The sequence below is a fragment of the Lipophrys pholis genome (genome assembly GCF_963383615.2).
Source record: "Lipophrys pholis genome assembly, chromosome: 22".
NCBI lineage: Eukaryota > Metazoa > Chordata > Actinopteri > Blenniiformes > Blenniidae > Lipophrys > Lipophrys pholis.
In genome coordinates, this window is record NC_137644.1 from 2,484,464 (window position 1) to 2,627,304 (window position 142,841).

At 46.6% G+C, this 142,841-nt stretch overlaps 7 protein-coding genes across 9 annotated transcripts in view; 3 read left to right on the top strand and 4 right to left on the bottom strand.

Annotated features, from left to right (window-relative positions):
* Positions 1–2,943: 2,943 nt before the first annotated feature.
* On the bottom strand, positions 2,944–25,023 carry LOC308127379 (SLIT-ROBO Rho GTPase-activating protein 1-like; the record flags this gene model as incomplete). The annotated part of the gene is made up of 19 exons (XM_080492400.1): positions 24,982–25,023; positions 21,649–21,846; positions 19,704–19,832; positions 18,607–18,828; positions 17,140–17,241; positions 14,720–14,917; positions 14,455–14,539; positions 13,885–13,912; positions 13,666–13,699; positions 10,758–10,818; positions 10,574–10,651; positions 10,361–10,495; positions 9,199–9,304; positions 7,209–7,433; positions 6,375–6,454; positions 5,619–5,799; positions 4,386–4,517; positions 3,552–3,885; positions 2,944–3,390 (listed from the first exon to the last, which is right to left on the bottom strand). Exons 1-19 carry the CDS (start codon positions 25,006–25,008, stop codon positions 2,944–2,946), a joined length of 2,802 nt encoding a protein of 933 aa, XP_080348526.1. The 5' UTR covers positions 25,009–25,023.
* A 648-nt stretch (positions 25,024–25,671) lies between these two features.
* LOC308126875 (SLIT-ROBO Rho GTPase-activating protein 1-like) lies at positions 25,672–48,119 on the bottom strand (the record flags this gene model as incomplete). The annotated part of the gene is made up of 4 exons (XM_080491565.1): positions 25,672–25,851; positions 26,560–26,614; positions 33,486–33,675; positions 48,053–48,119. The coding sequence occupies 4 exons, from the start codon at positions 48,117–48,119 to the stop codon at positions 25,672–25,674; spliced, it is 492 nt and encodes a 163-aa protein (XP_080347691.1).
* A 2,962-nt stretch (positions 48,120–51,081) lies between these two features.
* On the top strand, positions 51,082–55,540 carry LOC308126995 (arg8-vasotocin receptor-like). The gene is made up of 2 exons (XM_080491724.1): positions 51,082–52,170; positions 54,414–55,540. Exons 1-2 carry the CDS (start codon positions 51,090–51,092, stop codon positions 54,674–54,676), a joined length of 1,344 nt encoding a protein of 447 aa, XP_080347850.1. The 5' UTR covers positions 51,082–51,089; the 3' UTR covers positions 54,677–55,540.
* A 2,496-nt stretch (positions 55,541–58,036) lies between these two features.
* cUnh12orf56 (chromosome Un C12orf56 homolog) lies at positions 58,037–83,890 on the bottom strand. Its single transcript, XM_080492135.1, has 13 exons — positions 82,967–83,890; positions 78,167–78,356; positions 74,450–74,649; positions 70,435–70,596; positions 70,087–70,163; positions 69,866–70,010; positions 69,091–69,185; positions 66,499–66,588; positions 65,730–65,805; positions 65,584–65,658; positions 61,664–61,744; positions 60,478–60,659; positions 58,037–58,527 (listed from the first exon to the last, which is right to left on the bottom strand). Exons 1-13 carry the CDS (start codon positions 83,216–83,218, stop codon positions 58,416–58,418), a joined length of 1,737 nt encoding a protein of 578 aa, XP_080348261.1. The 5' UTR covers positions 83,219–83,890; the 3' UTR covers positions 58,037–58,415.
* Positions 83,891–91,918: 8,028 nt separating this feature from the next.
* LOC308127036 (CD9 antigen-like) lies at positions 91,919–114,799 on the top strand. Of its 3 annotated transcripts, XM_080491783.1 has the most exons (9): positions 91,919–92,124; positions 92,192–92,279; positions 105,925–106,027; positions 109,372–109,469; positions 110,751–110,825; positions 110,965–111,066; positions 111,351–111,440; positions 113,203–113,286; positions 114,275–114,799. In XM_080491783.1, the coding sequence occupies exons 2-9, from the start codon at positions 92,211–92,213 to the stop codon at positions 114,338–114,340; spliced, it is 687 nt and encodes a 228-aa protein (XP_080347909.1). In that variant the 5' UTR covers positions 91,919–92,124; positions 92,192–92,210; the 3' UTR covers positions 114,341–114,799. The 3 variants fall into 3 exon arrangements, with proteins under 3 accessions (XP_080347909.1, XP_080347908.1, XP_080347910.1); XM_080491782.1 differs by having other exon boundaries at positions 92,096–92,279; XM_080491784.1 differs by lacking the exons at positions 91,919–92,124; positions 92,192–92,279 and adding an exon at positions 101,920–102,090.
* Positions 114,800–116,955: 2,156 nt separating this feature from the next.
* On the bottom strand, positions 116,956–124,703 carry cwf19l1 (CWF19 like cell cycle control factor 1). The gene is made up of 14 exons (XM_080492301.1): positions 124,590–124,703; positions 123,771–123,855; positions 123,597–123,681; positions 123,422–123,523; positions 122,836–123,050; positions 122,639–122,754; positions 122,474–122,558; positions 122,104–122,253; positions 121,890–122,010; positions 120,345–120,424; positions 120,060–120,269; positions 118,063–118,182; positions 117,892–117,989; positions 116,956–117,590 (listed from the first exon to the last, which is right to left on the bottom strand). Exons 1-14 carry the CDS (start codon positions 124,610–124,612, stop codon positions 117,446–117,448), a joined length of 1,635 nt encoding a protein of 544 aa, XP_080348427.1. The 5' UTR covers positions 124,613–124,703; the 3' UTR covers positions 116,956–117,445.
* Positions 124,704–130,279: 5,576 nt separating this feature from the next.
* dmtf1 (cyclin D binding myb-like transcription factor 1) overlaps positions 130,280–142,841 on the top strand; it is a 14,366-nt gene continuing 1,804 nt past the window's right edge. Inside the window, exons 1-15 of the mRNA XM_080492210.1 lie at positions 130,280–130,358; positions 132,755–132,852; positions 133,721–133,810; positions 133,994–134,079; positions 134,620–134,722; positions 137,226–137,302; positions 137,826–137,983; positions 139,443–139,475; positions 139,567–139,676; positions 140,060–140,288; positions 140,410–140,561; positions 140,983–141,177; positions 141,258–141,340; positions 142,037–142,195; positions 142,594–142,803. Of these exons, the coding sequence (XP_080348336.1) occupies positions 132,762–132,852; positions 133,721–133,810; positions 133,994–134,079; positions 134,620–134,722; positions 137,226–137,302; positions 137,826–137,983; positions 139,443–139,475; positions 139,567–139,676; positions 140,060–140,288; positions 140,410–140,561; positions 140,983–141,177; positions 141,258–141,340; positions 142,037–142,195; positions 142,594–142,803 (1,776 nt within the window). The 5' untranslated portion in view covers positions 130,280–130,358; positions 132,755–132,761. The remainder of the gene's footprint in view (positions 130,359–132,754; positions 132,853–133,720; positions 133,811–133,993; positions 134,080–134,619; positions 134,723–137,225; positions 137,303–137,825; positions 137,984–139,442; positions 139,476–139,566; positions 139,677–140,059; positions 140,289–140,409; positions 140,562–140,982; positions 141,178–141,257; positions 141,341–142,036; positions 142,196–142,593; positions 142,804–142,841) is intronic.

The window sequence follows — 142,841 nt, forward strand, 5'->3', positions numbered from 1 at the left end:
AATCCTATACATCAAAGTGCAATGTCACAATGGGTTAATGCTGAAGTCAGAATTTAACCTACTAAACACTTTAATGATCGTTTCAATCAGAGTGAAGCTGCTGCTCTTCGTTAGGACGTGATGGATCCACAACTCTGCAAAAAACTCTAAAACTCTCCAAAAAACTCTTAAAAAACACAAGGATTAAAAAAAGGCACTTTCACTCACACACACACACACACACACACACACACACACACACACACACACACACACATGCACACCACATTCACTGTGCTGTTCAAGTGTTGGTGTTTTAGTGTCTCTTGTTTTACGGGCGTCGACACGGAGCCCCACCCTGTTAGCTTATTGTGAACTTAAGGTTAACGAGTGACTTCAGTGTAACACACACACACACACACACACACACACACACACACACACACACACACACACACACACACACACACACACCCACGCACACGCACACACACACACAGAAAGCTAAATCCAAGCTGCCTCCACAGTCCAACATCACACTCCCATCACTCACTCAAGCTCCAGTCTGAGTGTGGGAGGAGGAGGAGATGAGGAGAAGCGGAGGAGGAGATAAGGTGGAGAAGATAAGGAGTAGAAGGCTATAAGTAGAGCTGACCACCGCAGCAGCAGCTGAACATTCATGGAAGCTGAACAGTCGTTGAAACAGAAACATTCATTACTAGAAGTTGGTGGGAGTTTAGAGTTGGTGGAGTCAAGGAGTTGGTGGAGTCGAAGAGTTGGTGGAGTCGAGGAGTTGGTGGAGTCAAGGAGTTGGTGGAGTCGAGGGGGTTGGTGGAGTTAAGGAGTTGGTGGAGTCAAGGAGTTAGTGGAGTCAAGGAGTTGGTGGAGTCAAGAAGTTGGTGGAGTCGAGGGGGTTGGTGGAGTTAAGGAGTTGGTGGAGTCAAAGAGTTGGTGAAGTCGGGGGGGTTGGTGGAGTTAAGGAGTTGGTGGAGTCAAGAAGTTGGTGGAGTCAAAGAGTTGGTGAAGTCGGGGGGGTTGGTGGAGTTAAGGATTTGGTGGAGTCAAGGAGTTAGTGGAGTCGAAGAGTTGGTGGAGTTAAGGAGTTGGTGGAGTCAAGAAGTTGGTGGAGTCAAAGGGTTGTGGAGTCGAGGAGTTGGTGGAGTCGAGGAGTTGGTGGAGTCGAAGAGTCGGTGGAGTTAAGGAGCTGGTGGAGTCGAGGAGTTGAACGTCATCCCGTTCACTTCTTTTTAAATCTGTCATCACGACGGCACAGCCAACATTCACTTAAACTACACGTTGCCGGGACGACGACCCCGGGACGACACGGAGCCCCACCCTGATAGCTAATTGTGAACTTAAGGTTAACGAGTGACTTCAGTGTAACACACACACACACACACACACACACACACACACACACACACACACACACACACACACACACACACACACACACACACACACACACACACACACAGAAAGCTAAATCCAAGCTGCCTCCACAGTCCAACATCACACTCCCTGTTAGAAGCTCCAGTCTGAGTGTGGGAGGAGGAGGAGATGAGGAGAAGAGGGGGAGAAGATAAGGTGGAGGAGATAAGGAGTAGAAGGCTATAAGTAGAGCTGACCGCCGCAGCAGCAGCTGAACATTCATGGAAGCTGAACAGTCGTTGAAACAGAAACATTCATTACTAGAAGTTGGTGGGAGTTTAGAGTTGGTGGAGTCAAGGAGTTGGTGGAATCGAAGAGTTGGTGGAGTCAAGGAGTTGGTGGAGTCGAAGAGTTGGTGGAGTCGAGGAGTTGGTGGAGTCGAGGAGTTGGTGGAGTCGAACAGTTGATGGAGTCGAGAAGTTGGTGGAGTTGAGGAGTTGGTGGAGTCGAAGAGTTGATGGAGTCGAGGGGTTGGTGGAGTCGAAGAGTTGATGGAGTCGAGGGGGTTGGTGGAGTCGAGGAGTTGGTGGAGTCACGAAGTTGGTGGAGTTGAGGAGTTGGTGGAGTCGAGGAGTTGCAGTCAAGGAGTTGGTGGAGTCAAAGAGTTGGTGGAGTCAAAGAGTTGGTGGAGTCGAAGAGTTGGTGGAGTCAAGGAGTTGAACGTCATCCCGCTCCCTTCTTTTTCAATCTGTCATCACGACGGCACAGCCAACAATCACTTAAACTACACTTTGCCGGGACAACGACCCCGGGACAAACCATCTCAGGACGACCAACCTAGGAGGACGAACACCCCAAGACGACCGCCCAGGGAGGATGCCCACCCTGGGAGGACGACCACCCCGAGACGAACACCCGGGGAGGAGAAACACCCCGGGGCGACCACCCTGGCAGGACGAACACCCCGAGACGACCACCCTGGGAGGACGAACACTCCAGGACGACCACCCTAGGAGGACAAACACCTTGGGAGGACGACCACCCCGGGACAACTACCCTGGGAGGATGACCACCTTGGGATGACGACCACCCTGAGACAAACACCCGAGATGACCACCCCGGGAGGACGAACACCCCTGGTCGACAACCCGGGGAGGACAAACACCCCGGGACGACCACACTGGGACGACCACCCCAGCGGTCTCCAGCAGCTCCTCAGCTAAACCTTTGATAAATGCTTGAATCACGGAGAAAGTAAACTCCTATACACTGAGAGAAACACAGCAACCTGACGACACAGAAACATCATGGAAAATCCTATCATATCGTATCATATTCTATCATATCATATCATATCATATCATATCATTTCATATCGTACCCTACAGTATGGTATATCATACTGAACCCTACAGTTTCATATACTATACCCTCCAGTATAGTATACCGTACCATACTGGAGCTCTGGGCTTGTAAATCTACAACTACATTTGAAGCCCTCAGCTCTTTCTACCCTCATGTTGGTTAAACTACCCTGATCTCCTGGTCTGGCCCATTTTTGGCCTGGGTAGGCCTGATTGGGCCCGGTCTGGCTCACATGGTGCAGGACTTGTCCAATGGTGGGGGCAGAGGGGGGGTGCTGCTCTTGGGTGGGACGGTGGGTTTGGGCCTCAGTGCCGGGGGCCTCAGCGGCGCCCCAACGGCACGAACCGCAGCCGCCGCCGCCAGGGGCTTGAAGGAACCCGGGGCGTCCGGGGACGGGTTGGAGGGCCGGGGGGGTCCCGGCGGAGGTCCTGGCAGCGGGCTGATGGGACTCAGTGGGCTGAGGGGGCTCGGGGTCCCGGGCGTACCAGGGGTCCCGGGGGTTCCCGGTGTGCTGGGTGTACTGTGGGGGCTGGGGGACTCAGAGGAGCAGGCGGTGCCGGCACCATTCTTCACCTGGTCCAGAGTGTCCAGAACCACGTCGGGTGCCGGCCGGCAGCCCGGCCGCTCCAGCTGCCGCAGCTCGCCCAGGGCGACCGTCACCGTGTCCTCCATGTCCTGCAGGGGGTCAGATGAGCAGTCAGCAAGCAGCCAGCAGGGGGCGACAGAGACATTCTGTGCCACGACAACCCTGACCTGACATTCAGGTCAGGGTTCAACCTAACCCTGACCTGACCCTAACCCTAGACCAGGACCTGGAGCTGGTCAAGACCACCTACCTGAGCCAGGCAGTCTGGGTCCAGGCCTCTGGACCGGAGCGGGTCTCCGAAGCCATGCTGGCCGCTGCTGGAACGCCGGAGGGGCGTGTCCTCCGGTCGGCGCAGGGAGTCGTGGCGGCTGACCGTCATGGTGATGGCGGCAGAGCGGCGGCGGCGCTCGGGGCTGTCAAGGGGCGGGGTCAGGCCCTGGCTGCGGCCCAGTAGCAGGTCCCGGGGGCTGAAGTGACCCGTGACGGGCGGAGAGCTGCGCTCCACCATGCCGCCATTGCCGTGGTTGTCGTTGGAGCGGCACAGTGGGCGTCGGAAGAGGCCGTCGGTCCGTTTCCTCCGGTGGCTGTGATCGAAGAGAAGAAGGTCAGACACTAAACATGATCCTTCTGGATCTCTTCCGTCAGCTGAGGCACTCAATACTTTGTCCTCTTGTTTTGTTTTGAATCTTTGGTTGTTATAAGGTATGTTACACCTTTAGTTGTACTGTTGTACCATACCGTCGTACCTTACGGTCATACCGTCGTCCTTATATTTAACACATTAATGAAACTTATCTTAATGCTCCCTCATATCTCCTCCCAGGATTCACTGTGTGTGTGTGTGTGTGTGTGTGTGTGTGTGTGTGTGTGTGTGTGTGTGTGTGTGTGTGTGTGTGTGTGTGTGTGTGTGTGTGTGTGTGTGTGTGTGTGTGTGAAGCTGCTAACATGAGAGTGAGCCGTGATGAGATTTTAGGTACTTTTGGAGAAGAGAACAAGAAGAGAACAGGAGAAGTGGTTTCTTGTTCAGCAGTGATGAGCGTGAAGATGAGTCGCGGTGCCGGAGGTGAACTCTTACATCACAGACCTGCTGTAGGTCTCGGGCGGCCGGACGTCGGTGGGGGAGCTGAGCTCGCTGCGGGAGCGCTTGTCGTCAGTGCTGCTGCTTCCGCCGTCACTGTCAGCCTTCTGGCTCAGCGTGTCGGACATGGCGTCGGCCCTGAAAGAAAAACACTCTCCATCAGGAGCAGCAGGAGGAGCAGGAGCTGCAGGCCAATCACTAATCAATACATGTGTGTTTAGCAGGTCCCTCCAAACAATGAGTTCACCGATCAGCAGGATGTTGAGCAGGCTGAACAGCAGAATGAACAGCAAGATGAACAGCAGAATGAATAGCAGCAGGATGAACAGTAGGATGAACAGCAGCAGGATGAACAGTAGGATGAATAGCAGTAGGGTGAAAGGTAGGATGAACAGCAGCAGGAGGAGCAGTAGGATGAGCAGCAGTACAATGAACAGCAGCAGGATGAGCAGCAGTACAATGAACAATAGGATGAACAGCAGCACGATCAGCAGTAGCACGATGAACAGTTGGGTGAACAGGAGGATGAATAGCAGAAGGATGAAAAGCAGGATGAACAGCAGCAGGATGAACAGTAGAATGAAAAGCAGGATGAACGGTAGAATGAACAGGAGTATGAATAGCAGGATAAACAGCAGGATGAAGAGGAGGATGAACAGCAGGATGAACAGCAGTATGAACAGCAGGATGAACAGCAGCAGGATGCACAGTAGGATGCACAGTAGGATGAACAGCAGGATGAACAGCAGGATGAACAGTAGAATGAACAGTAGAATGAACAGCAGTATGAATAGCAGGATAAACAGTAGGATGAACAGCAGGATGAACAGTAGAATGAACAGCAGTATGAATAGCAGGATAAACAGTAGGATGAACAGTAGGATGAACAGCAGGATGAACAGCAGCAGGATGAACAGCAGGATGAACAGTAGGATGAACAGCAGGATGAACAGTAGAATGAACAGCAGTATGAATAGCAGGATAAACAGTAGGATGAACAGCAGGATGAACAGCAGGATGAACAGTAGGATGAACAGCAGCAGGATGAACAGCAGTATGAATAGCAGGTTTAAACAGCAGGATGAACAGGAGGATGAACAGCAGGATGAATAGCAGGATGAACAGCAGCAAGATGAATAACAGGATGAACAGCAGGATGAACAGCAGCAGGATGAACAGCAGGATGAAGGGCTTATTGTTGAGGGGTGAAGTACAAACCATCGCGGGCTGAGAACTCGCCTGTCCTTCAGCACCACATACTGGTGAGGCACGAGGCCACGGAGCCCGTTAACTCGCCCCTCCCACCAGTCATGTGATGCCCGCTGGAACAGCTGCAGCGACGCCCCCTTCTTAAAGGTCAGCTCGCGGCCCGACCGGCCCACGTAGTCAAACCTTGCCACTGCCTCCACCGCCTCGCCTTCTGATGGACACATAGGTGAGAGGGGGTGAGTCAACCTGCCAACCAGCCAATCAGCTGGCTCCAAGGGCTCCTGGTCCGTCCACAGTTCGACCAATCACAGAGCAGCATGTCATGAAAATACATCTCTCAATTTAGACAGAAAGGAGAAAGGAAGGTGAAGGAGGCGGGTGAAAGTGAAGGGGGGTGAGGGGAGGAGGACGGTTGGTGAAGGAGGGGGGTTGAGTGGAGGAGGGGGTGGAGGAGGTTGGGGAAGGGGAAAAGGGGGGATGGTGGAGGAGGCGGGGTGAGGCAAGTGGAGAAGGGAAGGTGACGGTGCAGGGGGGTGCAGGGAGGAGGGTTGGTGAAGGAGGGATGTTGAATGGAGGAGGGGGTGGAGGAGGTTGGGTGAGGGTGTGGGGGGGTGGAGGGTTGGTGAAGAAGGTGGGTTGGGTGTGGGGGTTGAGAAGGTGGTGGTGCTGAATGTGTGTCCATGGCTACAGTTGCCATGACAACCTCTCTCCAGCAGGAGGCAGAGTGAGAGTGTGTGGAGATGTAAAAGTGTGGGTGAAGTTGCGAAGGTCAAAGGTCAAGCATACCCTCGTCGCTGGTCTGGGTCTCAGTGCCGCCATCAGGCTCCGCCTCCTCCAACGCTCCTGGCTCACTGAACGGACTCTCACTGAAAGAGGAGGAGGAGGAGGAGGAGGAGATAATCAAACCGTCATCGTAGTGAATAACAAAGGAGGAGCTCTCAGCAGGTCTGGGCATTTGTGAACAGTCTGCTGACAGCAGACGGGTTCAGTACCAGGCCCACATGCGGAAACCAGGCGCTCCAGTCTGGACCAGGGGGTCCAATCTGGACCCAAGGGTTCAATCTGGACCAGGGGCTCCAGTCTGGACCAGGGGGTTCAATCTGGATCCAAGGGGTCCAGACTGGACTCCCCATGGTCCTGTGTGCTCATCACAAAGAAGTACTACAGTTCCTCATCTGTCCACTCCCCCCAGTGGACAAACCAACACGTGGCACAAAGAAAAACCTTCAATAGCATTTGACTCCAGTATTCTCATCAGTAACCGATTACCTCAATGACATTAGCAACTAAGCTAGTTACTTAAGTTTCCTGTTACTTCTGAGACATGTGAGAAAAGCTTCCACTCCTTTCCTATCTTCAGCATTAGCATTAGCACAAATCATCATTCCATACTGTTCACCAACCACAGTTAGCTTTCGCATTAGCATTATAGAAGTCTTTTCTGCTCGCTAGTAGTATTAAGCAGATTTCTGTCTCTGCTCACTGATCTCACTTTGTTTTGACACTCACTTTGTTAGCTTCAGCATTAGCACCTCCACAAGGTTCCAGCACGCTGCCTTGCTCATGAGTCAGCTGTTAGCCTTAGCAATAGCATCAACAGAGAGAATCCGAGCGTCTCACCAGTACTGCTCTCCCGTCATGCACTTCTCGTAAACGGGGCCGGGCAGCTCCTTGCTGTCGGGGAAGATGTTGTCGTGGTGCAGGATGACCGTCTTCACCACCTCGTTCACGTGCGCCTGGCAGGCCACCTGGTCCACCGTGTCGGGCGTCGGCAGCAGCGTCGGCCCAAACACGATGGCCAGATTCCCGGCGTCCATCATGTTTTCGTCGCTGTACTGAGAGAGACTGCAAGAAACACCAGAGACTAGTCGGAAACGAGAAACAAACCCGTCTGAAACCGTGTCTGTCCCTCACCAGGTGAAAAAACCCATCTGAAACCGTGTCTGTCCCTCACCAGGTGAAAAAACCCGTCTGAAACCGTGTCTGTCTCTCACCAGGTGACAAAACCCATCTGAAACCGTGTCTGTCCCTCACCTGGTGACATAATAATAAATATAATTCCGTCTACATGTTACTGTGAATGCGGCTCAACACAATGTAGTGGATATGCCACACCATTAGGGGGCGCTGTGACTCGGTAAATACACTATAATACAGAGAAGAGGACAGTGAGACTCCTCCTGCTGCTCCTCCTACTGGAGACGGGGTTCTCAATCTTGGTCCTGGAGGGCCGGTGTCCTGCATGTTTTAGGTTTCTCCCAGTTGCAACACTCCTGAATGCAATAAGGGGCTTTTTGATGAAGCGTGATGATGACATCATCATCAGATTGAGGTGTGCTGAAGCTGGGAGAGCTAAACCATGTGGACACCGGCCCTCGAGGACCAGGATTGAGAACCCCTGTACTGGAGGAATCAACATGTGGTTCAATAAAGCATCGAGCTTCTGCAGCAGGTAGCCATGTTGGTGAGTGACGTTAGGGGTGGAGAGGGAGGCGGTGTTATAGGTGGAGAGGTGGGTGAAGACCTCACGGAGAGGGAGGCGGGGTTATAGGTCGAGAGGGGGGTGATGACCTCACGGAGAGGGAGACAGGGTTATAGGTCGAGAGGTGGGCGATGACCTCACGGAGAGGGAGGTGGGGTTATAGGTCGAGAGGTGGGCGATGACCTCACGGAGAGGGACGCGGGGTTATAGGTGGAGAAGTGGGCGATGACCTCACGGAGAGGGAGGTGGGGTTATAGGTGGAGAAGTGGGCGATGACCTCACGGAGAGGGAGGTGGGGTTATAGGTCGAGAGGTGGCCGATGACCTCACGGAGAGGGAGGTGGGGTTATAGGTCGAGAGGTGGGTGATGACCTCACGGAGAGGGACGCGGGGTTATAGGTGGAGAAGTGGGTGATGACATCATCGTGTTCCGCTAATGAGCGTCTTGTCCGTCCACCTGCTAAAACCGAGGCAGCATTTTCAAATTCCTCCACTCTGGAACTCATTTTCAAAAAACTAGTTTTGAGGCTCCTAAAACGTTGTGTGGCTGATCGGACAGAAACCTTGGTGACATGACGTTTCATGGTGTGGGCGGGGCCACAGTTTGTCCCTCACCAGGCAACGAGGTGTAAAAATAACAAAAACCATTGACATCAACACTCAGACCAACACTAATATTGAAATGAACACTCAAACTCACATCAACACTTACATTCACATTAACACTTATATTCACAGCAACACTCACCCCAACACCCGCACTCACACCCACATTCATCCGCACTCACACCAACACCTACATTCACAGCAACACTCACCCCAACACCAATACTCACATTCACACCAACACCCACATTCACAGCTACACTCACACCAACACTCACATTCACACCAACACTCACACCAACACTAACATTCACATCAACACCCACATTCACAGCTACACTCAGACCAACGCTCACATTCGCAGCAACATTCACACCAACACTCACATTCACAGCAAGACTCATGTTCACACCAACACTCACATTTTCACCTACACCTATATTCACATCAACTCTCACACTCACACCAACTCTCACATTCACACCAACACTCACATTCACACCAACAATCAAACAACACTCACTGGTTGAGGAAGGCAAACAGGTAACGCATCACCACCAGCGTGGCTCTAGAGACGCCCAGCAGGATCTTCCGAATGCACTGCGCCCGGTCGTACAGGTTCTCCATCCCTGAGCAACAGAGACACGAATCTACGAATCAGACTGAACTTCCTCTCAGACTGAACTTCCTGTCAGACTGAACTTCCTGTCAGACTGAACTTCCTCTCAGACTGAACTTCCTGTCAGACTGAACTTCCTCTCAGACTGAACTTCCTTTTAAGGCCCTTCCATGCTTTCCGCATTGCGTGTCTGCAGACCGTGCGGAGGCTGCAGGGTGTTCACACTTCTGGCCACGCAGCAGTATGTGTTCCACGCATGCGCATTGGTCCACACATCCCCGTCGGTCGGAGCACTGTGTTGGTTTGGCGCATTCAGAGCGTGCAGGTCGCGCGGTCACAAAATGTGTCGACCACAGAGGGTCGGAGTGGATCCTTGCTCAAATCGGTGGATGGCGATTTTAAAATCACACCTATTCTGCGCACACGTGGATGCTGAAAGCATGAACAGGCCTTCAGACTGAACGGCTGCTTGTTTTAACCTCCAGCCATCAGAGCAACTCTGCAGCTACTCTGATTACTTGGTAGCTTCACTACTTAGTTACCAGTGCAGAAAAGATGAAGAGGAAAAGTGAGACGATTGAAATGATCAGTTTCTCTGGACGTGTAAGGAGCAACTGAAGTGTATATACTCTGATTACTTATTGATACACTGTTCCATGTAAGTATTTGTTTTATTAGTATTCTATTAACGTTTTATCATATTTACTTTATTATATATTATTTAAGTTATTTTATTTATTTACACAAGCAAGTTCATTTCAATAAGTGTTGCAGCGTTTGTTTCCTTCACACTTTAGTTGTCTCTTCCTGCTTCCTGTTCCTGAGCTCAAGAGACTTCCTGCTGGTTCCCTGAAGCTGCTCTCTGTTGTCTCTTCCTGCTTCCTGTTCCTGAGCTCAAGAGACTTCCTGCTGGTTCCCTGAAGCTGCTCTCTGTTGTCTCTTCCTGCTTCCTGTTCCTGAGCTCAAGAGACTTCCTGCTGGTTCCCTGAAGCTGCTCTCTGTTGTCTCTTCCTGCTTCCTGTTCTTGTGCTCCGGAGACTTCCTGCTGGTTCCCTGAAGTACTCACGGACACAGGAGATCAGGTCATTGAAGCGGTCCTTGGGGAACAGCGGGTTTTCCAAACCCCGGAAATAGAGTTTCAACACTCCGGCCACCGAGTTGATGTCGTGGTTGCTCTCCTCGTCGATCAGCGGGTCATTACCTGGGCAATCGGAGGAGAACCACGGGTTAACAGAGTACATCACCTTCTCCTCAGACTAACGCCCGGTCGACATCTCACCTCTCTCGAAGGAGTTCTTGATGTCGTTGACCTCCACCTGTGACCCGGACACCCGGAAGATTCCCTGGTGCTGAAGACCTGTGGACCCACACGCTTCATCAGCTATTATATGTTTATATTTAATTTGAAATACTGGTTGTAGAATGTCATCTGCAATAATCCACAGTAGAACAGTAGAACTCACCGTGCAAGTTGATGTAGCGGATGCAACTCTCCACAAGCAGAGGTATGGCTTTAGTAGAATCCTGGAAACACAGTAGAAACACAGTGGAAACACAGTAGAAACACAGTGGAAACATAATAGAAGCACAGTGGAAACACAGTGGAAACACAGTAGAAACAGCGCTGCGCTACGCTTTGAGACGCTCCACAGAACTTCTTTATAATGAAGCCAGACTTTTGGTTCATTGACACGCTGATAGATCAAGACGTCTGGTGGTGGACACACTGATAGATCAAGACGTCTGGTGGTGGACACGCTGATAGATCAAGACGTCTGGTGGTGGACACGCTGATAGATCAAGATGTCCGGTGATGGACACACTGATAGATCAAGACGTGTGGTGGTGGACACACTGATAGATCAAGACGTCCTGTGGTGGACACGCTGATAGATCAAGACGTCTGGTGGTGGACACACTGATAGATCAAGACGTCCGGTGGTGGACACGCTGATAGATCAAGACGTGTGGTGGTGGACACGCTGATAGATCAAGACGTGTGGTGGTGGACACGCTGATAGATCAAGACGTCTGGTGGTGGACACGCTGATAGATCAAGACGTCTGGTGGTGGACACGCTGATAGATCAAGACGTGTGGTGGTGGACACGCTGATAGATCAAAACGTCTGGTGGTGGACACGCTGATAGATCAAGACGTCTGGTGGTGGACACACTGCTTTGACGAGTGTGACATTTTATGCCTTCAAGAAACCTGGGTGGCCAAACAAGATGTGGACAAATTGAACAGCCTCCACCAGGACCTCCATGGAGCTGGGGAGTCCACGATCTCCGCAGGATGGTTGGAGGTAGGGTAGCTGGTGGCGTGGCCTTTTTGTGGAACATTAAATTTGACCCAATGGTGAAATTAGTGCATCTAAACGTTGACAGGGCCATCGGGCTTGAGTTTAATTATAATGACAAGAAATGTACTATCATAAATATTTATACACCGTATGAATCGTATGAGCATGAAATGAATTTCTATATATCTAAACTTATTCTGTCTCGTGCAGCTCTGAAGCCTGAAAAAGGTTTTACCTCTGAAAGTGAAGCGTGGCACACTACGTCCTGGCTAGACCACATAGTGACCACTGCTGATGCACGACTCACTGGGATGTATAGAGATATGCTATGGATTTGCCACATATGATCACATACTGATTGCTGTTCTGTTTAATGTTGAGAATGTCCCCCTGCTGGCAAAAAATAATAATACTGGCCCCTTAAATAAATTGGACTGGTCCAGACTGAGATGATATGGTTGGGTCCTCTCGGCTCACAGTCAGCTCTCTAAACAACATGGATTCCCTAAAGAGGCCCTAATGTGCTCAGATATGAGCTGTAAGGCTGAGCGTCATGCTGGGAATCTCTGTGCCATGTATGATGATACTGTGAAATGTCCTGATGCCTCCATTGAACCGTTTACAGAAGTAAATATAAAATACCCAACATCAGATCTGGGTGGAATGAATTGGTGGCTGAGAAACATACTGCTGCTAGAGAGGCAGGCGGACCCCCACAGGGGGCGCTATTAAATAATAGAAAGCTCACGAATACTAGATTTAAATAGGCACGTAGTTTTATGAAGAAAAAGCTGGGACAGGACGTTACCTGAAGCAACAGGAAGTTACCTGAAGAGACAGGAAGTTACCTGAAGCGACAGGACGTTACCTGAAGCGACAGGACTTTACCTGAAGCGACAGGACGTTACCTGAAGCGACAGGACTTTACCTGAAGCGACAGGACGTTACCTGAAGCAACAGGACATTACCTGAAGCGACAGGACTTTACCTGAAGCGACAGGACGTTACCTGAAGCGACAGGACGTTACCTGGTGCGACAGGACGTTACCTGAAGCGACAGGACGTTACCTGGTGCGACAGGACTTTACCTGAAGCGACAAGACGTTACCTGAAGCGACAGGACGTTACCTGGTGCGACAGGACTTTACCTGAAGCGACAAGACGTTACCTGAAGCGACAGGACGTTACCTGGTGCGACAGGACGTTACCTGGTGCGACAGGACGTTACCTGAAGCGACAAGACGTTACCTGAAGCGACAGGACGTTACCTGAAGCAACAGGACTTTACCTGAAGCGACAGGACGTTACCTGAAGCGACAGGACGTTACCTGAAGCGACAGGACGTTACCTGAAGCGACAGGACGTTACCTGGTGCAACAGGACGTTACCTGAAGCGACAGGACGTTACCTGAAGCGACAGGACGTTACCTGGTGCAACAGGACGTTACCTGAAGCGACAGGACGTTACCTGAAGCGACAGGACAATACCTGAAGAGACAGGACGTTACCTGAAGCACCAGGACGTTACCTGAAGCGACAGGACAATACCTGAAGAGACAGGACGTTACCTGAAGCGACAGGACGTTACCTGAAGCGACAGGACGTTACCTGAAGCGACAGGACGTTACCTGAAGAGACAGGACGTTACCTGAAGCACCAGGACGTTACCTGAAGCGACAGGACGTTACCTGAAGCGACAGGACGTTACCTGAAGCGACAGGACGTTACCTGGTGCAACAGGACGTTACCTGAAGCGACAGGACGTTACCTGAAGCGACAGGACGTTACCTGGTGCAACAGGACGTTACCTGAAGCGACAGGACGTTACCTGAAGCGACAGGACAATACCTGAAGAGACAGGACGTTACCTGAAGCACCAGGACGTTACCTGAAGCGACAGGACAATACCTGAAGAGACAGGACGTTACCTGAAGCGACAGGACGTTACCTGAAGCGACAGGACGTTACCTGAAGCGACAGGACGTTACCTGAAGAGACAGGACGTTACCTGAAGCGACAGGAAGTTACTTGAGGCAACAGGAAATTGCCTGAAGTAGAGGAAGTTACCTGATGCTTACTGTGGGAGTTTTTCCTCCCTCGGCTGGAAAGAGAGAGAGAAAGAGAGAGAGAGAGAGAGAGAGAGAGAGAGAGAGAGAGAGAGAGAGAGAGAGAGAGAGAGAGAGAGACAGAGATGTGTCAGTTTCACAGAGTTCAAACTGAATCGGAAGAAGTAACTTGATAAACAGAAGTAACTTGTAAAACAGAAGTAACTTGTGAGTAACTCACCTGGTGGTCAGTAGTTCGGCTTTATATCCTGCAAGAGAAATAAGGCGGAGCATCAAGTAGGATTCACCACTTCATCATGAAAGAGTGATTCACCACTTCATCATGACTGAGTGATTCACCACTTCATCATGACTGAGTGATTCACCACTTCATCATGAAAGAGTGATTCACCACTTCATCATGACTGAGTGATTCACCACTTCATCATGAAAGAGTGATTCACCACTTCATCCTGACTGAGTGATTCACCACTTCATCATGAAAGAGTGATTCACCACTTCATCATGACTGAGTGATTCACCACAGTCTGTTAAAGGAGCCACGCACTCAATGTTTTCTAACAGTATTTGTGGCAGTGCCATAAGAAAAACTACTTTTGAATGTCAGTACATCACAATGTAGGAATGTCATTCAAATAACATTTGTGGGAAAAAAATAAATGTGTGTTTTGGCCTAAGTACTCGCTATCGGTGAGTACTCAAATGTAAGTACTCATACACTACTCATTTTGGACAAAAGTGGTATCGGTGCAGCCCTAGTTCATAATGAATGAGTGAGGCGTCGTCTTACCCTCCGCTAAGGCTTTCTTCAGTACGTCGTGTTTGGCCTGAAGTTTAGAAATCAGATTACTTCCTTCAAGGTATTCACGGAATTTCTGAGGATTGAAATATGAACATAACTCAGCAACTCAACGTAATGTACTGCAACTGTAATATAATACTGCAGTACTGTAATACTACTGTACTAGCACACTACAGTACTAGAACACTGAAGTAGGGGGTCAGGGGGGTCACAGATTAGGGGTCGGGGGTCAAGGTAAGTCCTCTACTCTCACGTTGAAGTAGAAGAGCTCCGTCTCCTGCTGGTTGGCCCGCCTCTTGGCCAGACTGGGTTTGTTCAGGTACCCGTCCGACACGCTGGACTTCACCGACTCAGACGACGGACTGTGGGTGAAGCTCTGCGACACGTCGCAGTCGTCCAGCACCGTCATGTCCTGCAGGGTGGTCAGCGTTGCCCCCCAGGTCTTCTTCACCTGCAGGGGGCGCAAGACACTTGACCTTCACTCATTGAAGCACGGTAGCGCCCAGAAGCTAAACATTATGAGCGTACTAATGCTAATCCCAGCTCACGTGGACGCCGCCCGACGTTCACGCGTTGCTGTCAGGAGACAGTCCAACATTAATGAGGCTCCTCCTCCAGCAGTTCACTAACATCATAACACTGCGGCTTTACACGAACAACACAAGAGATTTGCGTAATGCTAACATTAATGGTCACGGAGAAGAGCGTTCATTTATAATCGCTGCTGACGGACAAAACGGGTTCTGAAAGAGGTGTACGCCACTTCCCAACTGAAGCCAGATTCATCTCATACGTTTAATGTCTTCTGATATCAGATTTACTGATCTATGTAATCATAAACAGCCAAGCTGCAGTGTTATAGACCAGAGGTCCTTAATTCCGGGCCTGGAGGTCCTGGAGGTCCTGGAGGTCCTGAAGGTCCTGCATGTTTTAGGTTCCTCCCAGTTGCAACACACCTGAATGCAATAAGGCCTCGTGACTTGGATTTTTTACAAGCTTGACGATGACATCATCATCATCAGATTGAGGTGTGCTGAAGCTGGGAGAGATAAATCCTGCAGGACTCCGGTCCTCCAGGACCAGAAGTGGAGAACTCTGGTAGAGATGTTTGTTTAGTGAGACGTTACTGCTGAATCAGCAGCTCCATGATCATATGGCAGATTTTCACCGCTGGACTGTGGACGCTCTGCACTGTGGACGAACTGCACTGTGGACGACCTGCACTGTTGTCGCTCTGCACTGTTGACGCCCTGCACTGTGGACGAACTGCATTGTTGTCGCTCTGCACTGTGGACGCCCTGCACTGTGGACGCCCTGCACTGTGGACGAACTGCACTGTTGTCGCTCTGCACCGTGGACCCTCTGCACTGTGGACGCTCTGCACCGTGGACGCCCTGCACAGTTGACGACCTGCACTGTTGTTGCTCTGCACTGTGGACGCTCTGCATTGTGGACGTTCTGCACTGTGGACGACCTGCACTTTGGACGACCTGCACCGTGGACCCTCTATACTGTGGACGACCTGCACTGTGGATGACCTGCACTGTTGTCGCTCTGCACCGTGGACGCTCTGTACTGTGGACGCTCTGCACCGTGGACGCCCTGCACAGTGGACGACCTGCACTGTTGTCGCTCTACACTGTGGACGCTCTGCACAGTGGACGCCCTGCACTGTGGACACTCTGCAATGTGGATGCTCTGCACTGAGGACGCTCTGCACCGCCATGGATGCTCTGGTGTTGGAGGGTACCGGTGGTGGAGACAGACGGCCTCCTCCACCTCCAGTGACTGAGGACAAAATACAAAGTCCACTGACGTTTTTCACCGTCCCTGTTCAAATATCTAATAAACAGATAAAACTGAACTTTATCAATCTGCTGTGTCTCCAACAAAATGTCTCCTTCTTCTCCAACACTCCACCATGATGTCACTCCCCTCCATGATGTCACTCTCCCCCATGATGTCATTCTCCTCCATGATTTCATTCTCCTCCATGATTTCATTCTCCTCCATGATGTAACTCTCCCCCGTGATGTCATTCTCCTCCATGATGTCACTCTCCCCATGATGTCACTCTCCCCCATGATGTCATTCTCCTCCATGATTTCATTCTCCTCCATGATGTCACTCTCCCCATGATGTCACTCTCCTCCATGATGTCACTCTCCCCATGATGTCACTCTCCCCCATGATGTCACTCTCCTCCATGATATCACTCTCCCCCATGATGTCACTCTCCTCCATGATGTAACTCTCCCCCATGATGTCATTCTCCTCCATGATGTCACTCTCCCCATGATGTCACTCTCCCCTGACATCCACCTTGTGTATTATTTTACTTTATCATCAAACTCCTCCAGTTTGTGTTTCCTGAACTGTTTCTCAACACATCGGTCTGTTTCTCAGTGAAAACAAGCACGCACACACACACACACACACACACACACACACACACACACACACACACACACACACACACACACACACACACACACACACACACACACACACACACACACACACACACACACACACATACACACAGCTGCAGCTCTTCAACATCTCTGGTTCTTACTGAGCTGCACCGAGGTCCTCAATCCAGATCTTCAGAGGTGTGAACAGTGTGACGGAGTCTGGAATTTCAGAGGTGTGAAAAGTGCGGCGCAGTCTCACCTCCTCGTTCTCGATCTTCAGAGACGTGAGGCGGGTCTGCAGCTGTGTGAGCCGCAGGGTGAGTTCAGCCTGGACTTGAGGCTGGGAGGAGATGTGGGTCACCTGGACAACCACAATAACACGTCAGTCACAATTCAAGTGTTTCTGTCAAGCAAAGCATGTTACAGCTTTATATTACAACCTAACAACCTTACAGCATTACTTTACAGCCTTAGAGTCTTACAGCATTACAGCGTCACGTTACAACCTAACAACCTTACATTGTGATGATACAACCTAACTACTTTACAGTGTTATGTTACAACCTATTAACCTTACGGTGTTACATTACAACCTTACAGCGTTATGTTACAACCTAACAACCTTTCAGCGTTACGTTACAACCTAACATTTTTACATCGTTATGTCATAGCTTAACCACCTTACAGCGTTACATTACAACTTTACAGCGTTATGTTACAACCTAACAACTTTACAGCGTTATGTTACAACCTAACAACTTTACAGCGTTATGTTACAACCTAACAACTTTACAGCGTTATGTTACAACCTAACAACTTTACAGCGTTATGTTACAACCTAACAACCTTACAGCGTTATGTTACAACCTAACAACTTTACAGCGTTATGTTACAACCTAACAACCTTACAGCGTTATGTTACAACCTAACAACCTTACAGCGTTATGTTACAACCTAACAACTTTACAGCGTTATGTTACAACCTAACAACTTTACAGCGTTATGATACAACCTAACAACTTTACAGCGTTATGTTACAACCTAACAACTTTACAGCGTTATGTTACAACCTAACAACCTTTCAGCGTTATGTTACAACCTAACAACCTTACAGCGTTATGTTACAACCTAACAACCTTACAGCGTTATGTTACAACCTAACAACCTTACAGCGTTATGTTACAACCTAACAACTTTACAGCGTTATGTTACAACCTAACAACCTTACAGCTTTATGTTACAACCTAACAACCTTACAGCGTTATGTTACAACCTTACAGCGTTATGTTACAACCTAACAACCTTACAGCGTTATGTTACAACCTAACAACCTTACAGCGTTATGATACAACCTAACAACTTTACAGCGTTATGTTACAACCTAACAACCTTACAGCGTTATGTTACAACCTAACAACCTTACAGCGTTATGATACAACCTAACAACTTTACAGCATTATGTTACAACCTAACAACTTTACAGCGTTATGATACAACATAACAAAGTTACAGCAATGTTGGTGAGATTCAGCCAGATGTTGGTGAGCAGCTCCACACTTTCCTAAAACGGCTGGTAAACTGAACTCCTGCCACATTCTGCACATCCTGCTCATTATCAAGTCAGCTGCATTTCAATGGGGAAAATTTGGTTTTAATCCAATTTTCAGGATTTCGTTTTGAAAAGATCAAAGTCTGACATTGTTGTCAAGGTGTAAAGAGGACTGACCGCGTCGCCCATGTGCGACTGGAAGCCAAAGCGCTGTGGCGGGCAGAAGGCGGTGGGGTAGAGGCCCAGCAGGCGCTGGCGGTCCCGGGCTGGGTCCAGGCCCTCCACCGCCCCCTCCAGGACCTCCAGGCCGGTCCTCCTGGAGGCTTCAAGGCTCAGCTCGGCTGACAGGTAGGTCCGCAGAGCCCGGCTCAGACTGGAGTGGTACCCTAGGTCACAGCACTGCACGGAAACAGCAGGAAATGGCAGGAAACATGAGGAAACAACAGGAAAGATGAGGAAACAGCAGGAAACATGAGGAAACAACAGGGAAGATGAGGAAACAACAGGAAAGATGAGGAAACAACAGGGAAGATGAGGAAACAACAGGAAAGATGAGGAAACATTAGTAAACAACCGGAAAGATGAGGAAACAACAGGAAATGGCAGGAAACATGAGGAAACAACAGGAAAGATGAGGAAACATTAGTAAACAACCGGAAAGATGAGGAAACAACAGGAAATGGCAGGAAACATGAGGAAAAAGCAGGAAACACAAGGAAACAGCAAAAAACCTGAGTAAACAGCAGGAAACATGAGGCAACAAGAGGAAACAACAGGAAAGATGAGGAAACATGAGAATAAACTGGAAAAAGCAGGAAACATGAGGAAACACCAAGCAACACCAGGCAATATGAGGGTACAGCAGGATGCATGAGGCAACATGAGGAAACACCAGGAAACATGAGGAATAAGCAGGAAACATGAGAAAACACCAGGAAACATGAGGAATTAATAGGAAACACCAGGAAACATGAAGAAACAATAGGAAACACCAGGAAACAAAAAGAAACAGCAGCAAACATGAGGAAACCGTGGGAGGAGTAGTGGGAGGAGAGAGGAGCAGTGGGAGGACCAGTGGGAGTAGGAGGAGGAGTGGGAGGCAATGTGGGAGGAGACATGGGAGGAGCAGTAGGAGGAAGGAGGAGCAGTAGGGAGAGAGAGGAGCAGTGGGAGGAGACATGGCAGGAGCAGTAGGGAAAGACAGGAGCAGTGGGAGGAGAAGTGGGAGGAGCAGTGGGAGGTCCTGCCACCAACAGAGGAGGAGAAAGACTCACGTCGACGATGTCGGGCAGGTCGTGGACGTAGTACTTGAAGACGGAGGCATTGGTGGCCTCCAGCGTCAGCAGGTACTCGTTTCTGGCCTTCAGGGTCTTTAGCTTGTTCTCCGAGAACTTGGCTTTCCTCTGAAGAACAAACCACGAGTCTAACTGGTAGAATAACTACTAGAATAACTGCTAGAATAAATGCAACTGGTAAAATAACAAGCAGAATAACAGGTGGAATAACTTGTAGAATAACTTGTAGAATAATTGTAACTGGTAGAATAACTACTATGATTAAAGGTGCAAGCAGCCTTGATCGGGACCTCGCACTCTGGCCTCTGGCCTGTTGGGGTCGGCCTTTTCATGGCCTCTGGCCCATTTAAATAGATAAAATATAAATTCTGAAGGTTTTAACAAAAACAGACTTTTATTTTGAAAAGACGTGGGGGTATTTTATTTTGAAAGACAACTAAACTCTAATCTCGCTAATCCCTTTTGGTGTCATATTTAGTAAACATGGAATTTAATTTTGAAAGATTGGGGGCTTTTATTTTGAAAGCCAGCTTAACCCTATGGCTAGTTAAACACTTAATATCCATTTTGAAGTCAACATTGTAATTTTTTTTAAACATGAACTTTTATTTTGAAGGAGTTTGGGGCTTTTATTTGGAAAGTCAGGACATGGAGTGGTGACAATTTGATAAACATGGTAGTGTGTAATCCTGGTGTGAACGATGTAACACTGATGGACCCAGCGGCAGTTAGTGATGTCATCAGAGCGGGACAGGACGGATTTTATCCACATATTTTGGAAACAACTCCTCTGAATCCAGTTTTCTACAGGCAAATGTTTTGATCAAATTATAATTTCTTGAGAGGAAAATTTGTCGTCTTTCAGTCTGTGTGGGTTTGGAAGCAGTCAGATGTAAACTTTGGACACGAGGAGGCGCAACTTTGACGGCTTATAAAAACAAAACCACTCGACTAATCAAAATAGTTCAACTGAATTATCCTCTGTTATTTAATAGTGTTTTGAAGCCGATACGATATTCGCCCTCAGAGGAGATAGCGTTTGTAAATCTTATTTTGAAAGGCAAATTGGCGGACTTCCTGTTGTATTTAGGTCCAGGGTATCAGCGTGTGAGTTGTAGGTCTTGGTGAGACGAATAATTGTGTTTTGGTTTGATCTCTCTACGACATTCCTATAAGCCGTGGTGGACGGTTCTGTGTTTTTACTTGGCCGTTTAAGGGTTTCTAGGTGGCGCTAGAGAGCATTTTGGAACTCTGGGGTTTCATTTTTACATTTCCTTAAATTTTTTGCCAGTCTTGATGAGCGTGCAAAATTTGGTGAGTTTTTCAGTGTGTTTCGTGGGTCGAATTTGGGCTCAAAGAGGTCGTCAGGAGACAAAAGAAAGAAACATTGGAAATACAATAGAATCATGTGCTCCAGTCCTTTAGGGCTCGGTCCTTTATAAATGTAACTAGTAGAATGACTAGTAGAATAACTAGTAGAATAAATGTAAATGGTAGAAACATTGCAATAGTTTTACAAGGAAAAACTGCAAAGATCTTTGAAAACAAACATTTGAAAATACTAAAAATTAACAGCTTTAATGTTTCTGATGAGCTGAGTTAGCGACAGTACTGTGAAAGTCACCACTGTGAAGGTCACCATAGTGAAGGTCACCACTGTGAAGGTCACCACTGTGAAAGTCGCCATTGTGAAGGTCACCATAGTGAAGGTCACCACTGTGAAAGTCACCACTGTGAAAGTCACCACTTTGAAGGTCACCACTGTGAAGGTCACCACTGTGAAAGTCGCCATTGTGAAAGTCACCACTGTGAAAGTCACCACTGTGAAGGTCACCATAGTGAAGGTCACCACTGTGAAAGTCACCACTGTGAAGGTCACCACTGTGAAAGCCACGGTACTGAACCCTGTGACCCAGAGTCTCACCTTCTCCCTCATCTTCTCCATCTTGCGGGCGGCGTTGCGTCTCTGGTGGCGCTCTTCGATCCGCAGGCCGAACACAGGCTCCGCCCCCCCGCCCGACCCCGACACGCCCTTCAGGCGTCCCTCTTGACGCTCCGCTTCCCGCAGCTTGCTCTCTGCACTGATGGTCTCGGCATGGTACATGTGGTATGTCTTCATCACCTGGACAGTGAAAAGTGACATGGTGATCGTCTGATGACAGGGTGAACGTCGGGTGACAGGGTGAATGTCTGATGACAGGGTGAACGTCTGGTGACAGGGTGAACGTCTGGTGACAGGGTGAACGTCTGATGACAGGGTGAATGTCTGATGACATGGTGATCGCCTGGTGACAGGGTGATCGTCTGGTGACAGGGTGAACGTCTGGTGACAGGGTGAACGCCTGGTGACAGGGTGAACGTCTGGTGACAGGTGATCGCCTGATGACAGGGGATCGCCTGATGACAGGGTGATCGTCTGGTGATAGGGTGAACGTCTGGTGACAGGGTGAACGTCTGGTGACAGGGTGATCGTCTGATGACAGGGTGAACGCCTGGTGACAGGGTGAACGTCTGGCGACAGGGCGAACGTCTGGTGACAGGGCGAACGTCTGGTGACAGGGTGAACGCCTGGTGACAGGGTGAACGTCTGGTGACAGGGTGATCGTCTGGTGACAGGTGATCGCCTGGTGACAGGGTGAACGTCTGGTGACAGGGTGAACGTCTGGTGACAGGTGATCGCCTGATGACAGGGTGAACGTCTGATGACAGGGTGAACGTCTGGTGACAGGGTGATCGTCTGGTGACAGGTGATCGCCTGGTGACAGGGTGAACGCCTGGTGACAGGGTGAACGTCTGGTGACAGGGTGAACGTCTGGTGACAGGTGATCGCCTGGTGACAGGGTGAACGTCTGGTGACAGGGTGAACGTCTGGTGACAGGTGATCGCCTGATGACAGGGTGAACGTCTGATGACAGGGTGAACGTCTGGTGACAGGGTGATCGTCTGGTGACAGGGTGATCGTCTGGTGACAGGTGATCGTCTGGTGACAGGGTGAACGCCTGGTGACAGGGTGAACGTCTGATGACAGGGTGAACGTCTGGTGACAGGGTGAACGTCTGATGACAGGGTGAACGTCTGGTGACAGGGTGAACGTCTGGTGACAGGTGATCGCCTGATGACAGGGGATCGCCTGATGACAGGGTGATCGTCTGGTGACAGGGTGAATGTCTGATGACAGGGTGATCGTCTGGTGATAGGGTGAACGTCTGGTGACAGGGTGAACGTCTGGTGACAGGTGATTGCCTGATGACATTGTGAACATCTGGTGACAGGGTGATCGTCTGGTGATAGGGTGAACGTCTGGTGACAGGGGATCGCCTGATGACAGGGTGATCGTCTGGTGACAGGGTGAACGTCTGGTGACAGGGTGAACGCCTGGTGACAGGGTGAACGTCTGGCGACAGGGTGAACGTCTGGTGACAGGGTGAACGTCTGGTGACAGGGTGATCGTCTGATGACAGGGTGAACGCCTGATGACAGGGTGAACGTCTGGTGACAGGGTGATCGTCTGGTGACAGGGGATCGCCTGATGACAGGGTGAATGTCTGATGACAGGGTGAACGTCTAGTGACAGGGTGATCGTCTGATGACAGGGTGAACGCCTGGTGACAGGTGATCACCTGATGACATTGTGAACGTCTGGTGACAGGGTGAACGTCTGGTGACAGGGTGAGGTGTACACTTTGTAGTACTCATGGTAAACTAGACAGTAGTACTCACGGTAAACTAGACAGTAGTACTCACGGTGTACAGTTTGTAATACTCCTAGTATACAGAGTGTAGTACTCACAATATACAGCGTGTAGTACTCACAGTGTAGAGAGTGTAGAACTCATGTTGTACAGAGTGTAGTACTCACTGTATACAGTTTGTAGTACTCACAGTGTACAGAGTGTAGTACTCAAGGTGCACAGTTTATAGTATGAAGACCCTGGAAGTGGAAGTGATGACACACGTAAAGTGTTTCTGTCAGAGGTTCGTCACAAAGTTTTCTAAGCAGTTTTCAGGAGTTTTTCTGGTGACAATGTCAAGAACTTTTAACATTCTGTCTTTCACAAGTATCAATATTATTATTTTATTTTTTTCCTTTTAGTATCACAATTTTAACAATCAGAGGTCTGGAACTCTTTCAACATACTCCTGCCCCCCGTCTGCCCCCCGTCCCTCCTGCCCACCAGTTTAGACTCCTCCCCCTCCTGCCATCCAGTTTAGACTCCTCCCCCTCCAGCCCACCAGTTTAGACTCCTCCCCCTCCTGCCCACCAGTTTAGACTCCTCCCCCTCCTGCCCTCCAGTTTAGACTCCTCCCCCTCCTGCCCTCCAGTTTAGACTCCTCCCCCTCCTGCCCTCCAGTGGCCACAGAGAGGATTGTGGTCCATGTTTGAATTAATGACGTCTCGTCTGAATCTTCTTTTCAATGTCCTGAAAGACTTTTTGTTTCTGGTCTGATTCTCTGATCAGTGGAGGATCCTCTCCTCCCTTCTCATCACTCTATTCTCTCCTCCCTTCTCATCACTCTATCCTCTCCTCCCTTTTCATCACTCTATCCTCTCATCCCTCCTCACCAGTCTATCCTCTCCTTGCATCACATCACCCCAACCTCTCCTCCCTTCTCATCACTCCATCCTCTGCTCATCAGTCCATCTCTCTTCCCTTCTCATCACTCCATCCTCTCATCACTCCATCCTCTCCTCCCTTCAAATCACTTCATCCTCTCCTCCTTTCTGATCACTCCATCCTCTCCTCCCTCTTCATCACTCCATCTTCTCCTCCAGTCCTCGTCAATCCATCCTCTCTTCTGTTCTTCTTACTCAATCATCTCCTACTTCCTCATCACTCCATCCTTTCCTCTCTCCTCATCACTCCATCCTGTCTTCCCTCCTCATCACTCCATCCTCTCCTTCCTCCTCATTGCTCCATCCTCTCCTCCTTTTTCATCACTCCATCCTCTCCTCCCTCCTCATCACTCCAACTGCTCCTCTCTCCTCATCACTCCATCATGTCCTCCATTCTCATCACTCCATCATGTCCTCCCTCCTCATCACTCCATCCTCTCCTCCCTCCTCATCACTCCATCCTCTCCTCCCTCGATGAAGCAGCTGCTTCGTTCACATTGTTGAACTGAGGATGAGAATCGTATCTCTTTTATTTGTTCTGTTTTCAGTAAAACACCTTGTGTCTGAAAGAAATAGAAATACACTTCTATTCTATTCTAGTACTCACGGTGTTCAGTGTGTAGTACAGAGTGCAGTACTCACGGTGTAGAGCTCATTCAGGAGCTTCATCAGGTCTTCCTGCAGCTGGAAGATAATTTCTTTGCTCTGAAAGACAGAAGAGAAAAAGGAGAACGTAGCATAGGTACAAGTTAAAGTACAGATAGAGTTCTGTGTACATTCTTCTGAAGAAACATCAACAGGCTTTGTAATCTCCTGGAGAAAAGTATCAGCACGAATAATAAAGTATTAAACATGAAACTACCTGCTTTATTTAATCATTTGAGATAAACTTCATCAGGTACATTGTCCTTTACTAATATTCAACAATACTGCAGTTTCTGTCTTAACTAAGGATTTGATATTGAAGTTTTCTCAATATTTAAACAACAAATCAATAAACGTGTTAGCATTTTGTAAAGTTTTAGCATGGTGTATACAGTGTTAACATGCTGTAAAGTGTTAGCATGGTCTATACAGTGTTAGCATGTTGTATAATGTTAGCATGTTGTATAGTGTTAGCATGTTGTACAGTATTAGCATGTTGTATAATGTTAGCATGTTGTATAGTGTTAGCATGGTCTATACAGTGTTATCATGTTGTATAGTGTTAGCATGTTGTATAATGTTAGCATGTTGTATAGTGTTAGCATGTTGTATAGTGTTAGCATGGTCTATACAGTGTTACATAATGACCCTCAGGTGAGAGAGTGAGATGTTGGATATGATTCACCCTCAGGTGAGAGAGTGAGATGTTGGATATGATTCACCCTCAGGTGAGAGAGTGAGATGTGTAATGTGATTCACCCTCTTCAGCAGCCGGGCCGAGTCCTCGCTGATGTGCGTGAGACGGCTGATGACGTTGTTCAGGTAAAGGTCGCTGAGCGTGGCGTGGTCTTTACTCTCCCGCCTCACCTGAAGGAACAACCAGAGTAGAACCAGGATGAACCAGAAGAAGAAACAGGATGAACCAGAAGAAGAAACAGGATGAACCAGAGAAGATGAACCAGGTTGAACCAGGATGAACCAGAAGAAGAAACAGGATGAACCAGAATGAACCAGAAGAAGAACCAGAGAAGAACCAGGATGAACCAGAAGAGGAGCCAGGATGAACCAAGAGAAGGTTTAGTCAGGGTTTAGGGTCAGGTTTAGGATCAGGGTTTGGCGTCAGAGTCTAGGGTCAAGATCTAGGATCAGGGTTTATGGTCAGGGTCGAGGGTCAGTGTTTAGAATCAGGGTTTAGGGTCAATGGTCATGGTTTAGGGGTAAGGGTTGGTGGTCAGGGGTCAGGGTTTAGGAGCAGGGTTGAGGGTCAATGGTTGACAGTCTGGGTTTAGGGTCAGGGGTCAGGGTTTAGGGGTCAGGTTTGGGGGTCAGGGGTTGGGTTGAGGGTCAGGGTTTAGGCGTCAGGGGTCAGGAGTCAGGGTTGATGGTCAGGGGTCAGGGTTTCAGTGTCAGGGTTGATGGTCAGGGGTCAGGGTTTAGGTGTCAGGGTTGATGGTTAGGGGTTAGGGCTGAGGGTCAGGGTTTAGGTGTCAGGGTTGATGATCAGGGGTCAGGGGTCAGGGTTTAGGGCCAGGGTTTAGGATAGCGAATCAGGTTGAACAGAGGACACAGACTGACCTGGTTCAGCAGCAGATACCAGCAGTTGACTGGAGACAGAAGGTTCTGGTCCTTCCTGAAGACAAATGTCAGAATAAAACACTTTCAGCACTTTGTTTGGTTCAAAACAACTCGTAGTTTAATAACATGTTATTATGTAGTTTAATAACATGTGATTCTGTATTTAATAACACGTGATTATGTAGTTTAATAACACGTTACTCCTGTAGTTTAATAACACGTGATTATGTAGTTTAATAACACGTTACTCCTGTAGTTTAATAACACGTGATTATGTAGTTTAATAACATGTGATTCTGCAGTTTAATAACACATGATTATGAGGTTTAATAACACGTGATTATGTAGTTTAATATCACGTTACTCCTGTAGTTTAATAACACGTGATTATGTAGTTTTTTGAACAATGTCTTTTTATTTTCAAATACAACCAATAAACAATATAATCACAGAACTTTTACATCAATTTCTCAATAACCCCACCCCACCCACCCACCCACGTGATTATGTAGTTTAATAACACGTTATTCCTGTAGTTTAATAACACGTTACTACTGTAGTTTAATAACACGTGATTATGTAGTTTAATAACATGTGATTCTGTAGTTTAATAACACGTGATTATGTAGTTTAATAACACGTGATTATGTAGTTTAATAACACATTACTCCTGTAGTTTAATATATATAGCCTATATGTTTTTCATGACTACCTTGGTGCAGCGGTGTTCTGCTGTGTAGTTTTGATGACTGTGAATCAATAAGAGTTAAATGTCCAGTTCATTTTAAATGTAATTTATTTCCCATTCTATCCAGATTTACAGGTGAGTATTGTGACTGTGTACATCACAGACGATGGCAACCAGCAGCCATTTTCTCTGAGGACTCGGGGAGTTTCCCCACCATGAGCCTCACCAACCGAGGGCATTATGAGCTGCACGGTGATCAGGGGCCAAGCATGACCCCTGTGACCCCTGTGAGTAGGACACCTCTCGCCCTCTGTGTCCTCAGCGGGTCCTGGAAGACCCCCACCATTGGGTGCTCCCAGACAAATTAGTTTTTTGAGACCACTGCAAAGGTAAAGGTTACTATTTGATCATGTATTTGACATTTCCAGCTGAAATGTCATTCAAGAATATCTAAATGTAAATCCACCACCTCCCTCCAATCAGAACAGAGCTGATTATTACTTATTATTTATTATCTGGAATGGATGAATTATGGATTTGATGGTGAACGACTGGATGATGTCATCTTCATAGTGTCTGTACCATTCCCCAGGTCAAAACATATTGCTGAGGTTGTCCATGGCAAACTATCAACCTGGAGGACGGTGGTGGTGCGCTGTGGAGGGCATCGCCACTAGAGTGAGGGAGGCTGTGGGGGACGAGGATTTCATCACCCTGACTGACTGTCCTGAACTCAGACGGCACTAGAAGTAAGTTGCTCATTCTGAGCCCGATCATCTCACTTTGGTACGTTTCTCACATGAGAACTGAAAATCTCATCAGTTCAATCCCTCACTTGTTTATTTACATGATAACAGAGAGTTCTCACTCTTTAGAGCTTTTAAATACAAACGTGAAGTACATTCTCTCTGACTGCTGAGGCGCGCATTACTGGAAGCAGAACTCCAGGAAAATACCTGCTTTGCCCGAAAGGGATTTTCAGGAGTTCCAGAGTGGGCGGCGATCCAAAACGAGGTAATGCAACATTTCATATCAAGCAAAATCTGATTTAGGTGATGAGTTATATTGTGTGCCTTTAAATGCACTGACAGAGAAATCTTGAATTATTCCCTGTATTATTCTTTATTGTTTTCAGTTGCTTCTTTTTGTTCTCACATGTAAATCGAAGGGCTGAAGACGGTCATCGGCAGGACGTCGTCCAAAAAATATGTGTCGTCAGCTGGGGGCGGAGTTATCGCTGGAGGTATCACTACCTAAAAGGCGGAAGCGACGCTGAACCGGCTTATTAAAAACTACAGTGAACACGGAGCCCACGAGTGGTTATAGAGAAAAAAAATAAAATAAACTTAATAATACGAGGGAATGGGATTATTTAATCCGCATTCTTCGCCGATGTTGAAGCATTTGATTCAGAAACACCCAGAAATAAAGTGAAAGGAGCAGAAATTCACTATGGAGCTGAAATGGTGAAAAATAAGACCCAAATTCATACACGTGTTATTTTTTTTCTCTATGTCCACTCTGGGGCTCTGGACTAAAACAAGACAGACGTGAAAAAACACCAATAGAGACACGAGAAGACTCAAAGTTTTCTGGCTCTTTGGTGCATCAGAGGTTCAGGCCAGACGAGATGGACCGACCCGGACTAAACCACTGTTACAGTCCGTCTCCTGGTTCCTGTCTGAGCACTGTCAGTGTGAAATTGGTGAAATCAGTGACGTATCATGTTTTGGAGTGACGCAGTGACGTGGCTCTCACTGGCTCCGTTAACGGTGGAAAAAGAACCGGTTCTTTGGTGTTGCTCATTTAAGAACTGGTCCTGGTACCGGCCCTGAACCAGAACCTGGTTCTTGTTGGTGGAAAAGCCCTATGAGACAGCATCAATCAGCTGTCTGAGATGCCAAGCAGAAGGTGACGGAGGCGGATGTACAGCCGACCAAGGAGACTTTCACACGTCTGGTGTGTTGAAGATCTCTAACCTAAGTATAAGATATAACCTTCAGTGAACTTAGTCTGCAGAAGCTTTAATCAACTGTTTGAATGTCATTTTTCTGAACGAGGATTTTATTTGTTTCAAACCTTTCAGTAAGTACTGCAGCTCACTGGTGAGGTGTGGAGCCTGTGTGAGGCAGTGGTGAGGTGTGGAGCCTGTGTGAGGCAGTGGCTCCTCACTGCAGCTCACTGGTGAGGTGTGGAGCCTGTGTGAGGCAGTGGTGAGGCGTGGAGCCTGTGTGAGGCACTGGTGAGGTGTGGAGCCTGTGTGAGGCAGTGGCTCCTCACTGCAGCTCACTGGTGAGGTGTGGAGCCTGTGTGAGGCAGTGATGAGGTGTGGAGCCAGTGTGAGGTAGTGGTGAGGTGTGGAGCCTGTGTGAGGCAGTGATGAGGTGTGGAGCCAGTGTGAGGTAGTGGTGAGGTGTGGAGCCAATGTGAGGTAGTGGTGAGGTGTGGAGCCAGTGTGAGGTAGTGGTGAGGTGTGGAGCCAATGTGAGGTAGTGGTGAGGTGTGGAGCCTGTGTGAGGCAGTGATGAGGTGTGGAGCCAGTGTGAGGTAGTGGTGAGGTGTGGAGCCAGTGTGAGGTAGTGGTGAGGTGTGGAGCCAGTGTGAGGTAGTGGTGAGGTGTGGAGCCAATGTGAGGTAGTGGTGAGGTGTGGAGCCTGTGTGAGGTAGTGGTGAGATGTAGAGCCTGTGTGAGGTAGTGGTGGGGTGTGGAGCCAGTGTGAGGTAGTGGTGAGGTGTGGAGCCTGTGTGAAGCACTGGTGAGGTATGGAGCCTGTGTGAAGCACTGGTGAGGTGTGGAGCCTGTGTGAGGCAGTGGTGAGGTGTGGAGCCTGTGTGAGGCACTGGTGAGGTGTGTAATGTTTGGCTTTGTCTTTTAATGAAGTTGACAGGACGACCAGCATTTGAGCAGCAGCACGCCAAACTTTATTTAAATTACTTCCGGCCACACTCCGTGACAGGGGAAGTTATACACCCCAGCACCTGTGGACTTTCAAAATAAAACGACATCAACAAAACAATACACTATAGGGGGTAGAGCAGGGGTCTCTGCTCTACCCCCTATAGTGGGGGTAGAGCAGGGTAGTCGAGCTCTACCACCTGCTCTATCAACTGACCCGGGGGCCTCTGGAGGCAGAGTCTGGGTGAGGCAGTGGCTCCTCACTGCAGATCACTGGTGAGGTGTGGAGCCTGTATGAGGGAGTGGCTCCTCACTGCAGATCACTGGTGAGGTGTGGAGCCTGTGTGAGGGAGTGGCTCCTCACTGCAGATCACTGGTGAGGTGTGGAGTCTGGGTGAGGCAGTGGCTCCTCACTGCAGCTCACTGGTGAGGTGTGGAGCCTGTGTGAGGGAGTGGTGAGGTGTGAAGCCTGTGTGAGGGAGTGGTGAGGTGTGGAGCCTGTGTGAGGGAGTGGCTCCTCACTGCAGATCACTGGTGAGGTGTGGAGCTTGTGTGAGGGAGTGGTGAGGTGTGGAGTCTGGGTGAGGCAGTGGCTCCTCACTGCAGCTCACTGCCTGAAGTGCAGAAGCTCTGACTTTGAGACCAACATCCCCTCTGTGAAGGGTCTGGATGCTGCCTTAAAAGTTACTTTTACACGCACTTAAGCCACGTTTTCACCGCACATAAAGTTCAGGGAAGGAACGGAGCGGTTCAGAGTGGTACGGCAAAACAGACCCCGACCGAAATGTGGGTGGTGTTTCCACCGCAGAGGGGAGGGTTAGAATGTAGGCGGGGTTTAGAGCTTTACAGATATGTGACGTTACAACAGTAATCCCAGCCGGGGCGACAGACCTGGACCTTATGAATCCTCTGTTGTTGTTTACATCCTCTGCTTTGCACGAGTTGTTTAGTTAGTTTAGTTTTATGTTTTGCAGCCACAGAGCTGAAGCTGAACTTCCATGTTGGTTCCTAGAGAGGGAACGTCGCCCCGGCTTTGTGCTCCGGTGTCGCTCCGCTGGTTGTGACGGCTGCAAATTCCACATGGAGGCAGAGATGGTGGACGTGATGCCAGGACAGACACCGGGGCTCGGACCAGCTCCGGCGTCCCGCCGAACCAGCCGGTTCCAGCGTCGGGGAACCGGAGCTCCGGGGCGACACGTGGCGGTTCACGCGATGGAGCACCGGCCAGCAATGCGACGTGACGAGCTGACTCGGTAGAGCATCAGTTACGGCCGTAGTGTCTGCTCCAGAGTCCCGGTCTCCGTCCTGCCTCACGTCTGCTCTTTAGGGATCAACATGAAAGTTGAGCAGCAAAAAAATAAATATAAAAACAACCACTGCAAAGCTGATTATGTCAACAGAGGATTCATACAGCCGACATATTAAAATATTGAGGGCGTGTAGTGAATCACTGACCAATCAACAAACGGCTCCTCAAAACCAGACCCGTTCCATGGTCCTGAGTACCCCGACAGAGGGGTAGTGGAAAAGCCTCTACCTTTGGAGCAGGATTTTCCGGAAAATCCCAAATTCTTGCGGTGGAAACCCGAAACGTAACGGACTATATCAGTCCCTTCCCGCACTTTTTGTGCGGTGGAAACACACCTTTTGATCCTGCTGTTGCAGTTTATTGGTGAAATGTAATGATGCACACAATGTTTAACCTGCTGTTGCCGTTTACTGGTCAATTTATTGTCGATAAATGAATTCAATATATTTTTGAAATAGTATGAAATAAATTCATATTTATGTTATACCGCAGCCATTGGTTGAATATGTTGATTTTGATTCCTTTCTAAAGTCATGAACAAACTTTGTCTTAATCTTGTGCCGCCAAAAAGAAAAGATTTAAAAATGAGATACAAATCCAACCTTTTTTCCCAACGACCAAATTCTCTCTTTGAGAATGAATGTTTAGTTAAAATCAGATGTTTTGTTTTGTTCTTTGCTTTTTCATTCACTGACACAAATGAGGCGTTGCAGAGCGTCCAGAAAGGGCGTAGGGTTGTCGTTGGCGATGTCATCAAACGGAGGAGTGATGTCATCAAACAGAGTAGTGATGTCATCAAACACAGGAGTGATGTCATCAAACGGAGGAGTGATGTCATCAAACACAGGAGTGATGTCATCAAACGGAGGAGTGATGTCATCAAACACAGGAGTGATGTCATCAAACGGAGGAGTGATGTCATCAGAGGAGTGATCTCATCAAACACAGCGATCAAACCCAAACTCAATTGTTCATCTTATCAAGACCTAAAAATCACGCGCTGATACCCCTAACTCCAAACCAACTAACTAAATCCAACAGGAAGTCTGCAACAAGTCACAACAGCCACACTGTGATGCGGCGTTTTAACTTTTCACCTGCACAATTTCTGTCCTCCAGAGCTTTCAGAAACACATTTCTCTGAACTGTTTCAGTAATAAAGAGAGTTTTTGTCAGAGCGCCATGTTGGTCTGGTTCTAACTCCAGGAGCTGACAGCTGTTCGTGATGCGTTCAGGCGCATCCCGTAAGTCCGCCCTCCGACATTTTAATGAGCTGCGGCGCTCGTACAGTAGTGATGTTACAAGCTAAATATGATTAAAATATGACTGATGTTTATTAGTGAGCTGGAACACAAATGCGCAGAACACGGCAGTGCTGAAGTTTCGGCAGTGCGGCTCCTACATAGTTCGGCCAGGACGGTTGGAACAGCTGAAAGAAATTTCTTCAGCCAGAGGGAGCTGGATAAAGCAAATTATGTCATTTTGTTCAGCAGGACCCTGGAGTGCTGAACTTTCTTCTTGTTCTTATGGAGGATGAATCGGCCTTTAGGGTTACAGGACCAACCCCAGCTGAAAGTGGCTTGCTTTGCTTTATCTAAACACCACCCACCATCCACGCCCACTATAGTAGATCCTTAGGTTGGGGTTAGGTGATGGCCTATATGGCACAATCTACATTTGTGTTTAGTTGGCTTTCAAAATAAAAGCGACACACATTTTTTAAAATAAAAGTCCTTTTTTGTTAAAACCTTCAAAATGTATATTTGATCAAAGGGGCCAGAGGCCGTGATTGGGCCGACCCCGACGGGCCAGAGTCCAGGGTGCCAGGTCCCAACCAAGGCTGCTTGCAGCTTTAATTATTATTATTACTATTAAACTATTATTATTAATTAATATCATGATTATTAACTCATAAGATTTAGTGATTTACCTGATGGTGGTGTGTTGTTGACTCTAAAAAATAACAACAATAATAATAATAATAATAATAATAATAACAATAATAATAATAATAATAAAAGGCCTACTTGTACTGCTGATGGTCCTTGGTGCTTCGTGTTTTGGCCATGAATCTCTCGGCCAGCTTCTCCAGGTTTCTGGAATATTCCGTCTCGATCTCGGCCTTCTTCCTGAAGAAGTCCTGCAGGTCCTGGAGCAGCTGGACCCGCATGTCGGTCTGCTGTTCCAGGCACCGTTGCTGCTCCACCAGCTGGCTCCGAACATCTGCAAACACACATTGAACTTTGACCTCCAGGGAGCTGCAAGCCGAGGAGACGGAGTCCGGACGGTTTCACCCAATAACCAAACATCTGGGAAACGCCTGACTGGAATGGCCCCTTTTCCCCTCAATCATTCACAGCACAGCTGGCTTTATTTCTGTGGCGTCAGTGATTGGTAGATGATTAATAGGTTGAAATGTAGCGTCACCATGTACCTGTTTGTATTATCATAGCTTAGCCGGATTAGTATATTCGTAGCTTAGCCAAATTAGCATTATCATAACATTGCCAGATTAGTATTATCATAGGACAGCCAAATTAGCATTATCATAGCATAGCCAAATTAGCATTATCATAGGACAGCCAAATTAGCAGTATCATAGCATAACCAAATTAGAATTATCGTAGCATTGCCAGACTAGCATTAAAGTAGCATAGCCGGATTAGCATGTTGACATTGAGTGAAGCATTAAATATGAATTGGTAGATATTTATTTACTAGAAATCTCATCTATTTAACGTATTTTATTCTATTTGACTAAAATCAAGTTAACTTGAAAAAAAACCCTGGTATGAATGAATAAAAGAATGAATGGTTATATGAACAATGTGTTTAAAATGTGTCATTTGAAATGCCTCTTTGTACCACAAAAGGGTGCAGTGCTCACTCACATTCTACACGTCACACATTTATTTAAGACACAAGTGGAATTTATAATATTCAGGTCAAATCTTGAGATTCATATAATAAATTATTTTAAAAAATGTATTTCATATTCAGTGTTTAATATCCTTCACTCGCTTGTATCTTCATCCTCATGTGATTAATGAAGACTGTTTCTCTCAGGAGTCACCTTGGACAACATCCCGTTATCCCCCCCCCCACACACACACACACAGATCCCCGGCGAATCCATCAGCTCCACTACCTGTTGTCTTGGCAACCACACACTGTGTGAACCATGTGATGAGGATGGTGAAGACAAGAGCTTGCATCTGACGCGCACGCACGCACGCACGCACGCACGCACGCACGCACGCACGCACGCACGCACGCACGCACGCACGCACGCACGCACGCACGCACGCACGCACGCACGCACGCACGCACGCACGCACGCACGCACGCACGCACGCACGCACGCACGCACGCACGCACGCACGCACGCACGCACGCACACACGCACACACACACACACACACACACACACACACACACACACACACACACACACACACACACACACACACACACACACACACACACACACACACACACACAGAGTTTTGTAGACTTGGCAGTTTTCTGTAATGTGTATGTGTGTGTATTGATTCTGGCAGCAATGTGTTGCTTGTATTTAAAATGGCTGCAACACTTTGATGTAAATGAATGAATGAATGAATGTGTGCCTTTTGCAACCTGGATGGCTTTTTGCACAAGAATACCAAAATTGGCTGATTGGTCCAATAGCACATTCTACACCTAAGAAAGTCTGTTAGTCTGGGACAGGTTCTGCAGGTCTGGTACTGGTTCTGCAGGTTTCTCCTTTGAGTCTGGTTCTGCAGGTCTGAGTCTGGTTCTGCAGGTCTTAGTCTGATTCTGCAGGTCTGGGCCTGGTTCTACATGTCTGAGTCTTACTCTGCAGGTCTGGGCTGGTTCTGCAGGTTTCTCCTTTGAGTCTGGTTCTGCAGGTCTTAGTCTTACTCTGCAGGTCTGGGCTGGTTCTGCAGGTGGAATCATTTTGTTGTGTTTGATAGAAAATAAATTCAATTTCAATACAACTTTTTAAAATTCAGCATCTCTAAGAACTTCACCCTCTCATAATCCTTCATCCCATCATAACTCTTCACAAACCAACTACTGAGAAAGACAAACTAACTACTGAGAGAGACAAGCCAACTACTGACAGAAAAACCAACTACTGTGAGAGATAAACCAACTATTATGAGACACAAACCAACTACTGGGAGTCAAACCAACTACTGCGAGAGACAAACTAACTACTGAGAGAGACAAACTAACTACTGAGAGAGACAAACCAACTCCTGAGAGACAAACCAACTAATGAATGAAGGACTTGGCATGATTGGAAGAAATTATTTGGGTCAAACAGAGGTTCAGTAGTTTACTGATCCTGTTCCTGATTTAACCAGAGGGGGCGCTGTGTCTGAATCAGCAGTTTATGTTTATGATTTCTGTGATTGGGAAGATTAAAACATTCCAGTACTGACAGACGACATACAAACTACAAATTACAAACTCCAGAACCTTACTAATAGGTCAGACGCTGTGGACAGACTGAAACGTCTCAGTCTCCCTCAATACTTGAACTGATTAGAAAAGACTGGAATCTTTGTGTCCTTGTAACAACCTGAACAACCAGAGTATGTTTGTTTTAAGCTCCCTGCTGCTCCTCTTTCTGAGCCTCGTTCTCCTCCCCCTCCTCCTCCTGAGCCTCATTCTCCTCCTCCTGTACCTCGTTCTCCTCCTCCTGAACATCCTACTCCTCCTCCTCCTGAGCCTTGTTCTCCTCCTTCTGAACCTTGTTCTCCTCCTCTTGAACCTCCTACTCCTCCTCCTCCTGAGCCTTGTTCTCCTCCTTCTGAACCTTGTTCTCCTCCTCTTGAACCTCCTACTCCTCCTCCTCCTGAGCCTTGTTCTCCTCCTCCTCCTCCTGAACTTCCTCCTCCTCCTCCTCCTGAGCCTTGTTCTCCTCCTCCTCCTCCTGAACTTCCTCCTCCTCCTCCTCCTGAGCCTTGTTCTCCTCCTCCTCCTCCTGAACCTCCTCCTCCTCCTGAACCTCCTCCTCCTAATCCTGAGCCTCGTTCTCCATCTCCTGAACCTCCTCCTGCGTGGACCAATCAGCAGCCAGCACAGGGAGGCAGACTTGGAAAGCACATAGCAACAGCAGCAGTTGTCTGTACGTCAAGCTCCAGCCATTATTACAACGCAGGGCTTCCTGAGTGTGTTCTGAACGGACACCACGGTAACCACACACACATGCACACACACACGCACACACACACACACACACACACACACACACACACACACACACACACACACACACACACACACACACACACACACACCCCTCCCTCTCTTTGGGGGGTGTAAATGCTGCTCTCCATTAAATGCAATCACTCAAAATAGACCCTGTGTGTGTGTGTGTGTGTGTGTGTGTGTGTGTGTGTGTGTGTGTGTGTGTGTGTCCCTGGTTGCTGTGGCGTTCAGGAGAGTGGGCAGGGCAGCGTGACGACGTGGCGGCGTGACGACGTGGCGGCCTGATGAAGTGGCGCGTGATGAAGTGGCGGCGTGACGACGTGGCGGCGTGACGCGTGATGAAGTGGCGCGTGATGAAGTGGCGGCGTGACAATGTGGCGGCGCGACAATGTGGCGGCGTCGCGAAGTGGCGCGTGGCGATGTGGTGCGTGACGAAGTGGCGGCGTGGCGAAGTGGCGGCGTGGCGCGTGACGAAGTGGCGGCGTGACGATGTGGCGGCGTGACGATGTGGCGCGTGACGATGTGGCGCGTGACGAAGTGGCGGCGTGACAATGTGGCGGCGTGACGATGTGGCGGCGTGACAATGTGGCGGCGTGACGATGTGGCGCGTGACGATGTGACGCGTGACGAAAAACAACATACTTCTTTATTATACTTCATCATTTTACGCACCTGTATATCGACATTTCCATAATTAATTTATTACATGTGGATTTTTTCAAGTAAATGAGATTGCAGGTATTTACTTCAGCATTGCTTTCTCTTCAGTAAAATATATAACATATACACACAAACAGTTTCAGTATCTGTGGTGGGCTAAAAGGGACAAAATAAAGATCCAAGAAATGAAGCAAACAGAATTCAGGAAAAGAAGGTGTCTTCAACCTCATCGATCAGCTTTCAATATTTCAATGATGAAATGTGATTTATTTTAATTTGACTTGATCGAATCTTTATTCAAGCAGGAACCAAGATTCGGATTTTCAATGACGACCTGCTAAAAGCCAAAGGTGAGGTGACGGAAAGTTACAATTACTCAGATTACTGAAGACAGAATGAAGTCCCCAACGGCCAAAATTAAGAAATACAAAACCTGAGACTTAAACAATTACAGAAATAAAAATGACATTAACTTCACATGTGGGTGGTAATTAGTAATCAGTCACTGTGGTGACATTGACCAGATGTAGTCTGATTACCACAGCTTCATATAAACACTTCAATGTGATCATATTTGCTCCGTTTAGTTGAAATTCTGATCAGATCAAGGAGCGGTGTAGTCCAGGATTGATCTGATCAGATCCGGTTCAATCGGGTTGTTTCCTACAGTCAGAGCTACATCAGGTTGTTTCATACAGTTGTTTCTTAAAGTCGGAGCTACATCAGGTTGTTTCATACAGTTGTTTCCTACAGTCAGAGCTAAGTCAGGTTATTTCATATAGTTGTTTCCTAAAGTCGGAACTACGTCTTGTTGTTTCCTACAGTTGTTTCCTTCAGTCGGAGCTACGTTGGGTTGTTTCCTACAGTTGATTCCAACAGTTGGAGCTACGTCGGGTTGTTTCCTACAGTCGGCGCTATGTCTTGTTTCCTACTGTTGTTTGATACAGTCAGAACTACGTCGGGTTGTTTTCTACAGTTGTTTCCTACAGTCGGAGCTACGTCTTGTTATTTCCTACAGTTGTTTCCTACAGTCAGCTACGTTGGGTTGTTTCCTACTGTTGTTTCCTACTGTTGTTTCCTACATCTTGTTGTTTCCTACAGTCGGAGCTACGTCGGGTTGTTTTCTACGGCGTGTTTCCTACAGTTGTTTCCTACAGTCAGCTACATCAGGTTGTTTCCTACAGTCGTACCTACGTCGGGTTGTTTCCTAAATTTGGAGCTATGTCTTGTTGTTTCCAGCAGTCAGCTACGTTGGGTTGTTTCCTATAGTCGGAGCTACGTTGGGTTGTTTCCTATAGTCGGAGCTACGTTGGGTTGTTTCCTATAGTCGGAGCTACGTTGGGTTGTTTCCTATAGTCGGAGCTACGTTGGTTTGTTTCCTACAGTTGGTTCCTACAGTCGGAGCAATATCAGGTTATTTCCTAAAATTGGAGCTACATCGGATTGTTTCATACAGTCGGCGCTACAACGGGTTGTTCCTACAGTCGGAGCAGCATCGGGTTGTTTAATAATGTTGGAGTGAAGTCGGGTTATTTCCTACAGTTGGAGCTATGTCAGGTTATTTACTAAAATTGGAGATACGTCAGGTTGTTTCCTAAAGCCGGCGCTATGTCTGGGTATTTCCTACAGTAGGAGCAACATCGGGTTGTTTCCTACAGTCGGAGCTACGTCGGGTTGTTTTTCCTACAGTTGGAGCGAGGTTGGGTTATTTCATACAGTTGAAGCTACGTCAGGCTATTTACTAAAATTAGGGCTGTGTCGGGTTGTTTCCTACAGCCGGCGCTACTTCTGGTTGTTTCCTACAGTCGGAGCAACATCGGGTTGTTTCCTACAGTTTGAGCTAGGTTGGGTAATTTCATACAGTTTCGAGCTGCGGCAGGTTATTTCCTAAAATTGGAGCTACATCGGGTACTTTCCTACAGTTGTTTCCTGCAGTCGGAGCTATGTCGGGTTATTTCATATAGTTGGAACTATGTCGGGTTGTTTCCCACAGTTGGAGCTACGTCAGGTTGTTTTCTACAGTCGGAGATATGTCGGGTTGTTTCCTACAGTTGTTTCCTGCAGTCAGAGCTACGTCGGGATGTTTCCTACAGTCTGTGCTACATTCGATTGTTTCCAACAGTCGGAGCTACGTCAGCTTGTTTTTCCTACAGTTGTTTCCTACTGTCAGAGCTACGATGGGTTGTTTCCTACAGTCGGTGCTACATCGGGTTGTTTCCAACAATCAGAGCTATGTCAGGTTGTTTCCTACAGTCGGAGGCACTTTAGGTTGTTTTTTTTTTTACAGTCGGAGCTATGTCTGATTGTTCCTTAAAGTCGGAGCTAGGCCGGGTTGTTTCCTACAGTCGGTGCTACGTGGGGTTGTGAATTACAGTCGGAACTATGTCAAGTTGTTTCCTACAATCGGAGCTACGTCTGGTTGTTTCCTACAGTCGGAGCTACGTCGGGTTGTTTCGTACAGTCGGTGGTACGTGGGGTTGTTTCCTGCAGTCGGAGCGATGTCTGGTTGTTTCCTACAGTCGGAGCTACGTCAGATTGTTAATTACAGTCGGAGCTACATCAGGTTGTTTCTTACAGACGGAGCTACATCTGGTTGTTTCCCACCGTCGAAGCTACGTCAGGTTGATTCTTAGGGTACACCGCCTGGGAGGGAGACACCAGGACAACCAGCGCCATCGTCGCCAGGTGTGAACACTTCAAGCAGAAGGAGCAGGTTAAGAGCTGCGGCAGGAACCAGTGAGGGACGGACTTCAGCGTCAATGAGCAGTTAGTGAAGGAGACCCTGGACCGCCGCCGTTCACTGTCCTCTTGAGGACGAAGCTCATTGCTGAAGCGTCCAGAGCCGCAATCACAGTGGACAGGCTCTATGTCAACGGCCCGCTGTTCCAGGACCCCACTGTCACCCCCTCTACTGAATGCCACTCTGGCGGGCGGGCGGGCGGACGCACGCGCACACACACACACACATACACACTTATTACAAGAGACACACACACCAACCACAGGACACCACAAACTGATTTCACCACAGTTCCCTCACACACACTGAGCTTGTTAGAACTCCCAGCAGAGGGGCGGAGCTACAATAATCAGCAATAAAATACAATTCTCTTATAAAGACAGAATCACAGACCCAGAAGGAAGATTTATAATGATTCATATTTCTCTTCAGAACATAGAGATGTGTTTCGCAAACATCTATGGCCCAAATGTTGATGACCCTCCTTCTATCACAACTTGTTCACCACAACCCACTCTGACAAAACACTGATAGTGGGAGGAGTCCTCAACCAGGTCCTCAATCCACAAGTAGACAGAGTTAGTAAAGTAGCAAATACTCGACACTGGGAATCCACAGACATAGTCCAGCAGTACATGAGTGACTATGGTCACTAATCAATAGATACTGTCGTCCCACTCTTAAAGAGTACACCTTCTACTCAGCAGTACACCAATCCTATTCACGGTCAGATTACTTTCTGGTGAGTAAATCAGTGATTAAAGACACCTTGAACACACAGATTCACCCCATTACTATCAGTGACCTTTGACCTTTGACCTGTCACTATGACAGTCACTAATAGAACAATCACCCTCCTATCAGACAATGGAGATTTAACACACCACTGCTCAAGGATCCAGACTTCCTCACATTCTTTAAAAAACAATGGACAATCTTTTTAGAAACAAATGACCTGCCTGGTGTCTCTCCCCGTGTCCTCTGGGAGGCGCTAGACCTGCCTGGTGTCTCTCCCCGTGTCCTCTGGGAGGCGCTAGACCTGCCTGGTGTCTCTCCCTCTGTCCTCTGGGAGGCGCTAGACCTGCCTGGTGTCTCTCCCCGTGTCCTCTGGGAGGCGCTAGACCTGCCTGGTGTCTCTCCCCGTGTCCTCTGGGAGGCGCTAGACCTGCCTGGTGTCTCTCCCTCTGTCCTCTGGGAGGCGCTAGACCTGCCTGGTGTCTCTCCCTCTGTCCTCTGGGAGGCGCTAGACCTGCCTGGTGTCTCTCCCCGTGTCCTCTGGGAGGCGCTAGACCTGCCTGGTGTCTCTCCCCGTGTCCTCTGGGAGGCGCTAGACCTGCCTGGTGTCTCTCCCTCTGTCCTCTGGGAGGCGCTAGACATGCCTGGTATTACTCCCTGTGTCCTCTGGGAGGCGCTAAAGTCTTCATGAGAGGTAAAATCATTTCTTACTCCTCATACAAGACCAAAGAGGACAAAATAAAGGAGAAAGAACTGGAAGATAAAATCAAAACCATGGAGACAGCTCATGCTGCCTCCAAAGACGACCACCTATTGATGGAACTAAGGAAATTAAAAATGGACTTGAATAAAATAATTCAACATAAAATTGAATTTCAACTACAGAGACTAAGCTGGGAGAACTTTGAATATGGCAGTAAATCCAATCAGTTAAAAGGAAATAAAGAAAACTGTCCAGTCCCCTCAGTCCAAACTCAAAATGGTCAAATCACTTTTAACCCTCAAGAAATAAACAATACCTTCAGAGAATCTTACAAACAACTTTACTCTTCACTTATAAACCCATTACAATCTGAAATAGAACTTTCTGAGCACAGTTGACCTCCAACATTAAAAGACGAAGGATCCAAGGCCTTGAAGCTTCCATCTCAGTAGAAGAACTGCATGAAGCTCTCCAGCACATGTCTGATGGTAAAGCTCCAGGACCTGATGGTAAAGCTCCAGGACCTGATGGTTAAGCTCAAGGACCTGACGGTAAAGCCCCAGGACCTGACGGTAAAGCCCCAGGACCTGACGGTAAAGCCCCAGGACCTGATGGTAAAGAGCAAGGACCTGATGGTAATGCTCCAGGACCTGACGGTAAAGCTCCAGGACCTGGCGGTAAAGCCCCAGGACCTGATGGTAAAGCTCCAGGACCTGATGGTAATGCTCCAGGACCTGATGATAAAGCCCCAGGACCTGACGGTAATGCTCCAGGACCTGACGGTAAAGCCCCAGCATCTGACGGTAAAGCCCCAGGACCTGACGGTAAAGCCCCAGGACCTGACGGTAAAGCTCCAGGACCTGATGGTAAAGCTCCAGGACCTGACGGTAAAGCTCCAGGACCTGACAGTAAAGCTCCAGGACCTTCGGGCAAGTGCTTACAACTCTTTACTTGCTCGAAGTTTAATGGAAATCTATAAGCTTGGGTAAAGTATGAATTTGACCATTAAATCCACTGTAATATGTTTCTGTAATTGTTTTTTAAATAAACTTGAGGTTTATTTGACTCCAATTAAAAATGACTAGACAAACATTAGGATTAGGATTTCACAAATGATTTTTACAATATACACGTCTTTCCATGAGAGTATCCGTGTAGATTCTGACATAGTACTGAAACATTTAGACATTTAGCCTATCAGAGTTCATTTACATATTTAATTTATTTACACATTAACAGAGTTGTTTCAATTAACTTAGAATAGTTGAAAACAACAGGTACTGCATTAATGATTTAAAGGGAAGAATTAAATTCTTGTGCATACTAGAGAATGAATGACTAGTTTTAGACAAAAAATTTATTGTAGTATCATACATTAACTGATATTATTCAGTGACTAGAGTACACCAATAAAAAGACACAAACTGATGCAGTACTGTAGAACACAAACTAACAAAATGTGGATCCGGTTTGTCACTAAAATATTTTGAAAACAAGTATCGAAGCACAATTCATGAACATTCAAATGTTCTTATTTCAGGAGTCTGATGGAGGGACAGCTTCAGGAACTTGCTCATCTACACTGCAGTAGGGAAGCACCGAGCCACGTTTTTTCACTTCTGATCCGATCCTGATACCTGAATTTGTATATCTGCTGATACTATTCTGATACCAGAGCTCTGTTTGCTTTATTATTATTATTATCATTATTGTCGACTTTATATGAGGCTGTAATAAACTCCTCTCTACAGTAAAGTATGAAATGTACTAAAGTATACATGTACTCTCTCAAAAGACAAGTTGAGGTTAGTATCAGGTCAGAAAAGGAAGCAGTACAAAGTATTTTAGCTCCATGTGGACAATGTGGGGGTCTGCGTGACGTCATCATCTCATAATAAACTAGTTCTATCTTTAGAACCTCAGAATGACTTTATTAATTCCTGTGGAAATTCTTGAGCAAGGCAGCAGCAACACAATGTTTCCAGCTCTAACGCAGCTCCAACCATTGGGACTATTTTCAGGGAGTTTAGCGCGGAGTAGGACGCAGCTTCACGGAGGTGTGAATCGCCTGCTGACAGCCTGGAGGAGCTGCTGTTCATTGTTTTGATGTCAGTGCTGTTCTCCTCGGCCAGCTGGAGTTTGAAAACGCTGACGTCTGGCTGCAGAGCGCCGCCCTGCTGGACTACGGCTTTGCTAACATCCACGTTGCTGCGTTGCTTTGCTAACGTCCACGTTGCTGCGTTGCTTTGTGCTGTTTTGAGTGTAAAATCCGGCAACATGTCATGAAAAGTTGGATAGCACAGTGCTACTTCCCTAGCCTGCTCGCTGGCTGCAAACTGTGGAATGGATTTCCTGACTCATTCCTCCTGGTCTCATTGAGACCCGCCTCCCTTCAGGAAATCCAGTCCACAGTTTGCAGCCAGCGAGCAGAGCAGCAGCAGGGAAACACTGTGGATCATTTCAGCAACAGTGAAGCAGACGAGGATCATAGATCAGAAATCTCCCCAGGTTGGATCGGAAATTTCTGATCCGTGAATTACGTTGATATCAGAACCCGATCCCGGATCGAATCGGCTCCATCCCTAAAATCTGCGCCAGGGCCTGACGGTAATGCTCCAGGACCTGACGGTAAAGCTCCAGGACCTGGTGGTAAAGCACCAGGACCTGACAGTAAAGCTCCAGGGCCTGACGGTAATGCTCCAGGACCTGATGATAAAGCCCCAGGACCTGACGGTAAAGCACCAGGACCTGACAGTAAAGCTCCAGGGCCTGATGGTAACGCTCCAGGACCTGACGGTAAAGCTCCAGGACCTGACGGATACCCTACTGAATTTTATAAAGAATTCTGGTCACCAATTATTTTTTTTATATTTGAGGAGATTAACGAATCAACAACATATGAACTGTGCAAACATTAGTCTTCTTCTAAAACCGGATAAAGATCCCACACTACCATGTAGCTTTCGCCCAATATCACTAATCAATCTTAAAATAATTAGTAAAGCATTAGTAAGCAGACTGGTTCATTAAAAGACGACACTGCACTAACAATGCAAGTAGATTAATTAATCGTATGATAAAGAATAACAATACATCAGTTTTATAAAGAGCTTTTCTTGACACTCGGAGATGCTTTAAGTTGCATTACTCATTCACTCCATACTTGATGGTGGTAAACTACATATGTAGCCACAGCTGCCCTGGGGCAGACTGATGGAAGCAAGGCTGCCATTTTGCGCCATCGGCTTCTCCAACCACCACCACTCACTCACACTCGCACTGCATACACACCAGCAGTTTCGGGTTCAGTGTCTTGCCCAAGGACACTTCGGCATGTAAGCAGGCAGAGATGGGAATCAAACCTGCAACCTTCCGATTGGGAGACGACCGCTCTATCAACCGAGCCATGCCCCCCCCCATAGACCACTAAACTCACAATACACGTAGATGAATTAATCTTATAGACCCCTGCACTAACAATACATATAGATTAATAAATCTTATAGAACACAGCACTAACTACACGTAGATTAATTAATCTTAAAGACCACTGCACTAACAATACACATAGATTAATTAATCTTATAGACCACGGCACTAACAATACACATAGATGAATTAATCTTATAGACCACTGCACTAACAATACACATAGATGAATTAATCCTAAAGACCACTGCACTAATAATACACGTAGATTAATTAATCTCATAAACCACTGCACTAATAATACACGTAGATTAATTAATCTTATAAACCACTGCACTAACGATACACATCAGAGATCTTCCCATCTTCAGTCCTGTCATCAAAAAACAAGGCTGCTTTAAAAGCATCAATATCAGAACATCTCTGAAGGCTGATTCATCCTTCATAAGAACAAGAAGAAAGTTCAGCACTCCAGAGTTCTGCCGAGCAAAACGTCATTTCCTTCTTCCAGCTCCCTCTGGCAGAAGAAATTGGTTCAGCTGTTCCAACCGTCCTGGATGAACTATGTTGGTGCCGCACTGCCAGAACTTCAGCACTGCCATGTTCTGCTCCTGCGTGTTCCAGCTTGCTAATGACTAACAGTCATACTGTAATCATGTCTAACTTGTAACTTCACTACTGTATGAGCGCCAGAACTCGTTCGCATGTCGGAGCTCAGAGTTACGTGATGCACCTGAACGCATCAAGAAAAGCTGTCAGCCTCTGCAGTTAAAACCAGACCCGGAAAAAAAACTCTATTTTATTAATGAAACAGTTCAGAGAAGTGTTTTTCTGAAAACATTGGAGGCGAGACATCAGCTGCCCCGATGAAAAATTAAAATGCTGCTTCACAGACGTGTGGCTGCCGAGGGGGCGTGGCCTGCGAGTTCCACAGCTTCTTCATGCAGTCTGAACTCTCCTGTCGAAAAAACTTTTTTCTGTCAGCTGGCTGACGTCACTGCAGAACCTTTCTTCTTGTTCTTATGGGTTCTGCAGGGAGTCTGCAGGGACCTTGACAGCATCGTGGGAATTTCTTCTAAATGTCCATAATTCTACTAAATGTCTGTGATTCTACTAAATGTCTGTGATTCTACTAAATGTCAGTGATTCTTCTAAATGTTTGTGATTCTACTAAATGTCCATAATTCTACTAAATGTCTGTGATTCTACTAAATGTCCGTGATTCTACTAAATGTCCATAATTCTACTAAATGTCCATAATTCTACTAAATGTCCGTGATTCTACTGAATGTCTGTGATTCTACTAAATGTCAGTGATTCTTCTAAATGTTTGTGATTCTACTAAATGTCCGTGATTCTACTAAATGTCCGTGATTCTACTAAATGTCCATGATTCTACTAAATGTCCGTGATTCTACTAAATGTCCGTGATTCCACTAAATGTCCGTGATTCTACTAAATGTCTGTGATTCTACTAAATGTCCGTGATTCTACTAAATGTCCGTGATTCTTCTAAATGTTTGTGATTCTACTAAATATGTCTGATTCTACTAAATGTCCGTGATTCTACTAAATGTCCGTGATTCTACTAAATGTCTGTGATTCTACTAAATGTCCGTGATTCTACTAAATGTCCGTGATTCTTCTAAATGTTTGTGATTCTACTAAATGTCCATGATTCTACTAAATGTCCGTGATTCTACTAAATGTCCGTGATTCTTCTAAATGTTTGTGATTCTACTAAATATGTCTGATTCTACTAAATGTCCGTGATTCTACTAAATGTCTGTGATTCCACTAAATGTCTGTGATTCTACTAAATGTCAGTGATTCTTCTAAATGTTTGTGATTCTACTAAATATGTCTGATTCTACTAAATGTCCATGATTCTACTAAATGTCCATGATTCTACTAAATGTCTGTGATTCCACTAAATGTCCGTGATTCTACTAAATGTCTGTGATTCTACTAAATGTCTGTGATTCTACTAAATGTCCATAATTCTACTAAATGTCCATAATTCTACTAAATGTCCATAATTCTACTAAATGTCTGTGATTCTACTAATTGTCTGTGATTCTACTATGTTCGTAATTATACTTAATGTTCGTGATTCTACTAACTATGTCTGTGATTCTACAAAATGTCTGTGATTCTACTATGTTCGTAACTGTACTTAATGTTCATGATTCTACTAACTATATCTGTGATTCTACTAAATGTCCCTGATTCAACTAAATATGTCTGTGATTCTACTATGTTCGTAATTATACTTAATGTTCGTGATTCTACTAACTATGTATGTGATTCTACTAAATGTCCATGATTCTTCTATATCTGTGATTCTACTATGTCAGTGATTCTATTAAATGTCTGTGATTCTGTGAATACAGACCAGTACAGTTCAGAAAAGGTCATTTGGCTTGTCTGTCAGCGGGAGGATGGTAACCATGGCACCGGGAGGAAGAGGAGGAACAGTAGAGGAGGAAGAGGAGGAGGAGAAGGAGAGGAGGAAGAGGAGGAACAGTCGAGGAGGAAGAGGAGGAGGAGAAGGAGAGGAGGAAGAGGAGGAACAGTCGAGGAGGAAAAGGAGTAGAAGGGGCAAAGGAGGGGGGGAAGAGGAGGAGGAAGAGAAGGGTTTTTCCATGGTCACGGCACCCAGTCCCTTCACCTGTACACCCTGACACACACACACACACACACACACACACACACACACACACACACACACACACACACACACACACACACACACACACATTGGTATTCCTTTAAGACTGTGACTGCAGCAGCCTGAACCTGGTATGTGTGTGTGTGTGTGTGTGTGTGTGTGTGTGTACCACATGCACCCCCCCCCCCCCCCCCCCCCCCACGCACACGCACCCCACACACGCACCCCACCCCCCGCGGCACCATGCAGCACTCAGGATGAACCCATCTGACGTCTCAGCAGCAAACACACCCTGCACACAGGTGTGTGTGTGTGTGTGTGTGTGTGTGTGTGTGTGTGTGTGTGGTGAGAAATCAACGGTGGGTGTGACTGAAGGACAGAGGTGCAGCGGGGGGGGGGGGGGGGGGTGGTGGTGGTAGGGGGGGGGGGGTTGTCCTACCTTTGACTTGGCTCTCGTACTCCGCCAGGATTTCTTTGTCCTTCTTGCTCCGGGTGGAGGTGGACATGACGCCGCGGCGGTGGAGCGGCTGAGGCCGCTGCAGGTCCACTGAGGAGCGGCCGTGACGAGGACGAGCAGCCGCTGCTTACTGCGCTCCAAGCGCAGCACGCGACGCTTCACCTGCTCTCATCCTCGTTCTCATCCTCATCCTCATCCTCATCCTCAGGCTCGTCCTCCGTCCAGCGCCGCAGCAGCTCCACCGGCGGGGGGTGGGGGGGTGACGGCTTGCAGCTCCACCTGCTGAGGGAGGAGGGAAATCACGGAGAACGACCCACTCGTGAACACCCTTACATGCATGCACGGGCACCGGGATCTTCTGCAGGGAGGAGCGGGCACACGCCCACCGGACCACGCGCTCGTGCACCGGGGGGGGGGGGTGGGTGTCACTGAACGAAAGACCGGTGAGAGCGGTGGGTGTGTCTGCGCAAGGGGCGGGGCCACCGTTGTGATTGACAGCCCGTCTGGCCACTGAGAGCTGCTGCGTCATGAAGGTCTTTAATTGACGTTTCTCTTTGTTTATTACGCTTCATTATCACTTTGTACTTCACTTTACTTTGTTCAGATACTTCACTTTACTTTGTATCAGTACTTCACTTTACTTTATTCCAATATTTCACTTTACTTTGTATCAGTACTTCACATTACTTTGTTCCAATACTTCACTTTACCTTGTATCAATACTTCACTTTACTTTGTATCAACACTTTACTTTATATCAATACTCAGTATTAGTTTGTTCCAGTACTTCACTTTACTTTGTATCAATACTCTACATTATGTTCTTCAAATATTTCACTTTACTTTGTTAAAAGTGAAGACACAGAGGAGAACCATGTAGAACCAGGATCAAAAGAGGAGAAACCTGAAGAACCAGGCTCAGAGGAGGAGGAACCTTCAGAACCATACTCAAAGGAGGAGATAGCTGCAGAACCAGTCTCAGAGGGCGAGGAACCTGCAGGACCAGACTAGGAAGAGGAGAAACCTGAAGAGTCAGACTCAAAGGAGAACCATGTAGAACCAGGCTCAGAGGAGAAGAAACCAGCAAAACAACACTTAGACGAGAAACCTGTAGAACTAGTCTCGGAGGAGGAGGAACCTTAAGAACCAGACTCAAAGGAGGAGATAGCTGCAAAACCAGTTTCAGAGGACGAGGAACCTGTAGAACCAGACTCAGGGGAAATCCGTGTTGAACCAGGCTCAGAGGAGGAGGAACCTGTAGAACCAGATTCAGAGGAGGAGGAACCTTCAGAACCAGATTCAAAGGAGGAGAAACCTATAGAACCAGGCTCAGAGGATGAGGAACTTGCAGAACCAGGCTCACAGGAGGAGAAATATACAGAACCAGACTCACAGGAGGAGAAATATACAGAACCAGACTCAGAGGAGGAGGAACCTTCAGAACCAGACTCAGAGGAGGACCCAGTCGAACCAGGCTCAGAGGAGGAGGAACCTGCAGAACCAGACTAAGAGGAGAAACCTGCAGAACCAGAGTCACCAAAGGAGGAACCAGCAGAACCAGACTCAAAGGAGAAACCCTGCAGAACCAGGCTCACGGGAGGAGAAACATGCAGAACTAGACTGAGAGGAGGAGGAACTCACAGAACCAGACTCAGAGGAGGAGAAACCTGAAGAACCAGACTGAGAGGAGGCAAAAGCTGCAGAACCAGGTTCAGAGGAAGAGAAACCTGCAGAACCAGACTCGGAGGGGGAGAACTCTGTACAACCAGAATCAGAGGAGGAGAAACCTGTAGAACCAGACTCAGAGGATAACCATGTAGAACCAGACACAGAGGAGGAGAAACCTGCAGAACCAGATGCAGAGAAGGAGAAACCAGCAGAAGCAGATTCAGAGGAGAAAACCAGCAGACAACACTCAGAAGAGAAACCTGTAGAACCAGTCTCAGAGGAGGAGGAACCTTCAGAATCAGACTCAAAGGAGGAGAAACTTTCAGAATCAGACTCAGACAAGGAGGAATCAGCAGAACCAAACTCAGAGGAGAAACCCTGCCGAACCAGGCTCAGAGGAAGAGAAACATGCAGAACCAGACTCAGAGGAAGAAAACCTGCAGAACCAGGCTCACAGGATGACGAACCTGCAGAACCAGACTCAGAGGAAAACCGTGCAGAATCAGACTCAGAGGAAGAGAAACTTTCAGAACCAGACTCAGAGGAAGAGAAACCTGAAGAACCAGACTCAGAGGGGGCCCTGCAGAACCAGGGTCAGAAGAGGAGAAACATGCAGAACCAGACTCAGAAAAGGAGAAAGAACTTGCAGAACCAGACTCAGAGGAGAACCATGCAAAACCAGACTCAGAGGAGGAACACGCAGAACCAGAGTCAGAGGAGAACCATGAAGAACCAGACTCAGAGGAGGAACACGCAGAACCAGAGTCAGAGGAGAACCATGAAGAACCAGACTCAGAGGAGAAACACGCAGAACCGGACTCAGAGGAGAAACACGCAGAACCAGACTCAGAGGAAGAACATGCAGAACCAGACTCAGAGGAGAACTATGAAGAACCAGACTCAGAGGAAAAACACGCAGAACCAATGTTAGGGTTAGGATTAGTTCCTGTAAGTTTCTGTTATTTATTTATGAGACTTTCTATTTCACAATTAAAGCACAATATGATCCATTTCCTTCAGCTGTTCATAAAATCACTTTTTCTATTTTTATTGTAAGAAACAATGAAGTGATTCCCTCCTGTTAGAGGACTGTTGGTGCTCCTACCCCCAGTCTGGAGGGTTCCAAGGCTCCTCCCCCACAGTCTGTAGGGATGTGAGGGGTGGCCGCTCCCTGGCTGGAGGCTGGACTCCTCCAGAGCTTCTCCTCCACACCAGCTCTGTCAGAGGCACTTTCCTGTTGGTGACCATTACACCCAGCAGACAGGAGGAGGAGGAGGAAGAGAGGAAGACGAGAGAAGGAGAGGAGAAGGAGGAAAGGAGGGGGCTCTTCCTCTTCTGTAACGGGTCAGACATGAACGGGACAGAGCCGTTTGGTTTTACACAGCCGGACTCTGGAACCAGCAGGAGGAACCACAGCGACGCCTCCTGGAGGAACCACAGCGACGCGTTCTGGAGGAACCACAGCGATGCCTCCTGGAGGAACCACAGCGACGCCTCCTGGAGTAACCACAGCGACGCCTCCTGGAGGAACCACAGCGACGCCTCCTGGAGTAACCACAGCGACGCCTCCTGGAGGAACCACAGCGACGCCTCCTGGAGGAACCACAGCAGCCCGTTCGGGCGTAACGAGGAGGTGGCCAAGATGGAGATGGCCGTGCTGAGCCTGGCGTTTCTGGCGGCGGTGGTGGGGAACGGCAGCGTGCTCCTGGCTATGTACAGAACCCGCAGAAAGCCGTCCCGCATGCACCTGTTCATGAAGCACCTGAGCCTGGCGGACCTGGTGGTGGCCTTCTTCCAGGTGCTGCCGCAGCTCTGCTGGAAGGTCACCTTCCGCTTCAGCGGCCCGGACTTCCTGTGCCGCGTCGTCAAGCACCTGCAGGTGCTGGGCATGTTCGCCTCCACCTACATGATGGTGATGATGACGCTCGACCGTTACTTGGCCGTCTGCCACCCGCTGCAGACGCTCCAGCGGCCAGTCCACCGCGCCCAAGTCATGATCGGCGCCACCTGGCTGTGCAGCCTGGTCCTCAGCACCCCGCAGTACTTCATCTTCTCCCTGAGCGAGGTGCGGCCCGGCTCGGCCGTCTTGGACTGCTGGGGCCACTTCGTGCAACCGTGGGGGCCGCGCGCCTACGTCACCTGGATCACGGTGGGGATCTTCGTGCTGCCGGTGGCCGTGCTGCTGTTCTGCTACGGCTTCATCTGCAGGACCCTCTGGACCAACATCCGGGCCAAGACCCGCAGGAGGAGCGCCGCCTCCCGGGGCGCCGTCCTGGGCCAGAACTCCGTCAGCAGCGGCGGAACCATCTCACGCGCCAAATTACGCACAGCGAAGATGACGTCAGTGATCGTGGTGGCGTACATGGTGTGCTGGGCGCCGTTCTTCACCGTGCAGATGTGGTCGGTGTGGGACCGGACCTTCTCCTTTGACGGTCAGTGAGACTGGAACAAGTTACTGGAACGTCTTATTGTGACGTTACGGTAACACCTTACGGTAACACCTTACGGTAACACCTTACGGTAACCTTATGGTAACGTCTTACGGTAACATCTTATTGACTCAACTCAACTCAGATTTATTTATAGAGTACTTTAAAAAAACACAGTTGGCCAAAGTGCTGTACACAGACAGGAACAGATAAAAAAAAAAGTAATTACTTAACAAAACAGAATTAAAACTGTGTAGAACAATAAAAACAATTTAAAACAATAAAAATAACTAAAACTATAAAAACAATAAAAGTCAACCTCTCAGTCTGATTAAAAAGCCAAAGAGAAGAAGTGTTTTCAGAGGTTTTAAAAACAGGAAGTGAGTCGGCCTGTTTGAGGTGCAGAGGAAAGTCATTCCACAATTTTGGGCTTCGACTGAAAAGGCAGGATCACCTCTCTGCTTCCTGTTGGTCTGAGGGACGAACAACAAGGACTGCTCTGCCGACCTGAGAGAGCGAGGGAGTGGACGGCCGGAGCAGGTCGGACAAATACTGTGAGGAGAGGCCATGAAGGCATTAAGAAACAAATGAAAGAATTTTAAAGTCAATCCTTAGACGAACAGGAAGGAGTGAACCGATACTAAAGCTGGAGTGATGAGCTGGTGTGTTCTGGATCCTGGTAGAAGTCCAGCAGCGACATTCTGGATCAGCTTGGATCTTCATCTCTGGATGACGGCACAGGGCCCACCTTTCTACTACATAGATACTGGTACACCTCAGTACTCTTAAAGTTGATCTATGTAGACACTGGTACACCTCAGTACTCTTAAAGTTCCTCTATGTAGATACTGGTACACCTCAGTACTCTTAAAGTTGATCTACGTAGATACTGGTACACCTCAGTACTCTTAAAGTTGATCTATGAAGATACTGGTAGAGCTCAGTACTCTTAAAGTGAAGTTAGCACAGTAGTCTTCCTCATGTCGTCTTCTCAGGTCAACATGATGCCGTCGATCATTCCAGCTCAGTTTTCATGTTTCACTTTATATCCTGGTAGCAGCGTAGTTTTTCATGTTTTACTGCAGTTTTCTAGACCAGATAAAATCACTGGGCTGCCGTCCAACACAATGTCATTTTCAGTAACCGGAAATGTTTTAGACAAAACGCATAAGAACAGAGAATTGAAAGTGGGCGGAGCAGAATCCTCATTTTGAGGGTGAAACGTGTTTTTGGTGATGATGATGTTTTTGGCTGCGGACGGCTGTGATCTGATCTGATCAGAGTCAATGTGAACGGGGCAATGTGACCTCACTGTTGGACAAGAGGTAAAAACAACTAAATGTGACATTCAGAACAAAATGGGGACATGAAGCTGCTTAAAATTCAAGGTGTCGTGAGGAATGACAGTATTTGGTTCCTTCCTCATGTCTTCCTCGTCGTTATGAAGTCCTGGAGCTCCACCGCTGGGGCACCACCGGACGTGTTTTTAAACTGGCGGTATCGTAACCATGGACACCACCGGACGTGTTTTTAAACTGGCGGTATCGTAACCATGGACACCACCGGACGTGTTTTTGAACTGGCGGTATCGTAACCATGGACACCACCGGACGTGGTTTTAAACTGGCGGTATCGTAACCATGGACACCACCGGACGTGCTTTTAAACTGGCGGTATCGTAACCATGGACACCACCGGACGTGTTTTTGAACTGGCGGTATCGTAACCATGGACACTCCTCCCATCACATCACATCAGTGTTTACATCAAGCTGTTGTAATTGGATTACTTATGGTCCATGTGACCGCTGCTCATGACGTATTTATTTTGTCAAACTGTCTCTCCGCTTTGCTCCGTGTGTCAGCCATTAGCTTAGCTGAAACGTTACTATGACTGTAATCTCCTGTTTACTACCGGAGCAGCGCCTCAATAAAGCTCAACCCACTCAGTTCTCACCACAACATGCCAGAAGCCCCCGGTAGCCCCCGGTAGCCCCCGGTAGCCCCCGGTAGCCCCCGGTAGTCCTCGATAAGCGACATTAGCATTAGCCTGTAGCCACATTAGCTGTGATTACTTTTAAATGGCTCCAAATGGAGGAAGAATAAACATTTACGCTCTGGTTGGATTCCCTCTGGACGAAGAGCAAACTCCTGCGAGGACTTGATTGAGTTCTAACGGTCTTTTCCTGCCCCCACCCCCCACTCCACCCCCCCACTCCACCCCCCACTCCACCCCGTTCCCTGCAGACTCGGAGAATGCCGCCGTGACGCTCTCCGCCCTGCTAGCCAGCCTCAACAGCTGCTGTAACCCCTGGATCTACATGATCTTCAGCGGCAGTCTGCCGTGCTGCCGCCGCCTACAGAAAAGGATCCGGCACCAAGACTCAGACAGCAGCATCCGCAGGACCACCCTGCTGGCCCGCCTGCAGGGCCCCCGTCTGTCCGAGCCCTTCAGAGACCTGAACCCTACTACCACCAAAACCTGCACACAGGTCCTGTCTGCATCCTGACCAGGACACTTCCCCTCTGGACGGACACCAACCGCGGCGCCAAAGCCGAAAGGTCAAAGGCTGAGTCTGCCAGTCTACACTGAGGGCAAACACAACCCAGAATTTGGGCTGAGACGAAGGCTTAAAGTGTGAAACAACGTTTGTCCTCACTGGAATTAACTGTGACTGTGTGTCATCTAACTTCTGTCTTCACTTCTAACCTCTGTCTTCACTTCTACCTTCTGTCTTCACTTCTAACTTCTGTCTTCACTTCAAACTTCTGTCTTCACTTCTACCTTCTGTCTTCACTTCTACCTTCTGTCTTCACTTCAAACCTCTGTCTTCACTTCGGCCTTCTGTCTTCACTACAAACGTCTGTCTTCACTTCGACCTTCTGTCTTCACTTCAAACTTCTGTCTTCACTTCTAACCTCTGTCTTCACTTCAAACTTCTGTCTTCACTCCTACCTTCTGTCTTCACTTCAAATGTCTGTCTTCACTTCTAACTTCTGTCTTCACTTCAAACGTCTGTCTTCACTTCTAACCTCTGTCTTCACTTCAAACGTCTGTCTTCACTTCTAACCTCTGTCTTCACTTCAAACCTCTGTCTTCACTTCAAACTTCTGTCTTCACTCCTACCTTCTGTCTTCACTTCAAATGTCTGTCTTCACTTCTAACTTCTGTCTTCACTTCAAACGTCTGTCTTCACTTCTAACCTCTGTCTTCACTTCAAACGTCTGTCTTCACTTCTAACCTCTGTCTTCACTTCTAACCTCTGTCTTCACTTCAAACTTCTGTCTTCACTTCTAACTTCTGTCTTCACTTCTAACCTCTGTCTTCACACCCAAACCAATTTTGGTAAGCACAAATAAATCTTTATACGTCTAAAACTGAGTGTGTAGAAACAGATCCCTTCACACACACACACACACACACACACACGCACACACACACACACACACACACACCGCTCAGTAAGCACAACATGCATTCAAAACTCCTTCAGATGTTTTACTCTCCTCTTATAAACAAAGGTTATTTTTTGTTGTTGCCCTCAGTCTCGTCTTTTAGGCTCATTTTGTTATGCTCTGTCTTGAGTGCTTCTATCTTAATCAGACAGGAAGAAGAGTGAGCCTGGCAGTCGAGGCTGAGGGCACATCAACACCCTCACAGGTCCTTGTGGGCACACCAAACAACTTACACACAACGATCTAATTACAGCCACTTAAATATGGAAGAGTATGAAGGCCACTGAAGAAAAACTATTTTGAGGTTAAACAAAAAAAAGTCGATAATCAAAGTGAAGGTTAGTTTTTGCGAAAGACATGAGCACCGATCCCGTTGGCTCGTAGGCTATTTATGTCACATATTATTAATAAACAAGGAAATCCTGTGTAGAATGAAGTCCATAAGCAGTAAGCAACCCTGTATAGTCAGAAATATCTCCTTTAATGTGATTGTTTCATGATGAGCGATGGACCAGAGGAGACAGGAGTCTCCAGCTTGTATTTGAAAAAGAAAAAGAAAATCTCGACTTTTTTTCTCGAAGTGCGTAAGGATTTTCTTTTTTGTACGTCCAAATTAATTGTTTTCTTCAGTGGCCGTAATACTCTTCTGTACATAAATACCCACAAACAAAGCAGAAAAGCTGAGGTCACAAGTTCACTGTTTGGTCGGATCCACATTGAAGACCTTTACCAGCAGTAATCACTTTCCCTGCAGGAGGTTTAGTGGAAATACTGTCCACCTTAAAAGCTTTTCCAGTGGCAGCTGGCCAATAGAGGGCGCCAGAGCGCCCCCCCCCCCCTCCTGGGAGCAACAAGCAGAAAAAAACAATAGAAAATAAATTTCAAAACTGTAATAATGTCAAAATATGTTTATGCCAACAACCTAACGATGATCCTGAACTTTATGTTCTTCAATTTCTATAGGTAATCTTTAATAAAGGAGAGGATTCATTGATTTCTGTCTCCAGTAATGTGTGTGTGTGTGTGTGTGTGTGTGTGTGTGTGTGTGTGTGTGTGTGTGTGTGTGTGTGTGTGTGTGTGTGTGTGTGTGTGTGTGTGCGCAGCTTGGGGCAATGCGAAGTCCCCCAAAGGAGGCGGGGCTTAGTCACACTTTCACCAATCACTGATCAATAATATCATTACTGATATAAAATCAAACCAATCAGGCAACTTTTGACTCATCGTCTCCCCCTGCTGGTTGGATAAGGTCTGGTTTGTTCTGGTGTTTCTACCAGACCTTGTAACGGAGACAACCATTGATTATTAACTCTGTCACTTCTCTTCTAATTCAGTTTGATTATTAACTCGTTCCCTCAGACCCCGTCAGGAGGGTCTCAGACTCCGTCAGGAGGGTCTCAGACCCCATCAGGAGGGTCTCAGTTCCAGACAGGAAGTGAGGACTTTGGTCATTAAAACTGTTGGGTGGAGTCGCTTCCTGTTTGCTCGTCTATCTTTCTCTACATCATCCAACGTTTCCTCCATTAGGTTTTAATCTGAGCCTCCATCTTCCTCCGTCCTCCTCTCCTCCGTCACTCTTCTCCTCCATCATCCCCCATCCTCCTCTCCTTTGTCCTCTCCCCTGTTGTCCTTTTGTCTGTCCCCCTCTTCTAATCCTCCTCTCCTCCATCCTCTTCTCTATCCTCTCATCCTCTCCTCCATCAATCCTCCTCTCCTCCTCTCATCTCACACTTTGTAATCTGATTCTATTCAAACCAGCAGAAACTCACTTAGTAATCTATTGATTCTATTGATCAGGATTTGATCTGAAACTTATTTTGGAAACATTTCAGTAAAATTCCTGATTGATAAAATAGTAATGCATGACCCTGGACTGGCCCAGGTCTGGCCCGGGTTTGAATCAGGTCTGGCCCAGGTTTGAATCAGGTCTGACCCAGGTTAGAATCAGGTCTGGCCCAGGTTAGAATCCGGTCTGGCCCAGGTTTGAATCAGGTCTGGCCCGGGTTTGAATCAGGTCTGGCCCGGGTTTGAATCAGGTCTGGCCCAGGTTAGAATCCGGTCTGGCCCAGGTTAGAATCAGGTCTGACCCAGCTTGGAATCAGGTCTGGCCCAGGTTGGAATCAGGTCTGGCCCAGGTTGGAATCAGGTCTGGCCCAGGTTTGAATCAGGTCTGACCCAGGTTTGAATCAGGTCTGACCCAGGTTGGAATCAGGTCTGGCCCAGGTTGGAATCAGGTCTGACCCAGGTTTGAATCAGGTCTGACCCAGGTTTGAATCAGGTCTGACCCAGGTTTGAATGAGTTGAGAATCATTGATCCAGGATTAAACTGCAGAAAGACGAGGACATTATTGATCGAATGTGACGGTCAGTTCGTTTCTTTAAGCTTCAAGTTACTTCAACACTTTAAATGACTCATTCAAGGGAAAAAAACTCTTAATGTGAAAATAGTTTGATATGACAGTGACAAAGTAAGAGCTTTGAATCGACACTGGAGTCGACTTCATGCTCCCACCTCGTTCCATGAACACAGGAAGTCAAACTTAATGTGGAGAGACTGGAAAGAAGATGTAACTTGATTGGAACATGAATCAGTTAACTGGCTTCACTTTGACAAAGAAAAACAATCGAAGAGACAAAAGATGATGAAAAGTAAAAGTGATGAACGTTAAAGCAGCTTGACTTTATTGAGAAAACTGAAAACTAATCAGAGGAGAAACAGGAAGTGACACGACAGAGCTCGGTAAAGGCACACGCCCCCCTCAGGCCTGCAGTGGAATAGCAGCGTGATGGGGTTGTTTATGTCTTCAAAATGGCCGCCAGCACGCCGTCCACCAGTCGCACAGTCAGCCGGCTGATCGGGAAGTGAGGCGGCAGCTTGACCTCAGCGCACGACGGCTTGACGCAGTACCTGCAGAGGAAATACTCGCCTTTACTCACCTTTACAAAGTAAAAGCCCTGCTTTCTTTACAGACGGTGAAGGAGTCACTGCTACAGACGGTGGGGGAGTCACTGCTACAGACGGTGGGGGAGTCACTGCTACAGACGGTGGGGGAGTCACTGCTACAGACGGTGAAGGAGTCACTGCTACAGATGGTGGGGGAGTCACTGCTACAGACGGTGGGGGAGTCACTGCTACAGACGGTGAAGGAGTCACTGCTACAGACGGTGAAGGAGTCACGACTACAGAAGGTGGGGGAGTCACTGCTACAGACGGTGAAGGAGTCACGACTACAGAAGGTGAAGGAGTCACTGCTACAGACGGTGAAGGAGTCACGACTACAGAAGGTGAAGGAGTCACTGCTACAGACGGTGAAGGAGTCACGACTACAGACGGTAAAGGAGTCACTGCTACAGACGGTAAAGGAGTCACTGCTACAGACGGTGGGGGAGTCACTGCTACAGACGGTGCAGGAGTCACTGCTACAGACGGTGGGGGAGTCACTGCTACAGACGGTAAAGGAGTCACTGCTACAGACGGTGAGGGAGTCACTGCTACAGAAGGTGAAGGAGTCACTGCTACAGACGGTGCAGGAGTCACTGCTACAGACGGTGAAGGAGTCACTGCTACAGAAGGTGAATGAGTAACTGCTACAGACGATGAGGGAGTCACTGCTATAGAAGGTTAAGGAGTCACTGCTACAGACGGTGCAGGAGTCACTGCTACAGAAGGTGAATGAGTCACTGCTATAGACGGTGAGGGAGTCACGACTACAGAAGGTGAAGGAGTCACTGCTACAGACGGTGGGGGAGTCACTGCTACAGACGGTAAAGGAGTCACTGCTACAGACGGTAAAGGAGTCACTGCTACAGACGGTAAGGGAGTCACTGCTACAGAAGGTGAGGGAGTCACTGCTACAGACGGTGAGGGAGTCACGACTACAGACGGTGAAGGAGTCACTGCTACAGACGGTGAAGGAGTCACTGCTACAGACGGTGCAGGAGTCACTGCTACAGACGGTGAATGAGTCATTGCTACAGAAGGTGAAGGAGTCACTGCTACAGACAGTGAGGGAGTCACGACTACAGAAGGTGAAGGAGTCATTGCTACAGATGGTGAAGGAGTCACTGCTACAGACAGTGAGGGAGTCACGACTACAGAAGGTGAATGAGTCACTGCTACAGAAGGTACAGGAGTCACTGCTATAGACGGTGAATGAGTCACTGCTACAGAAGGTGAATGAGTCACTGCTATAGACGGTGAAGGAGTCACTGCTACAGAAGGTGCAGGAGTCACTGCTATAGACGGTGAATGAGTCACTGCTATAGACGGTGAAGGAGTCACGACTACACAAGGTGAAGGAGTCACTGCTATAGACGGTGAAGGAGTCACGACTACAGAAGGTGAGGGAGTCACTGCTATAGACGGTGAAGGAGTCACGGCTACAGAAGGTGAAGGAGTCACTGCTACAGAAGGTGAGGGAGTCACTGCTACAGACGGTGCAGGAGTCACTGCTATAGATGGTGAATGAGTCACTGCTACAGAAGGTGAATGAGTCACTGCTATAGACGGTGAAAGAGTCACTGCTACAGACGGTGAGGGAGTCACGACTACAGAAGGTGAAGGAGTCACTGCTACAGAAGGTGAAGGAGTCATTGCTACAGACGGTGGGGGAGTCACTGCTGCAGACGGTGGGGGAGTCACTGCTACAGAAGGTGAAGGAGTCACTGCTACAGAAGGTGAAGGAGTCACTGCTACAGAAGGTGAAGGAGTCACGACTACAGAAGGTGAAGGAGTCACTGCTACAGACGGTGGGGGAGTCACTGCTGCAGACGGTGGGTGAGTCACTGCTACAGACGGTGGGGGAGTCACTGCTACAGAAGGTGAAGGAGTCACTGCTACAGAAGGTGGGCGTCACACCTGAACTCCTCCCTGAAGTGTGAGCGGAGGTGGTCAGCCAGCTGCTTGTTGTGCTGCAGGCAGGCCAGCAGGAGGCGACAGCGCTGGAAGAGCAGGACGGAGCGCGTGGGGCTCAGAGCCGAGTCCTGCAGGTCCGACAGGACCAGAACCACCTGCTGGGCCTGGTGGCTGACAAAGGAGAGCTGAGGAGGAGAGTCACATGACAGCTTCCTGTCACTTTACCACCTCAGGCTAGAAGGCTGCTTCAGTCTGAACATTCAGTCTGAGCAGCTTAAGATTTCAAGAAAAAATACATGAGGACAGAGAACAAAACCTCAACTTTCTACGGTAAACATGGAAAAGAAATAACAGGAAAACTACATTTACCACTGTGCGAGCTCTTCAAGACCTTCAGGGATAAAACAGAAACCCGACATGGAAGTTTGTAACCATTTCGCTGAATAGTGAGTTATTATAATGGTTCAAGAATAATGAGTTCTTATAACGGTTCAATCAGCTGAATAATGAGTTAGTAGAACGGTTCAATCAGCTGAATAATGAGTTAGTAGAATGGTTCAATCAGCTGAATAATGAGTTAGTTAGAATGGTTCAAGAACAATGAGTTATAATGGTTCAATCAGCTGAATAATGAGTTAGTAGAATGGTTCAATCAGCTGAATTATGAGTTAGTAGAACGGTTCAATCAGCTGAATAATGAGTTATTATAATGGTTCAATCAGCTGAATAATGAGTTATTATAACGGTTCAATCAGCTGAATAATGAGTTAGTAGAATGGTTCAATCAGCTGAATAATGAGTTAGTAGAATGGTTCAATCAGCTGAATTATGAGTTAGTAGAATGGTTCAAGAACAATGAGTTATAACGGTTCAATCAGCTGAATAATGAGTTAGTAGAATGGTTCAATCAGCTGAATAATGAGTTATTATAACGGTTCAATCAACTGAATAATGAGTTAGTAGAATGGTTGAATCAGCTGATTAATGAGTTATAATGTTTCAGGTCTGACTCACTGATCTAGAGAAAAAATAAACAGAAGGTGTCGATGGAGAGCAGTGACCCTGAGCTGCAGTGAGATTCATGAATCATCTGAACCAAACATCTACTGTGGCTGGAGCTCAGGCTTCATCCCCTCCAGTGAGTGACCAACACTAGTGACCAGGTTGAATGGTGGTGATTCGACTTTACCAGGTGAGGGTGAGGCTGCAGGACTCGGAGGATCCAGGCCACTGTGAGGCGGTTACTGTCAGTGGAGGGACTCCTGCTGGTCTGAAGCACAAACAACAGGCCGTTTGCAGGATCATCCACCAAATGTAACAAGCCAACCAAGAGTTTCTACACGAAAATGCAGTCAATAACTCTACGAACAGGGACTCATTGCTGCCACCAAGTGTTCAAACTAGGCATGAAACACAAACTGTACCTGTGAAACGAGTGAGGCTGTAATACGAGCTGCTCACTGAATGTGTGAGGAGTTTCAGGCTCTCAGGTTAACGCTCATCAACCCTCCACCCCCTGCTGTTCAGAAGCAGCATAACAAGCAACAGTCCGGACAGTTAGATCGTTTCCCATCACCCAACAGGAGCACATATTATTACCCAGAATTCTTACACACACTACATTTATGCTTTTTTAAAAAAAGGTATTGATCTGGGCCTTCAGGCTGAACGCTCAGAAGGAAGCTAAAATGCTCTCTGACCTTTCCAGGTGACCTTCATGTGACCTTCTCTAAACTACTTGCTGTTCTCCAACGAGGCGCTTAATGGAAACATTCAAACAGCTGTTTGATAAAGGAGAAGATCAATAAATGTCCCGATCATTAGAATTGGTATTTAGGTGGGAATGTATCAATCCACATTTTTCCACTTCCGATCGGATCCCGATATGCGAATTTGGATATCTGCTGATACTGATACTATTCCGATACCAAAGGTCTGTTTGCTCTAATATTATTATTATCATTATTGTTGACTTTATATGAGGCTGTAATAAACTCCTCTCTACAGTAAAGTATGAAATGTACTAAAGTATACATGTACTCTCTCAAAAGACAAGTTGAGGTTAGTATCAGGTCAGAAAAGGAAGCAGTACAAAGTATTTTTGTTCCATGTGGACAATGTGGGGGTCTGCATGACGTCATCATCTCATAATAAACTAGTTCTACCTTTAAAAGCTCAGAATGACTTTATTAATTCCTGTGGAAATCCTTGAGCAAGGCAGCAGCAACACAATGTTTCCAGCTCTAATGCAGCTCCAACCATTGGGACTATTTTCAGGGAGTTTAGCGTGGAGTAGGACGCAGCTTCATGGAGGTGTGAATCGCCTGCTGACAGCCTGGAGGAACTGCTGCTCATTGTTCTGATGTCAGTGCTGTTCTCCTCCCAGAGCTGGAGTTTGAAAACGCTGACGTCTGGCTGCAGAGCGCCGCCTCGCTGTACTATGGCTTTGCTAACATTGCACATTGCTGTGTTGCTTTGCTAACATTGTACGTTGCTGCGTTGCTTTGCTAACATTGCGCATTGCTAACATTGTGCATTGCTGTGTTGCTTTGCTAACATCCACGTTGCTGTGTTGCTTTGTGTTTTGAGTGTAAAATCCGTCCAAACAGCAACATGTTGCCATGAAAAGTTGGATAGCACAGTGCTACTTCCCTAGCCTGCTCGCTGGCTGCAAACTGTGGAATGGAGATAGTGACGTGGTTGGCAAGATGGCGACCTTGGTAAAACGTTTCGTCAAACGGCGTTGAATTCATCCCAAGAAATTTGTCCCTGACCACGGGCTGACAGGTGTCCCGACCAGAAGACTGGATCACTGCACAAGGATGTCGAAACCAAAGAAGAGCACGACCAGTGGCGATGTTTCACATTGAAACATTCACAGGCTCAAAACACATCCCAAGATGGCGGCGGCGGAGCAACACGACCCGTGCGGCAGCAATTTGCTCAAGACATCAGAAATATTATCTCTGCGTTGCAGAAGACTTCCAATGGCCTGGCCAGATGATATTGGTTGCACCACGATGTCGGTGGAAGTTGCTTTGAGTGTACGGACTGGTCAGTGTTCAGCGAGGCAGCTACCACGGATAGGGTAGACTCTACCATTGAGCAGAAGATAGACCACTACCACGGACCAGAGAATAGACTCTACCACAGACCAGAGGAAAGAATCTACCATGGACCAGAGGGTAGAACAGACTCTACCACGGACCAGAGAATAGACTCTACCACGGACCAGAGGGTAGACTCTTCCATGGACCAATAGACTCTACCATTGACCAGAGGATAGACTACCGTGGACTAAAGGATAGACTCTACCATGGACCAGAGGATAGACTCTTCCATGGACCAATAGACTCTACCATTGACCAGAGGATAGACTACCGTGGACTAAAGGATAGACTCTACCATGGACCAGAGGATAGATTCTACAACAGACCAGAGGATAGACTCTACCATGGACCAGAGCGTAGACTCTACCATGGACCAGAGGGTAGAATAGACTCTACCACGAACCAGAGAATAGACTCTACCACGAACCAGAGAATAGACTCTACCACGGACCAGAGGGTAGACTCTACCATGGACCAGAGGATAGACTCTTCCATGGACCAATAGACTCTACCATTGACCAGAGGATAGACACTACCATGGACCAGAGGATAGATTCTACAACAGACCAGAGGATAGACTCTACCATGGACCAGAGGACAGATTCTACAACAGACCAGAGGATAGACTCTACCACAGACCAGAGGAAAGAATCTACCATGGAACAGAGGGTAGAATAGACTCTACCACGAACCAGAGAATAAACTCTACCACGGACCAGAGGGTAGACTCTACCATGGACCAGAGGATAGACTCTTCCATGGACCAGAGGATAGAATCTACAACAGACCAGAGGATAGACTCTACCATGGACCAGATGATAGACTCTACCACAGGCCAGGAGATAGACTCTACCACAGACCAGAAGATAGAGTCTACCAAAGACCAGAGGATAGACTGTACCACGGACCAGAGGATAGACTCTACCATGGACTAGAAGATAGACTGTTCCAACAGGTCCGAGAGGTACGACTGGTCTGACAGGTACGACTGATCCAACAGGAACGAGAGGTACGAGGTACAAGAGGTACAGCAGGTACAACTGGTACGGCATGTCCGACAGGTACAATAGGTACGACAGATGCTGTGTTGTTCATAGGAGCAGTGTTCAGGTTAATGCGGTGTTCCTCTATCTAGAGAGTACTCGTGGTGGTACTCTATCCAGGAAGTAGTCATGGTGGTCCTCTATCCAGAGACCAGAGAGTGAGACTGATGCAGTACAAAATATTACGTTGCTTCTATTGGACTCCAGTAGAGTATTTTGAACAGTTGTTGGAGTCATCCTCATGTTGGAAATGTAAAATATGTGATGGTTCTTCATGTGCTGTGGTCTGGTCCACAGGTCCACAGGTCCACAGGTCCAATGGCTGTGGATGAGGTTACATAAGTACACCGTAGAGGTATTGGGGTACGCTCTGAGTACTGCCTACATGGTTTGTCCTCGGACACTGGAGGTTTTGTTGAACTGGCCTGACGCGCTGAAGGACTGGACAAAGGTGAAGGTGAGTGTGGGTGTGAGGGCACGTGGCGGGGTGAGAGCGGATTTGAGGGTGAGAGTGGGTGTGAGGGTGAGAGCAGATGTGAGGGTGGGTGTGAAGAGGTGTGAGGTTGGGGGTGAGAGTGGGTGTGAGTGTTAGAGTGAGAGTGGGGGTGAGAGTGGACTTCAGGGTGAAAGTGGGTGTGGGGGTGAGAGTGGGTGTGAGGTTGAGAGGGGATGTGTGCGTGAGAGTGGGTGTTGGGGTTAGGGTAAGCGTGGCTGTGAGGGCGAGAGTGGATTTGAGGGTGAGAGTGAGTAGAAATTGGTACATTATATTTTTGTAAAGTTTCACACATTCAGTGGTATATATATATATATATATATATATATATAATTGCATTTTGTTAAAAGTTAAAAAAGAAAAAAGGTATTTGAACACTCCTCCTCTTCCTGCTGTTCTATTCTGTTTCCTGTTTCAACGAGCAGAATTAGAACATGAGGACTTCCTGTTTCACCAGACTCACCTCGTAGCCCAGAAGCAGCATCTCGAAGAGCAGCCAGCAGGCGGCGTCCTGGTACTCCTCCAGGAAGCCCTGGACCTGCCAGAGAGGGGTATGAGTCTGAGGAGTGTGTGGCCTCACCGCCCTGCTGGTGGAGTTCGGTATCTCACCTCAGACTCTCTGTCAGCTGTTCTGGGTTCTGGTCCAGAGACCAACGCCAGCAGCAGCCTGGAGGCCAGAGCTCCTCTGTGGGAGGACAGAGACATCTCCAATCAGAGCATGCACCACCAACCCTGATAATAACTAACCCTAACCTTGATAATAACTAACCCTAACCTTGATAATAACTCGCCCTAACCCTATTCCTGACATTGATACTAAGCCTGACTCTGACCTTGACCTAACTCAACCTCACCCTCATCTTGACCCTAACTAACCCTGGCCTTGACCCTGACTCTACCTAACCATGACCCTACTTAACCCTGACCATACCTAACCCTGACATTGACCCTACTTAACCCTGACCTTGGCCGTATCTAACCCTGACTAGCCTTGATCCTACCTACCCTGACCTTGACCCTGACTAATCCCAACCCTGACTAACCCTGACCCTAACTAACCCTGACCCTAACAAACCCTGACCTTGACCCTGACTAACCTTGACCAAATTCTGTTGGTTAAAAATGGGCTGTGTGCTCATTTTGTAGCAACTATAAGGATGGGCAGACAGAAAGACAGACAGAGAGACATAGATAGACAGACAGACAGACAGACAGACAGATAGACAGATAGACAGATAGACAGATAGACAGATAGATAGATAGATAGATAGATAGATAGATAGATAGATAGATAGATAGATAGATAGATAGATAGATAGATAGAGCGCGAGAGGGAGAGACAGACACACAGAGACAGAGACAGAGACAGACAGGTTACTTTTTGGCAGACAGCAGGTTGATCCTGGCTGCTTCCACCTCGGTCTCTCTGAACATGACAGCGAGTGTCTGGACGATGAGCGTGCTCAGTCTGAGGATGGACAGACAGACCGAGAGACAGAGAGAGAGACAGACAGAGAGAGAGTGAGAGAGAGAGACAGAGAGACAGACAGACAGATGGACAGAGAGAGAGAACAAACCGGTGTCACATTTATACGTTCACCACGTCTTTATGTACATATTGAAATTGATCTGTGAGCAGTGGAAAGTCACTGCCTCCACCGGAATGAACCAATATTACCTTATTTTACACACACACACACACACACACACACACACACACACACACACACACACACACACACACACACACACACACACACACACACACACACACACACACACACACACACACACACACACAAATCCTCATACAAAATATATATATGATGATAATGACAACAAAAGGGAGGGGCTCCACCTCCTCACTCATCATTGATGTAGTGAAACACCCAATGAAACCAGAGTTTATTGGGTAAAAAGGAACAACTTTCATTTCTTTTGAAAACGTTTGTTGTTGTTCTCCAGCAACCAAAACACAGAGAATGCATTCCATGTAACCATGGCTGGATATGATACTGTTGTTTGCATTGTATTGGTTCTACATGCAGGAGCATGTCACTGTTTCCTAGGAGTTAGAGAATAGCGGAAATCTGAAAACAAAACAAAAAACACAAACATAATTTATTGTAATTTACTTCTGGATTTTTTTGTTAAAATAAAAATCCTGATAAATGGTATCATAAAATCTATTAATCAGCTTTTGACAGTCAGCCAAGCCAACTCATTAAGCACTGGTATTACGCTGGTTCTGTACGGACGTCCCAGAACAATCCCAGCTGCTTCATTCTGAGCGACCTGAGTAACTTCTTTTCACTCGTGTTTTCCCAAACACCAGAAGCATGTTCCACGTGAGACAGTACTAGTGACTGAACTAGTCGTTTGGTCAACCATTGTGGAAACATCCCTCCAGTGTTTGATCACGCCCATACTCCGACCCATTCTTTGTAATAGATTATTTATGTGACTGTTCCATGATAACTATAACCCCGGATAATTTAGTTTCTTCTACTTGTTCAATTTCTGTTCTTCCTAATAGTAATTTTAATTTAGTTTGTTTTGTTTTCAACATATATTGTGAACCAACTAACAAACATTTAATTTCATCAGAATTGCTCACCAACCTATTGTCTTGAATCCACTGCCCTGCAACAACTCACTCTTCATTTAGAATGTGATTAAGTTGACCTGCTGCATGATGCATATAATGTACTATCATCTGCATATAATGTACTATCATCTGCATATAATGTAGTATCATCTGCATATTTAGCCATGGTTGCATGTTTTAGTACCAACGGTGGAAACTCATTAGTAAAAATGGAAAACAAAAGGGGTGTTATGGTCCAGTGTCTTTCTATGGTTCCCCCTCCTCTTCTGTGGGTTTTTCAGCAGGCAGTGTGAGGCAGGGGGCGTGGCCGACTGCTGCTGGTGCTGCAGACGAGGACCACCTCTACCGGTTGGAGCAATCTCCTCCGGTATGAAAGCCTGCTCGTCTCAGCACCACACTGCCAGATAATTCCGTCCAGTTCGGGCCCCCCCACCCCGCCGTCCTACCCCACACCACTCTCCTCTCCCACACCACACTGTCCTCACCCGCACCACGCTGTCCTCTCCCACACCACACTGTCCTCTCCCACACCACACTGTCCTCTCCCACACCACACTGTCCTCCCCCGCACCACGCTGTCCTCTCCCACACCACACTGTCCTCTCCCGCACCACACTGTCCTCCCCCACACTACGCTGTCCTCCCCCACACCACCGTCCTCCACCCCACACCACCTTTCTCCCCCAGCATACCGCTGTCCTGCCCTGGGCGTATGGAGGTCACCTTGGGGCGGCGGGCGGCCTTCGCAGAGGGGGCGTGTCAACTGACCACATCAGTCTCATGATGAATAAACACAACAACTAAAATACCAGCCAATCACTGACATGCTGATCGGCACCGGACCACGGCGTTGGGGGAAACATTGTTGGTAATTTACGGCGGAATGTTTACCTAAATTTCAGACATGGAGCGTCCACACGGGATTAAGATCACAGACGTCCTCTGCCATTATTCTGAATCTCCACTGGTCCACAGGTGAAACTGATCCTTAGCCAACAGGTGTCAGTAGTGAGCTGACTGGTGACTCTCTTTTACTTTTTATTACAGCCGGGTTTTAAATGGCATTCATCATTTCTTTGTGTCTTTGAAACGATAATAAAAAGAGATTCCCTTCATGGGCGGATGGTTTTCTACTGTGAATCTGTGCTGATTGGTAAGAAGCTGATAAAAGCTAATTGATCAGGTGAAAGTTCATTCTGCTCTCTGATTGGTCTCTGACCCCATTCTGCTCTCTGATTGGGGTCTGACCCCAGTCTGCTCTCTGATTGGTCTCTGATAGGTCTCTGACCCCAGTCTGCTCTCTGATTGGCCTCTGACCCCAGTCTGCTGGAAACCTGAACATTCAGTAAGAAAGTGACTTACAGGAGCTGATCTGCTGTGGAACCTCCTCCGAGGCTCCGCCGGTCACCAAGACAATCCTCCAGAGTCCCAACCAGGAACACACACAGCTCCCCACACTGCAACACACAACACACACACTGAAACACACACTCGAACCAGTGTTGTTGTTGGCAGCCATTTTAGTTTTATTCCTAAAGGTACGTCCGAAAAGTCCCTTATAACTCCTTATCTATTGACTTTACCTTAACCCCGTGGATGATGTCACGGGGTTAAGGAAAGGTGTTAGGCTTCCTAAAGGAGTTAGTGAAAGGTGTTAGGAGGCTTCCTGAAGGAGTTAAGGAAAGGTGTTAGGAGGCTTCCTGAAGGAGTTAGTGACAGGTGTTAGGAGGCTTCCTAAAGGAGTTAGTAAAGGAGTTAGGAGGCTTCCTAAAGGAGTTAGTGAAAGGTGATCATGGTGGTGTGGCAGTCAGACAGCACTTTCACTTAGTGACGTCATAATAATGCGAAGAGACTCCAGGACCCCCTTAAGGAGATACCAGGACCCCCTTAAGGAGATGGAGGTCAGAGGTTATAGACGTTGGACTAATAAGATTCTCACACTTTGAAAGAAGAAATAAAAGTTTTCCTAAAGTGTCAAACAGATGTAGAATGTGAACCTTCGACAGAGTCTGGAACTGAACCGGGAATTAGTGAGTGAAGCAGTGAGTGAAGCAGTGAGTGAAGCAGTGAGTGAAGCAGTGAGTGAAGCAGTGAGTGAAGCAGTGAGTGAAGCAGTGAGTGAAGCAGTGAGGCTCACCCTCCAGAAGAGGAGGCGGAGCTCCACGCTGCGTTCAGCCGCCGCCCTCAGCTCCTGCAGCAGCAGGTAGAGGGTTTCCAGGTTGATCCCGTCCTGCAGGAGCTCAGAGGTCAGCTGACCCAGCAGGTGAGCCGTCCGCTCCCAGCTGCAGGACACAAAGCTTCAAGAGGTCAGAGGTCAAAGGAAACAATCGTCCGCGTGACGTCACAGCAGCTACTGACCCGATGGAGGGGAGGGCGGCGTCCGTGGAGCCGCCACACCTCCGGCTGTACCGCGGGTCCAACAGCAGAGTCGACCTCTGGACACAAACATGGTTCAGTCAGACGGCGGCAGGAAAACACACCTTGACAATATTGTGGCTGCAGACGTCTGAACGAGTTGCCATGACGACAAAGCTCAAGTTTCTCACTGCTGGGAAGCAAGAAGGCTTTTCTACTCTCATCTAATAACGTGTTTCCATGGCGGCACATCTGACCAATCAGATGGAGCCCTGCTGCAACTGCTGGTGTTTCCCTTCATGAGATCAGCTCTGAAACGCTGCTGGAGGAAACCCTCCACAGGACTCTTACGATGAGGAAGCTGTTCCACGCGCTCTGCAGATGAAGGTAAATTGTGGAGGTGTGTGAGACGGCGTACAGGTGTAGCTCCGCCTCCATCTCCTCCCTGGTGTCCAGGCGGTCTCTCCTCAGCAGACGGTTCAGCATGAAGCCGATCCTCCTCGACCCCTGAGACTGTGGAGTCACATTCTGGACGTTAACCACTTACACCAACTCCAGCCTACAGAGGGCGCTCAGGAGACGTGTTTTCATTATTTGATTATTACAAATACTTCTCAGAAACATGTCTGCTGCTGATCAATAACTATCAAACCAAGGAAACATGTCTGTACAGTATGAGACCAACCTCTCATTTCATGACTCAGCATGTTTCCGCAGACGGACCAGTGAGGAGGAGCTCTTTCATATGTTTGCTGCTACTTTGCACCGCTTGCAGCCCACTTTGGTCTACGCCAGGGGTGCCCAATCAGTCGAAATTGATTCCAAGTTGACCGCGAGGGGTGTGGAAAAAAAAGAAAAAAAAAAAAGGTGGTGTATATTTGCCCAGTCATGGAACTGAAACGACTTTTTGTCCAGCAAACGCTGTGATTGATTGAGCGCGGTGATGTCATTGACTGTTATTTTTCCGGGTGTCAATGCACATGTATTAAGGTCTATTAAGGCTGACTTAGCGTGTACATACGATTATATTGTCTTGTTGCCATCATCCCCGCCGTGCATTGTGTGTAACACCCTGAGTCGAGGTGATTCACAATATAGTTTATAGCGTTTCCGTTCCTCCACGTAGTAATATGCTTAAATTCAGCGGGTCGTCTCGTCTGATCTGAGGTTGTAGGAGGAAGTGAGTGGGTCGCCCGGCCGGGCCCCCGGGTTAGGGGGGCGGGTGAGGAGCCGACGGCGGGAGGCTCACGGAACTCAGAGCGTCCCGGTGGCGAGTTTCCAGCAAACCGCAGGGGCCCCGGCATCCACCCCACCTTGAGGCGAGCCGAGGCACACGCATAACGCGAGCAGCACGGAGACGTCTCATCCACCGGCAGCCGTGCCAGACCCATGCGGATCCGGTCGTAACGGGGCCCCCACGGTCGTAACAGGGCCCTCACGGTCGCCGGAGCGGCCGGGAGAGGGGAGGAGGAGGGCGGTTGTTGGGCACTCCCTACGGTCTGCACTTGGGGGGAAAAAGCCGCGCCGCGCCCCGGAGAGAGCGCCCCGGAGAGAGCGCCCCGGAGAGAGCGCCCCAGAGAGAGCGCCCCAGAGAGAGCGCCCCAGAGAGAGCGCCCCGGAGAGAGCGCCCCGGAGAGAGCGCACCTGCGACAGCCCAAGCCGCGTCCGAGCGACCCGGTCCCCACAGAGACCACCGGTAAGAGGGTCGGAGGGGAGCGTTTGCCGGACAGATAGCCAAAGTTGCTTCAGTTCCGTGACCAGACAAATATACACTTCGATAAACAAATGGGTGTGAGTTCGTTATATTTTGTATCAAATGTACACTGCAGCCTATCCTCAGTCCTTGCCTGTGCACCACATCAGTCTCTGAAACACGTCCACACAAAAGTATATAACGGTATCGTGACACGTATGACAGCAAGATTAGTTTTTTGTTTATTTTCATTCAAAGCCTGTTTGTTTGATCTGCAATGGAACCGTGGCGTCGACAAAGAAAGGGAATCTGGAGTGGCGTTTCAAAGTGGACCACGGGAGCTACGAGAGGGATTACCCTGCCAGAACGCTTCTACGCACTACAGAAGTGCAGGATTAGGATGCACAGCTTGTAGCACGGCAGTCAATCTTCACCAAACTGAAGACCCAGGGTAAGGCCGCAACTATCGCTTCCTATCGCGTCAGTCACGTCCCTGCTAAACACAAGAGGCCATTCAAAGACGGCGATATTGTGAAAGAAGCTTTCCTGGAGGCAGCGGATAGCCTTGATGACTTCAAAAATAAAACGGAGCCCTAAAGGCCATTAAAGAAGTGCGACACTACGACAAGGCGAAGTGATGGAACGGCTGTGGATGTGGAGGAGCAACTGAGGAAGGATACCAACCAGTGTGAGTGCTTTTCCCTCCAACGTGACGAGTCGACTGATGTGGCGGATGTTTTTCATCAGGAGGGTTTTTGAAGACACGAGCACCAAGGAAGAGCGACTCACCATTTTGCCAATAACAGGACACGGCAGAGGCGAGGAGATTATTAATGCTTTCATGGGATCTGTTAGTGAGACAAAACTGCCGCTCCTCAAGCGGATCTCCGTCACAACTGATGGAGCGCCTGCTGTGATGGGCCGCACCAGCGGGTTCATTGCACTGCGCAAACAAAGTGAATCTTCCCCAGATATCCTGAATTATCATTGTTTGATTCACCGGCAAGCATTGTGAGGAAAGATTGTACATATGAGAGAAGTGATGGATAGTGTGATGAAGATTGTGTGTTCGGTTGGGGCCAGGCTCCACTCTCACTCCTCCATCACTCTCCACTCAGGTTCACCTGGAGGAGAGTGATGCTGAGCACACAGGCCTGCTACGTCACACGGATGTTAGGTGGTTCAGCAGAGGTTCATTCTTGGCCAGATTTACTGAGCTGTTCCCTGAAATCAAGGATATCCTGAAGCTTTCAAAACATGTGGATTACGATCCAAAGTGAGAGGATCGCCAGTGGCTTTTAAGATTTGTCTTTCCTCACTGATCTCACTGGCGAGCTCCACGAACTGAATTCCGAGCTGCAGGGGCAGGGTGAGGACGTCGTCAGCATGTTGAGTTCAGTCAACATGTTTAAAAGCTACAGCTGATGTCCAGCAGGCTGCAGCCTGGTAACCTGGGCAACGTCCCTCACATGCAGGCAGAACCACAACGTCAAGGGAAAGCTGTGACAGCTTGACAGTGCACCTCATGAGGAACATGTTCAGAGCATCTCCTCAGAGTTTGAGAGGCGTTTTACTGACTCTGCCTCCACTGAGCCTGGAGCCGGCGATACGCGTTATCCTTTTAGTATGGACGTTGGTGCCACTGCAGCTCAAGTCAGATCACATGTCGACCTGGAAAGCTTGAGGATGAAATCCTGAAGTTGCAAAATGACATTGAGATCACAGCCAGATCAACATCTGCTCAACCTGGAGAGTTCTGGAGACGACTGGAGGAGGAGAATCCCAATCTCAGAAGATGTGAACCTGACAGCTCCTTTTAGGATCAGCTGATTTGTGTAACTCTGATTTCTCTCTCATGAAAATCATCAAGTCCAAGTTCAGATCAACAACGACTGATGACCACCTTAAGGCGTGCCTACACCTTGCAACCAGCTCCTACACTCCTGACCATGAGATGCTGGCCTCCTCCTCCACCCAGCTGCAGGTCTCCCACTGACGGAGAAAGAGATTTCCCTTTTTCACACTCAGACTACCTGTTTTGTATCTGGTTCATTTCTGTTTAGTTCATAGTAATGGTGTGTGTGTGTTTTACAGTGCACTATGCAAACTGGCAACCGTGTGAGAGGAATTTGTGCGTGTGAGAGAGGGAGGGGCTGTGATGTGACGCCTCCTGGTTGTGAAGTAAGTTCCTGGCTGGAGACTCCATGTGGGTTTGAGATGTTGGACTGGTAGATCACGGGAAGCTGGCTACTTGAAAAGTACATCTTGGGTAGAAAGATGTTGGGCACCCCTGGTCTACGCTGATCCCTGATCATACTTCTGCAGTAACTCACACCACACAGGAGCCAGGTGCTTCCCGGAGAACCACAGTTCTCCTCCTCATATCTCCAGGAGAGCTGTGAAGATTTCAATCTCCAAGCTGGTTTCCTCGTCTGCAAACAGCGTGAAGCGTCTCAGCAGAACATCGGAGCTCCTCCTTCCTGGTTCGTAGTGCAGGAAACACAGAACATCCACTCAGAAGAACTCAAGTGGAGCTCTACGTACTGAGTACACAGGAATGGTTTGAAAACTCAATACTACTGTGTATTTCAGTCTGAGTGGATCGTTGGACAAACTGTGAGCCAACATTCAGCTCAAACCTCAAACTGAAGTCCTTAGAGCAGGTAAACCTACGTGCAGCTTCTCCGGGCTCCTCTGGGGGGGTGACGGGGGAGAGCTGAAGGGGGGGTGGAGGCCGGGGGGGTGCGGGATGCTCCAGAGGCCCAGGGTCTCTGGGTTGGGACAGGAAGCAGAGCGGGTGGACTTCAGCGTGGGGAGGGGCTCCTCCTCCTTCTGATCCAGATCCAGGCTGCTGAGGGAGACCAGGAAGAACCCTCAGTGTGTGTGTGTGTGTGTGTGTGTGTGTGTGTGTGTGTGTGTGTGTGTGTGTGTGTGTGTGTGTGTGTGTGTGTGTGTGTGTGTGTGTGTGTGAGACTGGGTAACCACGGTAAGAGTATACCTGCTTCTTTACTTCCTGTTGCCTCATTACAAACCAGTGGAGGAAGTGCAGCAGGACGACATTATTCATCGTTGTCCTGCAGATTTTCTTTATTTTAATGCAAAGTCATTAATGTGTGACGAGGCAACATCAGGCCTGTCAACAAAGTGTGTGTAGAGATCAGTGTGTCAATGAATAAACAAAGTGTGTGTAGAGATCAGTGTGTCAGTGAATAAACAAAGTGTGTGTACAGATCAGTGTGTCAGTGAATAAACAAAGTGTGTGTACAGATCAGTGTGTCAGTGAATAAACAAAGTGTGTGTACAGATCAGTGTGTCAGTGAATAAACAGACAGACCAGCTTTCCTCTAAAACATCTTCACCTGAGAGCCGTTAAACCATCAGAGGAGCCTGATTGTGGCTGTGAGCGTTAGAGCTTCAGCACTTCAGAGCTTCAGAACTTTAGAGCTTCAGAATTTGAGCTTTAGAGCTGTAGAGCGTTAGAGCTTCAGAGCTTTGGAGCTTCAGAACTTTAGAGCATTAGAGCTTCAGAAATTTAAAGAGCTTTAGAGCTTTAGAGCTTCAGAACGTTAGAGCTTCAGAACCTAAGAGCTGTAGAGCATTAGAGCGTTAGAGCTTCAGAGCGTTAGCACATTAGAGCTTTCGAGAGTTATAGCATTTGAGCTTCAGAGCGTTTTAGCTTTAGAGCTTCAGAGCGTTTGAGATTTAGAGCTTTAGGGCTTTAGAGCTTCAGAGTGTTTGAGCTTCAGAGCTTCAGACCGTTTTAGCTTTAGAGCTTCAGAGCTTTAAAGCTTCAGAGCGTTAGGGCTTCAGAGGGTTTGAGCGTTAGAGCTTCAGAGCGTTTTAGCTTCAGAGTATTTTAGCTTTAGAGCTTTAGAGCTTCAGAGCTTTAAAGCTTCAGAGCGTTAGCGCTTCAGAGCGTTAAAGCTTCAGAGCTTTAGGGCTTTAGAGCTTCAGAGTGTTTGAGCTTCAGAGCTTCAGAGCTTCAGACCGTTTTAGCTTTAGAGCACACGTGTCGAACTCCAGGCCTCGAGGGCCGCAGCCCTGCACGTTTTGCATGTCTCCCAGCTTCAACACAGCTGATTGCAATGAGCAGCTCGTTATCTGGCTTTGTGCTGAATGTGGTGATGAACCATCAGGACATTCAGGGGAGGGAGACATTGAAAACGTGCAGGGCTGCGGCCCACGAGGATCTGAGTTTGACACCCCTGCTTTAGAGCTTCAGAGCTTTAAAGCTTCAGAGCGTTTTAGCTTCAGAGTATTTTAGCTTTAGAGCTTTAGAGCTTCAGAGCTTTAAAGCTTCAGAGCTTTAGAGCTTCAGAGAGTTTGAGCTTTAGAGCTTCAGAGCCTTACAGCTTCAGAGCTTTAGAGCTTAGAACTTCAGACCAGAAGGTCTGATAATGGACTGATGACTTTTCGTTCAGGTGCTTTAGAGCTTAATAGAAGTCCTGTCATGCAGCTTCCTGCTTGTTTGGATATTTAAGGTCGGTTTTCTTTCCATCATATTTCTCTTTATCGTGTTAATCTGGCTCCAGGTGTTTGGTCTCATTGTTTTGTGTCTCAGTGAGACTTTCTATCTTTGAGACGAACGTGTTGCTCTGCTGTCACTTCAGGTCACTTTAAGGTTTTGAATCATATTAGGATCAAAAGGTTGGATCAGGTCAGTCTGTGCATCTTTGTGATCAAACTGGTAAATTCTAATGGTTCGTTTTCTATTTTCACTCCCGTCTTATTGTATTTCATTCTTCTGAATTCATGTTCTTGGTGTTGACTCAAGAACAATTTCATATCAGTAAAAGATGTAATCTGACAATAAAGAACCTTGAATTCATAACATTTGATTGTATTTGGCATTTTGCCTCATTTCTTCCAAACCATCCGAGGTGAGTGGACGGCACTGACCGCACAAGACCAAACAGCTGACTCAGGGTTTACTATTGCTGGATGTCACGGACGGAGTTTCATTTAGAGTCGTTTCATCACTCCACATCTTTATACATCTCCACCCTCTTCAGTGTAACTTTAGTTTGTGGTCAATTTATAACCTTGTGTTTCTTTCAGGATTCTGCTCATCAAACAGAGAGATTTAAAACTGTAAAAAATTAATGCTGAGTCTTGTGTGAAAGCTTGTGAACTGGTCTCAGCTTCCAAAGTGGACATCAGGTAACAAGCACAGTGTGTGTGTGGGTTTGTATTACACACACACACACACACACACACACACACACACACACACACACACACACACACACACACACACACACACACACACACACACAGCGCAGGGACTTTTAATGATTAATGCCACTTTGTTGGACTGGACGTTGAAATGTTCTGTGTGTACAAAGAATTACAACTTTATCAAGGTAGGTATGGTTTAAGGTAGGGACGTTCCGATCACACTTTCTTGCCCCCGATACCGATCCGATTTTTCAGAATTGAGTATCGGCCGATACCGATACTTTCCCAATCCGATACTCACATTGATATTGCAAAGATACTCAACAGTGTATTATTGGAGCAACTAAGATGTCTGAAGCTAAAAGCATTATTGGCAGAAGCTTTGTTTACCTAGAAATTATTGTACAACTCACTTATTGAATCAAAATACTTCTCTTTTTCTCTTTAGTTGTTATTGTAAACTGAGGAACATCCACACGACGAAAAAACTATTTTTGTCCTCCCTGTCCTTCTCCCAACAAACCGTCCACACCTCACTATGAACACGGCTCAACACGAGGCTTCAGGGCATGTAGTACACATGCCAGGCCTTTAGGGGCGCTGTGACTCACCAAACACAATAAAACACAGAAGAAGACAGACCACATAGAAATAGAGAAGTAGACTTCTGCACATAAACACATAAACCACTATATATAACTCTAGTTTTATAGGTCTATGGCCCCGCTCCGCCTGCTTCTAGCTTCTGCAGCTCCACCCGAGCTTCTAGTCCCTGATTGTTCTGGTTATTAGGGGACGTTGTGGACCGCGTCTTTTTATTATTTTTTTTGATCGGCGGGGTGATCGGCTGGATTTGCCGATCCCCGATCACTCACAAATCACTAATATCGGCCCCGATCCGACATCTACCGATCGGATCGGGACATCTCTAGTTTAAGGTGAGAACAAAGTTCTGAGGTCAGTCTTCACTCACTCACCTGTCTGGACGATGTCCTGTGGAGGAGACGGAAACACAGCAGGGGTCAGAGGTCACATTGAGGGTCAGCGGTCACGTTCAGGGTCAGAGGTCACATTCAGGGTCAGAGGTCACATTGAGGGTCAGAGGTCACACATACATACAGACAAAATGTAATAAACTTGTGCTCAGTAAAATTCTTTTAAAGCAGAAAGGGAACCTTAATGTGTAATCTGCGAGTGCGAAGCCGCCAGTACCTTCTGATGTGAGCGTGATCACTGGGCTCATTCTGTGAAGGGGCGGGGCCACTGGAGGAAGCTCCTCCCCCCGTCCACCGGTCAGCCAATCACGTCCTTTAATCTGTGACTTCTCCACAATGTAAACAATGCGAATGTGCTGGCAGCGCTCTCGATCCTTCTCGCTGAGGAAGTCTGGGAGGTCGTTGACCTGGAGGCAAAAAACGTCACTTTTAGCCATTTTATTCACTTATTTGTGTTTATGAAGGTGTTTTTCAAATTGAGTTTTAAATCACTCTGTTTACATTTGATTTTCACTCTTTTCCACTCATTCTCTACTCGTCATGCAGGCTTTCCTTTGCATTCATTTAGTAGTGGCGGGCCGTCATTCCTAAATCCTCCCTACGGCTCCTTCAGTTTTCGGAGGACAGAATAATCCGGGTCTTGCTCAAAGACGTTACGATATGTGTCCAGTTGAACCTCAGACGAGGGAACCCGATAAGAGCCGACGTGTGGTCGAGCACCGAGAGGTTTTAACTGTTAACGCCTTATAAAGCAGACAGCCTCCCGCAGCTCGGGGCTGCCGGGACGTTTACTCCAGTCAAACATGAGGCCCGTGGACCAAAAGCGGCCGCTAAAAGCTCCAACCAGCCCCACAGAACACCAGGCAAGGTGGTTATAGAGGATTTATAGCATTTATAGCATTTATAGGAGGGTTTTTTAAAAATAATTTGCAGCACAATGTTTCACTAAAATTGACTTTATGTAGAGATTGTAGTCATTTTGAGTAGAAATCGTTGGATCCTGCAAAATAACAGTTTCATCACGTACACTGTGTACTACCACAACAAAGAAATACTTTCAAGTGAAAATTCAAAGGTTATCATAACATTATTTTACCAGTCCAGCCACTCAAGATGACACTGGACAGTATGTGGCTTCTGAAGTAAATTTTTATTTAATATTCATTTTGTATATATTATATTCATGTATATTGTGTATACATCGTTATATTGGTTCAGCTATGTGCTTATAAATAAGTATGTTTCTTCCATAACATATTTGGTGTTTGGTTCATTGTAGGGATGCACCGATACCGATACCAGCATCGGGTATCGGTTCGATACAAGGCATGTGTACTCGTACTCATAAAACTGCCACCGATACCACGACACCGATACCACTTTACTGCAGCGCGCGGTTTGCGGCGCGGCGGCCAGTGAGGAGCACAGCTTGCTCAAAGCTGTTCCACTCAGCGCCCCTCCCCCACCCCGGGCGGCTCGCCACTCCTAAATGAAAGTAGAGGAAACCTGCAGTTTCTGACAAAGTTTTATTAAAAGCACTTTTGTTAAATGTTAGTTCTCAGTTTATGACAAAGTGTTAACCCTTCCTGCTCCGGTCTCCAGACCGTGGTCAGAGGACTGAAGCTGTCCTCAGCTTCCGGGTGAACTCCCTCGTCTCACAGCCGGAGGACAGCGGGACATGGAACGCAGTTTCTGAGACGAACACTTGTTGTACTTATTTGCCAGTTAGTTTTATGTACAGCTTCGTGCTCGATCCGCTCTGCATGAGCACACTCGCTCACTCAGGCACACTGGTCAAGCGAGCGGGTCTGTTAAAGGGGCCACGCGCTCAATGTTTTCTAACAGTATTTGTGGCAGTGCCATAAAACAAACTACTTTTGAATGTCAGTACATCACAATGTAGGAATGTCGTTCAAATAACATCTGTGGAAAAAAAATAAATGTGTGTTTTGGCCTAAGTACTCGGTATCGGTGAGTACTCAAATGCAAGTACTCATACACTACTCGTTTTGGACAAAAGTGGTATCGGTGCAGCCCTAGTTCGTTCAATATTAACTGGTCCTACAATGTATCACAAGTCACAATGTAGTATTTAGTATTCCACAATGTAGTATTTAGTATTCCACAATGCATTAGAATGCACCATTTAAGATCTATTTTTTTACAAGTTTTCCGGGTGTCTGTGGGGGGGCGAAACCTATTTATTTCTTTGCTCCATTTATTCATTTATTTATTTTTAATTTAGATTTACTTGTTATGTTATGATTGTATAGTAATATGACAGCACTGGTCGCTTCAAGTACGACGGTAAAAGGTAAACTGCAGGTGATTTGTGAGGCACTTTGACACATTAAGCAGCAACTCAAGAGTGAGACGTGACAAATAAAGGTTGATTCCACATCCAGGCACATTAAATTATATTCATTAGACTCAAGGAATCTGTGAGAATAAATACTGATGTGATAAAAACAATGATGAGGAAATCAAAAGTACGGAGAATTCAAATGAATGCATATTGCAGCCAGTTTATTTAGTGATATTATTATAAGTCATGATGTGTACTTTGAAGGCGTTACAGAAAAATGAATCATGCAACAGTAAATGCTCAAAGCATCACAGAGTGATGAAAAGGCGTCACTCCCATGGTTCTTCTTCTTCAGTGAAAGTGAAACGAGCTCCACGTGTGACTTAATTTACGATGGAAATCCAGTTTCTGTTGGGAAGCAGTAATCTGACGGTTTAGTGCAGACGGGATTATAAGTTAACCCTCTGACATAAGGAGCTGGAGCTGTTACGTGTGTGTACACACACACTATTTTTAATCTCTCGCAGCTCCAGACCGGGTCACTCAGTTCAAATAGAAATCCCAGTTTCACAATTAGCTGAAGAGCGTTTTATTTGTGGAGCAGGAACTTGGTTCTCGCTGCAGCAGCTCCATCTCCTCAGCTTCAAACTGAACCTTCTGAACACAGAATGGGTCAGCGGTCAGTTGCTATTGTTCACACACACTTTAATCCTGGAAGGACTTTTTGTGGAGGTGCAACAATACTGATTCCAGTATCAGGTGGAGGAATGCAACTTTTATTTTGATACTCATACAGATAGTGATTACCTCTAACTTATTGTTTCTCATGGCTGAAACAAATAACCAAGAAGCTTTTGCTTCACTACCGATAACAATAGAGGGTGAATGTAGTGAGAGAGTGAGTGGTTGGTGGTGGTCAGAGGGTGAATGTAGTGAGAGAGTGAGTGGTTGGTGGTCAGAGGGTGAATGTAGAGAGAGTGAGTGGTTGGTGGTGGTCAGAGGGTGAATGTAGTGAGAGAGTGAGTGGTTGGTGGTCAGAGGGTGAATGTAGAGAGAGTGAGTGGTTGGTGGTGGTCAGAGGGTGAATGTAGTGAGAGAGTGAGTGGTTGGTGGTGGTCAGAGGGTGAATGTAGAGAGAGTGAGTGGTTGGTGGTGGTCAGAGGGTGAATGTAGTGAGAGAGTGAGTGGTTGGTGGTGGTCAGAGGGTGAATGTAGAGAGAGTGAGTGGTTGGTGGTGGTCAGAGGGTGAATGTAGAGAGAGTGAGTGGTTGGTGGTGGTCAGAGGGTGAATGTAGAGAGAGAGTGAGTGGTTGGTGGTGGTCAGAGGGTGAATGTAGTGAGAGAGTGAGTGGTTGGTGGTGGTCAGAGGGTGAATGTAGTGAGAGAGTGAGTGGTTGGTGGTGGTCAGAGGGTGAATGTAGTGAGAGAGTGAGTGGTTGGTGGTGGTCAGAGGGTGAATGTAGTGAGAGAGTGAGTGGTTGGTGGTGGTCAGAGGGTGAATGTAGTGAGAGAGTGAGTGGTTGGTGGTCAGAGGGTGAATGTAGAGAGAGTGAGTGGTTGGTGGTGGTCAGAGGGTGAATGTAGTGAGAGAGTGAGTGGTTGGTAGTGGTCAGAGGGTGAATGTAGTGAGAGAGTGAGTGGTTGGTGGTGGTCAGAGGGTGAATGTAGAGAGAGTGAGTGGTTGGTGGTGGTCAGAGGGTGAATGTAGAGAGAGTGAGTGGTTGGTGGTGGTCAGAGGGTGGATGAGTGAGAGAGTGAGTGGTTGGTGGTGGTCAGAGGGTGAATGTAGAGAGAGTGAGTGGTTGGTGGTGGTCAGAGGGTGAATGTAGAGAGAGTGAGTGGTTGGTGGTGGTCAGAGGGTGAATGTAGTGAGAGAGTGAGTGGTTGGTGGTGGTCAGAGGGTGAATGTAGTGAGAGAGTGAGTGGTTGGTGGTGGTCAGAGGGTGAATGTAGTGAGAGAGTGAGTGGTTGGTGGTGGTCAGAGGGTGAATGTAGTGAGAGAGTGAGTGGTTGGTGGTGGTCAGAGGGTGAATGTAGTGAGAGAGTGAGTGGTTGGTGGTGGTCAGAGGGTGAATGTAGTGAGAGAGTGAGTGGTTGGTGGTGGTCAGAGGGTGAATGTAGTGAGAGAGTGAGTGGTTGGTGGTGGTCAGAGGGTGAATGTAGTGAGAGAGTGAGTGGTTGGTGGTGGTCAGAGGGTCGATGGTGCAGATGCTCCAGAGCAGCTGTGGCTACATACGTAGTTTAGCACCATCCAGAATAGAGGGAATGAAGAAATGTAAAGCGTCTTTGAGTTTCCTGTAAAGCGCAGTATAAAACCGTATGGATGATTATTATTGTGTTTGTATAATATGTACAATAAATAAATGTATTCATATAATATTTATAATCCCTCAGATTAGAAGATGGTTTGGTGGGATTCTCCTTTAGTTTTTCATTTCTTCAACAATAATGTTTAATGAGCCAATTAGTTAAAGACTTTCCAACTATTGATCATCTTATTGGTCTCATCAACTTTACTTTCTCACCTGTTGTGGTTCGGATCGATCAGAAACGTTTGATGATCGATAATCCCTTAATCTCCTGGACGTTTGAGAAAAAGATCTTTAATTAGTAACTGACCGTTTGATCCACAGTAGAAATACTTCGTTACTCCCAGAGGAACCATTTGATCACTGTGATGAGAACCTGATCACTTCATCGATCTCTACTCACCAGCTCGATGTCGCGCACGCGCCCGAAACTCACGGCAACGGTGAGCGTGCGCGGCGGATACTCGGTGAGGTACACGCGCTCGTCGCTCAGCACCACGTGCATGAACACCTTGTTGACGCTGTCGGACTGCACCACGCACGGCTCGTGCACGCGGATCCGTTCGTACACCGTGCGCTCAGTGTTCCGCTTCAGGAACGAGTCCAGCTTCACGTTCCGACGGGAGAGCAGCGTCCCGGTCCCGGTACGAGCCATGACGGGCTGGGAAGGAGGGCGGCGCAGGTCCACGGAGCCGGTAACCTCTGCTCCGGTCCAGGGCGATCCTCCCCGGTGTCTCCTCCCCGGTCCGGTGTCACTGTCTCCTCCCCGGTGTCTCCTCCCTGGTGTCTCCTCCCTGGTGTCTCCTCCCTGGTCCCGTGACACTGTCTCCTCCCCGGTGTCTCCTCCCTGGTGTCTCCTCCCTGGTGTCTCCTCCCTGGTCCCGTGTCACTGTCTCCTCCCCGGTGTCTCCTCCCTGGTGTCTCCTCCCCGGTCCGGTATCAATGTCTCCTCCTGGTGTCTCCTCCCCGGTCCGGTATCAATGTCTCCTCTCCGGTGTCTCCTCCTTGGTCCGGTGTCACTGTCTCCTCCCCGGTGTCTCCTCTCCGGTGTCTCCTCCTTGGTCCGGTGTCACTGTCTCCTCCCCGGTGTCTCCTCCCCGGTCCGGTATCAGTGTCTCCTCCCTGGTGTCTCCTCCCTGCCGGTGTCTCCTCCCTGGTCCGGTGTCACTGTCTCCTCCTGGTGTCTTCTCCCGAGTGTCTCCTCCCTGGTGTCTCCTCCTTAGTCCGGTGTCACTGTCTCCTCCTGATGTCTCCTCCCTGGTGTCTCCTCCTTGGTCTGGTGTCACTGTCTCTTCCCCGGTGTCTCCTCCCCGGTCGGACCGGGACTGAGCAGGTGAGCCGCCGGCTCGCTGTGCCCCTCCAGGTCTGCTCTCTGATTGGTCCGCAGCGAAGCAGAATGCAGCGGATTGGCTGAGAAATAAAAAAAAGAAAGAAAAGAATGAAACTTTAAAAAGGAGCTGTGTCTGATTGCAGCAGCAGGATTAAAGAACACATTTAAAAACAACTTATTCATATTAACTTGTTCACAACATTCAGAAAACCTTGAACAAAAAGGTTATTTTCCTAAAAAGTGAGATAAAAATAGGATAAATGACTTTGTCCTCCCTTTGGCATCACTGACACAGCATGTGTGAATGTTACCGATAGGGAGGGTGGGGGGTCAAGGTGAAGGGAGGGTCAAGGTGAAGGGAGGGGGAGGGTCAAGGTGAAGGGAGGGTCAAGGTGAAGGGAGGGTCAAGGTCAGGGGAGGGGGAGGGTCAAGGTGAAGGGAGGGGGAGGGTCAAGGTGAAGGGAGGGTCAAGGTGGGGGGGGTCAAGGTGAAGGGAGGGTCAGGGGAGGGGGAGGGTCAAGGTGAGGGGGGGTCAAGGTGAAGGGAGGGTCAGGGGAGGGGGAGGGTCAAGGTGAAGGGAGGGTCAAGGTGAAGGGAGGGGGAGGGTCAAGGTGAAGGGAGGGTCAAGGTGAGGGGGGGTCAAGGTGAAGGGAGGGTCAAGGTCAGGGGAGGGGGAGGGTCAAGGTGAAGGGAGGGTCAAGGTGAAGGGAGGGGGAGGGTCAAGGTGAAGGGAGGGTCAAGGTGAGGGGGGGTCAAGGTGAAGGGAGGGTCAGGGGAGGGGGAGGGTCAAGGTGAAGGGAGGGTCAAGGTCAGGGGAGGGGGAGGGTCAAGGTGAAGGGAGGGTCAAGGTCAGGGGAGGGGGAGGGTCAAGGTGAGGGGAGGGGGGGTCAACGTCAGGGGAGGGTTAAGGTCAGTGGAGGGGGAGGGTCAAGGTGAGGGGGAGGCTGAACTGTTTTTAATCTTCATTTTAGAACACCCAAAGTGTTTGATTATTAACTTGGTCACATCTCTTCTAATTCACTGTTTGATTGAGCAGGATTACTATTGATTACTATTACAACACATCATCAGTAGTGAAGAACTAACCTGTCTCACGACGGTCTAATCCAGCTCACGTTCCCTATTAGTGGTGAACAATCCAACGGTTGGTGAATTCTGCTTCACAATGAGAGGAAGAGCCGACATCGAAGGACCAAACAGCGCAGAGCAGAAGGCCAAAGCTCGCTTTATCTTGATTCTCAGTATGAATCCAGACCGTGGAAGCGAAGCCTCACGATCCTTTGTACCCCCCCCCCCCAGCCACTATATCCCCCCCCCCTCATCTCCCAGTTGAGATGCTATTTTCTTAAAAGAAATGTGGGCAGTCCTCATTCGATAGGTTCAAGAATGTAAACTATTTTCCCCAGTCGTGCCGATCACCATGAGATATCTACCTTCCTTGTCTTTCACTACTTTTTCAGTATTAAAAAAGACTTTCCTCTCCAATAAAATGCCGACCCCTCTTTTTCTCCCTCCTTCATGGGCTGTATCTTTGCTCCACCCAGTCCCTCCGTAACTTCAGATGTTCTGCCTCAGACAAGCGTCTCTGCTGTAGCGTCGCAGTTGAGCAGCGTAGAGCTTAAAGTTGGTCGAGTATTTTCTTTCTTTTAATGGGACTTCCAAGGTCCTCTATGTTGTAGCTAAACACAGTTAAACCTTCCACGCCTCACTCATTTTAATCCTCGCTGTAATGAGGGTTAGGTGAACTGTCACCTGTCGTTAAAGTTCTACCAGTTTTTAGGGAAGTAACACGGAACAAAACAGAAACTATGTACAGTACCCTATAAAGAACATCAGAACTCAAACAAATCAACCTGGCCATTCTGCAGTAGTGAGCAGTCCCGGTGTGGAACCGGGCGGAGGGTGATGGAATCCCTCCGGGGTAATGGAATCCCTCCGGGGTGATGGAACCCCTCTGGGGTAATGGAATCCCTCCGGGGTGATGGAACCCCTCTGGGGTAATGGAACCCCTCCAGGGTGATGGAACCCCTCCAGGGTCATGGAACCCCTCTGGGGTCATGGAACCCCTCCAGGGTGATGGAACCCCTCCAGGGTCATGGAACCCCTCTGGGGTCATGGAACCCCTCCAGGGTAATGGAACCCCTCCAGGGTGATGGAACCCCTCCAGGGTAATGGAACCCCTCTGGGGTCATGGAACCCCTCCGGGGTAATGGAACCCCTCCTGGGTGATGGAACCCCTCCGGGGTCATGGAACCCCTCCAGGGTAATGGAACCCCTCCGGGGTGATGGAACCCCTCCGGGGTAATGGAACCCCTCCAGGGTGATGGAACCCCTCCAGGGTAATGGAACCCCTCCAGGGTAATGTCCCATTGAACAGCAGTCCCAGTCTGCTGGTCGCCTGCTGTGGGCCTGTCAGTGTGAATCACTCATTAATATGCAGCTGAAGCTGCAGCCCCAAACCACCTAACAGTTTACTCTCATTAGATTCTGAGCTCAGCAGAGTTTGTAAACAAAAACAATGGGTATATTACCCAACACCACTGTTAGAGGAGGATAATGAGAACATTTAACTTCAGCCCACCTAACACAGTGGATAAAACTATAGCGATAATACTTCTTCTTTCCTTCCTTTGAAGGGGAAATAAACCTTATTCTTGTATCGTATGGCCGGTCTTATCACTCGAAGAGGAACCTGCCGTCTTCCTTCGTACACATGCTGTCGTTCCGTCCTCCTCCTTTGGCCTCCCGTCCCTCCCGTCCCTCCCGTCCCTCCCGTCCCTCCCGTCCCTCCCGTCCCTCCCACCTGTATCCGGTCAACTCTCCACTTCATCCCGCTCGTCAACACGGCCGCACTTTGCTTTAATATTTTTCTCCTTCAGTTGCTTCACAACTAATCCGACCTGAGCGTGTTTCTTCTGCAGCTCAGGTGAGTCGTCATTGTCGACGTAGATCTTCCTCCCGTCCGTCTTCACCGTGCAGCAGGATCTGTTCCTTCACTGTGTAATCCGCAAACTTAATCACAATGGAGTGTGGGGGGGTCCTTTTCTTTCGGTTTCGGCATTAGCACCCTGTGCGCCCGGTCAATCCTGATGTCGTCTTCCATTAGCGGCAGGTCAGTCGGCTCTCCCAGCTCCCCCAGCTCTCTCAGCTCTCCCAGCTCTCTCAGCTCTCTCAGCTCTCCCAGCTCTCTCAGCTCTCCCGGCTTTCCCAGCTCTCTCAGCTCTCCCAGCTCTCCCTGCTCTCTCAGCTCTCTCAGCTCCCCCAGCTCTCTTGGCTCTCCCGGCTCTCTCAGCTCTCTCAGCTCTCCCAGCTCTCCCAGCTCTCTCAGCTCTCTCAGCTCCCCCAGCTCTCTTGGCTCTCCCGGCTCTCTCAGCTCTCCCAGCTCTCTCAGCTCTCCCAGCTCTCTCAGCTCTCCCGGCTTTCCCAGCTCTCTCAGCTCTCCCGGCTCTCCCAGCTCTCCCAGCTCTCCCTGCTCTCTCAGCTCTCTCAGCTCCCCCAGCTCTCTCGGCTCTCCCGGCTCTCTCAGCTCTCCCAGCTCTCCCAGCTCTCCCAGCTCTCCCAGCTCTCCCAGCTCTCTCAGAAGTAGTTTTCTAATGAAGGCTACCATGTCTTTTCCTTCGCTTCCTTCGGGGACCTGATACAACCTTAAGTTTTCCCTTCTCGCCCGGTTCTGAAGGTCCTCGCATCGTTCCACAAGTTCCGCCTCCCGCTGTAGCAGGAAGCCGACAGCCCTACCGTGTGCCGCGGTGCTCTCTTCCGTGGTTGTAATTCGCTCCTCTGCACCGACAACTCTCTTATCCAGGTTTGTCAGTCGTCCGCTCAGACCTCCAACTGATGTTTCAAGTCTTGTGAATGATTCCTTGGTTTGGCCTTTAAATAACTTTACATCAATCCTCATCTGTGAAATGTCCTCCCGTATTTCTCCGCTCCACTTCCAGCGTCTCGTCCATGCTTTTAGCCGCAACTTAAACGCCTGTGCTAGCGCTAGCTGTGTCGGGCTTAGCAGGATAGTTAGCGTCAGTTTCCGTCGATTCTCCTCCTTCTTTGACTCTAAAACGGTATCTGGAGAGTCTGTCGCCCGCTTTTATCTTTGTGGTGTCGTTGGGCATGTTTTTTGGGGGGTTTACTTAAAATGTCGTTTGTTGGGCAAACATGGCGCCGCCGGAAGTCCTAATTCAGTTTCATTATTAACTCTGTCACTTCTCTTCTAATTTACTGTTTGAAAGAAGAAATTTAACTGAGAAGCTGCAGGTCAGGTTCTACTTTCTCCAGTAAAGTTATTTTTTGAGCTTTCTTTCAAAACATTCTAAAATGTTTTATTTTGGGGGGGTTGCTTTGATAATAATGAAGAGCCCCGCCTAAGAAATTTATTACCAGCCGCTACTGCTATGTCTCCATATCTCTATGTCTCTATCTCTCTATCTATCCATATCTCTATCTCTGCATCTTTATCTCTCCATATCTCTGTCTCTATATCTCCATATCTCCAAATCTCTATATCTCTATATCTCCATATCTTTATCTCTCCATATCTCTACATCTCCATATCTCCAATATCTCCATATCTCTATATCTCCATATCTCTATATCTCCTATATCTCCATATCTCCAATATCTCCATATCTCCATATCTCCAATATCTCTATATCTCTATATCTCTATATCTCCATATCTTTATCTCTCCATATCTCTATATCTCCATATCTCCAATATCTCTATATCTCCACATCTTTATCTCTCCATATCTCTGTCTCTACATCTCCATATCTCCAATATCTCCATATCTCTATATCTCCAATATCTCCATATCTCTATATCTCCAATATCTCTATGTCTCCATATCTCCATATCTCCAATATCTCTATGTCTCTATATCTCTATGTCTCTATATCTCTATATCTCTATATTTCTATATCTCCATATCTCTATATCTCTATATCTTTATAGCTCTATGTTTGTTTTTGTTCACAGTTACGTTTATGTGACTGCAGTTTCACAACTTTACCACTGGGTGGCAGCAGATTAGTTCTCCGGCAACAGCTACTTTGATCTGTTAGTTACACGAATACAACTTATCTATAAAGTTTGAACAGAGCTTTCAGAGCTTTTAAATATTTTCCAATTTAACAAAAATAAAGAATAATTCTATTGTTTGTTTCATGTAAACCTGAAAAGATACGGTTTGATCTTCGTCCTCCTGCTTCATCTTCCTTTTGTCGAAGATGAGGTTTTAGCTGCAGCTGTTGACAGACACACGCACACACACACACACACACACACACACGCGCGCACGCACACCCACACACGCACGCGCGCACGCACACACACACACACACACACACACACACACACACACACACACACACACACAGAGGAGGAAAATGAAGGCAGTGTTGTTTCAGAATAAAGTGAGACACTGAACCATTTGTTTATTTGATGAAACAACTAAAGACATTAAATGAGCAGAGACGCATTCATCCAAACCAGAAACTCGTACATTATGACAATATATTAAAATAAGTGAACGAATCACAAGACAAAACATCAAAGTGTCATTTTGACAGAGTTTTGCTGATCGTGTCTGAAAAAAATCCATCCATCACTTTCAATGAAGTTTTGCTTGTTGCACCTTTTTGATATTAACCCAGTTCTGTTTAAGTCACTAAACATCATCGTCATCATCATCATCATCCTCCATCAGCCTCATCTTCATTCTGCATCCTCCTCTACCATCGCCATCATCTTCATCATCTTCATCATCGTCAGCATCAGAGTGCAGAGTGCTCACACTGCTCTCTTTGTTCTGCAGGAGAAGAAGCAAATGGTCACATCGCCTCGTCTCACACACACACACACACACACACACACACACACACACACACACACACACACACACACACACACACACACGCGCGTGCGCGCGCACACGATTACGCGATGAGTTCAGTGTACCACAGTAAAGTAGAACATTTGTTTGGTACATTAGTTGTTTTTGTTGGGAATCCTGGTTGTTTCCCTTTTAACTGGTGTGAGAGACGGGATGGAGGTCCCCTCGTCCCGCCTTATGGTCTCCTGCTTCCTTATGGTCTCCTGCTTCCCTATGGTCTCCTGCTTCCTCATGGTCTCCTGCTTCCCTATGGTCTCCTGCTTCCCTATGGTCTCCTGCTCCATTATGCTCCTGCTTCCTTATGGTCTCCTGCTTCCTCATGGTCTCCTGCTTCCCTATGGTCTCCTGCTTCCTCATGGTCTCCTGCTTCCCTATGGTCTCCTGCTTCCTCATGGTCTCCTGCTTCCCTATGGTCTCCTGCTTCCCTATGGTCTCCTGCTCCCTTATGCTCCTGCTTCCTCATGGTCTCCTGCTTCCCTATGGTCTCCTGCTTCCTCATGGTCTCCTGCTTCCTTATGGTCTGCTGCTTCCCTATGGTCTCCTGCTTCCTTGTGGTCTCCTGCTTCCCTGTGGTCTCCTGCTTCCTTATGGTCTCCTGCTTCCTTATGGTCTCCTGCTTCCCTATGGTCTCCTGCTTCCCTGTGGTCTCCTGCTTCCTTATGGTCTCCTGCTTCCTTATGGTTTCCTGCTTCCTTATGGTTTCCTGCTTCCTTGTGGTCTCCTGCTTCCTTATGGTTTCCTGCTTCCCTATGGTCTCCTGCTTCCTTGTGGTCTCCTGCTTCCTTATGGTTTCCTGCTTCCCTATGGTCTCCTGCTTCCTTATGGTCTCCTGCTTCCTTGTGGTCTCCTGCTTCCTTATGGTCTCCTGCTTCCTTATGGTCTCCTGCTTCCCTATGGTCTCCTGCTTCCCTGTGGTCTCCTGCTTCCTTATGGTCTCCTGCTTCCTTATGCTCCTGCTTCCTTGTTGTCTCCTGCTTCCTTATGGTCTCCTGCTTCCTTATGGTTTCCTGCTTCCTTATGGTCTCCTGCTTCCTTGTGGTCTCCTGCTTCCTTATGGTCTCCTGCTTCCTTATGCTCCTGCTTCCTTGTTGTCTCCTGCTTCCTTATGGTCTCCTGCTTCCTTATGCTCCTGCTTCCTTGTTGTCTCCTGCTTCCTTATGGTCTCCTGCTTCCTTATGGTTTCCTGCTTCCTTATGGTCTCCTGCTTCCTTGTGGTCTCCTGCTTCCTTATGGTCTCCTGCTTCCTTATGCTCCTGCTTCCTTGTTGTCTCCTGCTTCCTTATGGTCTCCTGCTTCCTTGTGGTCAACGTCTCAGATAGATTGAGAGACACTGGATATACTAACAAAACAATATACATGTAGCAGTGGAACATGCCACCGTCAGGTTCACCCAGAGAGACGCAGAGTCAGATTGTCCAACGACCATTCTTTGATTAAAGTAAATCCAAAACGTTTGCAAACCAAGTCCACATGTCACCCCGAGTGCCTGGGCGGAGAGGTGAGGCAGCACACCTGATTCCTATCAGGGCTTAATCACCTCTCTGCCACAATACATTAATGTATTAATGTATTCATATGTGTTGATCAAGAGACATATTCATTGTTAATTGAGTTTAGAAGTTTATTTCACATTCCCTTCCTCACACGCATGCACCCACACACAAACAATAAATAGTTAAAACCCTTGTTAAACAACTTTTTTCACAGTATAAATTAATAATTTGAGTATGGAAGGTCATAGTTTAATGTACAATGATTAATGAGTTCTGATTTGACGGTTTTAAAAGAATAATTATACTCATTAACAATTTTTCCTGGATTTATTTTCTTTGGTCAATTTGAATATATTTGTTAAGTGTTCCCAGTTTTTGTCTTTTCACCCATCTGGATCAAACCCCCTTTAAACAGAGACCATCTTTGTTCGGCGTCTTTTCTGGCGCAACCTGTTCGAGGCAATCCGAGCCGAGTGCTTCCGGAAGAATCCGAGCAGAGCCGAAGAGTCCGAGCCGAGTCGAGCCGAAGAGATCGAGCCGAGTGCTTCCGGAAGAGTCCGAGCCGAGTCGAGCCGAAGACTACGAGCCGAGTGTTTCCGGAAGAATCTGCGCAGAGCCGAAGAGTCTTAGCCGAGTCGAGCCGAAGAGTACGAGCTGAGCCGAGCCGAGCCGAGCCGAGCTGAGCGGAAAAGTCCGAGCCGAGTCGAGCCGAAGACTACGAACCGAGTGCTTCCGGAAGAATCCGAGCAGAGCCGAAGAGTCTGAGCTAAGTCGAGCCGAACAGTACAAGCCGAGTGCTTCCGGAAGAGTCCGAGCCGAGCCGAATTTAGCCGAAGTGAGCCGAAGCTGCGGTGAGAAGCGGAGCTGCGCACGGGTGTATTTCTGCGGTAGATTTCACCATTTCTTTACCCCTCACAGGTCCATAAATTCTGCAAGGATGACGGCTCTGAGCAGCTGGGAGTTGTGTGTCAAGTATGCGCTCTTCATCTTTAACTTCGTCTTCTGGGTGAGTGTCAAAACCTTTAAAGAAACTTTCATTTCACTGTAACACGAATTCAAGATGAAGCATCAGTACACAATGATACCGGGATGTTCCACATTTCCTACGACACTAACAAGTCAATGGCACACAAAGAATACAAATGTTGAATTACCGTGTTTTTTCACCCCAGGATAAGTCATTGTACACACTTTTGTGCTTACACATAAGAGACTTAAATAGCACTACACTCTACCCCCCCACCCAAAAATAAATACATACATACATACATACATACATACATACATACATACATACATACATACATACATCATATTTTAACATTTCTAGCTTCAAAAGTCGGCAGTTTCTATAAATGTCACTTTCTGAATGTTCCTGAGCGCCATCCTGCTACTGAGTGGGTATTATTTGTTTTTTAATTTGGTATTATTTGGTTTTTTTTATCTGGTCTTATTTGCACAAAAACTACTCAAAATACATTTTAGTGAAAGTCTCGGACATGTGTTTGAAAACTCCAGTGCTTTGCTCAGGCGCTGTTTTTAATAGTTTATTTGTGATGTTTACAATTGAAAAGCTTCAATCTGATGAAAAGGACAATTTTCCAGCAAATGAGCAAAACACGCCGCAGAATTTAACGATGTATGGATGTGACTGTTATCATACGTTGGAATGAAACAGACACCAAAAGTTATGGTCGCTTGTCTGACAAAGGGTTGTATTTAGATATTAAATAACATGAGCAAGTTTAATGTGCGGTGGGACACATTATCTTTATTGCAACATGTCATTCACTACTCTCATAACATGCTGGTTGAATGAAAAGTATTCTGGCTTTACTTCATAATGAGAATCAGATGAAACGTGATGTTGTTGGGCGTTAATGTCGCCTCACATTGTCTGACGATGGTTCAACAGGGGACTTATAACAAAAACAATCTACTCAGACAACTTTACATTCATTTTTACACTTCATGGTTGTGTCATGTAACTTATGTATTTATTCATCTGCAGTAGTAGATGCATTTATATGTTGTTGTTGTTATTGTTGTTGTCGTCCTCGTCTTCCCCGGGGGCTTTCCAGAAACTCTAAAATGAAACTCAGAGTTTCCAGTTCCAGAACAGCTGATCTGAATTAGTTCAATCAACTCTCAGTATGTGAACCTTGAGTTAAGCGCCTGAACAACCACAATAAAAAACTTCATGAATGGAGCGTCGATACCACCGGTCGCTATGGCGACAGACCCAAAACCCAGTTCTTTCACAGTAAAGTTCAGTTCTTTCACAGTAAAGTACCAGACTAAACTCAGTTCTTTCACAGTAAAGTTCAAGACTAAACTCAGTTCTTTCACGGTAAAGTACCAGACTAAACCCAGTTCTTTCACGGTAAAGTACCAGACTAAACCCAGTTCTTTCACAGTAAAGTACCAGACTAAACCCAGTTCTTTCACAGTAAAGTACCAGACTAAACCCAGTTCTTTCACGGTAAAGTTCAAGACTATACGCAATTCTTTCACATTAAAGTACCAGACTAAACGCAATTCTTTCAGATTCAGATTCAGATTCAGATTCAGACACCATTATTGATCCCACAAGGAGCAATTCATTTGCAGTTTCCCAGTGTGTACTTTTACATACATGCCTACATTCAGTCATCAGTCAATCAATCTGTCAGGAATTAGCAAGCGACATAGGGAAATGTCAGAACAGAAGAAATCAATAAAACCAGATTAGATAAGCACAAGACAGTGAAATGGGAAGAACAGTAATAAAAACAATCAATAAAACAAGGACAATGCCATTCGAAGAAATGTATGGTCATTTAAATTTTAAAATGGGTGTGGTGTGTGTATAAGAGTTTTTTGGCAGAGGGAATGAAGGACTTGGAGTATCTGTTTGTTGTACTTTGACTACCTGACAATGTGTGCCTGAAGGCCTGAGAGAGAATTCCTCAGTTAGAACCTGGTGTCACAGACATTAAAAGAATCTAGCTTCCTCATTAAATGGACTCTTTGTTCTCCCTGTTTGGCAACCAGCTCAGTGTTTATATTGAATTTAAACTGAGTCAAACACAGTTCCTAGATATTTATAGGACTCTACAGTTTCAAACCTTTTGGTTGTGATTGGTGCTTTCTTGTGGCCAGTCATTGTTCTGCCAATGATCAATGATCAGCTCTGTGGTTTTTAGCACATTTAGATCCAGGAAGTTCTTATCGCACCGTTCCACAAAAGCAGGTAAGGCCTGACTGTGTTCAGAGTTCTGGCCTTGAGGAAGACTCAAGAGGACGGTGTCATCAGAGAGCCTGCAGCTGTGATGTTGTGCAGCTGATGATGAAAAGCAGGAGGCAGGACACAACCCTGAGGTGAGCCTGTGTTCCAAAGCCTTCTGCTGGAAGTGTGTCCGTTCACCAACACCAACCTGGACTCTGGTTGGTAAGAAGTCTAAAAGCAACACTGACGCCTGGGCAGGTCGATTCAAATCTGATGCAAGGTCGTCAATTAAAACGTGAGGCTGCATCTTATTAAAAGCCGAAGAGAAGTCAGCGAATGAAATCCAGGTTTGTCCAGGGGCTTCTCGACTTTGTCCAGAACAGAAAGTTTGGCGTCGTCCACAGTCTTGCCACTTTGATAGACAAACTGTAAAGGCTCCAGTTATCCATCTATAATAGGAACCACCATGTCTTTAATAATCCTTTCAAACATTTTCATGACCAGAGATGTAAATGCAATTGGTCTGAAGTTATTTAACTCCTTGGCTTTTTCACGTTTAGGAATTGGTATGATGGTGGATGTTTTCCAAACTGTGGGAAAACATCCACCATCACACCAATTCCTATGATGGTGGATTTCACAGTAAAGTACCAGACTAAACCCAGCTTTTTCACAATAAAGTTCCAACGCTGCAGCAGCGTAGGAGAGAGACAGACTGACAGAATCGACGCATAAATTTGACTGATTTACTCCACTGACTTAACATTTAACTGAAAGGTTAGCAGGGTTATGGTTAACCTTAACCCTGACCGCAGCAGACAGGGAGACAGGGGGGGGTTACTGTCAGGTCTCTGTCTGCCTCTGTGTGTCTCACCTCGTGTTTCCAAGTAACCAATGTCCCACTTGTGTCCACCCCTTCCTCGTGTATTTAAACTCTCCCTCTGTTGTTCTTGTCGGATCGTCTCGTCAACATGTCTCGCCTCTTGTCATCTTGTCGCTCCGCTCGCTGTCCCCCTTGTGTCCCTCGTGTCCCTCGTGTGTCCCTCGTGTCCCTCGTGTTCCCTGGACTTTGTTGCAATAAACCTGTTTTTTACGGAAGTCTGCGTTTGGGTCTCCCCTGCATAAATCAGCTCCTCACATCAACCAGTGGCAGGATCTTTTGATGGAATACTTTTCACTGGAAAAAAGAACAGCAACTGACGGACTTCACAGAAACATGGTCACCTTTTTCTTCAGGCTTTAAATATTAGTTAAAATAATATCTGTCTGTTAGTTGATGCCATATTGCAACAATAATGAATTAATAAAACTAATAATATTGTACGGGGGGGGGGTTTGTACACACGTGGACTAAATTGTTGATGCCCCTCTAGTAATGAAAGAAAAACCCACCATGGTAACTTGAATCTGACAAAAGTAATAATAAATAAAAAATCTATGAAACTTAAGCAATGAAAATCAGACATTGCTTTTGAATTGTGGTTCAAGAGAATTATTTTAAAAAACAAAACAAAATGATGGTTCCCTTAACTTACTATTTTGCTGCACCACCTTTTTGAGCTGCAATCAGAGGATTTCTGTAACTTTCAATGAGACTCCTGCACCTCCCAGCAGGTAGTTTGGCCAAGTGCTCATGAGCAAACTGCTCCAGTGTCTCAGGTTTGAAGGCTGTATTCCCCAGACGGGGGATTTCAGCTCCTTCCACAGACGTTTAATAGGATTTAGATCAGGGGCTCATCGTCCATTGTTTTGCTCTCAGCCATTCTTGGGCATTTCTCACTGTGTGTTGTGGGTCTTTATCCTGTTGAAGACCTCTGAGACCAAACTAACGCTGGGCAGCACTTTTCTCTCTAGTGAACCTTGATAGTCTTGAGAATTCATTGTACCCTGCACAGATTGAAGACTCCCTGTGGCAGAAGCAGCAAAACAGCCCCAGAGCAGAACAGAGCTCGTCCTTGTCTCACAGTAGGGACAGTGTTCTTTTCTTACTATGCTTCATTTATACGTCTGTGAACATAGAGCGGATGTGCCTTGCCAAAAAGTTCCAGTTTTGTCCCGTCTGTCCACAGGACATTCTCCCAGTAGCTTGGTGGCTTGTCAACATGCAGTTTAGCAAATTCCAATCTGGCTTTTTTATGATTTGTTTTCAACAGTGGTGTCCTCCTTAGTCGTCTCCCATGAAGTCCACTTTGGCTCAAACAACGACGGATGATCTGACACTGAGGTAGCTTGACCTTGGGGTTGACCTTCAATGTCTTTGGAGGTTGTTCTGGGATGTTTTGTTACTACTGGTATTATCCGTCGGATATGTAATACTGTTATGATAGGATACATACATACATACATACAGTCGGGCCAGTGGCTTTGAGCTGGTGGAGTTCAGGGGTAAGCCAGGGAGCAGAGTGGTAAATGAGGCTGTGAGGGTTTTAGGGGATCCAGGGTGGAGAGGGAGGAGGAGGAGGAGGAGGAGGAGGAGGAGGAGGAGGAGAGGGCATTGTTGTAGTGGGTCAGCAGGGGAGGATGCCAGTGGAGGACTGGGTAGGACCTGATCAGGGGGACAGGTCTGTGGTGTTCTTCAAGGTCAGTGGGAGTGATGTCAGTGCAGGGAGGTTGACATGTTGAGTTATGCTGAGACGGTCCAGGAGGGAACTCAAGTCGTTTGCAAAGGTATTGGATGGGTTGTCGATGTGGACGTTAAAATCATGAGGAGAATAACCGTGGGGGACATTGCACATATGGATGTTAATAGTGAGGAGAATTCACCGAGCTAAACGGGAGAGGGATTTGGTGGTCTGTAGATGCTGACAAGGATTGTGTGTTTGGGGCCTGGGAGTTTTGCAGCGAAGCATTCCAAAGAGGAGTGATGTGGGACAGTGACCCTGGTGATTTTTAAATTATGTCGGTGAAGGAGAGCGAGGCCGCCCTCCTCCCAGTAGCATGGGGTTTACTAATAAAAGACAAACCTGGCGGCGCAGCCTCACTGAGCTGGGAGAAGTCCTCAGGCAGTTGCCAGGTCTCAGTCAAGCACAGAATGTCCAGGATGTGGTCAACAGGGAAATCATCAACCAACAGAGCCTTGTTACTGACAGATCTGGTATTTAACAGACAAGTTTCAGACCGGTGAGTGGTGTGTATGTGGTTTCGTTTGAGCAGGGGGGACAGGACACTATGACACTGAGGGGAAGGGGGCGGGGCTTAGTGGAGGGGAAGGGGGCGGGGCTTAGTGGACCATGGATGTTTGTGTTGTTGTGTTGTGAGAACTAAAAGTTGCGTTGGATGTATCGGGTCGTTTAAGGATGAAGTGGTGGAATACAAGATGAGGTGGAGGGGCTCTTGAGAAAGTCCAGAGGCGTAACACCTTCGTTGCTGAGTAACGGATTAGAGAAGCGCTCGTGACGGTCCAACACAGCGCCATCCAGAGAAACAGGTTAAAAATCAACATGATGTGAGGCCAGAGCGATGTAATCCAGGTAGATGATCCAGGATGGTGGAGGCAGAGCAGAGGAGCGAGCTGGTTGTAGCTTCACTGGAGGTGAGGAGGTCCGTCAGGCGGGACCGGGGACCAGCAGTAGGTTAGCCGGCCGGCGGGGAGTCAACATCAGCCATCGGTGTGTCGGGGGGCGGCGTCCTCCACGTTGACAGCCATCCGCAGGCGCAGGTAAGCGTCCGAGAGAGCTGGCAGGGTGGAGGTGGTCCGGTCCGGACCGGTGTGCTTGGTGGGGCAGGCCGGAGCAGGCCGTCCAGCCACAGAGCGGAGAGGAGCCCCGGAGTCCCGCACAGGTGAGCCCACCTGAGGAGCTGGCTGCGGCTAACGGGTAGCGAGGCTGGAGCAGCCGGCAGGTGCAGCTGCTGTCTTGGGAGTTTGATGTCCAACCTAGTCCAACAGATGGACTCAAAGTCCAGCATTCAATAAGAACAGCCTTTCATGGAACGATGTAAACAGCATTATAGCAACAGCGGAACACCGCAGAACACTGTAAAACCCTGGAGGAGGCGAAGCAGCAGGTCGCCAGCGTCGCTCACGATGAACCCTCTAGGTTTTTCTTTCATTAACAGACGGGTACCAACAATTCTACCAACATGTGTATACAGTCGTGTGAAAACGTCCTGATTTCTTACTTTTTTGCATGTTTTCTGAACTTGAATGTTTCAGATCAAACAAATGTAAACATCAGTCAAAGATAAGACGAGTAAAGCAAAATGCAGTTTTTAAAAGAAGAGTTTTATTAAGGAGGTCTGCAGGCTCTGCAGTCCTTCGGGTGTCTGGGCGTCGCTTCCTGGTACTTGGGGTGGCGTCGGTCTGCGGGGCTATGTCACGCTTGGACCAGACCTCAGGACTCTTTTGGTAGCGCCCCCTGCAGGGCGACAATCTCTCTGAGCACAGCACCAACATCAAAATGTCTGTTTTATCATGAATGACTTGATTTGAGAAAACAACTTGGACTGTCTTCTACTGACTGAGACACGACTTGGCACTGACGCACCACTTCCTCTTACTGAGAAGAAGAAGCCCCACCTAATTTTAATTTTTTTATTTTCGATCAGGGATGGAAGGAGAGGAGGAGGAACTGCTTCCATCACTAATGACAACTGTTGCTCATCTAAAGTGGCTTTTAAAAGTTTTACCTCTTTTGAGTACCACGCTTTAGTTTTTTGCAGCCCTCCCATCCTCTCTTTAATTATATACAGACCACCCTTCATTCCTGCATTTTTATTCCTGAATTTTCTGAATTTTTATCAATTATTCACACCAAGTATGAACAAACTTTAATCACTGGTGATTTTAATCTAACATAGATAGCCGCTCCTGCAATGTTAGGATTTTAAACAACACGACTCCCAGCAGAGGTCTCACCCTGGACTTGGTCATGTCTTATGGACTGACCATTGATGTGTCCTCTGGTGTTGACCTGGCTGTGTCCCACCACTTTTGTGTGTTTTTTAATGTTACCAATTTTAACCAGCAGGAGGTCAGAACGGTGAGCAAACGCTCCATAACTTCTGATGTAGCTGAACATTTTATAGAAATGTTCCAGAATATCCCTGCTGAGGTTTGACCTGCTCCATGTGACCTTATTGTTCACAATTTGAACAGGAAACTAAAGTCAACTCTAGACCCAATGATCACAAGAAACATAAATAAAGCCAAACCACCAGCACCAGGGAGAAACAAAGAAACCCATCAACACAAAAGAAACTGCAGGATTGCTGAGTAGAGGTGGAGAAAATCAAAACTCACCATCCACTACGTGGTGGTGCCCCTTCTGAAGCAGAGCAGTTTAGACCCCAACGTTCTTAATAACTACCGTCCTGCATCCAACTTAACATTTCTAAGCAAAATACTCAATTAAATGATTTCTTACTTAGAAATAACATTTTAGAGACGCATCAGTCTGGTTTTAGGAAGAACCACAGCACAGCCCTTTTAAAGATTTTAAATGACATCAGGTGCAATCAAGACTCAACAGCTCACAGTCTAGATTTTATTGGCTCTTAGTGCTTCTGACACCATTGATCATGTCATTTTATTAGATAGACTCAGGACTCTGGTAATGTTTTTCAGTGGTTCAGTTCTTATCTCACAGATCGATGCTTCTTTGTAAGTATGGATACACGTTCCTCAGGAACCCATGAAATCAGCTGTGGGGTTCCCCAGGGATCGATTTTAAGCCCAATCCTTTTTAATCTTTACATGCTGCCACTAGGGGACGTCATCAGGAGACATGGCCCGGACAGATCTGGAACCCCGGACAGATCTGGAACCCACACCGTTGAGCCTCGTTGTTCTTGTGGGCATTTCAATGCAGAACGCACACTTCGGAGAGCTCGACGTAGCTGTTATTGGCCTTACATCACACCTGATGTGCACACTTATTGTACCGAGTGCCTTCCCTGTCAAACAGGAGGTTCTCCTATACCTCATGAACGTGGCCCGCTGCAGCCTATTCAAGCAGACAGACCCTTTCAGGAAATTGCTGCTGATATCACGGAGTTACCTGCTACAACAGAGGGCAGTAGGTATGCTTTGGTCATTGCAGACTATTTCACACACTATGCAAATGTGTTCCCAATGAAAGATCAACGTGCCACTACAGTTGCAAAAAAACATTTTTGAGTTCTATACCAGACGGCATGGAGTGCCTGAGTCAATCCACATAGCTCAGGGTTTGATTCACACCTTGTCAAACACCAGTGCCAGTTACTGGGAATAAACAAAACTGGCACCACCACATACCATGCACAGTTGGATGGTATGGTAGAGAGGCTGAACAGGACTCTGAAAGATCAGCTGGGAAACTACGTCACACAAACTGCTGGTGAATGGGATCAGTTTCTTCCACAAGTTGAATTTGCATTTAACCCTAGTGTGCATTCAAGCACAGGGTTTTCCCCGTTCTTCCTCCTACACGGCAGGGAACCTATAGGCCTCTTCATACTCCATAAGAACAAGACGAAAGTTGGGCAGTGCGGGGTCCTGTCGAACAAAATGACGTCATTTCCTTCTTCCAGCTCCTTCTGGCCGAACAAATTAGTTTGGGCTGTGCCAACCGCCCTGGCCGAACTATGTAGGAGCCGCACTGCCGAAACTTCTGCACTGCCGTGTGCTGCGCATGCGTGTTCTAGTTCGCTCATGACTATCGATAATATTGTAATCATATTTAGCTTGTAACAGCGCTACTGTACGAGCGCCGCAGCTCGTTAAAATGTCGGAGTGTAGGCTGACGTGATGCACCTGAACGCATCACGAACAGCTGTCAGCTCCTGGAGTTAAAACTGGACTAACATCGCGCTCGGACAGAAACTTTTTTATAACTGAAAAAGTTCAGAGAAATGTATTTCTGAAAGCTCTGGAGGCCAGAAATAAACTGTGCAGTTGAAAAGTTTAAACGCCGCTTCACAGACTTGTGCGATGCTGTGAGGGGGCGTGGCCTGCTGTGAGGGGGCGTGGCCTGCGAGTTCGGCAGCTTCTTATCGGAGTATGAACAGTCCTGCCGAAAAAGCATTTTTTTTCTGCTGCTGGCTGACGTCACTGCCGAATTTTCTTCTTGTTCTTATGGGTTCAAAAGGGAGGATGCTGGGGCCTTAACTTGTCACTGGATGTTCTATTGAACTGTAGAGCCCAACAGTGACCTCACCTACACCAGGCACACCTGCAGCTTATGCTACTGACTTCACTTCACGCCTGACACACACATTTGCAGATGCGGCACAAAACTCAGCACGTAGTAAGTTACGTCAAAAGTCGCAATATGACAAGAATGTTGTTTTTCACCCTCTTTTTCACCCTATTGCTTGAGGCTTCAGACTGATCCGGCTCACTTTGGAAATTGTTTCCACCTGGAGGCCTTCATGCCCCTCCTCTTTGCTCCTCCCCCGCCCCTCCTCCCCCGCCCCTCCCTCCTCCTCCTCCTCTTTGCCCCTCCCCCGCCTCCTGCCCAGGTGTGGTCCACTGACGTAAAGGCAGGTAACAACCTGTGTGAGTGTTTGTGTGTGAAGAAGCTCTGCTCTGCTGTTTGTGCTCTGGAAGCCGTTTGACCTTCGTCTAAGAGTCATGGGGGCAATGAAGGTCATGAAATACCTGATGTTTGTCTTCAACTTCCTCTTCTGGGTACGTACCGAGAGAATGTGCTTGAGGAAGTGATCCAAACGGTGTCTTCTTGTCTCCGGGAGAGCAGCTCAATGAAAGCAGATCAGCTGGGTGGAGGTGAAGCTCAAACTCCGCAGATTGACTCCTTTTAGTTCAGCTGTCAGTAAACCAGGCCGAGTCGGACGTTCCTCGTCAGTCGAACGGTTTTAACTGAAATATGGTGAAATAGCAGCTGTGTCCCGATCGCTTCTCTTCAATCGGAAAAGACTTCAAAAGCTAAACTTTTTTTCTAACCGGATTTTTAGAAATGTTTGGAAGCATTATCTAAAACCTGTGTATGTAAGGGATAAACAGAATTTATTAGTACTCAATACAAACTACACCCCTACAATTGAGGATGATTGTAACAGGCATAATGATTAAGAGATACGGCTCCACACCAGACCAATTAATCCATGTGTCCAATGTGAGACGATCGCAGTACAGCACGTAAAGACAAATCCTTCATTTATCACAATTACACAGTATAATGTGAAATGCGAGTACTTCCACACGAAACCATTTTAATGATGGGAGTCGAAGAAGAAGAATCTAAAGCACATACCAATGTTCATCATCATCATAATGATCTAAAGCACACAAGATGTGTAGAACATGACCAAGGGACTGTGTAGGTCGACTTCAATTAGAGGAGAAAGTTTAACTCTATGCAGTTTGAGTCTGTAGCTTCAGGTTCAGCAGGAGGAAATGAAGAGGAAGAGCTTCTTCCCGCAGGCGGCAGAGAGAACCGTCCTGTCTCGGTTCCTCCCGCAGGCGGCAGAGAGAACCGTCCTGTCTCGGTTCCTCCCGCAGGCGGCAGAGAGAACGGGCCTGTGTCAGCATTGCGTCATGATGGTCATGTTGGGATCTTTATTGTAAAAGTCAATCTTCTTGGTAAAGTCATATTTAGGTTTATTAAAGTTTGACACGCTCCATTGTCAGTCGCTGCACTAATGAAAGGATCATAACTAATAAGTTTGTCATCTATCAAAGCACCTTTAAGCTAAAAACTACAATAGATATTTAATCTCGGTCCTTTATAATCTGATCCAAACATGAACTTTTGAGTTTCAGTGTCAACGGGCTGATGTGACGTCTCAACATTCAGCGGCTGGAATTAATAATGTTCTATGTTTTTTTTTTCTTGGGGTTGTTTCATGTTTTATCACTTGCATGCGTCAATGTAGTGTGTTAATGTATGTGTGTGTGTGTGTGTATATATATATATATATATATATACATATATATATTAGTGCTGTCAATCGATTAGGGAAAATTAACTAATTAATTGCAATTAATCACATTGTTTTTCTACTGAAGACTGAAGGATATTTATTGAGGGAAAACCACAAAATTAATGTCGAAAACAATTTAATTCAAAGACTATTTTTATAACGTCTTTTTAGCTTTTGGTGAAACTGTTTCCCTGTAAGATCAGCAATATAATAAAAACCTAAATTAATAAACATCAGTCTGGGTGTTGTTAGAGTCCACCACTTTGAGGATTTGAAGATTTCTAGAAAGAAAAGTAAGCAATATTATACTGTAATACACACACACAGTATGCAGTACACACAGTACACAGGAGAGCCAGAGAAAGAGAAGAAATGAATATTTTACCAGTATTTCCTCCAGTTTTAGCAGTTTGGTGGCTCCTGGTCAGCCAACATGGCAACCTGCTGTTTTGCTGCAGAATTACTTCTGTGGTTGTGAAATTTGGCTTTTCAAAGTAAAACTGACGGCTCAATCAGCCGTCAGGGAACTTCTACAGTGAAACTTTCTGTCGTAATATGATTCCACTGGGTGTTGTGCTGCTCTGGAGTCACAGTACTGCACCCAGAGACGCTGCTCATGCTGCTGCTCTGGTAAGAGAGTAAAAAAAAAACACCTGAAAGTAAACAAAACTGTTTGAAGAAATTTAACGAGTTAAACATTTAAAATTAATTGCATTAACACTTTATTTTTGACAGCACTAATATATATATATATATATATATATATATATATATAAGATGTGTGGAGAGACGTCGGAACCTTCCGCTTGTGGAGCCGATGACACTGAGAGCTGCAGCAAACTGCTCCGGTTGGTTAAATGTCTCTCAGCCTGTTGGTCCTCTGAGCTCCAGGACGTTTGGTGTCTGTGGACATGAAGCGTCTCACTGCGCCATCGGTCATCCTCTCATTCACTGTGTGAGTGTCTGTGGAGACGAGGAGCCGCTAAGAATAATGTGATTCTGGTGTTGGTCGGGTTCCTGTGGGCGTGTTCAGTGTTCAGGACGTCGTCACGCAGGTTTATCTCCATTCCTGAATCCTGTTTGACGTCTGCTCAGTACTTCCTGTCGTTTTTAACCTCAGAAGTTGCTCCATTGGTGGTGGTGGTTTTCACAGTCCTGCTTTTTTCCTTTATGTTTGACTGTTGATGTGAAGGGAAACGAGTTGTTGGGTGGAATGATTGACAAGTTAAACTGGGGAAAAAAAGTGTGAAAATATAAAAAATTGCTGTTTAAAATAAGGGATTCCCTCCATAATAAATGATTTTATCACAGTTTCCATGTCTGGCCTGCTGAGACGACATGTGGCCAAACACAGGCAACTATCAAATAATCCACTTTTCATCTGAACAAAGAGCAATAAGAATAATCAGAAGAAAACATAGATTATCCCTTCAGTTTTAATAAAGATTTCATAACTTACTGAATTGTGCAAGCGCCTCAGATAAAATGATCAGTCAGCGACAAGATTTTAAAACGCTACAGATATTTTCAACATGCAGACTTCAGAACAAAGTAAAGAAGGATGCATTTGTGCAAAAGGAGACGGACTGAAGAATCTGAACAGATGAAAATCAATCAATTCATTAAAATACAAAATATTAACATGAAAAGAACAAATCTCTTCATGAAAGTGATTTGATGTGAATAACTATGAGGAATTAATCAATAACTGCTGATCGGGAAATCCATGTGGTCTCCTCTGTGTCTGGACCAGCTGGCGGTGGAGTATTGGATATGGTCCCCCAGGAAAATGGACCCTGGGGCCTATATTCTATGGGGGTCCATTTATAATGTTACACCGGTTCCCCTGATGCACTTTCATTGTCTGAGATTCACTGGTTCTGTTCCATGTTCCTCACAGTGCAACACCACCATTACTCCACCCACACCTCTGTTACTCTACCAACACCAATTTTACTCCACCCATGAAAATGTTACTCCACCCTCGCCAACGTTACTCAATCAACAGTTACTCCAACTCAAACCACCGTTACGCCACCAACGTTACACCCACCCACACCATTACTCTACTAAAGTTGCTCCACCCACATCTACGTTGCACCCACCCAGAACCGTTAATCTACCAATGTTACTCCACCAACACACGCCACCGTTACTCCACCAACGGCAATTTTACTCCGTTACTCCGCCAACACCGTTACTCCACCAAGACCGTTACTCCGCCAACACATCGTTCCATCCACCCACATCGTTACTCTACCAATGTTACTCCACCCACATCGTTACTCCACCAACGCACACCAACCTTACTCCACCAACACCACACTCTGAAACTACTCCCGACAACGTCACAGTCAAACTCCAGTATTTCCTTCTGCGGTACATCAGGAATCACTAGTCAGGACGATGGTGTCCAATGTCTTCAAGCTTTGTTCAGTAAAGTTGATCAACACAACTAAAGTGGAAAACCTTGATGTCGGTCTTGAGGATTTGAACCTGCAGCTGCTGGTTGTTGGATGAGGCGACTTTGCTCTAATGAAAGTGTGTGTGAGGTGTGTAGCAACTCTCTTCCTCCTCCCAGCTGGCAGGTACTGCAGTACTGGCCGTGGGACTGTGGCTGCGCTTCGACTCCCGGACTGCTGGACTGTTCGAAGGAGAGGACTCGCCCTCCGTCTTCTTCACCGGTGAGACGACCGTCATTCCAAGTTCAACTGTTGCCTCAGTGTGCAGCAGTTTTAAATCAGAATGTGATGATTGTATTTTGGTGTGGGGGAACAATAAAGGAGGTTCTCGATCTGAACAGGTTCTCTGGACTGTAGCTGCAGAACGGTGAACCAGGTCATTCTCTCTGGACTGTAGCTGCAGTACGGTGAACCAGGTCATTCTCTCTGGACTGTCGCTGCAGAACGGTGAACCAGGTCATTCTCTCTGGACTGTAGCTGCAGCACGGTGAACCAGGTCATTCTCTCTGGACTGTAGCTGCAGCACGGTGAACCAGGTCATTCTCTCTGGACTGTAGCTGCAGCACAGTGAACCAGGTCATTCTCTCTGGACTGTAGCTGCAGGACGGTGAACCAGGTCATTCTCTCTGGACTGTAGCTGCAGTACGGTGAACCAGGTCATTCTCTCTGGACTGTAGCTGCAGCACAGTGAACCAGGTCATTCTCTCTGGACTGTAGCTGCAGCACGGTGAACCAGGTCATTCTCTCTGGACTGTAGCTGCAGTACGGTGAACCAGGTCATTCTCTCTGGACTGTAGCTGCAGCACGGTGAACCAGGTCATTCTCTCTGGACTGTAGCTGCAGTACGGTGAACCAGGTCATTCTCTCTGGACTGTAGCTGCAGCACGGTGAACCAGGTCATTCTCTCTGGACTGTAGCTGCAGTACGGTGAACCAGGTCATTCTCTCTGGACTGTAGCTGCAGCACGGTGAACCAGGTCATTCTCTCTGGACTGTAGCTGCAGTACGGTGAACCAGGTCATTCTCTCTGGACTGTAGCTGCAGGACGGTGAACCAGGTCATTCTCTCTGGACTGTAGCTGCAGCACGGTGAACCAGGTCAGGCTCGCTGAGGGCAGCTGAGGTCAGACTCGGCCTACAGCGAGGCAGCCTGGCCCGGCCCGGCTTGTCTCAGTGTCTCCATACATAGATCTCATTCTTCACCGATGGACAGGGTTGCCTTTGTTCCCACGCTGTTGCATTCTGGGAGGAACTGTCACACACTCGTTGCCTCGCTCTTTGTGTTTCGGCTCCGAGCTGATAAGTGAAGTGATCCACCAGGCGACGGAGGGCCGGCCTGAAATGACAAACATCTTAATTATGGCGTTGGAAAAAAGACTCCGTAGGAGGAATATTTGTGTGTGTGCTCGTGACTTTGTTCCTGCACTATTGTAGTCCTCATGTTCATGTTTTTGATATGAATCATCAGTTTGAAAGAAATGAAGAGACAATCAAAGCATCAGAGCCTCACTGACGACTTGAACAGCTGGTAGGATCTAACATGCACACTCCTCCTAATAAGCCGAGACGGTTTGAAACCTAAAAACTAACAGGCAGCAAAGAAAAGGCTTTGCTTGATGGAAGCGTGATGTTTGTCTTCTACACAAAACAATCTGACGTTTCCCACTCGGCTCAGTAGAACCAAAAAGTTAAGACTAAAATCAGAACAATGTGGAGAATAAAATCCACGTCAAGACTAAAGGCAACATTTGAACTTTCTTCAACGTAGAATAGAAAATACTTGATTATAGGGATGATCCGATCGGTAGATGTCGGATCGGGGCCGATATTAGTGATTTGTGAGTGATCGGGGATCGGCAAATCCAGCTGATCACCCCACCGATCTAAAAAAAAAACGCGGTCCACAACAATCAGGGACTAGAAGCTCGGGTGGAGCTGCAGAAGCTAGAAGCAGGTGGAGCGGGGCCATAGACCTATAAAACTAGAGTTATATATAATGGTTTATGTGCAGAAGTCTATGTGGTCTGTCTTCTTCTGTGTTTTTGTTGTTTGGTGAGTCACAGCGCCCCTAAAGGCCTGGCATGTGTACTACATGCCCTGAAGCCTCGTGTTGAGCCGTGTTCATAGTGAGGTGTGGACGGTTTGTTGGGAGAAGGCCAGGGAGGAAACAGATTGTTTTTTCATTGTGTGGATGTTCCTCAGTTTACAACAACAACTAAAGAGAAGAATTCTGATTCAATAAGTGAGTTTTACAATAATTTCTAGGTAAACAAAGCTTCTGCCAATAATGTTTTTAGCTTCAGACATCTTAGTTACTCCAAAAATACACTATTGGGTATATTTGCAATATCAATGTGAGTATCGGATCAGGAAAGTATCGGTATCGGCCGATACTCAATTCTGAAAAATCGGATCGGTATCGGGGGCAAAAAAGTGTGATTGGGACGTCCCTACTTGATTAATATGAGGAAATGTCTTTGCAGCCTTGCTCCACACAATAGAATACATATCAAATAAAACTGTAGTAAATATTAATATATACAAGTCTTAACGGTGATTAACATGAGCATCAAAGAATGGAAAATGTAGTCAAACCCTGAAAGTCGGATATAAAATTTATAGCACGGAATTCCAGTTGTAGACGAGATTCAGCAGCGTGTCCCGTTTCTACCATTGAGAAATCCTGAAGAACTGACGGATGTTAAAGGTTATTGTGGGAAACGTGGTCAAACTAAAAGAAAAAGCTAATCTCAAGAGATTAATCAGGATACACCTTGTTCCTAAAATCACAAACCACCAATGTAGGAAATTTGATCTTAAGTCATTGCAACAGAAGCGTCTCCATCGAGTGAGTACACAGTGAGTACACGCTGTGTACACAGAAATATATGTTTAAGAGAAAAGGTTTCTGGTTACATTTTGAGTTTCCAAGTGAAGAGTTCAGTCGCTCCATTCAGAACAAAGACAAAAATAACTCTGCTACTTACTCAGAAATCTCAATGGAAACTGAATTTTCTAATATTCCTAAAATCCATCAATAAGAACAGCTTTTTGTCCGTGTTTTAAAGTTTGCTTCAGGACTGCTGCAGTACGAAGAGACGGCAAAGTCTCCAGCCACATTCTGATGTTTACAATTGTAGTTCAGAGTGTGGAAGCAGGAGAGTCTGTGTGAGACCTGCTTCATTGGCACGTTGAATCAAAGACGTGATGCAAATGTGAATTTCCATGACGACCCAGAAGGATCGAGCGGCCAGGATATGCAGTGGATCTATTGTTTGGAGCGATTCTGAGGGGAGCTCGAGGAGCTGCGTCCAACCTCCGGGAGAATGAAGGACACCAGCAGGGTAGAACCATGAGACCAGGAGGAGGAACCCCGTCGTCAGGGTCCAAACAAGCAAAGTTGCTATGAACGTTCGACTGCATCAAGCCTCGTATCCTGATACGGGACGGCGGGAGGCGGACACGTCAAAAGACGGCCCAGAGGAGCCGCATGAAGCCGGTCCCAGACCAGTTCAGGATTGGTGTCCTGGTAAAACGTCCAGATTGTGACGAGTCGTGCTTGTTGCAGGTGTGTACATCCTGATCGCAGCGGGGGCTCTGATGATGGTGGTGGGATTCCTGGGTTGCTGCGGCGCCATCAAAGAATCGCCGTGCATGCTGGCACTGGTGAGTCATCACAGATTCAGCTTCACCAAACCCAGAAACCTGCAGCTTCCATTGTTTTCAGTTTGAGATGTTGCTGCACAGCAGGAAACCTTGACTCCCGTCTTCCTGTGACACATGTCAGGTGTGATGAAGCTTCATTGAAAAACTGTTTGCTCAGCTGGACGCAAATAAATCCAAAAATCAGTTCTAGTCATATATACATTCATTCTTTTGTATGAATTCACTGGTTAAAAACTCTTAAAGGAGACTTGTTCTGCTCTGAACTTCAATATTCACCAATGAAGGATGAAATAGTTTGGACTTTCTTCTGTGTAACAGTCATTCCTAAGCAGAGTCGACACAAATGCTGTTGGAGCTTGTAATGGAGATTTATTCAGGGAAAACCACGGAATTAATGTCGACTACAGAGACTGTATTTAAAGGCAAAGACTATTTTTATAATGTCCTTTTAGCTTTTGCTGAAACGGTTCCTCTCTCTGATCAGCAAAATAACAAAACCCAGACTGATGTCAGACGTTTATTAATCAATTAATTTTTTTTATTGGAGTGCAGCTTCACCACTTTGAGGATTTGAATATTTCTAGAAACAAAGTTGTAAAATTATTAAAGGAACAACATGGCAATAATGTACGGTAACACACACACACACACAGTACACACAGTACACAGGAGAGCCAGCAAAAGAGGAGAAATTAATATTTTACCAGTATTTCCTCCAGCTTTAGCAGTTTGGAGGCTCCTGGTCAGCCAACATGGCAACCTGCTGTTTTGCTGCAGAATTACTTCTGTGGTTGTTAAATTCAGCTTTTCAAAGTAAAACTAATGACTTTTACTTTCTCCATCAGCCGCCAGGGAACTTTTTAAAGTGAAACTTTCTGCCTTATTATTCCACTCATGTTATGCTGCTCTGGAGTCGCAGTGCTGCATCCAGAGTACATGCTGCCGCTCCGGTAAGGGAGTAAAAAACAAAACTACTTTAATTCCGTTTAAAAAATTCTTTTAGCAAATTAAACGTTACAAATCAATTGAATTAACGTGTTATTTTTGACGGCACTAATATAAAGACACCTAATCATGATACTAGCATGTTTCCCGGTTGCCAGATTCTCCTTCGTTGTTTCGGGACTAAAATGTAGATTTATGAAGATTTGTATGTCCTTGTGATCCAGTTCTATTCAAGGACTTGAGTGTACTGAACTGGACATGATATCCTGGAGACCATCGGAGGATTACTCAGTAATGGAGTACTATTAACACATGGTCTTATATTTCCTGGTGCAGTTCTTCTTCTTCTTGCTCCTCATCTTCGCTGTGGAAGTGGCTGCTGGAATCTGGGGGCTCTCCAACAAGGACCGGGTAAACACACACACACACACACACACACACACACACACACACACACACACACACACACACACACACACACACACACACACACACACACACACACACACACACACACACACACTGTATGACGCTCCTCTGTGGCCTGCAGGTGGTGGAGGACATCACTGAGTTTTACAAGCAGACCTACGCCAACTACAAGGACACCCGACAGGAGGCGCTGAAGGAGACGCTGCGACTCATCCACTTCGGGGTGAGAATTCCCCCCTCCGCTCCTCCACCCTCCAGCCCTATACCCCTCCACACCTTCAGCCCTCTTGACCTCTACACCTCCACTCCTCTACCCCTCTACACCTCCACTCCTCTACCCCTCTACACCTCCACTCCTCTGCCCCTCTACACCTCCACCCAGCCCTCTACATCTCCACTCCTCTACCCCTCTACTCCTCTACTCCTCCAGCCCTCCACACCCCCACCCAGTCCTCCACCTCTCAGTGTTGAGTTTCCATCAGTTCACTGCTGCCTGTTGTCTTACAGTTGGACTGCTGTGGTCCTACGGGGACGGTGATTGACGCCGCCAGAGATATCTGCCCCAAGAAGGAAGGTTTGGAGGTTCTGATCACCACGGTGAGCTCAGAGAACCATCAGTTTAGTAGTTGATTCAGGAGCATAACTTACCTTCAATTTCATAATTGCAGTGTAATTATTAACTAGTGCTAGACTAGTCGCAATCACAGTAGGCAAGATAAGGTAGGGTAGGACTAACCTGACTCACCACGGTTTTAAACCAGCTCACATTTCCCGGTAACCCGCGGTTCCTCCTCGCTGTTTGTGCCGGTTCAGGTTTTCCTGCGTCTCCACTCACAAAAGTTGTGGATAGTATGGAAAAAATAAACGGAACCATGGGTTACATTTTCCGCTACCCCTCCGTTGAGGTACCCAGCACTGAGGAAGGGTCTCAGGAGGAGGAGCTACAACGCAGCCGTCTGCTGATTGGTCAGTGACCAGCGTCACTCTGGACTTGTCCTCAATATTTAAATATTTCATCGGCTGTAACCCTCCTGGTATTGTTTACATATGCCCCTTTGCTCTTTGGTTGTTTAATGAACTGGTTTATTGAAATGTGGTGCTCCACTGCCCCCTGGTGTTCAGACGAAGTGCAGACGCTCCTCTCAGTGACAGGAGGCGGAGCTTCAGCAGGAGCTGGAGAACGTTTTCACTCTGTCACAGAGAACGAGGTTCAGAGCTTTACTCTGACGGCCGCGGAGCTGCAGCCGGTTGCTTCCATGTTCTTCACCTGGCACGTCCCCACATCGTTCACAGCCCCGCCCACATTTTAACCGTACTGTCTGAGGTGGGACGGCGCCACAGAGTTGGTCTGGGTGCTCTTTGCTGTACTGTACCCTCCCGCCCTGCTCCGACACGGACTGCAGTGGAACAGCGTCTTTAGTGGCTGAACAGTCAACGCTTGGTGAAAAAACCCCAGCAGCCAGCTCACTCTAATGTCTACCCAGACTGGACATTATTTTGACGGGACAGGAAGCCATGGGATCCTCTCTGAGGTCTTTAGGGAAACAATCAGCCTGCAGATTTTGAACTCAACTTCTATCAGACCTCAGTGTGAACCTGATCGGACCGACGGGTTCGGGCCCCAGAGCCCAGATGATGTTGACAGAAGTAAATCTGGACGCCACGCCGGTCAGAGCCAGGGTTGCCAGATATGACTCCCTGTTTCAGCCTAAACAACTAAAACCCAGACACCTCAATAAAAAACCCAGATCTCAGCCTGTGTAGAAATCATGTTGAAACTCTAAAAATATTATGTGTGATAAGATTATCACTATTATGTGATTAAGAACACATCATAAACACTCAAATGCAGGAAATACACAAAGTCAGAAGGTGAGAGTTTGGCTCCCCAATTGGGGGATACCCTCCATATCGGGCAACACAGGTCAGCGTGTAGATTGTTTTTCAACTGGTTGTTAAATACGAGCAACAGAATCTAGACATGAGGAAAGAAAGAGAATGAGGGGGAAAAAGAGATCACAGCTTTTATTGTGGCGGAGCCACTTCCTCTTATCAGTGATGTCAGTGACGAGGCAGTTGATGTAGAAACACATCGAACTGGTTCCACATGATGGAGGTCTGGTGGGAAACATCAGAACTGGAGCTTGAACATGGAACCAGGCTGGTCTGGGTCAGTGTGAGCAGAACCAGGCTGGTCTGGGTCAGTGTGAGCAGAACCTCAGAACCAGGTTGTCTGGGTAACCTGAGAACCAGGTCTCAGTTCCCTGCAGTGTGAACCAGGTTCTGATGACTGTGATTCAGTCGCTGGTGGTTCTGTCCACACTCCAACATTTCCTAATGGAAGCCTAATTCTCCTCAGAGCTGCCCTGCAGCCATCGACCAGATGTTCAACAACAAGCTGCACATCATTGGTGGAGTCGGCATCGGCATCGGCGTCATCATGGTGAGTCTGCAGCCGCATGACCACAAGCCTAATGTTCCAAATGGTTTTTTAGTGTCGTGACTCCATATTGAACAAAACTGAAGCTTTTCTTCACCAGATATTTCTGCCACTTTAAATCTCTCGCAGCACACTTCAGTCTCACGGGCCCCGGGATGCTCGCTATACTCAGACACACTGACTTCCTGTAGAAAATCGCCAACATTTAAATCTCTGAACTCTTCGCCACTGTTCACCCAGTTGAACTGAGCTGAGAATTTCTCTTAGAAGTTTAAAGACCTCCGAAAGAAATGAGGAAGTCACTGAATATTTCTTCATGAATATAAAGCAAAATGTCAAATGAAATAGTACAACTGCATCAGTGTGCTTCTGATCTAATGGACGTTTAGAACAAAGAAATATTTCAGTTGAAGTGTTAAACAGTGAGACTACTGTGAACGTTCTACTTTAATATATCTACATGTCCAGCTCTATTTGAACTTTCTACATGCATCTATAAGAAATGAATGTTTGTGTTCTAACGAGCTGCAGAATGAGGCCTCATTGGAAAGCTCAGATGTTATTAACAAAACATCTGAGCATAAAACGTCAAAGCAGCCAGACTCCAGACCCGTCCGTCTCCCAGACTCCAGACTCGTCCATGTTCGATGTCAAAATGTAAATAATTAGGGGACATCTGCGTTTCCTGTTTTACTCTGAACAATGAGAGCAGAAGAACTTTGCTGCTCATCGTTGGTCTTTAGTCTTTAAAGACCTGAGACTAGAAACAAGAGACTAATCTTTGGTCTGGTGATATTGGTCGGTGCATCTATGTGTTGGATATCGATCGGTTCAGTCGGGGAGGGGGGACATTGATCGGTTCAGTCGGGGGGGGGGGGGGGGGGGGGGGGGACATTGATCGGTTCAGTCGGGGAGGGGGACATTGATCGGTTCAGTCGGGGAGGGTCGACATCGATCGGAGCGTTCCTAACTCGCCGCTCTCTGTTCACAGATCTTCGGGATGATCTTCAGCATGATGCTGTGCTGTGCCATCAAGAAGTCCAGGGACTTTGTGTAAAGCTGCAGTTTGGAGGTTCAGCGCTCCGCGCCGCTCGGCGCCGCTCGGCTCCATACTGGATGGCCTGGTTGGTTTGTGAGAGTGTGGAGTCGTCTGAGCGGTTCAGCCTTCTAACATCTCGTCTGCGTGACCTGCTTACACTTTATAGTCCCGCCCAAAGGAAACTCAACACACAAGCTTTTTTCTTAGTTTGTTACCAAGCATCATGATTTTCAATCCTTCTGTGCACAAAGCTACGAAACGGACGTTTACAGTTCTGCTGCCCTCTAGTGGACACTCCAGTTTATTCACGCTTGTAACATCAGTTTACCTAAGAATTCTGAGAGCTAACTGAATGTTAATTATGTTTTTATTTTGAGGCTTTTCTTGTTTTAAATTCGGATATATGGAGTTTTAAGCAACTATTTTGATGAATGCAGTGAAAATATCTTTAAGGTGCCAAATAAACTAATAAAATGATTGGTGGCAGTTGTCATGGTGAATTGGTGGACGGCAGTGAGCAAACATGCTGACGACCATTCTGCTCAGTACTCTCAACGGTTTTGCTCTACTTTTCTAGCGCATCACTCTGACTCTCTGAAACCACTTTATTCAACTTGACATCATTACCACTGTGAGATTTAAGACTGCAAAGGCCAGTGGAGGTGAGAGAAGAGGACTTGGGAGTTTGCAGGTTCGAATCTCACAGCTGTCCCTGAGCATGACCTTTGACCCCCATCAGCTCCTCGAAGCGCCGTAATGTGGCCGCTCAACGCATACTAGCAACGGGGAACGGGATTAAGTCTGATTAAGATTAGTAAAGAGAAGTGGGAGATTGTGGTGGGGCTAATGAATCCTAACAAATACAAAAAGAAGAATTGAAGCAAGGCAGTAGTTCTGGTAATAAGTCGTATAATGAATGAAATCACTTCTAATTGAGCACTGAAGTCGTCTGGAACCCCCAGGAATTATGTCAACTCATTTAATGAAATAGATTGACGACCTGGGCCCAGATGTTCAAAACCTGGTTACTTTAAACGCTGGTTAAGCCCGAACCGCTGGTTAAATCCTTAAGCTGGTTGAATTCTTAACCGCCTTAACCGCTGGTTAGCTAACCAACCGTTAAATATGTGGTTTAAAACATGGTTAGTCATCCTGTTAGTTAAGGTCAAAGTTAAGGGTGAGGTTAACGTCACTGGTTAGCGTCCCTGATGTTGCTCCGCCCACTTTCATGGCTCCGCCCACTTTGAAGTCTCCGTTCTTCCCTGTTTTGTCTTCATCGTTGTGGTGGAGGCAGCCAGTGTTTCTCTGCTCTATTAAACTACCATAAAACATGACAAACTACCAGGATGTTAAAGTGGAAGATGAAAACTGAGCTGGATGATCAGAGGCTTCATGTTGCCTCGTCTTTTTTTAATCTGACCAGAGAGGATCTAGACAGTGGACTGAGTGGCCAGAGAGGAAAATACTAACGTGTGGGAACGAGATAATAAGTCGTTACCTCAAATGAATAAAGCGAGGGAACCAGATCATTTAATCTCTGGTCGCAAGATTCTTTACTTGTGGTCACGAATTAATTACCTGGAGTAATATTGTCGTGACGGAGGAGCTCCTGCTGTCACACTATGTCAGCTGGTGGATCTAGAATCTAGAACCAATTCTTTTCAGGCTTTTCATGATATCATTGGAACTAAGGTCATTTCCAGGTCTTGTATCACGTTCTGACGGCAGGCTGAGGTCTGCATGAGGCAGCAGGGGGCGCTCCGCTATGAGACGCTCCACAGAACTTCTTTCTAATGAAGCCAGACTTCTGGTTCCTCAGGAACTACTAAACAAACTACAAACTACTGGAAATAAAAGCTTGGAGTTTTTAGAGCTAAAATGAGCCTTTTAATGGCTTCATGTGAACGAGAACTTTAATCAGAGCGTTTACCTAGGTTACCATGGAAACGGCTGTAGAGCAGCATTCTATCATTCTACACCTCCGTTCCTCCATGTTGAAGCTTTTGATTCAGACACGTCCAGAAATAAAGTGAAAGGAGCAGAAAGTCACTATGGAATGTTGGAATGGTGAAAAATAAGACCCAAACTCATTTATTAATGATAAAGAGGAGAGACATGAGAATGAGATCTTCTCTTTCTGGACCAAGGTGAGTTTAACACGTCTGGATTTCACTTTTAAAGCTGCAGAGCAGCAAACATGACGGGATGGAGGCGACATTGGTGAAAAATATAATACGAGGGAAGGAGATAGTAACTCAGTGTCTCCAGTTAGTAATCTGAGGTTACTAGTTATCTAATTTCCACGCATTATTCATATTTATATATATTTATAAAAAATGTTCTCTCTGGCCACTCTGGGGCTCCATAGAGGCGTAACTCTTCACTCCAGTATTGACTATCAAAGTTCAGTCCTCGCTCCACCCTGTCCTTCCTCTGTTGAACTGGTATCATGAGTTAACCACTGGTAAACAGTTAGTGGAGGTCAGGAGGCGAGTTAACCCAGTTCTGAACAAAGGGCCCTGGTCTAAATGTGCTTAAAATAAACATCACATGATGAACCAAAAAGACTGGCGCCTGCTCTGTTATTACAAACCCAACTGAAAGATTTGACTGCGATATTGATCTGATGCATCTTTAACTCAAAATTGGAGTTTATTGTTCATTTCAAACCAAAGCACCAAGATGTTCTGGATTTAGAAAACAATTCAGTGTGGAACTCGAGTCGTAGTTTACAAATCCAATCTGACTCATTCTAATTCAGTTTTCACTTAAAACATCATAATTATAAAAGGAACTTTCAATTTCTGATTTCTTCAGCACCAACTGTAAACATACATATAAAACATGAAAATCCTGAAAAGAACAGCTGGACATTTTAAAAATGATCGGCCAGTTCACAGAGAAACACTGGAAGCAACAAACTGCTTGTTTCCCGTCCAACAGATCCGTACGCAGGTTGTGTTCAGCTGACTGGCGACATGAAGTTCAACTAGTTTGGTTTTAGTATTTCCTGTTCATTAAAGCAAAATGGGCCCAAGATTCAAAGGAAAAAAAAAAAAAAAACATCCCCATGATGACAGCTGGACCAGTGTGTGTGTGTGTGTGTGTGTGTGTGTGTGTGTGTCAGTCGTCCCAGGTGAAGTCGAAAGGCTGGAAATCGTCCCGCAGCAGTTTGCAGCACTCCTCCTCCTCCTCTCTGCTCTGTTTGCACTCCTTCCAATCAGCTCGAGTGGGAATGTTCAACACCGCCTCGCTGGCCAGAACCTCCCTACGACACAAAACGCTTATTGGTACAGTAGAAAATACAGATTTACTCTGAGGACTTTACATCCGACTGAAGGCAGGGCTCATCACGGGAAACCAGGAAATAAAAGGTGGCTTTCAGCTCTCTGGCACCCCCTGTGGACACATTGCCTACTACAACAACAATGGAAAACTTACCGATTTAGAAGAATAAAACTGAATTCAAACAATATTGTAGAAGGTATAACATCTTTCTGGCATAATCCATAATCACACATCGAGTTGTTTTCCAGTAAAAGAGTTTTAGTAGGAGAACTTTGTGTCACCTCCCGAACTGCAGAGGAAAATGCTTCTGGATGCGGTAGAAGAGTTTCTCCCCAGAGTCCAGCTCCACATAGAAGTACGGAGTTCCAGGAGGGACAATCTGAAAACATTCACATCAATTCAGCTCCTGCAGTGTGTGAGTGTGTGTGTGTGTGTGTGTGTGTGTGTGAGACCTGTTTGAGGTGTGTGTGTTGGGGAATCTCCATCAGCTCCATGTGTTGCTCCTGAGCCTGGACCATGAAGGCCTCCTTGATGTCCTCCGTGGAGCAGCGGTCCAGCGGCACCGGAACCACCTGAAGCAACGACGAAGGAGGGAAAGTTCAGCAGGTGACCTGCAGGGCGGCGGCAGTGACCACGTTCTTCACATCCAACAAACTCCAGCCCGACTTCATTCTCATCGAAACAAACTGCAGAGAAAAACAATGGTCGACTTTCTTTTTCACCGACATGGTGGCCACGCCCCCTCACCGTGATTATGAACACAGACACGTCAAATGATGCTGTGAGGAAGACTAGATGGTGTGAGGAAGACTAGATGGTGTGAGGAAGACTAGATGATGTGAGGAAGACTAGATTGTGTGAGGAAGACTAGATGATGTGAGGAAGACTAGATGATGTGAGGAAGACTAGATGGTGTGAGGAAGACTAGATGGTGTGAGGAAGACTAGATTGTGTGAGGAAGACTAGATGGTGTGAGGAAGACTAGATGATGTGAGGAAGACTAGATTGTGTGAGGAAGACTAGATGGTGTGAGGAAGACTAGATGATGTGAGGAAGACTAGACGGTGTGAGGGAAGACTAGATGGTGAAGAAGACTAGACGGTGTGGGGAAGACTAGACGGTGTGAGGGAAGACTAGATGGTGAAGAAGACTAGATGGTGAAGAAGACTAGATGGTGTGAGGAAGACTAGATGGTGTGAGGAAGACTAGATGGTGAGGAAGACTAGATGGTGTGAGGAAGACTAGATGGCTTTTCCCCCAGACTGCCTCCAGGTCCCCCGGGTACATTGAGTTAGACTCCTGCTATAGAGGATTTAAACAAGGTTTATTTTACACTGAATTTTGCAGCAGAATGTTTCATTAAAATTGACTTTATGTTGAGATTGTAATCATTTTCAGTACAAACTGTTTGATCTAGTAAAAATATAGAATATTCCATCACACACACTGTGACCACAACAAAGAAAAACTTTGAAGTGTAAATTTAAAGGTTATTATAGTAATATTTTACCAGTCTGGTCCACTCAGGATGAAACTGGACTATATGTGGTCCCTGAAGTACATTAAATCTTATTCATGAATTATCATGTATATTTCTTATATACATGTATACATGTATTTATATAGTATACATCTTGTATTGGTTCAGTTATGTGCTTTTAAATAACCAGAACATATTTGGTGTTTGGTTCCTTCAATATCAACTGGTCCTATAATTTGTCCTGGTGACCCGTGGCGCCACCTTGCTGTGGGCTCTCCACCTTCCTGTGGGCTCTCCACCTTCCTGTGGGCTCTCCACCTTCCTGTGGGCTCTCCACCTGCAGGAAGGTTCTTAATGGTGCAATGTGATCTGGGTGACGGAGCTCAGACTGACACCTCCACCACCCGGAAACAGAGAAGAGGGAGAAGATGGAAAATATATACTGTGTATTTGCCATTCTGGATTCCTGGTATTTACTTTAATGATTTATTTAACTTAGTTCCTGATTCAAAACAAGACAAATAATGTAGCATAAACAGACTAAAAAAACAATGTGTACAATAGTGTGTACTTATTGTTTATTTCCCTCACACGTGTTTCAGCATTTTCCTATTGATACATGATGATACACGCTCCCCGTACTTCGTGATGACGTTCAGCTGAAACTCCAGATCTGGGAGAGGCACGAAATGAGTCAACTGACTCAAATGGTGCAACTGACTCAAATGATTCAAATGACTCAATTGATTAAAATGACTCAAATGATTCAAATGACTCAAATGATTCCAATGACTCAAACAATTCAACTGACTCAACTGATCCAAATGATTCAGACACCCGGTTCACCTCGATGAACGACTCAGAAACCCTTGAGTCAGTTTAAGGAGTCGTTACTGATCATTACCCTGCTCTGGTAGTTTTACACGGGGTCTGTATTTGTTCTTAATTCTCACTAATTGTCAGTGTTACCTGGAGCTGCAGATGTTGGCTCCTGTAGTTCCTCTCGAACAGAACGCAGCGCTGCCCTTTGCTCCTGTAGAACTTGTTGAGGGCCGCCTTGTACTTGTCCATCTCCTCCAGCACCGGTCCGCTCAGCTCCACCACCGACTGGTAGTGTCCGATGGGCAGGATGAGGACGTGCTGCGACGTCAGGCCGCCTTTGGCCACCGCCAGGTAACACTGCAAGACGAGCCACAATGCTGCGAGTTTCTACCTGTGCGTCACCACCAGGTGGTGCTGTGGACGGGAACTCACGTTAGATCCGATGCTGATGACGAGGTGTTTCTCCACCTGAGGACTGGCCAGGCAGAACCAGCAGGGCCCGGTGGGCTGAGCTACAAAGGATAATTAACCACCATTTAGTGTCATTTCTTTTTAGACTGTGTGACACTCAGAATGAGATCCACTGCACACGTATCTTTGTTTAACACGTATTGAAGGAGTGACTCTTGACTGGGTGTCCACAGCTGTTTGATTCAATAATTGTAATAAATAAACTGGACGATTCAAATGATCTTGATAAACAGACTCGTCTTAATTACACCAACACAAACCTTCATTCTAAAACGATTCCTAATCCAATAATTCAGAGTTTTAACTTCCACTTAAGAGAAACATGGTGTGAAACAGAATCCAGTCGGAGTACTGAGCATCATCACACCACTGAGTGAGGGGATCGAACCGGGCGTCGTCCGCATGTGATCATAACAAAGATTAAAGTGAAGTTGTGGGTTTTGGCGCCGAAGCGGAGAGATTAACAGTTGGTGCTCTTCTTCAGTCTCTGAGGTTAACAATGAGTGACGGAGTCAGAAATGTTGGTGTCATCATGACCTCTGACCTGATTCACACCCGTCATGAAACCAAAACCGTTAATCCACCGCTTCGTCAAAACGCTGCTGCTGGAGTCCCGGCGGCCACACAGACAGTCCGGCTACTTCCTGTCCAGATCCTTCATCCAGATCAAACCTCTTCCTGTTCCTGGGTTCCCTGATTTCAGTTTGGAATAAACTACCTGAGAGCTGCAGGACGCCTCCGACTGGAGTTCATAGAAAACTTTAATACTCACTCTTCTTCTAATTACTTTGTGGTTCGTTCTTTTGTTTACATGATAAAGGAGGAATGTTTTCAGGGGCTGAACACTGCAATGGAACTGCAGAAACAAGGATTTGGCCTGGAAACGCCTCGTCAACAAGGCCGTGAAGAAGGAGGAGATTACAGGAGGAGATTACAGGAGGGGATTACAGGAGGAGATTACAGGAGGGGATTTCAGGAGGGGATTTCAGGAGGGGATTTCAGGAGGGGATTGCAGGAGCGGTTACAGGAGCAGTTACAGGAGGGGATTATAGGAGGGGATTACAGGAGGGGATTATAGGAGGGGTGACAGGAGGGGTGACAGGAGCGGTTACAGGAGCAGTTACAGGAGGGATTACAGGAGGGGATTACAGGAGGGGATTATAGGAGGGGATTATAGGAGGGGATTATAGGAGGGGATTATAGGAGGGGATTATAGGAGGGGATTATAGGAGGGGTGACAGGAGCGGTTACAGGAGCGGTTACAGAAGGGATTACAAGAGCAGTGACAGGAGGGGTAACAGGAGGAATTACAGGAGGGGTGACAGGAGGGGATTACAGGAGGGGATTACAGGAACTGTTACAGGAGCAGTTACAGGAGGGGATTACAGGAGGGGATTATAGGAGGGGATTACAGGAGGGGATTACAGGAACTGTTACAGGAGCGGTTACAGAAGGGATTACAAGAGTGGTGACAGGAGGGGTAACAGGAGGGGTGACAGGACTCACGGTGTCTCCGCGGCTGTTTGGACTGATGATGGGGGTCTCCACCCTGTCTGGCGCCGTCCGGCCTCTTCCTGCCGCCGCCCCGCTTGCTGGACAGGTCGAAGAAGAACTGGGTGGTGGGCTCCTGAAGAGAAGGCGGGGTTAACCCTGACCGGGACATGAAGTCTCTGCAGACCTGAGAGGGTCTGGTCTCCTGAGGGGGTCCCTGGGTGGTTACCTCCTCCTCTGCTGCACCGCTGGTCCACGTCTTCTGGGCGTCCGCTTTGTCTTTTCGTCTGTACGGGTTTTCTGTGACGTCCTGCGGCTGCTTCACCAGCTCTGTGGGGTCCATGGTCTTCATGGGGACGATGTTAAAGGCGTACAGATACTGCAAGTACAAAGTACAAGTACAAAGTAATGACAGGACATTAACAGGCAGTAATGTATGAAGTTCCCTCAGTGCATCACGTTCAATGCTGATATTCAGAGTATATAGGAAGTATTCAAATGCAGGCATGAGGTGGGGTTACACTGAACACGCGTCCCTGAACGCCTCGCGTCCAGAACGGGCTTTGGACCTGCTAAACTATTGACTTCAGGACCCGTACCTTCTTCTTGGCAGGGTTGTTGACGGTTGCCAGGGCGATGAAGCGACTGACATGCTGAGCGTTCTCCTGGAGGACCAGGTGATTCCTGAGGAGGCAAACAACGACCCGTCATTGAGGCGTGCCAGCACGCAGCCGTTCCGCCTCGCCACAGTCACCCGGCCTCACCTGTACGGGAGTCGTTCGTAGTGGACGCCCTCAAGTGCTGCGAAGTGGTACCGCGGTTTGAGTTGGTCTGCGAGGTTAGCAACGGAGCTGCTTCCACATGTCTTTGTGTTTACCTCCTGCAACACAAGAAGAGACGTCAGCAGAGCTGCAGCACCTTTCTGAGCCGCTCACCGACACCGGGGGGGGGGGTTGTTTACCGGGGGGTTCCCGAAGTGCCACACTCCACGGGGCCACTGCGACGTCAGCAGGATGTCCACCCCGCTGAACTTGGAGCTGCAGGTCAGCGGGGTGGTCAGGGCCGACAGGTCCTTCCAGGTGAAGCAGTGAGCTGCTGCCGGCTCCTGCCGGGCCTCTTGACCGCTGACGTAGGCGATCTGAAGTCCCGACACGCCCGTGAACACGCCGCGCCGACCTGAAGCCAACGTTCACGCAGACGTTCAGGCAAACAGCTCAACACTGCAGCTTCCAGTTCACATGTTTTCTGAAGGTGCGTTTAAAGGAAATAGCTAAACATTCCTATGAAAAAATATCTAATTAATGATGTGTGTGTGTGTATATATATATATATATATATATATAAATAAAAGAATAGAAACTGTTACAATAAACCTCCTTAATTGAGTTTGAAAGTCCAACATATTCGATGAATTACACATAAACTGAAATAAATCTGAATAGAATAATGAGTAATTAAGTAACCTCAGAGTATATTACTGACCTCAGAGTATTTTACTTAGTAATGTGTAAGATCCTTAAAAGCCCCCGGTTTGTGTTCTGGCTCACCCAGGTATGTGACGTTCTCCGCCAGCTCGCATCCGTCGGCGTTCTCAAAGCTCTTCTCCGTGTCGGGACTCGCCGCTCCGAGGACGTACGTGTGGACGGGAGCTGCGAGTGAGGGACAGTATGATGTACGGGTGAACAGCAACAGCGCCCTCTCTGATCACACGGTGTACTGCACCTTTCTTCGCCCCTGTTTTGTACTGCTGCCACTCCACTTTGGACTCCGGCGTCGTTCCAAAAAACTCCCCCACACACAGCAGCAGCTGCAAAACAACGAGAGGACATTCACCGTCCTTCAGGAGAACAACAACAAACAACGGAGCCAAGAAATTAGTTCTTTTTCTGTCCTCACGTCAAACTGCCCCGTCTTCTTCTGGATGGTCTGGACACGATTGAACAGAGCGTTGAACCTGCCCTCAACATCCCCACACACCAGGCTACACACACACACACACACACACACACACACACACACACACACACACACACACACACACACACACACACACACACACACACACACACACACACACACACACACACACACACACACACACACACACACACACACACACACACACACACACACACACACACACACAAAATCAGCTGCAATAACACGTTTTGAATCAAAGGTTTAATAATGTGGAACGTGTTAGTTAGGGTAGTTAGGGTTGGTCATTTAGGTTTGTTTTTTCCCCATTTGGTTTGGTTAGTTAGTCAAGTTTGGTTAGAGTTAGGTTAGTTTGGTTAGGTTACATTTAGGTTAGTTTGGTTAGTTAGATTAGTTAGGTTTGGTCACAGTTAGGTTAGTTATATTACTTAGGTTTGGTTAGTTAGGTTAGGTTACAGTGAGGTTAGTTTGGTTAGTTATATTAGGTCACAGTTAGGTTAGTTATATTAGTTAGGTTTGTTTAGTTAGGTTTGGTTAGTTAGGTTTGGTTACAGTTAGGTTAGTTATATTAGTTAGGTTTGTTTAGTTGTATTAGTTAGGTTTGGTTAGTTAGGTTTGGTTACAGTTAGGTTAGTGTGGCTCCACACTGACTTCTAGACACACTTCATGATGAAGAGTTGAAAGCTCTCCACTCCAAACACATTGAAGCGCAGCGACATTCAGCGGAGAAAAACAGAATCTAAACCCGCGGATAAACTGTAATGGAGTCAAACTTACACTCTGACTGGCTGCTCTCCCATGATTTAAGACGTTTTTCCTCCAAATGTTTGAACTGTGGGATCTCTGCTGCTCCACTTCGTGTCCGACCATAAAAGCTGTCCGGCCAAACACAACCGCGGAAATAATGTTTCCAGAAGGAACACGGGGGGTTTGTTAGTTAGAAAAATCAAAGTGTCTCCATGATAAAGAGACACGATTATTTAAAGATAGAAATGGACAGTTTGGAAGTAAACTGCCTTGTTTTTATGTGGCTCGGAAAAAAACTAAATCTGGTAGCGACCCGGACACATTTTAGAGACACACACAATGGTTGCCAGATTTGAGCCTCAACAACAATTTAAGTATCTTCGACATCCAAATTCTTAATAACCAAAAATAATAATAATAATGATAAAAACACACCGGACCAGAATTAATATAAAGGATAATCAAAAAAAAAATAATTTAAAAAGTGAACATTAGATAAAAGTGGACAGCCACAAAGAAACACAGAACAACAAAAATATATCAAATGAACATGTGGAGCAACAAATAAATATAATATATATAATCGGCAACATCAATCAATCGGAGGCGTCTAAAGGTTTGACATAAACGGGAAAATAAATTGAACTGATGATGGACTCTGACCCTCCAAATATACGATTGAAGCACAACTCATCCACGGATGAGATTTCACAATTTATTTGAGAAAAAAAATCCTGTACAATGTACTTTTACATATTATTTCTAAATGATATTTTATATATTTTTCATATATATATAGTATATGTCCATATATTTTTAGTATAGTATCATATGATATGGATTTATTTCTCGCGAATAATGGACTTCTTTGTGCACATGACCCCCCCACACCCACACACACACAAACACACACACACACACACACACACACACTCACACACAAACACATACACACACACGACGTCGGCGCTGCTGTGTGCTGTGCATGCGCGTTCCAGCACGCTGATGACAGTATGAGTCATGTTTTAATCATGTTTATCATGTAACGTCGCTTGTATGAGCCCCGCAGCTCATTAACATGTCGGAGGGCAGTTTTACGTGAAGCACCTGAACACATCACTAAAAGCTGTCAGCTACAAAGTTTTAACTTTTCAATAACTTCTTCATGTGTGCCAGCCTCATGAACGGTGTCGTCCCAAATATACGCCTTATTATAATAAATCAAATTGAATATTTGTAAAATTTTAAGTGTAAAAAAAATTGTTCCTTTGAAAAAGTTTTATATATATATATATATATATATATATATATATATATATATATATATATATATATATATAAGCAGTGGTGTGAAAAAGTGTTTGCCCTCTTCCTGATTTCTTACTTGTTTGCATGTTTTCCACACTTAAATGTTTCAGATGACCAAACAAATTTAAACATTAGTCAAAGATAACACAAGTAAACACAAAATGCAGTTTTTAAATGAAGGGTTTTATTAATGCAGAAGAAAGAAATCCAAAGCTCCATGGCCCTGTGTGAAAAAGTGTTTGTCCTCTAAACCTAATAACTGGTTGGGCAACCCTGAGCAACAACTTGACCCTTTGGTACAACAAGAGGTACCTGAAGGTTCACCTCTTTCCCCACTTTTCTCTTTACTGGAGTTATAGAACCATTCACAATTGCAATAAGAGCTCAATGCCAAATACAGGGGATTATAATAGGCAACCAAAAACACTCTTTCTGCAGACAACATCGTTCTGTTTCTGAAACAATTAGACACTTCTATACCTGCATCGTTAGATTGAATTAACTTGTTTGGCAAAATCTCTGGATATAAATTGAAAACATCCAATTCATCACTTATGCTACTAAATGAATTGGAAAGTCGAAATCCTGGTCACCACATACCTACGTTCAGGATCTCAAACAACTTCACTCACTCAGGCATTAAAATAACGCCTCAATTGGAAAGTATAACTTCTGTAAACTACAAATTCATAGTAGACTCAACATATAATCCTAGAGAGATGGAAGTCTTCACCCATTTCCCTTATAGGAAGATTAAATATTTTAAAAATGAATGTGTTGCCTAAATTTATTTACTTATTTCAAAATATCCCATTGGCACCACCTGAAGGAATATTCACAAAATGCATGTCACTTATTACAAAATGTATTTGGAACAAGAGAAAACCTTGGATTCGCTTTACACTGTTATTGGATGCAAACGTGCTCTATCCATCTTCCCTTGCACTTATAGCTGTACTCAGCTGAGCTTAAAAACCAAACAGCTATAGTCCTTAATATGATCAACGTACGGCCAAGACAAAGAAATACATGAATATATCTGACTCCCTTTCACAGTCCAGTCCTGTTTAGGACAATACTTCCTTTAAACCAGGCAAGCCAGACACTGGATCTCAGCTGTGGGCAAACAAAAACCTAAATAAAATATCTGACATCTATAAAGAAAACTTTTGAGCAGGTCTCTCTAAATTATAATATTCCAAAGAAACATTTCTTTAAATATCTTCAGCTGAAGAGTTTTATATCCCCTATGCAGAATCAGTCCTGAGACACTCCTGCTCTCGCTTCTCTGGAAGAAATAATTAGAAAAAACTGTAATAAAAATGGACGGATCTCATTAATGCACAATTGACATCCAAGCATGGAGGACAGATTTAAATAAGAACATTTCAAATGACAATTGGACACAGCTAATACCAATTTAAAATGAATACAGTAGAACTGGTTAAAGCAAACTTATATAACCCTCGTAAAGATAAATAAATATAATGGCAACAGACCCGATACAAGTACAAGGCATAGTCACACACTGCATTTGGGAAGGTTAAGACATTCTGGAAGGAGGTGATCAATTCTATCTGTTAATATTCCGCTAGACTCTAAAATGATATTTCTACATTTATACCCAACAGATCTCAGTTTGAGAACCAAACAATATAAACTTCATGACTTTTCAATCCTGCGAGCTGATCAAGAGCTTTTAACTGGAAGAAAACGTCAGCACCTACATTAGTGCTTAAAAAGGTATGGCACATTGTAAATCCATGGACTAGATAACAATATACATCGAAAGGCAAACTGGACGTCTACAAGCATATTTGGAAACCATTTGATGATTTGATAAAGAGTGATGATGTAAAAAAGCTTCTAAAAGAGGAAAACCCAGAAAATGACACTTAAAGTCCAAAACAACACGAAATACAAGAACGAAGCTGAAGGCCTGTTTACTGTTAATATCCTTTGTCTGTTGTTCTTCTTTGTTGTTATTATCTAAATTCTGTAAATGTGTTTATTTCTCATCACTTTCTTTGTTATTATTGTGCATGTTTACACCGTACTCAAGACAATGATGTACATTTATATTATCTTCTATTGGACGACAGGCTGAGAGAGAGAAGTTGGTTTTATTTGTGGGGGAGGGGTGGGACGGAGTGGGTTGTTTGTTTGTTTGTTTGTTTGTTTGTTTGTTTGTTTGTTTGTTTGTTTGTTTGTTAAAGAAAAAAAGAAATGCACAACAAATGATTTTCTCTATATGAATGCTGAAAACAATAAAAAAAAATTGGGGAAAAAATAATTGACCACTCAAGCGGACACTGGATAATGTTGAGGATTGGATTTAATGATGTAAATGACATCCTGTTATGTTTGTTCGGTTAAAACCACAGAACTCCTGTCGGCCCCGAGGAGGCAGAAGAAGGTTTACGACAAAATCATAATGAGAGGAGATTTTAATTTGGTTCCTGATCTCTGGTTAGACCGACTTCCATCTCAGGGGCCTTTTCACAATTCTGAGGAAGTTATTTCTAAATGTATCCGACCTGAACATGAAACGTGATATTTGGAGAAAACCACTCCAGCAGTATGTATTACTCCTAATGCTCAATACTCCAGCTCAGACTACTGCTTCATTTATAATTACCTTCTTAATAATATCTTAGAATGTGAAATCTCAGCGTCTCCCTTAACAGACCAGTGTGGAGCTCCTGTGTCTCTTCAGTTTAGAAACACTACATGTAGCGGACTGTGCAAGAGTCCTTTGGTCGTCATGACAACACAGGAAGTTCATCATCTTACGATTGTTAAGTGAATTTATTTAAGAAAGTAGCATTAGGACATTTGTTCTGTGCTCATTTTTGTTTAAGTAAAAACAATTATTCTTGCCTAGTTTATTTAGTTTTATATATTTATGTGGTATACTGAATACTAGGCTGGTAATAGGTTATAAACATGTTATAAGGTAAACCTTATAACGTGTTAACCCAGTCGAGGGCGAACTCGCCTAATGTTTCCTCCTATAAGTTATGTTTACAGCCAGAAAGGTAGAAGAAGCTGTTCTGAAGTAATGTGCTTGTACCTTGTTTACCAAGAAAAGTAAAGACAGAACTTAAGTTTGAGACGTTGTACGGAGTTAATTCGGCCACGACGCAACGATTTAAAAGCTGAAGTGAAGTGATGTGACAGTGCAGCGTGGGACATGAGCCAGTTTTACATCCCGGCTGCCTTTTCTTCTTGTTTTCTGTTGGTCATCCAGGTGAACACAGTAATTATTCACTTTTATATGTTCTCAGAAAACTGTCTGATCTGTTAGAGAGAAGCAAGAGACACAGGTAATTGTTTTTGTTGCTTTTATAAATCAAATGTGTTATCGTCGTGTTTTGTGTTTATGGTTTTCACGGTGTACCATCGAGCAATGCAACGTCTGTGAAGAATCGTGGACTCTTAATGACCCACAGTGACACTCGGTCTTACATTAACTCCCTGTGGAAATGCAATTATTCCCCATTTGGAAAACTCTGATTACTGCAAATCAGTCAGCGGTTTGGCCAAAGAAGTTTCAGAAATGGAAATGTCGCCCTCGAATGGATGACAATGGTTTAAATTTAAAAGTAAAGAGTCTGCAATTAAAATAAGTCAACTAATAATTCAACGAAAAAAGCAAAGAGAGCTGAAAATAATCAGTGAAATTAACCAAGTATGCCATAGAATAGACTTATCTCTGGACGAACATATACAATTAAACAATTTAACAATACTTCAAATGGAGTTAGATCATCTTTATCTAGAGAAAGCAAAAGGGGCTTTTGTACGTTCAAGAGCTCGGTGGTTGGAAGGTTAGAAAAACTCTTCTTACTTTTTTAATCTAGAATAACAAAGACAAACCAAAAAGAAAACAACAAAGAATTCAAAATAATTCTTTTCCTGTTATATAAATGATTTCAAGCTGCATTTCTCTTCTCTGGAAAAGATAACTTCAATTAGATTTGCTAAAAGAAATGTGTGCAGACTTTTCAAAATATTTGTTATTTTAGTCCTCCTTGCTTTCCTGATGATTGCTACTGATTTATTTCTAATTTATTTTTAATTGTTGCTCTCCGCTCTGTATACATTCACAAATACCTGTTTTGCCTTTTCCAAACATTATGTATATACATTTATGTATATATATATATATATATTTTTCCATAAACCCAGTGTGGTTTTTTTCTTCTTTCCTTTGTTATATTGTAAATCCTATTGTACGTGAATAATTATTTTCCCTCTGCGAGGTTTTTGTATTTACGTGTTTCATTGTATTTTGGTTATTGTTCAATAAATAGTTTAAAAAAAAAAAAAAAAAAAAAGTTGCGACCAACTTCCGGGTAAACATGGCTGCGGCCATGGCCGCCATGTTGGTTCTGCAGCCGGGTGTCCTGAACGGACGGGCCCTCCATCCTCCATCCTGGCACTTCTCTCCATCCTGGTAACTCACAGTCCCCGGACCGAAAACAGGAAGTAAGTAGCCGAATCAAAAGTAAAAATGACTTTGTGTCTGGCGGGGAAACTTAACGCTAACCCGGGAGGCGTCCTCCACCCCCGGATCCCCCGAAAAGCCTCGAAAGCCCCGGAAAGCCTCCGTCTGAGCGGGACGAAGCGCCTGACGCCGCCGCTGCAGTTTGTGGACGAACATGGCGCCCGACAATGTTCGTCTTTCATTTAGCAGCTTAGCTCTCCGGAGGCTAACGGTTAGCAGTGTGTCCTCAGCCTTTGACGCTGTTTCCGCTCACTGAATCACTTTCTTTGTTCCAATGTGGATTAATTTCAACATAAATCACATATTCGTCTCCACCGTTCATGAATAACGAGGAATCCTCTGCGCGCCAACCTCCATTCAAACAATGGCTAATTTTACTCACTCACGACTTCACGCAAATAACCAACAAGCAGCTGCTTTCAAACTGAAGGGAAACATTTCACAGTGGTTCAGCCTGCAATGCGGCGCTTTTTAATCCACGAACCATCTCCTCACACATCATTAAATCATACGAACTGGTGGTTTGTTTTTTGTTGTTTCATTTCAACATGTAAACAGAGGAGGGCGGTAGTGAGCAGCTCACCCATTTTCTGTTCAGTTAGATGCAATTGAATGATCAGAATCTGCATTCTCTTCTGATTTAATTTATTTTATTATATAACGTATAATTGTTCATCAGTCAATATGAAAGTTTCCAGCAGAAAAAAACGATGAATTAGTATATTGCATGAATTAAAAGTAACCCGTCTCTCTCTTTATGACAGTGCAACCTGCAGAACGTCAGACATTAAATTCCAGCTGTATAACATAACCATCATCATCCTCACATTCCAACAACGAAATGATTTACTGATCTGACACTGAGTCCTACATGTTCCTCCGGTGAAGCACTGAAACACTAAACATTCTGTAGTCAGATACACGTCATCCACGTCAGCACATTATCAGTCTGATCAGAACGTTCATGATCGGCTATGAACTGTGTATAAAAAGAATTAAGAGTTGTGGCATTTCAAACCAAAAACCTCACAAATGTACAGTGGGACTCGTTTATCTTTTATTTTCCGATTACTTTATATTTGTTGTTTTGCCAACAGAGTTCAGAATGAATATAAGCAACATATCATGTGGAATACAAGTGCAGGATTACACTGTACACAAGTATTCTCATTTGTGGGAAATCTGTAAACCTCATAAAACTGATTCAAAGTGTGTGTGTGTGTGTGTGTGTGTGTGTGTGTGTGTGTGTGTGTGTGTGTGAGACACTCAATACATCCATTAATGTCTGTATCTTTTGCAAAATTAAGGATTATAAAAACTGGAACCTCGGAGGAAGTTAGGCATTTATTGCAGAGGTACAAGACTACAACATCTGAGACTCTTTATACTTTACAAAATACAATATAAACACTACACTGTACAATATTAGTAATATCGCTTGTTTCTATTTCAGCCAAAGAATTTGATCATGATGACTTCAATTAGCTTTAAATTGATTTATTATCGTATTATGCTCTTTTACTCAAATGCAATGATGAAAACTTGACATGTTTAAGTTTTTTAATAACGCCTGAATGTTTCGTTCTCGTCTGTACCCGACAGTAGAAATAAAGTTACTGTGGTAACGTGATGTTTTCTCCAGAAAAACTGTGAATCTGAGTTTTTTGGGGTTTGGGCTGAACTGCAGCTAAAATGAGCTCAGTGTACTTCTGTAGTATCTTTCTACACCGTTAGGTAGGAAGTACATCACGTTATGGACTCGGTGTACATCAATGGTGTCACTTGGTAGTAAAAGGTGTAACAAACAGGTAATTGTTCCTTTTCTCTGGCCGTACATGAGCTGTACTGCTCAACACTGCCCCCAAAGGTCATCAGTGGTATTACTCTGTTTGCTACAAACCAAACTACACATACTGTCTGGATCAGAGTATTCAACATAGAGAGTATTGGAGCTTTACTCTTGCATTGAATGCCACAATCAGAAATTAAATTTGTGTTTCACAAAGTCCACGATTCCAGAGAGACGAAAGGAACATTCGTGATTTTGTTCATGAAGAATTATATATTCTGAGAGTTTATTAGTGAAGGGGAGTATTTATTACACTTTAACAGAGGGGAATGTAAAGAAGCCTTTATTTTGCTTTGCATTTGATCGTTGGGTATTTTATTTTACAGTGTTGTTCTGCGTTCACATGGGAACAACCATTTACAGTTAACAACCCTGTATATTTGCTCCATGTATCTCTAGAAAAGCTATGAACACTCAAATCTGTGAGTTTGTCTGCTTCTAACTGAAAAGTAGTGGAATGTGAGCCTTTGTGTTTATTTTGGCGGGAGAACAGGAAGACAGTAAGATGGTGGTGTTTTTCTCGTGCAGGTGCAGGATGAGCTCTGTGACGGAGGAAGAGAAGGTGAAGTCCGTCACTCTGACTCAAGACAGCGACGGGAGCATCATCCTGCACTGCCCCTCCCCCGGTGGGTAAAGGATCCTTTATTGGGAACAGTAAAAACACACAATAAATTATATGTTAGAGAGTATTTCATGAATGGAATTGAGTAACAACATAAAATAAAACACCAGAGTGATTTGACTTTAAAGCCCAAGTGGAAATTCTTCTGTTAGTTAAAAATGAATATAATATATAAAAATACATCAAATATTCCATTCCTAGTAGGAAATGAGAAAAAAAGAATAGAAATACTTCATTAATCCCAGAGAGAAATTCTTTAAAGGATATTAATGGTAGGAAAACTATTATGATTTGTTATTAACTATTTATGAATTCTAATAAAATAATACAACTATTTATTATAAAACACAGTATAAATAGAGGATTAATCTGAAATTCAAATAGTAGAAAATGACCCCCTACTGCTATAAAAGCACATAAATATTCCAATATTTAAATACTGTAGTAGAAACAGACATGATAAAATAAGTACAAATATTTATGTTAAAAAAGTAAATGTAGAAAAGCTCAAATGGAACTGCTCCCCCCTCCCCCTACCTCTCCCCTTATATCTCCCCCTACATCACCCCCTACCTCTCCCCTACCTCTCCCCTTACCTCTCCCCTTACCTCTCCCCTACCTCTCCCCTTACCTCTCCCCTTAAATCACTCCCTACATCACCCACCACCTTAAAATGCATTATTATTATTGTTATTATTATTCGTTTGGTATTAATGAAGTGTGTGTGTGTGTGTGTGTGTGTGTGTGTGTGTGTGTGTGTGTGTGTGTGTGTGTGTGTGTGTGTGTGTGTGTGTGTGTGTGTGTGTGTGTGTGTGTGTGTGTGTGTGTGTGTGTGTGTGTGTGTGTGTGTGTGTGTGTGTGTGTGTGTGTAGACGAGGACTTGCAGCCTCTTCAGAAGAAGCTGCGTCTCTCCACAGAAGAACCAGAGGACTCGGCTCAGTTTTCTGTGGTCACGTTACCCAGTGAGACGCCTCATCCTGACACTTCCTGTCCAGACACTTCCTGTCCAGACACTTCCTGTCCAGACACTTCCTGTTCAGACACTTCCTGTCCAGACACTTCCTGCCCAGACACTTCCTGCCCAGACACTTCCTGTAGCCACGGCTCGCTCACAGGTGAGCTAACCTGTGTGTTCTGGTCCTCAGTGTCGGAGAATGACGAGAGCTTCGAGGTGACCATGACGGCCACGGCGGACGGCGACCTCTCAGGGGAGGGCGTGGCTCAGATTCAGGTGGGCATCAAACCTTTCTATTCATCCTTTCCTTGGTCTGACGGTGGTTTTGTGTGTCTCTGAGCTCAGGGTTGGGGGGGGGGGGGGGGGTTCGGCATGAAGCAGCCTACCTGAGTGAGCGAATGGGGGCGGGAAGCAGATTTAAAAATGGATATATGGATGATATAATGGATAATATAAAAATGGATTCTAAAATGTACAGGCAGCCAGTGCAGTGATGCTGAAATGGGGGAGGTGTGTTCATGGTTCTGTGCTCCAGGTAAACAACGAGCAGTGGTGTTCTGCGCCACCTGCAGGCGGCCAATGGAAGCTGTGCTGACCCCCATACAAAGCATTACAATAGTCAAGCCCACTGGAAGTAAAAGACTAGACTGCTGTTTGCAGAGTTTCTATTGGTGCCTCACTGGAAGAAACTGGACTTCAGAGCCGCCTGCCAAGTTTCTATTGGATGTTTAATGTTACTGATGGAGGTTTAATGTTTCTACTGGAGCTTTAATGTTTCTACTGGAGCTTTAATGTTTCTACTTGTGATGTGAACAGATTCTGCAGCAGGACGGCGAGCTGTCACCAAAGTCTGAGGTGTCTCCTGTCAGTCAGGCCTGGTTCACCACGAAGGAGGACAAAGACACGCTGGCTAATAAAGGTATCACACCTCAACATAAACCTACAGTGAACTGGAAAGATGGTTTTATTGTCAAGACTTTGTTCTTTAGAATTCATCAGAACGTCTCGGTGGACCTCGGTCCATCTGAGGGTTCTAATGGCCACACAGAAGCTCACCTCTTATGAGAAATGTGACTTCAGAATGACCTTTCACCTGCTTTCAGACCAGTTTCTAGATGATTTGGATCTATCTTTAACATGATTCTACACAACTTTTCTTCCCAGTATTCGACTGCTTTTGGAGTTGATTGCAGACTTTGTTGTGACTGGATTTCAACCTGACATATCGAGTTGGATCTGGTTTTCTTTTCCACTGCTCCTGTAAGGCAGGTCAAGGCACATTTATTTATAGAGCCACATTCAGACACGAGGCTATTCACTGTCCTTTACAAAGAAATGAAAGCAAGGCAAAGCCAGAATCGTAATCTTAAAGGATTAAGATTATGAATTGCATTAGAACCTCTCACATTCTCTCTCACACACTCTCACACACTCTCACACAGGCTTTGTTTCCTGGAGGCTTTCCTGCATCTTTCCTTCATTCTTCCCCCCCCTGACTTCATCCACCTTCTGCTCCTACTGTGTTTAATCCATTCTAGGAATCTGGATTCGTCCTCCTTCCCATTCTTTAGACCTTCCATCAACACCACCCTGGTTTGTTTCTTTTCATATACCAGTGGATCCGCCTGCAGTGTCCTACTCAAACGTTTTGGACCTGGTAGGGCTGGGCGATTTGGCCGGGAAAAAAAAAATATATATATATATAATAAAAATATTAAAAATAAAAATCCGAGTTTTGATTACATTTTCAATTTTTTTTTCTCAGTGCACTTAAAAATGAGTGCAGACATCAGATATATTGTCAAAAGTGCACATTTTCTGATGTGACTGTCCTTAGAGTCAATCCCAAAATAACAAGTAAATGAGGCTCCGTCATTCCACAGTTTCAAGCTTTACCAGGTTTAAGCAAAAGTGCAACAGCAACTATGGAAACCCACAAGGAGCGGTAGAACAGAACACCAAAAATACTGAAAAACTGTGGGAGGAAACAACTAACGTGAATTTGCAACATAAAAATCTGTTTTAGCTACACATTCGATCAATGGACTAAATAGATTTCCTGCCCTAGAACCTGGTTTCCTACAAAATCTTGAGTGGAGCAACCTCAACACTAGAAACTTTGTTCCTCCGTACACAGCTGTGACGCGGAACACTTGGTCCACTGGAACCCAGTCCAAGAACTCAGAATCCAAACTGAGGCCCCGTTTACACAACGATGTTCCATTTAACAAAACCTAATCCGTTAAAACAAGGAGTGCATTTCCACTGCAGCAGCAGACACACTGAGAGTGATGTAGTTAGTCTGCCGGGCCACCGGAGGGTGCTGTTGCTTGTTTTGTAACGAAACCACACAGACGTGTGCAGGGAAGAATACGCTATAGACGTGAACAAAATGGAGAGAACCGACATGTTAAAACCCACAGAACCGAAATTCAGACGTACCCCTGGTGAAAAACTACCTGTGCTTCAGTCAACAGAGAAAAAGGCGGAGCTTATCTGAGATTGATGGATTTCACAGCCAATCAGAGGAGAGGAGCTTTTCTCTGTTTTGAGGCGGAAACAGAGGATAGAAGTGACAGAACGTGAAAGTTTTTCAGCTTCGCAACAGAGTTTAGTTTAATTCATTAAAAGACGACTGACTGCTGCTGCCTCAAGGAATGTGTTTTATTCCAACTGGAGAGGACTTCTACTATACTTCAATACAGACAAAATACCCTCTTGTACAGGTACACAACACACAGTACACAACTACAGGCTCATGGTACACAACTACAAACCATGGTACACAACTACAAACCATGGTACACAACTACAGGCTCAACTACATAACAACTACAAACCATGGTACACAACTACAAACCATGGTACACAACTACAGGCTCAACTACATAACAACTACAAACTCATGGTACACAATTACACATTCCACTGTTACAAGCTTTGTCAGCAGTAATTCCTCCATAGAGGACAAAACCTGAGGGTCAAGTTGCAACGGGAGCGAGAAGTATGTCGTTAGAATCTACTGTTGTGGTTTTTCATTTTCCAACAAAACTCCACGTAAACAAGCACTTTGTTTTGTGAGGCTCAGTTCAGCTCAGCTCAGCTCAGCTCAGCTCAGCTCAGCTCAGCTCAGCTTGAGTGTGGATTCTACTAAAGTTTCTCTTTGGTCTCAGACAGACAGAAATCCTGCAGTTTGTGGAGCTTTTAAGTAGAATTTCAGAAAAACCAAGATACTTTTCCTCCATGATGAGATCATTTTCCCTCCTCAGTGAACTCAGCTTTAACCTGTTGACCAACCAGGACTTGATTGAAGTAGACTCGCGTGGTATAAATAGATTTGTGCTCCATTTCCCAGTTCTTCTAGTAAAACAGGCAGTTTTGAAATGTTCCTCTCACTGTGTTCTTGGTGTTTCTCTCCTCAGGTCATAAGTGGAAACAAGGCATGTGGTCGAAGGAGGAGATCGACGTCTTGATGAGCAACATTGATCAATACGTGAAAGTACGTCACTCCCGTGTCTTTTCTTTTCAAGGGTCATCGAAATACAACGTCCAGAAACCTTCAGTATTCTAAGTTTCTAGCTCCTCCTTGATTTTCCTCATTTGAATATTGGATCATAAGAGCTGCATTCAGAATCTGCTGTGTCTGTGTGAGCTGGACTGGCTCCACCCACACATGCCCATCTTAGGAAGAGGAGGAAGTACTTCCTCTCGTGGTGCCATGTGCCAGAGCAGAGCTGCCTAATTGTGGGAGGAGTCAAAGGGAGGGCCTACCTTGATTGGGATTGGCTAAACCCCCGATGACACTATATAGGGTTTGATCTCTGATTGGCTGCTTGGAGCAACACACTTTTTAAAACCTGAAACAAGCCAGGGAGAGAGAGGACAGACTGTCTTCACTTCTGGGACGTCAGTCCAGGTATGGGGACGATTAGTACTGCTGGAGAACCTTTAGGAAGTGGATTTAACAGAATCGGAGTATTTAAAACGAGGGTAAAGAAAACGTGTAGCTGTTGTGTTTCCAGAGCCGCGGCATCGACGACCCGGCCGAGATCATTTTCGAGATGTCCAAAGAGGAGAGGAAGGACTTTTACCGCTCGGTGGCTCTGGGCCTCAACAGGCCGCTGTTCGCCGTCTACAGGCGAGTCCTCAGGATGTACGACAACCGAAACCACGTCGGCAAGTGAGTGTAGGGAGAGACGGCCACGCTGCTGTACTCTGCTGTACTCTGCTGTACTCTGCCGTACTCTGCCGTAATCTGCCGTACTCTGCCGTACTCTGCCGTAATCTGCCGTACTCTGCCGTACTCTGCCGTACTCTGCCGTACTCTGCCGTACTCTGTACAAACTGTGTGGACAGGAAGTAACTTGGTCTTTAACGAGACCTGGACGGATTTTACTCTGGTTTTAAACAGTTATTTAAGTTGATGTTTAAATGGTTTGGGATTAGATTTTAAACTATTTTGACTTGATTTTAAATAGTTTGGGACTTTTTTTTATAAATGTATTAACATCTTGATTGAGAGCAAATCCCAGATTACAATACAGTGTAGAGATTTGGCTGTGGAGGCTGGGAAAGCTGAGACGGACGAAGGAGTCGAGTCGGCGTTTCTTTATTGCCTCCAGCCACCTGACCGTTCACCTGTCAAACATTTTCCCCTGCCCGTCACCGTACTTCCTCTTTTGACACCCCCCGTCACCGACACCCCCCCACACATCACCGACACCCCCCCACCCCCGCACGTCACCGACTCCCCCCCCCGCCCCCGCACGTCACCGACACACCCCCACACATCACCGACACCCCCCCACTCCCGCACGTCACCGACTCCCCCCCCCGCCCCCGCACGTCACCGACACACCCCCACACGTCACCGACACACCCCCACACGTCACCGACTCCCCCCCCCCCCCCCGCACGTCACCAACACCCCCCCACATGTCACCGACACACCCCCACACGTCACCAACTTCCCCCCCCCCCCCCCGGAAAATCACCGACTCCCACCCCCCGCACGTCACCAAGACACCCCCACACGTCACCAACACCCCCCCGCACGTCACCGACACACCCCCACACGTCACCGACACCCCCCCCGCACGTCACCGACACACCCCCACACGTCACCAACACCCCCCCGCACGTCACCGACACACCCCCACACGTCACCAACACCCCCCCGCACGTCACCGACACACCCCCACACGTCACCGACACCCCCCCGCACGTCACCGACACACCCCCACACGTCACCGACACACCCACTTCATTCTGCTTGACAGAACCTCCCTCCAGGTGCACACCACATGCCAAACTTAAGCTTTTTCTACTTTTCACAAAATATGAACGAGATAGAAAAAAAGGGCTTTATTTTGAATTGGTTTAGGACTTTATTTTGATTTTCAAATGTTTTAGTACTTTATTTGTATAAGAGAGAAGAAATAATTAAGTTAAGTTAAAACCTGGTTTTAAATAATTAACTTCATTCTAGACCCTTTTTGTAAGTCGATCTTAAACTGGTTTTATGCTTTATTTTGAGCTGGAATTGATTGAAGAAATGTTTTATGCTGGATTAAAATCAACCCTGGCTTCCTTGACATTTGACGATGGCGGCGTCCTAACACTCCTTTCTCTCCTTGGAGGTACACTCCCGAGGAGATAGAGAAGCTGAAGAGGTGAGTGTCCTGGTTTTGACCTTGATGTCTCCATATGCCTCACAGCGATCACCTCCTGGGTTGATTGATGAGCTGCTGTTTCTGTGTTGAGCTTGAGGGAGAAGCACGGGAACGACTGGGCCACGATCGGAGCGGCTCTCGGCCGCAGCGCCTCGTCCGTCAAAGACCGCTGCCGCCTGATGAAGGACACGTGTAACACAGGTCCTGATCACACTGAACGCTCTCGGAAGGCTTCGCAGCTTTTCTAGAGATACGTGGAGCAGCAAAAACAAATTAGCTGAACAGTAACTGACTGGCTGCAGAGCCGGGGAGCCGCCGGTTGGCCGCCCCCCTTCTACAATCTACAAATATTTATTTTAAGCATCCCCTATGACTGCGTCCATATTTACTATAGATAGAAAGTTTGTCGAAATAAAAATGTTTTAAATGTCATGAAGTTGGATATGAAATAGAAATATGAATTGATTTTAATAAATAGAACAATACTGTACAGTAATTGGCTTTATTGTACAAGTATTTTTAAACAACCATTAATAATAAATATTGATAAAAATAGGATGATTTACTGAAATGGTTCCAAACAGGAAAATGGAGCGAGGAGGAGGAGCGACGCCTCGCTGAGGTCGTGTACGAGATGGCGGGTGTGACGCCGGGTTCGGCGGTCACCGGCGGCGTTTCCTGGGCGACGGTGGCTGATCAGGTCCGCACGCGCTCAGAGAAGCAGTGTCGCTCCAAGTGGCTGAACTACCTGAACTGGAAACACAGTGGAGGGACGGAGTGGACCAAAGAAGACGAGCTGAGCCTCATACACAGGTGTGTGTGTGTGTGTGTGTGTGTGTGTGTGTGTGTGTGTGTGTGTGTGTGTGTGTGTGTGTGTGTGTGTGTGTGTGTGTGTGCGTGTGTGTGTGTGTTAAATGTCGGCTCCATGTTCCAGGATATGGGAGCTGGAGGTGGAGGATGAGAATGAGATAAAGTGGGAGGACTTGGCAGGCGGGTGGAGCAGCGTGCGCTCGCCTCAGTGGCTGCGATCAAAGTGGTGGACCATCAAAAGACAAGTGGCCAATCACAAGGAGATCCCCTTCAATGGTACACACACACACACACACACACACACACACACACACACACATATGAGTACAAACAGGAAATCGCAGCAGAAGAATAGATTATTTCATGTTTACTGGAATTAGAGAGCGTGTTTAATGGAAAGGAGATATAGAACCTTACAAAGACATTAAATAACCCTAAATACATATTAGATAACGAGGAAGTAAAACAAAATGAAAGTCAGAAAGCTTCAACAATCCTGTTGTGTCAGTTTAACCACATGTTCTGGAACAAATGAGTTTTTATCAGGAAGACTAACGTATTCTGGTCATTTTTAACTAATAATGGTTACTGAAGAAATGAGAATCTGGACCCAGTCTAATGTGGAGAGTTGTTCCAGGAAGAGTTAAGAGAAGGAAAGTCCACAGCAAGACGACAATAAATTGATCTGTGTCCTCAGTGCTGCTGAAAGGCCTCCAGGAGCTGATGGCGTCCTCTCAGTCAGCCTCCGGACCAGGAAGTCCCTCCTCCCCCCACTCCTCCTCTCTCCAGATCCGACTCACCCGGTTGGACGAGAGCAGTGGGAGCCCCGCCCCCAGCTCGGTGGCGGCGCTGCAGATCCCCGTACAGATCCCACTGCAGATCACACACCTCGGTGAGACTCGTGAGTCCCTCTGTGTGTGTGTGTGTGTGTGTGTGTATGTGTGTGTGTGTGACCCTGTGTGTGTGTGTCAGCCTCAGACTCGACAGCAGCCTCCGCCGACAGCGACACCATCACCCTGAACGCCGGCGCCCTGCAGACCTTCGAGATCGTCCCGGTGAGTCACATGATAACCCGTATGGACTCAGGAAGGGGGCAGACACTTTTCACACTGTAGGTCTTTGAAGCCCATACGATTGGGGCAGAAATCTTATTTTGAAAAGCAAATTGCTGGCTTCCTGTTGGAGTTGGATCAGGAGTGTCAGTGTGTGAATTTTAGGTCTTGATGAAACGAACCAGTGAGTTTTGTTTTGATCTTTCCACCACGTTCCTACGGGCTGGGTGGGTGTTTTAGTATTTCTAGGTGGCGCTAGAGAGCACATTGTGGCTCTCTTGAGGGTTTTAATTTTTTGGGAGTTTCGTGCCAAATGTATGGTGTTTAGGGCTTAATGTAGGTGGGTCCTTGCTTCTGGGCTCGGTCTCTAATTAACACAAAACAATGATGGAAAACGGTGGTGAGGGTACAAAGAGGCAGCATTTACATTAAAAGAAGTGAAGAAAACAGCTTGAAAAGATGTAAAGTAACAAACTGAACGTATAAAGGAACATTTTAGTTCATTAAGGCGAAGCTGAATATGACCATATAAAATGTTGAAATGACGAGATCAATGCAGGAGCTGGCATGATGTCACATGACGTGACAGAATAACCAAGAAGAACACAAATCCATGCAAACTCAACCAATGTGGCCTCAACACCACCAAGCTTTGTGAGGAGAGAGAGCCCATCAAGGAAACATGCTGTGTTTGTGCAGTCCTTCCACCTGCAGCCCACCAGCACCCCGGGAACCTACTACCTCCAGACCTCCTCTAATCAGGGCCTTCCTCTCAGCCTGGCCAGCAACAGCACCGTTACCCTGACGACGGGATCCTCGCCATCGCCACACGAACACATCATCCTGCACAGCCTGTCGGTCAGTCTCCAAATTCCCCCATGACCTCTGACCTCCCCCATGACCTTTGACCTCCCCCATGACCTCTGATCTCCCCCATGGGCCCGACCTCCCCCATGACCTCTGACCTACCCATGGGCCCGACCTCCCCCATGACCTCTTAACCCCCCATGACCTTTGACCTACCCATGGCCCCAACCTCCCCATGACTTCTAACTCCCCCATGACCTCTGACCTACCCATGGGCCCGACCTCCCCCATGACCTCTGACCTACCCATGGGCCCGACCTCCCCCATGACCTCTTAACCCCCCATGACCTTTGACCTACCCATGGCCCCAACCTCCCCATGACATCTTAACAACCCCCCCCATGCAGGCCTGTTTCTCATGTGTTGCCGTGGTGATTTCCCGTCCTCAGGCCGACTCCCTCTGCTCCAGCGACGGGGTCATTATCCAGACCGTCACCTCGGACCCCGCCCCCTCAGACCCCCTTGTCCAATCACAGCTGGTTGTGGAGGCGGCGGCGCAGAGCCAGGACGACCGCCTGGACGCTACGAGTCTGCTGGAGGTGTCGGAGGGCGTCGCCACAGAAACGCAGGAGCCAATGACTGACAGCTTCACAGAGAAGGTGTCCGACTACAGTTCACACACTGAACTAAAACTTCA

What these genes read in the sequence shown, in the direction of transcription:
- LOC308126995 (XM_080491724.1), top strand. Translation starts at nt 51,090, where the DNA reads ATGAACGGGACAGAGCCGTTTGGTTTTACACAGCCGGACTCTGGAACC. An exon ending in CCGGACCTTCTCCTTTGACG is followed by an intron (nt 52,171 to 54,413) that starts GTCAGTGAGACT and finishes CGTTCCCTGCAG; the next exon opens with ACTCGGAGAATGCCGCCGTG.
- cUnh12orf56 (XM_080492135.1), bottom strand. Translation starts at nt 83,218, where the DNA reads ATGGCTCGTACCGGGACCGGGACGCTGCTCTCCCGTCGGAACGTGAAG. An exon ending in GGAGCCCGGAGAAGCTGCAC is followed by an intron (nt 70,597 to 74,449) that starts GTAGGTTTACCT and finishes GTGACTCCACAG; the next exon opens with TCTCAGGGGTCGAGGAGGAT. An exon ending in CGTGGAACAGCTTCCTCATC is followed by an intron (nt 70,164 to 70,434) that starts GTAAGAGTCCTG and finishes GTTTGTGTCCAG; the next exon opens with AGGTCGACTCTGCTGTTGGA.
- LOC308127036 (XM_080491783.1), top strand. Translation starts at nt 92,211, where the DNA reads ATGACGGCTCTGAGCAGCTGGGAGTTGTGTGTCAAGTATGCGCTCTTC. An exon ending in GGCTCTCCAACAAGGACCGG is followed by an intron (nt 110,826 to 110,964) that starts GTAAACACACAC and finishes TGTGGCCTGCAG; the next exon opens with GTGGTGGAGGACATCACTGA. An exon ending in TGCGACTCATCCACTTCGGG is followed by an intron (nt 111,067 to 111,350) that starts GTGAGAATTCCC and finishes GTTGTCTTACAG; the next exon opens with TTGGACTGCTGTGGTCCTAC.
- cwf19l1 (XM_080492301.1), bottom strand. Translation starts at nt 124,612, where the DNA reads ATGGGAGAGCAGCCAGTCAGAGT. An exon ending in GGCACTTCGGGAACCCCCCG is followed by an intron (nt 122,755 to 122,835) that starts GTAAACAACCCC and finishes CTTGTGTTGCAG; the next exon opens with GAGGTAAACACAAAGACATG. An exon ending in GCGGTGCAGCAGAGGAGGAG is followed by an intron (nt 122,011 to 122,103) that starts GTAACCACCCAG and finishes CCTTCTCTTCAG; the next exon opens with GAGCCCACCACCCAGTTCTT.